This window comes from Sceloporus occidentalis, unplaced genomic scaffold, assembly GCF_023333645.1.
Source record: "Sceloporus occidentalis isolate IW3139 unplaced genomic scaffold, rSceOcc1.0.p SCAF_2, whole genome shotgun sequence".
Taxonomy (NCBI): Eukaryota; Metazoa; Chordata; class Lepidosauria; order Squamata; family Phrynosomatidae; genus Sceloporus; species Sceloporus occidentalis.
In genome coordinates, this window is record NW_028316982.1 from 62731688 (window position 1) to 62856166 (window position 124479).

Consider the following 124479-nt stretch of genomic DNA (forward strand, 5'->3'; position numbering starts at 1 on the left):
TTTCCATGCTGGAAGAAATATTCAGCTGCCCAACCTTTGCTTGTCATGTAGCACAACAGCAGGAGGCTGAACAAGAAAATCTTCAAGAGACTTCTTGTGATTGAATGGTGACTGTGAATTAGAAACCACACCCTGTTTTGTCTGCCAGGGACTTTCTCTTTGGTTTAGTCATAAATGAAGCAAACACGGAAGAAATAAATGCACATGCCGATACATCTGCACTGGGAAATGAAGCCAGGGAGAAGCCAGTGCTGGTACTTGCCTGTTGGATATGAGGCCTGTTTTTTTTTAAAGCAGCAAGAAGTGTACCACTCCTTTACTTGCCCAGCCACATCCTCTGCTATTCCACCTCTACCCTGTGAGGCACAACTGAAGTGCTGCTTGCTGTTTGGAGAGAAGCTTGAGAAATGCGACTTCAGGCACTACAAAGATTGCCTTCTTCCTTGCTAATCTTGAAGAGTACCCCCCCCTCAAAAAGGCTAACTGGTGGACAGCTGGTATCTTGGGTTGGTACTGTCCATGGCTTTTGTTTAAAAGGATTTAAACTATTCTTCTTTTGTAGTGAATTTACTTCAAAATAGATCAAACCAGCTCTAACACCTCTTTCCTCTCTCTGTTTTGTGAAGGACTCCAATCTCTTTCCCTCATCAGCTTTCAGCGTAATACCCCTCAATCTTGCAGTACTTTAAGTTATCACTCAGCTGTCTCCTGTTTCACAGATGGTGGGTGTGACTTTTGGAAATTTACAGTTGGAGCAAAAATAAAGCAGCTGCTGTGGCGCTAGACAGTTTTGACCATGTTTGCCCAGCTGTGTAGATGCTCACTCTGCTGGACATAACTTACATTCTCTCTGTGTTCTGCACCTGTTTGAAGGCAGCAGCAGCAGAGGGCAAGAGTGGCGAGAATGTACTTAAGTCCTGCTCCTCTTCTTGCTTTACACTTCTGCTGCTCAGTGTACAAAACTGAAAAGGAGTTGCAAAAGGCAGGCAGGTGGGAACTGTTACTGTTATTGTAGTGTCTGCCAGTAAGTTCACATTTGAACCAGACCCTGCAGACAAATGTCTCCCACTCTTGATTACAGCTTTGATCCATTAGATTCAATATTTTCTGCCTAAGAAAGAGGCAGTTGTTCTTACACAGGACAAAGATAGCATGGATCTCAATGGAAGTAACTTTTGCTACTAATGGATTTGAAATTTTATTGCATTTTACTGCTCTTTAGTCCCTGGCCCCCACATGACCAAGAAGGGCAATGGCATCTGCTGACATTAATATCCCTTTAGACCATCTTAACTGACATCAGAAGTAACATCTAAGACAAAATGTAGGCCTGCAAAGGGTTCTTGTAGCACCTTTGAGACTAACTGCGAAAGAAGTTGTAGCATGAGCTTTCGTACACTTGGCCTACTTTATCAGAGGCATGAAGGAAGCAGACCAAAGTCTGTGAAAGCTTATGCTTCTATTGTTCAGTTAGTTTGAAAGGTGCTGCAAGATTCCTTTTCATACTGATATCCTGGACTAATATGATTGTGTTTCTGAATTCTATCAAAATGTAGCCCTGTAACTCTAACTTTGGTGGGGTACAGACCGCCAGAAAGAGGCGCCTCCTGGCACCTCTCTTTGCTCCGCAGAAGCGCCACAGCAACCAAATTATGTGGCACTGCTGTGGAGTAAAAAAGGAGTGCCCAGAAGTGGCTCCTTTTTGCGGCGACGCTGTGACGTTGCAAAGCGCCAAAGCCAGCTTGGTGATGTCACAGCTGCGCTGCCCCATCTGGAAGCGGCGCAGCTGTGACGTCACCGTTACATGTCCTGTCTGGTGGGCGTGCCACAGCTGTGGTGCCCTCGTCATGTGCGAGGGTTGCTGGGTTTGTGGGCACTCCACCCACCAGGCAACCCTCACATGTGACGAGGGTGCCGCAAAGGCCCGTCTGTTCCGGGCCATTGTTACTTTTCTTCTCCTGTATGATTTTTAACATCTTTGCCTGATGAAGAAGCCAGTGAAGCTTTGAAAGCTTGCATGATGCATTTTTATGCTTTTTAGTTGTCCCAATAAATGTATCACTGTTTTGTACAATTAAGATGTTCCCCAAAGAGGCCAAAGAAGAGGTGCCAACATTTTTTTCGCCCTAGAAGAGTGTCTATGCTTTTACATTTTACACATTACACAATAAATTAAGCAGATAAAGCATTTCCCCTGAACTCTCTTTTCCCCAGTTCTCCCAGCTTCTTCCACCTCCATACTCCATGTGTGTATTGTCATTATTATGTTTTAACTGCATTGGTATGTTAATGTCTTTATAATAACAGTTTAATTAATTGTATTTTAACTTTGTATGATGCCTTGTTTCAACTGTATTCTGTTTTAACTTATATTGTAACCCACCTTGGGTCCCACACTGGGAGAAAGGCAGACTATAAGTAAAATAGAAATCAAGATTTAGCTGCGCCAGCTTTGCCAGTCATAGAACTATTAAGGGCAAAAGAGTTAAGACAGAATTTTACAAGACTGGAAACCTAGTAACTCTGGAATTAGAAAATCACCTCTTTGGGGAAAACTGGGCTTTGAAAGAGAAGACAATTTTAAACAAGGCAATGTATCTGTTTGGTAGCCATAAGGCTGGTAGGAAAGTGTGTCTAGTTGGCCTTAATAACTCGATGCAGGCTGAGAATCATGTGGCGCTCCAGGTTGAATTGCAAATCCCAGCACCCCTGTCTAGCATAGCCAATAATGAAAAATGCTGGGGGTTGCAATCCAGCTACATTTGGAAGGCACACAATTCCCACTCAGACGTTAGTGATGTTTCTCTTGACTACCAAGGCTCAGCAGGATCATTCCAACCTTCAGTAGCAATTAGGGCAACATTCTTCACTGGGAGGTGAAAGCATTCAGGCCTGGATGAATGCAAAGCATGCATATACAATGAAAAGATGACTTTGCATGTATCCAGTGCAAACTAGCTCTAAAAAGTGGGGCACATATCATGATGTGTGTTTTAGTCCACAAATATATTAACTACATACAAGGATGTGACTTTGTGATATAGGGCCCCATATTTATTTATTTATAAGTTGAAACCCTGGGTGACCGTATTGCTGAAAACTACTCTTACATTTTAAAATTTCTGACAGAAATAATCTCCATTTAGAACACATAAGTACGCTACCATCTATGGGTAATAGGGATGTCAGTTGATAACTTTTGAGAGCATGCAGGTAGTTTTAAGTTCTTTTGTGAAGCAACAGAAACAGCAGCTGTGGTGTTTTTTTCATGTGTTGTCCACTTTTGTTCCTATTGTCTGTCTCTAAGACATGCAGAGTCTTAAGAAATTACTCCAGCAGGAAAAGGAGCAAGAGGAGACAACAAGAGATATGCAAAGACACAGAGGGAGAGATGGAAGCTTTTTAATCTCATTGCATCATGGAATTTACTTGCATATTCTTCATGTCACATCTTGACTACACTAAGTCAAACCATAGCATCATTTATAGGTGGCATATCTACAAATGCCCCACTTCTTAATAACACTGGGAAGGAAATGGTGCTTAGTAGCACTATGAAGCTTCTGTATACAACCCATGTCTCAAATCCAATCAGCGCAAAATTAAATGAACCTATCTCTCTTTACAGTATTTGGTTGACTGGCACAGTAGCCAACCATGCAAAATAGCTGGGATATTGACAGGAATATTCCTGACTGTAGATCAACAACAGGAGTGACTACATAACAACTTCAAAGGTGGGTTTGCAGATTAAAACCAACGGTAACACAGTTTCTGTTGTGCTGGAGGGCTTACTCAAGGATACGAGAATCTTTTAGTCCAAGGAGTAACGATGTATGAGCAACCACAGCAATAAAACATGGCTTTGGTTCTTTTTCAGTCCAGAATTTGATCATATAGGGCCAAACCAAATCCTTGTCATTTTAAGAGTACCCAATTTATCATGTAAATGTAAAAGCTTCTGGGTATAATTTTCTCTGCCTGACATACAAACAAGGTCACATAGCAAACCCATCATAAATTACATGGCATTCTATACTAAAAAGCAACAGGAGAAGAAAATGCAGGAACCTGGAAGCAAACAATAAATAACATGGTGACAAGTTTGACTTCTCCCAGGGCATTTGGTTGCTAAAGGGATGTTTTCCATATCCAATCCATTAGCAAAATTAGACATGAAAGAATATGCTAGTTTGGCTGAAGACTGGGATAAAGCACTTCCCTGCCCCAAATTAGAATCATCTAATAATCTCCTCAGAGATTTGACATCATGCCAAATGTTGTATGTGTCAAAGGATTTTTATATCTTGGTTTAGTATCGATCACTTCCTTCCCTGTATCTTTTCCTCTTTAGTATTGCAAATTCTTGAGCTTGCCTGATAAAAGCCCCAGCTAATAAATTTACGGCAATTTACAAAAACATGGTTCCTTCCCCTCTACAAGCAGTGATCATAAAACACATTTTAATCAAATGAAGCAAATAAGAGTTGAAACTTAATAATGCTTAGCATTTCTATGGTATATTAAAATGTTTCAAATATTTCATCCCAGTAACTATTATAGTATCTGGGAGCTAGTGTGGTGTAATGGCCTGAGTGCAGGACTAGGATTATGGCCAGGGTTTAAATTTCCACTTACTCATGAAAACCCACTGGGTGACTTTGGGCAAGTAACATTTTCCCAGCTTCAAAGAAAAACAATGGCAAACCTTCTCTGAACAAATCTTACCAAGAAAACTGTATTATAGGCTCACCTTCTGTTGGAGTAAACTTGAAAGCACATTACAACCAATCAGGGCTGAAGCCCACGATGAACCGCCCAAGGCAACCAAATTGACAGAACTGAAAGAAGGCTTATCAAACTGACAGCTAATTCATAACTACTGTGACATACTATCTCTGCATTTACTTGTGACAGTATGGACATACAAACAAACATGGTCTAATGTTGCTAATCAGATTCTGTGTATGTTCAGAATACTTTTACATATGTATCACTGGCCAAATTGCGCACCACATGCATAAGTACATCTGAGTCACATGCAACCCCCATACCTAGACATGGATGCCTTCTATTTGCACTGTATGTCTTTCAATGAGATGCACATTCAAACCTGCATTCAAATATGTATTTCAAACCCCATTCTGACACAGCTACTTGTGCATAAATGTCAACTCTAGGTATGACTAGACATGGATCAGGATTCATGTTGTTTCAAGTTACCTGTCGATTTATGGCAACTCCATGAATTGTTCATAGGGTTTTCTTAGGCAAGGAATACTCAAGAGATGGTTTTGTCAGTCCTTCCTCTAAATATAGCCTACAGCACCTGATATTCAGTGGAGGTCTCCATCCAAGTACTAACCAAGATCCCTGTTTAGCTTCCAAGATCAAACGTGATTTGATGCCTTTAGGGTAACTGGACCCACCAGGATTCATATACAGCCACAGAATTTAACACACAACATTCATATTTTACCTGTATGTGTCTGAAATTTAGTTGTGGATTAAAAATGCATCCCTTCTAGTACAGTATGTAGTTCTTATAAAGCTGTGTCACAATGGGATAACAAGTGAAAGGTTATGTTCTCCTCCTAATAGTCTTCTCAAGAATCAAGACTTCTCAACAAGCACACATTAAATATTTCTATATAATGCTATTTTGGGGGATTTGTTTTCTGGTAACCATGTTTAAGATTGTAACATCCTTGGTACTTACAGGACGTCAGTAGTTTTTTTAAAAAAATCTTATTTTCAACAACTAAGAATCTATGCGAAACTAGTAGAGACAGCAAAAAATTAACAAGAGAGCCATCCATAGAAAGCTTAGGATGCAAGGCTGTATGTATACAAAAGCAACATACAGAAGTGCTAAGGTATATTAAGATAACTCAATGGAGATTCAGCATCACATCAGCCTGGAGCAATCTATGCAGAACAGTTTGGTATGCTGCTTTTCAAATACATATCAAGATTTTGTTTTAAAATAATACAGAATTACAACATATTTATCATTTCTACCAAATTTTATTTCCAAACATCTAAACATATACATTGAGGCTTAACACCACCAAATATCATCACACATCCTTTATATTAACTTCAAAAAGAGAGAAGAAAACAAAGAGCTCATAAAAATTGAATGTACCTTAAAGTAATAGAGAATGAAAAAGCAGAGATGGTATACTGGACAGTTTACAGCTATGGCTTTATAAAGCATCTGAGTATGATCTGGCATGTAAGAAAAGTCTGTTCAAAGAGCAGACTGAACTATGTATAATTAAAATAATATGTAATTAAGTTACATGAACCATGCTCTCTTTTCATTCTAATATGTGAACTATTACACAGGTCTCTCAAGCTATACTTCAGCCATTCTGGCCTGCCTTTAAATGTATCAAGACATCTTATAGTGACATTCAGACAGGAAATATTCATTTTATTAAGAAAAAAGAGAAGGATAATTTAGTAGCAAATTAGCCTGCCAAAGACTCAAAGCATGTCTCTATGGTACTTAAGTAATGGAAAAACGTTTTCCCACAGTATGTACTGAGCTCAGCAGGAATATTCAGAAAGCTGATTATAGAACTGGAATAAAAAAGATTAGATAAAATCATGGACCATTGGCTGAAGAACAGCTGTTGACTAAAACAGTCAGACGATATGAATTCTTATAAAACAGGATAGCCTTCTGCCTTTGCTAGGTATAAGAGAGATTGTTCCATAATTGTTCCACTTCTTGCCATGTAGCTTGTGAAGCATCCATCCAGAAGAAGCCATTCTCCAAGACAATAAACTGGCCTTTGAAGTCATCAAGTCTACCCATTTTGTAGCTCTGAGAAAATCCAGTTAGCTCAAAATGATTGCAAGCTAGGTTTTGAGGCTTGTCGAAGGTGATGGACCACAGTGATGCCTTCTGGTTCAATGAGCTGCTCATGCCTTAGTAATATCTTCCCCCCAGCCCAAAAATATCCACTGTAAAAGAATAAGCAGGCACAGAACCAGAATAAAATTGGAAGAAGTTGTCTTCACAATTTTTCAGAACTGAAAAGACTGAGTGAGGTCTGTTGGATTTTAGGGTGAAATCTTGCAACCATCATGCCATGAGTTTCTAAACCTCTCCAAACATCAGGGCTGAGTAGTTGCACAGCTATTTGCCTCCCCCCCCCCGCCCCAAACACTGGACTACAAGTGCAAAAAAAATAATTTTGCTGCTGTTTATGTAATATTGGATCTGTACAAAAGCATTCTTTTTTAAAAGATTACTGTGAGGTGTTACTAGCTTCCCAACAGAAAAGGAACAATATAACATATTTGTTTTGAGTGATCTTGAGTTTGTGGATATACATATTTTTAATTGTCATGTTTGGGGTTTCTTAATGGATTTAGATTGTTACCTGTACTTTATTGTATTCCTCCTGGTTCTTGTAGTATATGTTTGTAGTATTATTTCTTTCATAAACTTTATGAATTAAGAGAGATAAAGATTTAATATATCTAATTTAATATAGAATTTGTACCGAATGCAAAGCACTGAAGAGTTCAAGTCCAGTTAGATGAGAAATTATTAAATTTACTATGTTTCCAGTTACTGCCTCTAAGAAAAGCATAGGCAACAAAGTAGTGAGTGACAACAGATTATATTCACAAATTATGTACCCTGGATCTCATCAAAGCATTCAAGTTTATTCTCTTCCATCAAGAATGAGAGAGTTCTATAGTTGCCATACAATTTTCAGGCTAAATTTCTTGTTATAATCAAAAAGCTGCATACCCAACTCACTGCATGCAAGGCTACCTTCACCAAATTACTTTGAACTTTGACAAACTGAACAGATAAACTAAAGATGAGAAACAGCCTTCTATATCTAGGTGCTGTGATACTATGCTAAGATTTGTCAAGTTTACATATGCCTGTTCTTCAAAGGGCAGGGTGCTATCTTCCTAGTGAATATTTTGTTGGATGTTCTAGACAGACTAGGGCCTTCTCCTTTAGCCTTTAGGATGAATGCAACTACTCTTGTCTTACCAGAGATTAACCTATCCCTGTAAACCCTTAGACTGAGGAAATATTTCTTAAAATGAGGAATCTCTCTCTTCAAAAACATATATGTTGCCACGTTTTGTTCAGCTAGTCAGAAATTATGTTCAAAACTGGATGTGCAGAAGCAATGCAGACTTTCAAAGAAGTGATACGTGACTGTACAGCCACAGCAGCAATTCATATGGATGGAGCCACCACAATGGCCCTACTAATCTCCCAGTCTGGAACTGTTGCCTGAGATAAACACATTTGCTATGGACTTGTTGCCTTCAGGAACACTGAATCAAGAGCTGATTCAAAGCACCTTCAAAAGGACAAAGAAAACTGTTAACAGTTGTTTGCAGTAAGACTTTGCACACTAAATTGACTACCACAATGGTGTTAAAACTCTATCCTCATTCAGTGGAATTGATACAGTTCAACAGACTAGATGCCAAAGAAATCTTGGCTCTACTGTGTCTAAATTATTGAAAATGTTGGTATCAGTTATAAATGCAACATGCCACTGTAGCCTGAACTGTTTTATTTGACTAAATTATAGCATACCTTGTGCCTGCTGCTTCTCATAGAGTTTTAAGAATTGGAATTACAGCATGTGTCTTTGTGGACATATTTTTATGATAAATGCAATTTGTGAGGTCGCATTATAATCCTCACAGCACCCACCAAGGAATTTATCACTGTAAAAATGAAGCACATATGCTAACAAAACATTTCATCTGCTGATCAGAAAAACCTTGAATGAAACCAGGTGAGCATCCTGAGATTTCAGAACGGATGTAGGCTCCTATATGCATTGCTATGATTACTCTAGATTTGTGGAGCCCATTAAAGTCTTTATGCCAGACCACAATCTGCTTCTGTTTTCAAATCTCATTGTTCAGTCAAATGAATGTGGAATCTTTTAATATAATTTATGTGAAAAAAGGGATGGGTGAGGAAGAAATTCATTTAGAGGGAAGGAAAATGATGTTAGAGAGCAGGTAAAGTTCCAATATGAGTGGAGGGCTTAGCTGCTGTTCTCATTCCTAACAGCTGTAGCCTCACACAGATGGAAAAATATTTGGTCAGACACCAGCAGTCAGTGAATGTGTTTGGCTTTGGCAGCCCCTCCAATTCCATTGCAACTCAGCGCAGCTTACTTCTTCTTTGCATTTACATTTCTGCAGACCCAGTTCATGCCATCCTTCAAGAACAAAAGAACAAGAAAATAAAGAGAACATTAGTTGGGAACACTGGATGAGAAAGAAGGAACAATATATAACCCTAGATCCTAACAAGCTATTTTTACACTATACAAAAACACTTTCTCTATTTTTCTTAGGCAAGGAATATTCAGAGGTGGTTTTGCCAGTTTCTTCCTCTGAAATGTATGTAGCCTACAGCATCGCATATTCATTGGCAGTGACCCATCCAAATACTAACCAGGGCTGATACTGCTTAGCTTCAAATATCAGATGGGATCTGATGCCTTTACATACCCTGAAAAAAAAAAACCATGCTGTTGCCAAAAAAAGACCCTGATGAAATCATTAAATAGCTTCCAATAATATAGATCCAATTAGAAACGTTTTAATAGATGAAATTAACAAGATGATGGGAGTGGGACCAATGTACATGCATTCACTTTAAAAAGAAGTAAGAAATTGTCTTTAATAAATAAAAATGGAAAGGATGTACAAAGGCCAGAAAGTGGGATTCTATCTAGTTATGTATATTGTATAAAGCTGCCACTGTAGAAAATATCATAGGAAAAAGATTTAGTGTGAGCTTTGCAAACTGCAAAAATTGTTGGATAAAAATAAGTCCATTTAGATCAGGGGTAGGCAACCTGCGGCCCGTGGGCCGGATGCGGCCCGGCGAGGCCTTGGGACCGGCCCCAGCCCAGTCCTGCCGCCGATTGCCGCCGAGGCCTTTGGGGGGCAATTGTCTATAGAAGCCTCAGAAACATGTATTTATATTAACATTTTTTAAAAAAATCAGCAAATTTTTCACGTGTCCTCCATTTTTTTTTTAAAAAGTGTCTTCCATTTGAAAATTTTGTCCTACATTTGTCCTGGTTTATTTATATATTTAATTTTTTTTTAATTATTTAATTATTTATTTTTTGGCTTCGGCCCCCCAGTTGTCTGAGGGACAGCAACCCGGCCCCCGGCTCAAAAAGGTTGCCTACCCCTGATTTAGATTAACCATGTCCACTTCCTGGGGTCTACTGCAACTTTGAGAAATCTGCTTGCAAAGAACGAGGCGGTTTTCAACAATTCCTTCCATTCTTTCTGAATGTGATTCTAAAGAAATAATCATATTTGCACACATCATGATATACAAGGCAAGCAGCACTCCTCATTCATTTTGAATGTATGTTTATTTGCTCAAGTAGAACAGCTGAGACAGCTTAAAATAATAAATATCTGCTGACATCCCTTTGATTTTCAGCACAACAATTCCACAAACAATGTACCTCTGCAAAACAACAGCTAGGCATCACATTTCTCAGTGGAAAGCAAACCAGAGCCCACCATAGGGTAAGGCAAACACTGCCAATGCCACGAGAGAGCTCAGCCAAAGGGCACTGGGCTACTTGAACACTGCACAATTGGGGATCATAAAGCAGAGTTTATGATGGGATTTACTGTGGCTGTAAGCCTGACTGTATAACAAGGGCAAAATAATGACAAGGCACTATGCAGGAGGAAAGGTGATCTTTAAACAGCTCTTCAATTCCTATCTAGGTCACTTTACTTTGAAGGCAGGAACTGATCCAAAAATTCACTTTCAGAATAAGAGCTGATTCAAAAAGAACTGTGATGGTCTCTAATTAGTTTGTAGGAGAATGAGTGTAAGAAATTAACACACAGTCTCAAGGAAAAAAGGACAAATTTCTATTGATTGAAGTGGTGCATACAGACATTTTAATCTGCAGGTAAGCCAGCTCCTGTAATCACTCCAAATAAAAAATTGTCAGTATCAGTGTTCGTTGATGCAAAACAAAAATTCTCATGCAGTAACTATAATGCAGTGTCTTAATGGGATCTCAGAATTGATGAAGAATAGGTGGGTATTTGCAAACATGGAAAGAAGACACCTACACCAATGGCTATCACCATGTCTTGCAGTAATCCATTCAATAGGTTATGTTGTTTGTGTGTAAACATGTATTCATTTTGTGTCTTCTGAATCACTGCTGATCAGTGTCCCTAAGGTGATGTTAAGTGGTAATGCTATGAGACAGGGTGAAAAAATCTTAATCCATACTCTCCACAACACATATATTTTCATCAACCTCTGTAATGCCAACCTCACTCATTTTTAGAACAAAAAGATAATATTGCCTTTCCTGTTTTAGCATTCCTGGTTTTTTTTATTGCTCTTCCCTCAATTCTCACATTCCCTCTGGGAAATGAAGTGATCAGAATTATTCATAGTGATTTAAATATAGAAATACTTTTGCTTATATGAAGTTATTCTGATATTGGCAGTTTTATTTTTCATGGAGGCCTCTATTATGCTACCTTAAATAAATTCTGGATTTAATCTACAGGTAAACTAGTTGGTTCATGCTTGTTAGTCATTGCATACATTAGTGTTCCTCAAAGTACTGGTCCCTGAACTGATGCTGGTTCCCACACCACTGGCTCCCAGTGCTTGGAGGTAAAAAGAAACTATTTTACTCAATGGGCACAAATATAGTGCCCATCAAGCACTAGAGAAAAAAATAATTGCTGGTTCCTTACATCAGATACGCTGAGAAACACTATTTTAAAACAATAGATAGAGTCACCACACATCTTCTTTTAGATAAAGAACAAAACAAAACCCAATTAGTTTCCCAAAGCCAGAACTGGGCTTCTGGTCACTTTTGGTGATGTACAGCAGTGGCAGTTAAGGAGCGGGGAAGAATTGGTCCCAGATTGCCCAAGTTGCTTACCCCTAATTTATACCATGGAAGAAATTTGCAATTTCAACTGATCCTAATAAACTATCATTAAATGGTATTTATTTATTTGAATGTGCATCCCGCCATTCTCCCAAACTCATATTCAAAGTGGCCAAATGACACATGATGGTTTGTCATAATATGCAGTTGGAAACATGAAATTCCTGTATGCAAGCCAGAGGCTTAGGCATGCTCATGCAAATAAGGGCTGCAATGTGAACAAATCAGTTTAGTAATAATGATAAAAATAATAATGAAACAGTTTGTGGAGCAATTTTTTAAAAGGTCAATCTTTGACAGTATCTCTGAATATTTTTCTCTTATTTATGTTTAAATAAACTTCCAGTTCAGATAAATAACTCATATCTGGATCCTTGCTTATCTGAAGAATGTAAAGATTTAGCTGATCTCTGTCAATTCTAGTTGCCTATGATCATTTTCTTTCAAAGGTAAACCACAGCAGTTTAACCCTAAAATACAGTACTATCTACCATTTTTAAACCTTCTCTCAACCTATACATGAGGTAGACTTGTACACAAGTATGTTGGGTACCTCTTTCAGTTAAACAAAACCTACCTGGAAAATGTTTTAGCAATAATTTAAATTAAAAAAAAAATCTGAACAGGATTTTCCTTGGCAAAAATAATAGCGAAGATGTGTTAAACTGTGATTGTTTTAATTTATTTATACATGACTACCCATGGCAGAATCCACCCTTTAAATAAGATGGAGAAGTATATAAGCTACATCTGAATAGGAAAGGCATCAATTCATTCCTATTTTACAGAGTCATACTACAACACGGGTCAAACCAAGCCTTGACCCACTATCCTTTTTAATGGTCCCTTTAAATGAGGAAGTATCACAAGGTGGATTTTGTTACATCTACCCTTTTACTCTCACAATTCACATCTTGTCTTTATATCAGTTTTGGCACAGGTAAGAGGGCACTGGCATTTCTGCTGTTACTGGTGGTTGTTGGATTTTTGTTTGATTATAAGATTTGTATTCACCATTTTTAGGATTTACTAAATATTATCACTGAAATCCCCAAACCCCCAACTTTCAACAAATTAAAATGCCTGGACAAACAAAAATTGTTTTTGTCTTGCTCTGGAGAGAATGCAATGCTGGTGCTAACTGAACTGTTCTAGGGCAGATCTTCCAAACCTGTGGTGCTACTACTGAAAGAGCCCTCTCACTTGTTGTTGAGTACTATCAATCTGCTAAAGGGAGTTAGGTACCAGAAGGAGAGCCTCACTATCCCAAAAGACTGACAGAATGATATAGAAAGAAATGCTGCTGCTATTTGTTTTTTGGTCCCAAACTATTAATAGGTGATATGACAGCCCTGTTCAAATATTTGAAAGCACGTCATACTGAAAAGGGAGCAAGTTTGTCTTCTGCAGCTCCAAAGAATAGGACCCAGAGCAATGGATTCAGACTATTGGGGGGGGGGGGGGGAGACTCCACTGCAACATCAGAAAGAATTACCTGACAGTAAGAGTTATTTGACAGTGGAATATGCTGCTTGACTGTGATGTAGTTTCCTAAAGTATCCAGCTTTAAACAGAGGCTGGATGGCCATATGTGCTTTGATTGCATATTCCTGCATGGCAGGCAGTTGGACTTCATGACCCTTGGGATCTCTTTCAACTCTATGATTCTATGATTCATTCAAGGCCTTAAAGGCAAATAGCATAACTTTGAATTGGCCACAGAAGCACATATGCAACTTATGCAAATCCTTCTGAACTGGTATTTTCAATATGCACTGAACAGTCGTTTTTCTGGTGGAACATCTAGTGAAACCTTTCACTATTGTGACTTTCTGCTTCCTCTTAGACCCACTAATTAATAAAAGGTGGGAAGACAACTGAAACTAATTAAAACTTTAAAGTAAATGGCTCTTGACATGGTTTCATGGGATAGGGTACAGAAAAACAGAAGGAGATGAAATGCTAAATCTACTAACTAAAAAAAATTGAGCTGGCAACCTAGGTAGTAGTTATTTTTTGAGATGCTCATGTTAATGCTCTAAACCTAGGCGTTTGATGCTAGCCATAAAATTGAACAAGACACAATATTTAAAATGGGTCACACATGTTACTTGGTAGATTTTACTAGACCTAATCACATGAAAACTAGCTACTACAAGTACACCCCTGAAGTCTCTTGAGAAATGATGCCAGAAAACTGTATCTTTTAAGGGAGGGTGACTGTTCTATGTAGGCAATCAAAAACACAAGTAATGTTTTTGCTTATATGGACTATTTCAGTACATGGTTATATAGGATGACACAGTGACTCTCAATTTGAAATAAATGCACACATGGCTTTTTTTTTTTTTTTTTTTTTTTTTTGCGCATTCCTAGTCCTGTACCGGGAAGGAGCTATAAGATGTAGCTATGATAGTCCAACATTCCCCCCACCAACCTGGTCATTTTCTGGTTGACGGAGAGCACGTGAAGCAGCAGATGAGTGCCCACCTATTTTCCTACAGCTATGGGCACAGTGACTAGTATCAACATGAATCTCCAGGGGTTCTCTGAAGAATCCTGAAGATGAAAATAGCTAAATACTTGTTTTCTGCTCCACACTCTCTCCACTGCCCATGAAATGGCTGGGTCTGAGGAGTTTGGGAGGTGGGATTTTGGTCACTGCATGGTTAGTGCTGAATTCTGGTCCCTGCAACCACAACAAAACAATGAGTTGTAATGGTATAAGTCCAACTTACACCATTGTAATTCATAAACAGGATGTCAGTCATGAGATTTTCAAAACCATTCATAAGATGTGTGTGTACATGCATGAGTTTGTATATGTATATGTTAAATGTAGATGGATATCCTCTTAGAAAGTATTAATGACACAAGCCTCTGTCTATTCACATTTTTAGATCTCTCAGTTCATCTTATAAAGTAATCTTATGTCTTGGTTTGTAGAGGCAGCAAACTGACCAAATCCTTTCCCCAAAGTGTGAAGGATATTTCTAGCCCTCATGCTTCTGTCCTTCTCTACTTCAGCTTGTCAAATGTGAAGAACAAAAGACCTGGTGGAAATCTGTCTGTGGCTTTTTTTAAAAAAAAAGAATCCCTTCTCTGAACTGTGCTATAGAGCTTGATTGATGCAAGGAAGGGAAGGGAAAGAAAGCAAAGTGGTTTCTTTAGTTATGACAATGGAGCTGTTTCACAGTGGGACTCATGAGGATAAACCAGGGGCATACTCCACATCCAACACTTCTTCAGTGGAACCTTTCACTGATATCAAAAAGGTACTAGGGCAAGGTCACAGAGGATTCCCTCCTTAATTAACATTTTTATTTAAAGAAACCCATTTCAAATAATAGTTAAATTCTCTAAATGTATATAATTTATTAACCATAATGTAATCTCATTAACCTTGAAATCCCCAATCTTAACTACCTAATTCTACACACTATAGTATCAACTACGAAACTAATTAAAATGACCTTCAAACTATTTCTTCTTCATTTGCTGTCATTATTTATTCTTTTTTGATACTCTGCCCTGAGGCTGTCACAAACCATTTCCCATTAACTCATTCTCTTTATGTTCAATTCCACGGGAAGTCCCCTATTCTTCTCATATCCACAGTTATCATCTTGCACTCTTATTATTGATGCAATGTTCTCCTGGGTACTTTATCCTATTTACTATCTCCTTTTAGCATTCTAAATAAAAGATTCTGTTCCCAGACTCTTGAGTGGTTTCTTGTTACCATTAACCATGACTAAAACAGTGCAACCCTATATATGTTTACACAGAGATAAATCCCACGAACTTCAGTGGGTTTTACTCCATAGGTAAGTATTTAAGGACAAAAACCTAAATCTTTATTTTATTCCCTGATGAGGCAAATGAACAATTCTTGCACATCTATCTTATCTCAAATGAAGAGACAGCTATTCTTATATTTATATTCAGGGCACATCTCCCCTTAGAACACAATCCTGTGAACCAGTGGCTTTCAAACATTGGGTCAGGACCCCCACGGGAGCAAATGTTGCTCAAGGGACGAGATTTGAAAGCTCTGATCCATTCTTGCAAACTTTATCATGTGTAAAATTTACACATATATTGAGTTACATATTGAATTTACTTAAATAAAACTGTTCTAATTTGAACATTATTTCCTTATAAGGTGTTAAAATATGAATATATGTGAATGTGCAAATGAAAATACACATCCTAAATAAACAAAACATTTTTATTCATATACTACTTCGGTGGGAGCATGACTTCCACAGGGGGTTCCCAAGGGTAAAAAGTTTCAGTACCATTGTCGTACACCTTCAACTGGCCCCCCAGTTATGGCCTTTCCTGGACAGGGATAACTTAGCTAAAGTATCTCATGCAAAAGCAGCTTCCCGATTAGACTACTGCAATGCACTCTATGTGGGGCTGTCTTTGAAGACAATTGAAAACTGTAGCTAGTGCAAAATGCAGCAGATACCCTATATAACATTCAGATACCCTATATAACAACAATATTGAAGGAATTGCACTAGCCACCAATATGCTACCAGTGTGAATTCAAGGTGCTGGTGATAACATTTAATGCTCTAAACAGCTTGAGATCATAATCTTTGAGGGTGTGCCTCTTTCTATACATGCCTGTCCGAGAACTGAGATCTATTGGAGGGACCCTTCTCTGTGTCCTACTAGGAAGGGAAAAATAATGTGGGAGGACATGAGAGAGGACCTTCTCTGTGACAGAATCTCAGTTGTGGAATTCCTTCTTCCTGGAGGCCTGAATGGTGCTAACATTCAGATCATTTGTTTTTGTTTTTATTATTATTAAAGTTTTCTGGCATAACTGATTTTATCCAGGATGAACATATCTTATGATTGTATCATTTACAGTTGTTTTAACTGGTTTTAAATTATCTGGTTTTGAGGGATAAACTATTTAGCATATTTAAATCTTATTTATTGTTTTAAATTGATTTTACTTTAAGTCTCCCTGAGCTCCTTGGATATAGGGCAGAAGATAGATAAGATAGACAGTTAGTCAGATTTGAAAGCCTTCTCTTCTCATCAAATAAACATCCCATTTAATTCCCTTCCCTCCCCAACCCAATGTCAAAACCTCTCCTCCAGCAACAGGGATGTCGTGTTAGGCAGTCAGGAGAGGTCCAGAGAAGAAGGTGGGATGGAAGTGGTGTTTTCCCATTTCCAGCCTGTGTTCTAGTCCCCAAAGTTTTACCCTCGACTTATCCATGGGTCAAATCTAATTCCATGATTTTTACCCTGAAACCATCCCTCAACCTATACATGAGGTAGACTTGTACACAAGTATGTAGGGTACCTCTTTCAGTTAAACAAAACCTACCTGGAAAATGTTTTAGCAATGATTTAAATTTTTTAAAAAATCTGAACAGGATTCTCCTTGGCAAAGATAATAATGAAGATGTGCTAAAGTGTGATTGCTTTGTTTATACACGACTACCCATGGCAAAATCCACCCTTTAAATAAGATGGAGAAGTAACTAAAGGAGCCTTACATCTGTGGAGATCATACATTTTATATTGCATTTAAATGAATTGTTTGCTTTTTATTTCATTTAATGAAAAAGAGTAGCTTTTCCATAGTCTAAGAAAAAGATGGAAGAATCTCAGGTAAAATACAGGATGACAATGGCCTGTTACAGACTGCCAAAATAAAGCTGCTTCGGGTCTCTTTGGAGATATGCTATTTAAATGATGCATGGGTCCTAAGAATCCGGAAGCTGCACCAAAGCTGCTCTGCAGTGCTTAGGAATGGAGTGTGGCTTTGGTGTGACCTCCGGACTCTTAGGACCGATGCATCATTTAAATAGCATTATCTCCAAAGAGACCCGAAGCAGCTTTATTTTGGCAGTCTGTAACAGGCCATTGACTGAATGACAGGAAGGAGAGCGAACAAAGCATAGTGAATTCACAGTGATGTGCCTGAATGAATGCATCTCAGGTTTATATGTTGATATACGAAAGGTACAATGAACAACATATTTGGGCCTTAAGAGTCCAATATGTGGACAGCTGGGGGAAGAGAATGAAGTTTGCTAACTTGTTATATAAATAGATTTCTAGTGTTTACAAATGAAACGATATACAAAACATGAAAATGAAAGCAAAGTCAAACCCTCACATAAAATACTTCTAGAAGCTGCAGTGTCACAGCAGCTGCTAACATGGCCTGCTGTTGTTGAAGAGAGAGGTATGGTGATACCTATTTTTAAAGAAATGCTGGCTCCTTTTATCCTTCAGTTCAGCTTTCCTTATCTATTCTTTGAGGATTATTTCACAGATGGAAAATTTATTTTTATTTATTCATTTATATGAATTATACATAACTATGCAACACCCAGTGTTTTGCTTTGATATCACAGAATATAGATGGGCATGGGCTAGGAGGGTTGACTTACATGATGTGACATAGGTCGGCAATCAGGCAGCATGACATTTGCCCTGTGCCTTGGGTCTATGTTTGAGCTAGTCCAATATGTTTGCACTGGGCCTGTTTCCTTGACAAAAAGGATGTGACATTTTGGCTAACTATCTAAAAATGTAAAGGGATCTTGTAGCATCTTTGAAACTAACTAAAAGAGAGAAGTTAGTAGCACAAACTTTCATAGACTTCAGCGTACTTCCTCAGATACATGAGACAGAGTGAAAAGCCAGAGACAGACCTATATAGCAGTCTGTATATGGAAATGTCCATAGGAATACAAAACTTTGTGAGGGAAGAAATGAGGTGACAAATTTGCAGGGAGCAGGTAGCTAGTATTATAATGTATGTAGTGTGCTAGGAAACCATCATCTAATAACCCACTGTTCAATTCACTGTTGATGGACTGCAGTTTGCTGATATATTTCAGTTCTGCTATTTCTCTTTCCAATCTTCCTTTGTAGTGTTTTTGTTCAAGGATCACTATTCTGAGGTCCAAGATGGAAAGCCCAGGAAGACTGAAGTGCTCTGCAACCAGTTTTTATGTATTCCCATTCCTAATGTCTGATGTATGTCCATTTATCCTCTGAAAAGGAACTGGCCTATTTGCTCAATGTAGAGTGCTGAAGAGCACTGCTGACATAGTATGGCACAAATCACATTGGATGATGAACAAGTGAAAGTCACTCTAATACTGTGGGTGATGTCATTAGGTCCCATGATGACATTTCCTGAATAGATGTGTGGGCAGAGTTGGCATCTGGGTTGGGGGCAAGTTTTATTCCTGTGTCCACATCTCTGTTATGTGTCCTCCTGCAGGTAAGTAACTGAGGTTTGGAGACTGCCTGTAGGTCTTGCCACTAAGAGTCCTTGAGAGGGCAGTATTATTGTCGAGAATAAGTTGTATTTCAGTGATGATGCATCTGAGTGGTCTCAGCTGGAAGCTATGAGTAACACTAGAGGGGTTCTGTCATTTTCTATCCTAAGTCTTTGAATTCTGTCTCAAAATGTTTTACCTTTCAAATTCTATGAACAAGGTAATATCTGTCTAGCATAATGTAGAAAGAAGAAAGACATTTTATCGTGCTCCTAATGGGTCTGTTCTGTAACATATTATGAATACAGATCTTTTATGCATTTAATTAGCCCTCCTATTTCCCTCTTTGTTTTTGAAGGTAAAACTTTGATTCACAGGTGTGCCCTGAGTGGATCACATGTTCAGTCTTATAATGAAATTTATTATATATTATGAGTATGTGAAATAGTGACAGTATTTGAGAAACTGGAAGACCAAGTGCCCAGATTGGTTGGTCATATTTCTACCACACATTCATAGTTTGGAGAACTATAGATCCATGAAATTAGACAATTGTGACAGGAAATAATTTATTGTTGGCGTAATTATAGTTGCAAAATGGATTAATAATCCCATGGTTAAATTTAGTTTGTTTTAGGCTGCAATCTTATGGATATCTTCACTTCTAAATTAACATGCATAGGACTGGCCTCATCATCCTACACTTACTTGACTCTTTCACCTAAGTTGAAAGACTGAGTTTTATTTATGTGGGAGTTTTATTCTGCCCTGTGACACATTAAAATACATTGTGGATTCACATGGCTCTATTCTCTTTGATTTAACTAGATTTTCTCTATGACTCACAAGAACAAATGTTCTTTTCTTTTTGTTTTATCAAGTTACATTTGAGCACTGCTGGGCAACCTGCTGCTATTTTTTTAAAGTCTGGAAAGGCTTACTCTGACAGCTGTTCCAAACAGAATGAAACAAATGAAGTCAAACTGGCACCAAGAGAAAGAAACATATTTGTACCAGGGTCGGACCCTTGAGGTAGAAATCCAAGGCCCACACAGCAGAACTAGCAAGGAGGCCTGCAAACAAGCAATGCTGGCTCTTCCACATTTTGAAGTGACATAATACACAACACCATTTACACAGTAAGGTATGCATAAGATCATTTGGTTCAGAGTAACTGCATCCCTTCTTGCAGATGATTATATTACAGCTTTTCAGGATGCAACATAAGAGATGAGGCAATATGCATAGTAATTTATGAAACAATTCATTTTCATAGTGAAATGAACTATTTCCTTTCCCAGCCCTTTGCTTTGTGAGAGTGTGAAATTCAAGCGAATGTGTGTTTGTATTGTTGTATACACAGGCAGAGGTATTCTTGACAGACAGAGAATAATGATGCTTGATGGGGAGTGCTCACTGGACACTAAAATTTGCTTGGAAATTGAAGATGGTAGGCCATCCTGACATTATGGTGCTCTACAGATGGGTGCAATGGGGTTGTTACGTGTGAGGGGCAGCACCTCCAGATGCCCCTTGCCCCTCGCACGTGACGAGGGCGTCAAAATGGTGCTGCCCTGTACAGATGGGCGGTGCCATTTTGACACAACGGACGCTTAGTATCTGCACATCGCAACGCCATTGTGATGTTGCGAGTGTGCCATTGGCACACTGCAGCGTCACAATCACGCCACAAAAAAACCCCACTTTTTGCAGGTTCTTTTTGCTGCGCAAGGAAGCCGTGCGGTTTGTCCGCTGCAGCTTCCTTGTGCAGCAAAACAAGGCATGGGCAGACTGCTTTTTTGGGCAGTCTGTACCCCGCCTATATATCTAAATAGGTTAGGAAGGCAATGGTAATACAGAAATGGAAGCAAGAAAACCAATATAGGAGGGCAGAAAATAGTTGAGAACTTAAGCCAAAGCAAAAGACTGCACCTTATGAAAAAGTGTTGATTTGCAAAAGCAGCTACCTCCCATTCTGCACACCAAGCAAAAGTGTTTGTTTTGTTCAACTTTTACAACAAATACACTGTATATTCTCCTCTACAATACATGCCTTTCTTACAGAGACCCCTGTAAAAGCTATTAATAGTCAATACATTTTGTCTCCTCACCGATACACCTTCTCCCGTGAGGGCCGAACAAGACTGAATCTGCCAGACTCTGTCACGGATTGTATGTAAGTTCAGACCCTCTGCAATCTCTGCAGCAGGGGCTGCCGTCAGCAAATCTTGCTTGTTTGCAAAGATGAGTACAGGAACACCACTCAGTTTCTCCTCATCTACGAGCTCTGCCAGTTCCTGTAATCACAAAGAAATATGCAGATTTTTTCCCTCAAAATCTTTGGCATGAAGTAGCTGATCTTCACCTCTAAGCATAGGGCAGACAATATACTCTAACTTTTAATGAAGCATGAAGACATTGTGAGCGCACGAAACACACTTAGCAATTTCACACTTCTGTGGAGGCATCTAAAGTTTGTATGTCCCTGTATGAAAGGTATAGTGGATGGTATATTTAAGCCTTAAAACTCCAGTCTGTGGTAGCAGACCAAACTACCTTGTTTCATATGGCCTTTGATCTAGAGCTGGCTCTTGGGACTGTTTTAATTTGTTGCTGTTGTGATGTTTAAAAATTGACTGTTGTACATATTTCCAGGGAATCCCTGGGAACTCGAGAAACAATAAACAAACACTTTTTAACAGTAACACCAACAACTATTGAGGCTACAATTTTAACGCAAATTCTTCCATATGTATTTATTATAAAGGACCCATTTTTTTTCATTAAGTTCATCTGACATTACCGGTCAAATCCATTCACTGGCAATCCCAACTCTCTGAAGATCAAGACTGATGACATAGCAAAAAAATAACACATGCTGGCAGACTTATCAGCATAGTGGAGCAGCCCTTGAAAACAGGTGGTTTTATTCTACATATGTTTCAAATTCTGCAGGCTGCTAACTGCACACTTTGAACTAGAGGGGACAGCACTGATCAAATCTCGTCCCCAAAACAAAACCCCTCCTCATAGAAGGCAGCTGTGAATGACTTACCTGGCCTGTTTCTTCAAACCTCTTTCTATCAGCACTATCAATGACATAAATCTACAAAGAAAATAAAAAAGTTAAAGGTGAAACTGAAATGTATGATACTGTGTCCTAAAAATAAGTGAACTGAAACAATGAGACTCCACACTAACACCTTTTTGCAATTACATATACTTATTTGCGCAGGAATTAATTCCTGTTTAAATACGTAGACCTTGCACTAAGGCACAGGATCAGAATGTCAGCCACCTTTCATTAAAAAACAACAATGCCCTAAATACACACATAAAAAGCAGTTACAGATACACAGATGCACAATACAGTTACAGATACACAATATATAAGTTACAGATACACAGTATACAAAGAGGGGGGGAAGCACAAAATTCTAACAATGGAAGACTTTAACAAGATTAAGAATAAGTTGCATGTGTATGTGAAGTCGAAGGCTTTCATGGCCGGCATCCATGTTTTTTTGTGGGGTTTTCGGGCTATGTGGCCATGTTCTAGAAGATTTTCTTCCTGATGTTTCGCCGGCATCTGTGGCTGGCATAACGTCAGGAAGAAAATCTTGTATAACATGGCCACATAGCCCGAAAACCCCACAAAAAACGTTGCATGTGTATGTTTATTTCCTGAATGTGAACTGAGAGACTCGTTTACCAAGTGGTAACTTACTAGTGTAGTGTTTCTATAATTACTTAAGTGGTGAGAAGAATTTCTTCTTCAGCTTGTCAGAAGGGGAAGTGGGTCAGATGGATACAATTATTGTTGTAAATTAGCTTCTGAAGCTCTATAACTTCTCCCCACTCCTCAAGTGTCTTATGTCCCATTTATGGGTTTGATGTGAAAATTTCTGACATGTGCCTACATTCCTTTAGACTAGCTAACAAAAAAACCACAAAGCTATCTATCATAAGGAACAGATTTTAAAATTCTAGAATGTTGCTCATTCTTCAGCTAGCCAGTGAAACATCATTGTTTAGGTGAACTGAAAACATGGAACATAATCAGCCATGTACAGGTTGAGTCTCCCTTATCCAAAACACTTGGGACTAGAAGTTTTGGATTTCATTTTTTTGGAGGATTTTGGAATACCTGTGCTTGCATATATGTACATGATGAGATATCTTAGAGAAGAGACTCAAGTCTAAACAAACAATTCATTTATGTTTCATATACACCTTATACACACAGCCTGGTGGTAATGTTATACAATATTTTAAAATAATTTTGAGAATGCATGAACAAGTTCCTTGCTTGCACACATGTCCCCTTAAACTACTCCTTTGCAAGCATGGCAATTAACACAGGAAGTCTCTAACAGTTTGAGTTGGGAAATTACAGAATAAGCTAGGACCTAAAATTATGGTTGAACACCGGTTTAGGATCCTGGCACAAGTATCCATACTGAATCAGTAGTTATTTATTTGTTTTGAGATTTTCCTTGACCATCAGGGTTATATCCCAGCATGTTTAAGTAGTTACAAACTGTACACAGGAACAATCTGTGTATCTCTCTCCCAAAGACAATAATTGTGGTAGTGAGGTGCCTCTGCTGTTATGGTGAAACATTAGTTTAATCTTTATAAGAGAAGCCTGCTCTTGAATCACCCACCAGATCCCTGTAGCATCTGGCTGTTCCCTAAGGACCTCTCATCTAACCTTTATTTGTGAGAGGCAACTCACTCACAACTTGAGACTGCAAACCTAATGGAAATACCACAATGAAAAGCACTGCACCAACCAAGATACACACACATCAAGTGCCTACTTCCAATAACTAGAAGGCTCCATGCCAAATAGCTGCAGGTGTGTGTCTGAATATGCAATCATTCAAATAAACACACCTTTATTTGACTGTGTGTAGCTTCCAAATAGCACAGGTGTGGGTGGCTGGAGTATCTCCCATTCAAGCACACCTGCATGTTTATGAATGTGCAATCACTTCATGTGTTAAAAATATTCTTGGAGGGGCCTCTCACTTGTGTAATATGCTTCAGCTTGGAGCTAAGTCAGGCATCTTAACAAGCATGTTGTTGGTTTACAAGAAATGCACACCAGGCTAGTATGGGTTCTGTGTTCTTTTCACAGTAAACTGTGAGTCATAATTAAGCAAGCAAAAGGAATCCTAATCACAGATTAAGATTCTTTTAAAACAAAAAACTCTAGGAACAATCAAAATAATGCACCAGATAACAGAATACAAAGGAACTTGGGACAAATGATAGCAAAAAGGAGAGGTATAGCAAAACTGATTTCGGGTTAATCTTCCGGTCTTGTGTAAGGAAAAAAAAAACCAAAGTTACTTGACAAACTGCCTGGACTGGCGATAGCTAAAGTAAAGTAAACATGAGTCATCTGGTCTTAGAAAAAGGTACTTCTATTTTCTTTGTCTTCTACTATCTATACAAGAGGGGCCATGCTAGATTTTTAAAGTTCACTACCCTTGTAAAAATCATCATGGCTTAGCCAAACCTGGCACAGTATAGGTCTTAACAGTCAATCAAAAGTATACACTGATTGTTCCACATAGTATTTTAGCACCCAATATTCTAGTTATAACATATATTCTTCTTACATTTGTAGTACTGCAAAGGAAGATTGTAATACAGGTTTATTAAATAAAACTATGGAGTTCTGAAGCCTGCAACTAACTTGTATACAACATCCCTAGTAATAACTGCAATAAAATCCTCGTTAGCTTAGAATATGTCTTTAAGATTTCCCTTGTAGGTCTTCTAGAGCTGGACTTGTTTTCAATAAAGTATCCATGACTGTAGGCCTCACACACCACACACATTTGTGAGAGACCAATACTGATATAAATTCAAAACCTTTTTATTCTCCAAGACTTTTAACTGAACGATCTATGTCATTTCTGATGTTATGTGATCTCAGAGGGTCTATTTGATTTTAACTGGAGTTTGATTGGCCTTATTGCTCTTCTAACTTTTATCTAGACACTTTTGTCCTTTTAAGTGGACATTGTATTTTATATGTTGTTCTGTTCTGGTTTTAGGGGGAGGGAAAGGGGGCAAATTGCTTGCATAAAGTGTGGGTATAGCCCATAGAACACTTGGCTCTACACAGGAGAAACCTTCCTTTATTTGCTGATCAGCAGGCCTTCTAAAAACTTCCTTCATTGTGATTCAGGTGGCCAAGTGACTGAGCTGGTGCAGTCTAATGGTTCAGAGTAGGAGCTATCAGCCATCAAAACCACAGTTCAAATTTCACACTATGAACTCCCTGGATATCCTTACAGCACAATCCTGTTCACATGTTACACACAGTAAGCAACAATGTAAGAGCTACTTCCCCCTATACTGAGGTGGGAAAATTCAGGGTTAGGGCCTACAGCAGTGGGGAACAAATATAATATCAACACAGTAATAAGTTCAGTTTCAACAGATTGCTAGTAGCAGCAGAATCCTTATATTTGAAAACAATGCTAAAGCAAAGGGCAAAGCAGGGAGCATGTTCCCACTCATCTGCTTGAATAATTGTAATTAGTGAATTACTTTGTGCAAAACGAAGTATGTGTTCCAATCCAGTTGCCATGCCTCCGATCCTGCCCCTGCCTTTATACATCTGGAATGACTGTTACTTCCAGGAAAGCCAAAAGGCAAGTTTTGCTTTGTAGCTGACATTTCACTTGCTCCCTACGGTGGGACAAGAAGATCTACCGTGTTGTCCTATTACAATGTTCTTTTCCACTGAGCTCTCCAGCAGCTCCTCCTATTGCTTATCTTTGTCTTGTGCATATAAGCCTCACTCTTTCGGTATAAAACATATACCCTTCACACAGAGAGTGACACAACTGAAATGTTTGGAGTTATATGATTAGACCTGTGAGACAATTAATAGTGGAAGCTGAACTGCTCATATGCAATTGGATGGGCATTACAACTGGAATGGCACTGTCCTTTCCCTGTAGGAACCCAAATGCTTGCCTGAAAACCTATAGTTTGTCCATAGAAAGTCTTTCTTCAAACCACTCTCTGTGGGGAGCCCTTTTGTGTATTGTGCTATTGTGATTTGCCATGAGAACAGTGCTCTGGTATTTCTATCTGCCTAGCTGATAAGTATGTGTTATTGGACACAGTAACTTTATGGGGTTATTTGGACATTACTGAATGTATACTCGTACATCCCACACATTTGATGCGTAGATGTCCTCAGTAAGTGACCTAAAGAATACTGAGCGATGATCAAAAATGGCCAGGGATGCTATGAGCTATCTGTAGTACTGTTACACTGGATGTCATTTCTCGAGCTATTATTGTGGTATTGTTTTGGCTGCTATGAATGCATAGCTTTGCAGCTACTGGTGTTAGATCTGACATAGCAGGATCATAGGACTATCCTAAGACTCAAAATACTATCTGTTTGCCTCATTTCACTATCTGTAATATGAAGATAACAATGCTGACTTGCCTTACACAATTGTTGTCATTATATTACTAAAGTAATGAATGTGAGGCCTTCTATATATTCAAAAAATAAATGGCACCTGAGAGGTTCTATACGTACTGTGCAAAGATGCCACAGGGAAAACAATTCAGTAAAATTGGATTTCTGTGTACAATGTAGCTGTTAGTAGCACCCTTTTTATGTGGTTTATACAGTAATGTGAAGAGAACAAAGATTTGAGCAGAAAGATTCCACACTGTAACTTGGTTCATGTTTTTCAGCCTGTATTGTCCAGCAGTTTCAAAGGAAAGGCAATATCAAATGGAGCCTATACAGATTAAGCATTTGAAGACCATTTAAAAATAAATATTTCCCCAAATTTCACATGTGCACTCTGGATTTGCCAGTGTTCATACTGGCAGAGTTGGTCATGATGATGAATTTTTAATTTTAAGAGTCACTGTGCCATTTAATAATACCACACTGGCCAATACTTACCAGGATATCAGTATTCTCGAAATAATTCCTCCAGTATGGCCTGATTTTCCTCTGTCCACCAATATCCCACACATTCAGCTTGAAACCTTGTGCTTGCACACTTTTAATGTTAAATCCCTGTGGGAAACAAAGATAAAACATAACTATTGTTAACCTAATTCCTGGCTTCACACTCACAGGCACGTACCATTCACAGCTTATATATCATCACTCCGGAAACTCTAACAAGATAAGGCCTCTGTTGCTATTCAGATGGATTGACTGTGGCCAAGGTGAAGGATACAGCAGCCTTGCATGGATTAGAGTTTGTTTCTGTCAGAGCTATAAAGATGTGTGCTGCAGCTCATAAGACGAAAGAAGGGTACAGTGAGAGGTGACAGAACAAAGCAGATAAGGAGAAAGCACAAGGCCTTGCAAGAAGCAAGCTTCCACTCCTGAATGATGAGCTCAATGTGTGAGCTAATGAGAAGCAGAAGTCTGTATGTGAGTTGATATGAGAAAATGAGAAGCAACAGCTGAACTTCTGAAGGGCCCATTTCATCAATTAAAGCTCCAATTGAAAGGGGTGTGCAACTGGAAAAACAGGATGTGGTGTGGGCTGGCAACGAGCTGCCACCCAATACAGGCGATTGGCTCTAAGGCTGGAATCTGAGGGTGGGCTTTTGCTCTGAGGCGTGGGAGCATCTTACAGGCAATGTGGTCATCGTTTAGGACTGTGGGGAAAAAAGATCCAATCTTGCACATTCTCTAGCACCACCTACTGGCTAATTTTTATGATGTTGTCAACTGGGCATTTATCGTGTGGGTCATTACGTATTTTAACAGTTACACATTCTAGAACTGCATTATGTAATTGCAAAAATCTGATATTTGAAGCATGTAACTGGGTGACCTTGGGCCAGTCATAGTCTCTCAGCCTCAAAGGATGGCAATGGCAACCCCACTCTGAAGAAACTTGCCAAGAAAACCCTGTGATAGGTCACTGTAAGTCAGAAACTACTTGAAGGCAAATATGACCACAACATCTACTTAGAACTTGATCTAATCTCTTGAAATGCAGTTGATCCTGACTTTCTAGTGTGTGTTTGCAGCCTAATAAAGTTTTTAAAAATAGAATTATATACATGTTTCATTACAGTGATTACACAAGTTGGGCATGTAATATATATACATTAATATGTCTATATTTGATTGTGTGATCAGAAAAGAAACACTGTTAAAGACAAAATTATTTACCACATTGGGCTGAAATCAGAATCTGCACATAGTCCTTTAAAGCATAAATGTAATGCTTGCTTCCTAATTACTTCCATTAAATAACAAGAAACTCAAAGCTGTGGGTAAGGGGAGAGAACTTTGGGCCCATGGATTCCATTTATTATGTGTCCCTCACACACAAACCTTAAGAATTAGTGGTGCATTCAGACATGCAATATCAGGCAGATCAGAAGTACCTTTTCTTACCTGTGTTGGAGTGATGTGGGTGATATCTTCAGATGCTAGCTGTTTTAAAAGTGTGGTCTTGCCCGCATTATCCAGTCCCAGAAGGAGGATCCTGACCTCCTGGTCTGGTGAACTCTTCAATTTACGCAGAATTGATAGCAAACCCTGTGCCAGTCAGAAATATGGGAGACTTCCTAAGTGCTATTTTCATTACTACAAGTTCCAATGTTCTGAAGTACCATATGGTCTCATACATCAGATGCTGCACATGAATGAAACAGTATGGGTCTCCATCTGCAAATTCGAATCTAAAATATATGAAAAAAATAACTACAGGGGTGGGGGATGAAAAATTTTACACAGTGGGTGAGATTAAAAGGAAACAGAAACAAAACCTATGAATTAACCTAACAATAGAAATGATTTCAAAAATCAAACAGAAGATAAAACACAAAGGCAAGAGTTTCAATATTTAATATATGGCAAACAGCAATGCCGGGAAATGAGCATCCAAGGCTCAGAGATTTCAGAGACCGAGCCAACTTCTGGTAATGTCATGGGGAATAGGCCTTGAAGATATCACTGAGCATGATACGTTAACATCAACCACAGTAGTTCAATGCATGTAATTCAAATAAAAACATAAAATGTAACAAAAGAAAATTATTTCTTTGGTTGGAAATTAAAATTTCTAAGCTCTGCATTGAAGAAAAAAACATTTTTCCTCAGCTGTTTTAAATACCGTAGCAAGTACTGCCTTTAAAAACACACGGGAGTTGTATTTCAACTAACTAAACTTTTCCAAATCTGCTTTCAAACAAAACAAAACAAAAGCCCAACATTTCCCAGCTCTGTTTTTAACACCCTTGTAGGCAGTGCTTTCAATAACACACAAGTAGTCTATTCAACAAAACTTTCCCCAGCTTGCTTGCCTGCCTTCCCTCCCTCCTGTCAGGTAGTGATATCCTCCCTCATCTCCAAAATAATATCCAACATAATACTGATACTAGGGAGGCAGAGATATTTCTACTGATGAAAGACCAACAAGGCTATACTAACCATGCATGCTTACTTAAAAGTAGCCCTACTGGATTTAGTGGTATCTATAACTAAAATGACTCAAATCTAACATATTACAGTTATCATTTCAAGGTATTCGACTTGGAGAGATGGAGAAGGAGGAGCAAGATGGCACCTTTAACTAGGAGAAATGGAACAAAAAGAGAAAAGGGATGAGAAAGAGAAAGACTGCTTTACAGAAAACAGCAAAACCTATGTACCACTCAGATCAAAAAAGAAAATTGCACCTGTACCTTCAACCATTTAGGGCAAGGTGAAGAAGATGAAAAGAGACTTGGGGAAGTTAACCTTAAACCACAAAGCAATAAGCCAGGAGTACCATATCCCAGCAATTCTGGAGCGAGCAAATACTGAAGCAGTTTGGTATTTCCATGCACTAATAACTCTCTCCTGCTGGGCTCTGGTGCCAACTGCAGTTTGAGAAACGCTGAGAAAGGAGGTGGGAAGGGGAAGAAGTGGCTAGGCAGAACCCTTTTGGAGTCTATAGCAGGGATACAACAGTAGGTGACAACAGCATACGTTTTAAAATATTTTCCTATATTCAAAGTGATGCTCTTATCCTGAGATTCCTCCCCTCTCCATAAGATCTGGAGGAAACTGGCCTGACAATCATAGTCCAGCCCTGAGATCTGGGAACCAAAACATCAAAATCAAGGAGCAAGATCATGAAAAATGTACATCAAATTATACAAAAGGTAGCCAATGAAGAGGAATAAGTAAATGATGCAAGTTCAGAACAATACAATAACAAAACAATAGAACTGAAAAATAAGCAGCAAAATTGAGAACTGGAAAAGGAGAGAGAAATGAGAAATTGGGAGTCCACCTAAAAGAATATCAGCATAATCAAACTGACAAATAATCAAAACTTGAACTAAAGTACAGCTATGGCAAAGCTGCCACTTTCAAAGCTTAGAATAAACTGATTTTAAAACTGTGTTTTTGCAGTAGAGTTCTTTTGGAGATGAAAAGATACATTTGATAATATACTAGCATTGTGCCTTATAGAAGCAGCAGTAAAAGAGACATTATTAATTTTAAATGTGATCAGGAGCCAAAGGAAGATTCTGAAAGAAATATGAGTTCAGGTTTGTTCATTTTCAACTTTTAAGTGTGTGGCTGTTATATTATCCAATATGAGATTATAATTTATAATAGTATTAGGAATGGAATATAATGTAGGGGCAGAAACATGAATTGGAATATTATCAGCATAAATATAGTAAATCTAACCAAAAGAATGAATTAATATGCTAACTGGGAGAATATGCAAAGCAAAAAGTAAAGGGGACTAAGCCTAAGCCTGGTAGATCACCAGCAGATAAAGAGAAAGGAAATATATTGAGCAGTAACATAATTAAAGCATGAAGGAAGAAAACTTCAGAGCAAGAGAAGAGATAATAGGCTTTAACACAGAGACAAGAAGAGTGGTAAGCCAAGCATTACAACATTCAGAAACAAGACGAGACTGAAAAGAATCAAGAAGGATTTCAGAATATTATTTATTTATTATAAAGAAGCAACAGATAAAATATAGCTAAAACATAATGCAACATAAGAAACAGAAGGATCATGCATAATGTCCAAGGTCTTAACTAGATTTTTGATGCACTGATTCTAACCCTCTTTTGGTGCATCCATGAACTCTACTAGAGGGTCATGTAGCAACACACGATGGCAATTGCTCAAAGACAGCCCTAAAATTTATCATCTTCTTTTCATTCTTCCAGCCTTGAAGGTTATCTCTCCTCATATGACTCCCACTAGTGTTAGGAACTGCTGTTAGTATCAACAGATGTGAAAAAAGATTACATTAAAACTAAACAATTCCTACTAGTAGGATAGTAAAAAAAAATAGCCAAACTGTGTTTTGAGTTTTTATTAACTTTGCCATCAACCAAAACCCTTGTGTACAAAATCCTGTAATCCAAATGGTACTTTTAGCTTTATTTAATTGTACCTGATACCATGCCATGAATTCATGCTGACAGTTCATGTTATGCAAAAATGAGCCACTTTCAACCTATCAATGTTTTCAGGCTTTAGAGATCACGAAACTCTCAACTCCCTGCATTGTGCGATGAAGAAAAGTTCAGCAGATTTCAAGTGACAGACCCTCAAGATGAGAGTGGTTTTCAGAGTTTTCAAACAGAATATGCCTGGGAGATTATTTGCAATGCAAAAATTCTAGAAATAACAGTACAGTGGTGGTGTACTTACTCAAACACCTGTGTTGCTCTGAAAGAAGTGTCAGCTGTAAGGGGATGCTGGCTAGTGATATGCAAATATATTTCAGCATTTTTATGGAATCCATATAAGACAGAAATCAACCTGAATGGCTACTGAATGAAAAAAAGTTATAAAAATTAGAAGACCTGTTTTCTACTTTCAGTTTTCTTTTGTTGCAGGAACTATCTGTACCTCAAGTGCCGTTGTTCGCTCTTGCTTCATGAGTATTACTGCTAAACTCTTAAAGCCAAGTATCTCTTACAAAATAACCAGAAAGTTATTAACAAAATATAGGCACTCAGTTAAGTCTTTTCAAGTAAAATAACCAAAAGAAAACATATTTGTACAGAAACTAGACTTAACATTGAATCATTACGTGACACCTTTTCATAAAAGAAGGAAGTACATAATGCTAACAATCAGTAAGAGCACCAGTAAAACTCCAGAGGAACACAAATTAGAACAGTTAAATGAAGCTTTTTCAGAAACCAACTAATAATTCAATGTTAATTTTTGATAGCATGTCACCTGTCCACGGTTATGTGTACACAGAAACACATTATGCTACCCACATACCTGCTGCAAGATTGTTATACGAGTAGAATCTTAGATTCCTATTGGTTCTGTTCACATTTTATTCAGATGAAGAATTTCTACACAAAAACACTAATAGTATCACTTCACTTTAGTATTAAAGGCACAAGCAAGTTACTACATTGTTTCTGATGAAAAGTAGCAGCAGCCTTAACAGCCAGTACTCCAGCCTTTCCATGAGCATCACATGTGATTTATACACAACTGACTGTCAGTGAATAAGATTCAAAGCTTCCATTTTCTACCTCTAGCTCTCTTGGCAGTATAAATTCATAAATGTACTGTGAACTTTTAGAGTTTAATCTGCCTTGCATCCTTGTAACTATTCACCTCATCCAAATATTTTTAGGATGCAGTCCTTTGTTCAATTCCTTGGGCGTAAATTCTACTGAACTCAATGGATCATACTTCCGAGTACACACAGAACTGTACTATCAATCATCATTGTGAAGACTGAATGCCTTTATTCTACCAACAAACCCCTCCACAACCTGTCCTTACTCACTAGACCACCACCCCATCCCCTGTCAGTGGCCTGGCACTTCCATTTGAGATACCTTAATGAAGATTAAAACAAAGAGCTTTTACTTGAAAGCTCAAGGAACCAATAAGAAAAGCATCAGTATTAACATATTGGGGCATCAAGTGACACACATAATCAAGAGCAGTGGTTTTCAAACTGTTCTTGGAATACAAAGGCAAGTAATGTAGCCAAGCTTCCTAGAAAGAAACCATCACCATCAATCTTTCCCTGTAATGCTGCATCACAGAGCTGTATTAGCCATATTTTCTATATATAATCTCAATTCAAAAGCCCAACAGGCCTGGCCAGCACCCAATGTATGCTGCTTGCATACAGAACAGCATACTCTCCAACATTTCACAAGTGAGAACTGGGACATATGTAGCCAATCAACATTAGAGTATGGCCAAGATGGCAAAAGCTATTAATGAGATCAAACAGACAAGCTAGGAGAAGCTGTAGCAGTTTGCTTTTACCTGAGTGCACAGGGAACTACAAGATTCTGTCCCTCACTTGTCCTTTTACTCCTGCTAAATTAATTAAAAAGAAGAGAGAAAAACTAGGACAGGGGTAGGCAACCTGCGGCCCGCGGGCCGGATGCGGCCCGGCGAGGCCTTGGGACCGGCCCCAGCCTGGTCCTGCCGCAGATTGCTGCCGGGGCCTTTGGCCTCTCGCACGCAGGGGCAAGGGGGGCAATTGTCTATAGACACTTCAGAAACATGCATTTATATTAACATTTTTTAAAAAATCAGCAAATTTTTTTGCGTGTCCTCCACTTTTTAAAAAAAAGTGCCCACCATTTGAAAATGTTGTCCTACATTTGTCCCGGTTTATTTATTTATTTAAAAATTTTAAAAATTATTTAATTATTTATTTTTTGGCTTCGGCCCCCCAGTTGTCTGAGGGACAGCAACCCGGCCCCCGGCTCAAAAAGATTGCCTACCCCTGAACTAGGACATTTTAAAAGCAGCTGAAAAGTGGGATGGCAGGGGATTAAATGGGACCAATTCTCCCAAACTGAGATAGTTGAAGAGTATAGAACAGTTCTCTATCAGTGGTACACACACCACTGAAGAGATGTGAGTGTTGTCTAGGATAATGGGCCACAAGTATCATATCAATAAAATTATTCCAAATAATTCTGCAATTTTTTATTTATATTCTTTGTGTTTTATAGTTACTATAGCACTGCACTGCTACTATACATAGCACTGTCCGGTACTACTGGACTAGGACTGAGAGAGACTATGGTTCAAATTTCCTCTTAGTCATGCACACCCACTGGGTGACCTTGGGCAAGTCTCACTCTCTCAGCCGTGGAGGCAGGCCATATCAAATCACCTCTGAATTAATTAGAAAACCCTTTAACAGGATTACCATAAGACAGAGTCAATTTGAAAGCACATAACAACAACATGGCAATAAAAAGTTGTGCTCAGCATTATCATTTTCTAGTACTAATGAAATTATTTATACATATATTTACTCTACAGTGCAGTACTGCCATTTCTGTGTCCTTAAAACTTACTGTAAAAAGTTAAACATAATACCAGAATGCCTGTAAACAGTGGACTTTTTGGCTCTATAATGGTGAGATCCAGGTTTTTTGATAGAATAACTGGTGGAACGTAAGCTACATATGCTTTAGAACTACGATCTGCAAGCCACAGAATCTTCAACATAGTTTAGGTTCTATAGTAGATAGTTGGTAATTCTTCAGTAGATAAGTTGACATGAAAAAGGTTTTCTGCAGCAAAGGTTTTTAAAACACTGTTCTGCACAAAGTTTGTCTTCTGGCTATCTCTACACCCTTAATTGACTCTAACACCAACTGAGCTGGGGGACAGCATGATGAAAGAATCATAGTTATTCTGTTTTCCTGACCAGCGGGAATGAAATCTCTGTTTTCTGCTACCACTGCATTAGATGAACTGTTGTCAGCAGAGCTGTTCCAAGCAGTAAAGGGCCTTTAAATTTTCTCCGCCAGAAAGTAAACCATTAATAGCCTACTGGGGTCTTTTTTAGTTCTCTATGGCCTGTTACAGACTGCCAAAATAAAGCTGTTTCGGGTCTCTTTGGAGGTATGATATTTAAATGATGCATGGGTCCTAAGAGTCCGGAGGTCGCACTAAAGCCACACTCCATTCCTAAGCACTGGAGGGCAGCTTTGGTGCAGCTTCTGGATTCTTAGGGTGTATGCATCATTTAAACAGCATACCTCCAAAGAGACCTGAAGCAGCTTTATTTTGGCAGTCTGTAACAGGCCATATATCTTTCTGATAAAACTGTTCAGAATTACTCCATCATGAATTCCACAATTAAAGCAGAATCTTGAACTCAAGTGATTTGTCCTCTTTTGATTAACTTTAGATCTGTGTTCAAATTCTCTTTCCTCTAAAATGTAATAGTCTATGCAGATCAAACATTTTGAGGCACACATGGCTGACACAGCTGGTCTGACTCATTTCTATATGGCTTCTGCTTTAGTTGTCTTTGTTGATGCTTTCTGTCTCGAGCTTATATGGTATTACAGCTCTATTGATTTAGATGGAGTTTTCAATTACTTTTGGTATGGTGGGCCATGCTATTTTACATCAGTTTCAGTTTTCAGTTGGGGCGTTATGTTTGGCTTTCAAGTACTTCCAATCCTCTTGTCTGATCAGACAGATAGGATGATTATCAGGGATGCTGCTCTGCAGGAATCATTGTGGACACCAATCTTGCTTAACATCCTGTGAAGCCATTGGGAGAGATCATTAACAGTTATGGAGCAAGCCAATGATACTTGATGAGTTCTGTATTTCAGTTACTAAATATTTGGAATGCTGCGACAATATCTGCTCTAATTTATTTTCAGTAAGCTGTGGTCACGTTGATTAGGGTTAACAGATTAGAATTTAATCAAGCTAAATCTGATGTAACGCTAGGTAAGGTCTAATGTATGGTCAGTTTTCTTGTGATCTGTGGAACATCAAAACAGGACCAGAATCTGACAGTTTTATTTGACCCAGATGTGCTTTTTGGTAAGCATGTTGCTGTAGTACTTTTCTACAGTATAAGCTTGATTTGTTGGGCCAAAAGGATCTTGCTGTGTTGCTTCATGCACTTGTAACCTTCAGACTTTATTAGTGTCTGTGAAGAAAAGTCAGCAGCTTTGGCTAGGGCAAAAAGGAGACCATAGACCTCCTCATAAATGTGGAGCAGCATATTCTGCAGATCTCACTTCAGCTACACTTCTAGCAATATGTAACCAGATTCAGTTCAAGGGGCTAGGGCTTACCTTGAACACTCAGTCTCAATCCAACAAATATAAGAGAAACACCTCTTTGTATACTGTGTTTCAAGCTACCTTCAATCTTCCAATTTTTAACTCCACACTAAGTGAAGAGGAATGCTATGACAAAGAAAAGAGTCTTTACATTACTTGTCCAAAGCTGCAGAATGAACTTTCCTCACCCTAGACTGCAATTCTATACTCCTTTAAAGGTCTCCCTGAAAAATGCATCTCTTCTGTTTGGCTTTTGTTTTAGCTGGCTATTTTTCTTTGTTCTTATTGCTGCCGCTTTAAAATAGAGGAGGGAGCAGATCATTTGTTGAGAATGCCTTACTGAGCATTGTGTGATGCTGTGAGTGCCAAAAGGTTGGCTAATAGATTTTTTAAAAAAATAATTATTATTATTAATGCAGAGAAATGCTGATTTCTTAGCTCAATTGTGGCATTTGACAGCAGATATCCAGTTAAAGAAATGTTGATTTTTTTTTTTTACAAACAGATCCAACAGATAATTTAAGATCATTATAAAAATAACATTAATAGCATTTTAAATTGGATGAATGGTTTCACAAAGAGCATGTAAACAGTGTTACTAATAACCATTACCAGCAATGGCATTAATAGTTTATTAATAGCCACTGTGAGGATTTTTAATAAGCTATTTTATCAATAGCTAAAATATTGGGGAGTGAAGGAAGGGTTGTCAGAAAAAGTTTAGAAAGTAACATTCAAAATATATCAAATATAGCTTCATTCTAAGTACTAACATAATACATATCAGAACTGGCCATCATCTGGAATTGTCAAAGTTTTCATTCTCATTCTTCTTGGTGGGTTGACTAGTCTCCTGATTATAGAGCACTACCTTGTATTCTGGTAAATGATTTCATCAGTGGACCAGGTTGTCAAATTCTAATACCAGTTTTCTTATCCAGGTTATTTCTGTGACATCACTAAAATTCCATTCTAGACTGCTCACTTAACAGCACAAAATGCTGAACACTGTCCCACATCACTGCAGCTTCTAAGTGAAGAAATTCTACCCCAGGGGAACATTGTCTCTTCTAGGCAGGAAGTAACAGAACAGTGTTTCCTGTCTCAATAACTATCACTTGAACAATATGGACTGCATCAGAACTGCAGAAATAATCCAGATGGATACTACTTTAACTGCCATGGGTCCATGCTATACAATCCTGGGAACTGTAGTTTTGTGAGACATTAAGCTTTCTCAGTCAGAGAGTTCTGGTGCCATAACAAACTACAATTCCCAGAATTCCATAGCATTGAGCCAGACAGTTAAAATGGTTTCAGCCTGGATTATTTCTGCAGTGTGGATGCAGCCCAGGTTTACAGTGTCTTTGTGCTTTTGGTGTCTCTGTTCTTGATACTAATCTCATTCTCTGCCATTGCCTCCTGTTTTGCCCTTTGATCCTGATACCTCTTCTCAAAAGACTTCTAGCTTCTGTCTCTCTCTGGATCATTATGTATGGCTCACCTCCGTCACCCTAAAAAGCATGGGATAGGATTTTAGAAATGTAGAAGAGGGAACACGGAGAGAAGGAAACCCTATTCTTTACAAAGAGAAATTAAGCAGAGACAAGGAACCTGCAAACTGGGCCACAGGGACCAGTTTATTGAATGACTGACATTCTAAGTAAATTGGAATATAAGGATACAGTTCCAAACTATGAATTTTTATACTCTGGCAAAAAGCCACAGCTTTATAATGTAAATTATCAAAGCATGCATCTCTGAAATCATGACTCATTGGTGCCTTTTTCTGTTTATTTGGGAATGTGGTTCAGTAGACTGTCTAGTCAAGAGAGAAATTGTATGTAGAACATTGTGTGCAAATAATGATCAACTGAGGTTTCTGCACGGTCAGCACTGGCAGGGCATTAACTGAAAAGTTTGTCTCTGAAAACAGACACTTAGATTTTTCCCTGACAGACATATTTGCTCAATCATTCACTGAGGCCCAGTTTGCTAGAGCCTTTAGCCTTTAGTAATAATACCCTTTTTCCATTATAGCAATGCTGGTACGTAACAATAACATTAACCTAGTCCCATAAGGCATGTCTATATTAGCCCTCTTAATATGGAGTACAGTCGAACCTAGGTATCCATGGGAGATCTGTTCCAGACCCCTCACACACACACGGATACCAAAGGCCACAGGACCTCAAGTCCTGTTGTCCCCAATGGCAGCACGTGCACATGACCGTACCACCATTAGGGACAGCCTCCACTGTCCCCAACGATGGCGTGTGCATGCGGCCGTGCCACCATTATGGACAATGAGACATCAAGTGAAGTTCCATTGTTCCTAATGGCAGTACAGTCGCACACCTGTGCCACCTCTGGGGACAATGGCAGTTGCTCCTAATGGGGGCGCAGCCATGTGCACATGCTATCTTTGGGGACAATGTGGGCTTACAGTTGGCAAGTCCACAGATAATGAGGCCCTACTGTATTATACTCCAGAGCTGCCCTGGGTTGAAACAATGCAGGCCAAATGTGTCCAGACAGGCTACCAGCTGGCACCACATCATCCCACTGATCCATCCCCATTGGTGTTCTCCAACAGCCTGGCTGCCACCTCTGCTGAGGTCAGAACAGGGTGCCTCATCATGTGATCAACCAGGAGGGGGTTGCCCCTTTCTGACCTCAACAAAAGTGATGGCTAGGCTGTCACAGAGAGCTGCTCCACTGGCGTGGCTGCAGCAACAATGAACACCAAAGGGAAACACCACCAGGATGATGTCGTGGGTGTAGCAATAGCAAACATGTCCCAATGGGTCTCCCTCTGAAGCCAGCTCCTTCTGTTGAGCTGGCAGACCCTGAGCTAGGGAAGCCTGAGCTAAGGATGACCCTTAGCCAGTGCTCTTGGGGTCCTCTGCCATAGCCACCACAAGGAAGGGGGGAAAGGCAGGAGAGAGGAGAAGAAGGGAAGGCCAAGAAAACTCTCAAACCGCTTTTGGAGAAAGGAAAAACTTTGCTGGCTCGAAGAGACACATCCTGCTAGGAGCTTAGGCAGGAACAAGACTGGGCCCTGGGGGGCTAGCTCCTCCCTATATAGGGGCTGGTCTTTTGTTTATTGTCCCTGCCTACAGGAGCAAATAGGAGGAGCTTAACCCAGAATACAGGAGGTTGGGACCCTGTCTGCTGGGAAATGCATGGACAGCTGGCTTGCTCTGGATCCAACCCATTCATTCCACACTTTCCTGAAAACTCTGGAGTAAACAGCATTTTATATTAAACCAGATTAACATCTTAAAGAAGCAGATGTGTTACATGTATCATGAGGACAGATTGCACTGAGTATGGGGCGAGTATGGGCATTTTGGCCAGTGGAGACAAGCCCATAGACTGCATGGACAATTACAGGTAGTTTGTTGAATGTAAACTGTCCCATTTAAACCTGAACTCAAACTGCTATGCTTGAACTGCAAATCCACAACCCCCTGCCTGTTTATGCATAGTCCAGCTTCAACAGAAAGATTTTGCAACTCTTTGAAAGAGCAGCCATTGTTTTGTAAGCCATATTAATAGTATTATTCTAGTACAGTACTCAAGTTTCATATTTATGCAACACTCTTGTGATAGCACAGACTGTCTACTAAATCTTGGCTTTCTTCTATGGCTCTTACTTTACCTTGTTTGTAATGGAATATAAAGGTAGTAGTTTGATGTCTGCATGATAATGAGGAACAGAAAAACCAACATTCCATTTTACAAGCTCTTCTAATTGGTGAACTATTTTGCCAGAGGTCCATTTCACAACCTGACTTGTCATGAACATACATTAAGTTGTCAGTGAGGGAGAGAAGGAGTGGTTTGTAGTAGACAGTGTTTAAACAGAGTGCAGGTGGACAGAAATTTTCAACTACAATGACATTTTTTTAAAAGTTAAGAAACCATATTCATAAATCAGTAAAATTGACAACCTTGATTTGGCCCTATTTTGTGGTGCCTTATTTAGGGCTATGAGGCAAATTCTTCACAACTTACAAAGTAAGATACTTAGGTTATCTTGTTTATTATATATGGGCCTAATCACATGTCTATTTCACTCTGTGAGAACATCCAGTCACACAAATCTATGGCAAGACGTCAGATGTATGCATCTGCCATATACTAAATTGAGCCCAGACTGCCCTGTCTTGTCATCATAAACCGCTCAAAAAATCTCTGACAGCCTAGCCAAATTGATAAGGGATTGATCAAATACACAGCACCAGTATGAGCATGATGGACTTGCTACAGGCTGATGTTGTTGTAAGTCAAGAGAAAATTGTGCCTGTTGTGGGTTGAAGTAATCATATAAACAGATATTTGGTGAATAAGGCTTCTTCATGCAGGGCTTTCCTCTTTCTTCACTCCTCCATTTTCTTTTGGTTTTATTTCTTTGTCTAGTCTGGTTGAGCCTTTAGAGGCATCTGGCTGATTTAATTTTATAAAACACTTGGTTATTCAAGTATTACAATGCAGGTCTCATCAGAACTGGTCTTGCTTTGATAGTTTAGCATACAAAGAAAAAAACATGATCTGAAAATGTTGCAAACTAACATTGTAATACAGAGCATATTGACTTCTTAAAATGGCAGTTTAGAATGACAATTTGTACGTATCCAATTCTACCATAACTGGAAATTACAATATTATTGTCATAAGTTCTTTTAGTAACTGCATTCTTTTAACAACTGCATTGCTGCTTGCATAAAATGTAGCAGACTAAGCAGTAACAATTTAAAACAAAGGGTTCCTGCTATTTCTTCTTTTATATCAGCTACTAGTAGACTAGGGTCCATTTGTATTTATTCCAAATCACTGAAGTTTACTTCAGCAGTGAACATTTCATCTCAATAGATAAGCCATACCAAAGTGGACTGCTGTGAACTTCTCCCCACTGTGTTGGTAGTGCAGCTACATACTGCAGAAATAAACTGGTTTGACACCACTTTGGTGCCACAACAAACTACATAATTCCATAACATGGAGCCGTGTCAGTTAAAGTGATGTCAAACTGGATTATTTCTGCAGCACGGATTCAGCCTAGGCATTGACAGTGGTAGTATCTTAGGCTTTTTGCTCCATTCCTGACCCATTCCATTTAATGCATTTACCCTAATTTTAGTGTAATTTTTTTTATCATTTGTGTGTATGAAAAGGAAAGCTATGTAGTACCATATTTTGCACTAAAAAATTCTGCTCAGAACACATGATGTGGTACCACTCTTGAAATAACTCAAAAAGGCCAAAAGGAAGATAGAAGAATTTGAAGATAAATTTAAATTCCTAATCAGTTCAGAGAAGTGTTGTAATTAGACTGGTAAGTGGCTCTCAGACCCATTGATCAAAAATTGGAAATGAAAACCATGAAATTATCTGCTGTTGAAAATGCAACAAATGAAACTTTTGAAGCTTCTCATAGTAAGCCAATTAAAATATTCAGAACTTTGCTTTTGATGTTACCAGTATGACTGAAAGACTGGAAAAGAATTATGAAAGGGAAAATATGCTATGATTCAAAAAAATATATAAATGATTGCTATGATTCAAAGAATTTTCTCTGGTCTCCTACCTGTGATTTGTTCGGGGGGGGGGGGGGATCCAGTATTATGGCAGATAAAGGAAGCTTTTTCACAATAAATTCTTGTACTAAGAGGAATTAACTTCCCAACTAGTACATACAGCTTTACAAGAAGTTTGAAAATCACTCTTCTGTTCTACTCAAGGAACTGCTGCTATCATATGGCTGTCTGTAGGAGTGTGGGGGTTAGCCTATAGAAGAGGACAGACACTATGGTATACAAATCATTCAGTTTAGCAGGAAAGAAGAAAAACAAATCAACACTGAGTTTGTCTCTACTTCAGTAGCTTAGGTCCAAAACACACTGCAGAAATAATCCAGTTTGAGACCGCTTTAACTGCTCTAGCTCAATGCTAGGGAATCCTGGGAACTGCAGTTTTATGAAACATTTGACCTTCTCTGTCAGAGTGATTTGATGCCACAATAAACTACAATTCCCAGGATTCCCTAGCATTGACCCAGGACAGTTAACAAAATAATCAAATTAGATTATTTCTGCAGTGTGTTTTGGACCTTAGTTTTCATGTTGATTTTAAAGCTTCTGTGTGCTGCTTAAATATGCGTACATATGCAAATGTTTAAGTTTTTCTAACAAGATTATTTTGACCAGAATATCAACAGTTTCTTCGTCTTGCAAAATTATTTCATATACTGTAAAGCAAATTGGTAGATTTAAAAAACTTTTCTAAGATCCGTCAAATTACCAATCTAGAGAGCTTTAAAAAAGTCATTAAGACGGATCTCTTCCGGCAAGCCTTCCCGGAATAAAATGCTCGGCCACAAATAAGACTTCCCATCCAGCCAACTCTGCCTATGATGATTTTTATTTAGCTCTTAGTTTTTAATCTTACCTTGTTTAATCTTGTTTTAAGGGGAGGGGGGTATTATGTATATATGGATGTATTTTAACCTGTTGTACGCCGCTTTGATTGCCTGGCAAAAAGCGGGATAGAAATAAAAATTTTATCTTATTTATTTTATTTATTTATTATATAGTCTGAAAATAATACCAAAACGTTTTTAAATGTTTGCTATCATAAGCATGTAAGATGGAATGGTACTGAGTAATTAATAGTAGAGCAGATGAACAAATGTATTATAGTAATTGAATAAATTACTTTTACCATGCTTTTATAAGGATGCTTGATTTCAGGCATTATAATAAAGAAGAACAGAAATAAAAGAAGTAAGCAATGGTATTTTCTTAAAGGCCTAGTTCTGAAATATAGGAATACATTAACATTTATGTAAATATAAGGCTACTAGACCTGAATGAAATGTGTGAGAAATTGCTTGTATGCGTTGTTACACAAATGTTGTTAGCTGGATGGGTTGTCTCTTGTTACAATATTTTCTAACTAAGACATTTTCTACACTTGGCCCTCCATATCCACAGATTCCTTATCCATGGATTCAAGCATCCATGGCTAGAATTTTTTAAAAAAAATATATAAATTCCAAAAAACAAAGCTTGATTTTGCCATTTTTATAAGGGATACCATTTTACTATACCATTATATTTAACAGGACTTGAGCATCCACAGATTTTGGAATCCACAGGAGATCCTGGAACAAAACCACAGCGGACACCAAGGTGCCACTGTAAAAACTATTGCAAATATTTTAACATTTTATGTATCAACATAAAAATATATTGTGATATAATTATCTACACCATTAGACATTTGCCAACATTATGGTAATTTTTAAATGTTAGAAAAAAACAAGAGGAATTATTTATGCTGATAAAATGCCAGTGTAATTTATTTGATCATGGCTGCCCATCAAAAAGAGGAGGTATTTTGCAAAGGAACTATGAATATGTACTGATTAATCCCTTAAAATATTAATGTTTCAGCCAAACATTTTATAATGTAGGAGATATAAAACATAGACTTAGGCTTCAGCTGAAATAAAAGGAGTTTTAATAATATTTTATTTTGGCTAAATAAATGCTCAATTTCTATAATGTTTTAATGCGTTCAAAATGCTTTATAGCAAATAGTTCAAAACCATCTTATAACTAATATGGGAACTGAGTTTGAGAGCACATTAGTTACCCAAAATCAGTTTTGATGGAGATTTCTAGGAAATGAAGTATAAAATAGGTGGTGGATTAAAGAGCGATCATCTCTGATCTAGATGAACTGTGACATCTGTCACTTTTCCATCAAGCAAAAGAAACATAAAAATCTGCCTTGTACTAAGTCAGACTACGTAGTACATAATTGTCAAGTCTGACTGGCAGTGTCTTTTCAGTGTTTCAAGCAGAATTTCTTCCTAGCTCTATCTATTTAAGTTCTAAACATGCCTGATCTTGCTTACCTAAGTGACAATGGCTGCATCTGCACTGCAGAATAAATGCAGGTTAACACCAGTTTAACTCCCATGGCTCAATGCTATGGAATTCTGGCAACTGTAGTTTTGTGACATTTAACTTTCTCTGTCAGACTGCTCTGGTGCCCCAACAAACTACAGTTTCCAGGATTCCACAGGATAGAGCCATGGCAATTCTTTTAAAATAATCAGGTACAGTATTTTCAGGGCGATGCTGTGGTAAATCTACAAGGCTGTCACCAGCCAACTTTTCTGTGTTTCTATGATCAAATGACTAGGCACACACAGAGTCAGATTCTTACATAACAGGATCACTCTTCTAAGAATGCTGTTTTCCTGCAGTTGTTGGACTGCAACTCTTAGCAGCCTTTGCTTTTTTGTTATATACAGTACTGGCTTTTTAAAAGCAATTAGATTTGTGCCTGTCAGTGTAGAAAAATATGTACTGATTAAATAAATATTAATGGTTCAGCCAAACATTTCATAAATGGAGAAAATATAAAACATATGCCTAGGCTTTGGCTGAAGTAAAGGAGATTTAAGAATATTTTATTTTGAATAAATAAATGTTCCATTTCTATAATGTTTTAATGTGTACAAAATACTTTACGTATAGCAAATAGTTCAAAACCATCTTATCACTATCTCTGTTTTCACTACCTACGCAAAATAAGCTTTAGTATGAGATTCTTGCTGTGCTTTACTATAGCCACCCAAGAGTGTACCCATACCAGGGACGTAGCCAAGGGGGGGGGGGTTCTTGGGGTCCGGACCCCCCTTCCATTAGAAAAATGAATGGTGCGTGCTGCTGCACTGCCGCACCCTAGCCCCATTATAATGGTGGCACTTAGTCTGGACCCCCCTCCTAAAATCCTGGCTATGTCCCTGCCCATACTGTGGAACTAAAGCAGTTTGACACCACTTTAACTGCCATGATTCTATCCTAGAGAATGTTGGGACTTGTAGTTTGGTGAGGCACTAGAGTTGTCTGACAGACCAGGTTGGATCCATCACCAAATGACAAATCCCAAGATTTTACAGGGGGAACCATGACCGTTAAAGTGATGCCAAACTGCTTTATTACAGCAGAGTGGAAAAGCTATTAATCTTTCTAGCCACTTCAGAGGTAAAACTGTAGGGTTTACTGAAGTAATTGAAGTAAAGTTTCTTCAATTACCTATCCTAGGATCCAGCTCCCAAAATATAAATGTCTACAATATTACCCCCTATGATTTATATCCTGCCTCACGATCCCCTTTGCTGTGTCCTTCTTTCAATTTCAGCCCATGATGGATATTCCCCCCTTCTCTCTAATATATATATATATATATATATATATATATATATATATCTTGTGAGCCACCTTGGGTTCCTTTCTGGGACAGAGAGAGAGAGAAAGAGAGAGAGAGAGAATGTATATTGTCCTTGCCCTGGTATTTATATTGCCCAGGTGCTTAATGTTTTACCTCCTCTTAGTCAATGCAGATTATAATTATGTTTGTACAATTCTGTGTTTTTCTACCCAAGACTGAAAATCTATCTATTTTTAGTAGAGTCTTCATAGAGTTTTCTTGAAAAGTATCAAGAAGGCTCCATACTGAATTCACAGTATAAACAGGAAGAACCAGCACCTCTTTTAATATCTCCATGTTACAATCTCTCACTGAAATATACTACTAAATATCTGTATTCCATTTTATTAGAATTTAGCTATTAGTTATATTTAAGTCCAAGCTGAAATTGGTTTTCCAATTGTAGTCAGTGCCACATACATTAATTGACAAGATTAAGAACTGCATGTACAGAGCAAACACAAAAGATTTTAAGTGTGTTGCCAGGGCCAAGCACAATAGGAAATTGTAATAATCCATGTTCATGTTTTCTACCAGAGTGACCCATATAAGCAATGTTGTAGAGAGCATGCCACACATGCTATTGGCTAGCAGTAGGGTGGGCCTGCCAATCGCTGAAGAGCCGCGTGCAGAATCCCATTAGAAGAGAGAAGTAAATATCTGCTGTTTAGCTGGATTAGCCATGAAGCTTTGATAATGAATTTAGAGTGCAAATCCAAAGATATCTGCCTTTGGTGCGGAGCAAATGTTTACTTAGTTGATGTGACATTTGCCTAAAGATCACGTACAGCTGTCCTCTAGCACAGTCACTTAGGTTACTTCTACAGTAGCACAACTCCATGGTATCAACTCTTTTCTTTGTCCCACAGCTATCAGTCTTAATAGCGGTTCTGGTTGGGCAGCATACAGGTATTGCTTCCTTGCCCTGGGATGTGGTATCAGGACAGGTGGTAATTCAGCAGCCTAACCCACAGTTGATTGGGCGGCAATGAAGACATGTTTTTCAGGGACAAAAGAAAAATAAGCCTAGTCTCCAGTGGAAGGTAGTTCCAGAGAACTATAATTCTAAATGCCTAATCTCAAAAGTAAACTGGGGTATATACAGAAAAAACATTGGAGATGATGGGAAGGATTCAGGATTTTCTGTATAATAAAAAGAGGCTGGGTGCTATGCTACATAAGAAACTTGATAAAAGTTTATAAAATTATCCACATAAGAGGAAAAGAGTAAATAGAGATAAATATCTTCCCTTCCTCCAGTGAAACAGAGTGGTACTAGGTTCATGAGAGAAATAAAAAAACATTTCCCTGGTATTTAAATAACATAGACAACTCACATAGATATGGTGATTATGAACTTAGATGATTTAAAGAAAAATTTATGAATAAGAATAGAGACATAATAGTTTAAAAATACCTTCTCTATTCAGAACTAGTACCTCTGATTATCAAAAACTGGGGGAAAAGAAACAGGGAATGCCTAATTCCACCAAGTCCTGTTTGAGCATTTTCAACACTGGCCACTGTTAAAGACAACATGGCAAGCCAGAAAAACTTATGGTTTGATCCAATAGGATGTTTCTTATAGAAACTGCATAGGATGCAAAGATAACTGTATTTATACAGTATCTGACAGAGGCAATTCTAATAATTAATGGTACATTGAACACTTAATTTCAAAGAACTCCACTACTGAAAATGAACAAATGTGAATACTAATCATTACCACAGAACCACAGGTCCATTTCATCAAAATTATCCTATAATGTGGTTTGATGTTGAATGTACAGTACCATATATACTCGACTATAAGTAAGCCTATGTATAAGTCGAGGGCAAGTTTTGTGGCCAAAATTATGGATTTTGACATGACCCATGGATAGGTCAAGTGTAAAACTTGGAAGCTCCTTCAGTGTGTGTATGTGAGCAGAAAGAGGGAAGCAGCAATTAATATGAGGCTTCAACATTTCAGCCTTCACTCACAAGACAGCAAAACGAAGGCAGGTGGGAGAGGGACTGTTAAAGAAATCAATCAAATATCAAGGACTCTATCTGCTTGGCTCAGGACAGAAAGAAACTGCATGGGGAAATTTGAAAGAGCTATCACATTACCATACTGGCCCATAAATAAGTCAACCTAGGATTCTGGGGTCAATTTTTGAACATAACTTTTTAGACTTATAGATGAGTATACAGTGTGCCCGTGTTATACGCGAGCGTGCCATATGCGGCTTCCAGCATATGCTGGAAGCCGCGCCAGAAAACTCCTCTCGCGCCCCAGAAGAAGTAATGGGGTGTACACCCCGCGGTGCGCTGCAGGCATGAGCCCCATTACTTCTAATGTGGCACGAGCATATGCATTTTCCCCTTATGCGGGGGGGACGGGGGGCGGAACGGCTCCCCACATAAGGGAAGGGTGCGCTGTACATGGTAATGCAAAATATTCACATTACAAAAGGTTAAATCTGGAATGTCTGCAAAATTCTTACATTCTAAATTCTACATTCAGCAAGTAATATTGATAACAAAAGCATCTTGGCATTGATTGGCTAATTAACATTAAAAACTTGCTATAACTAAAAACCTGGGCCAAGATTCTATTCCTCCTCTAGTATGGTTATGTAGGCAGAAAAGGCTATGACAGCAAGGAGAAAAAAAGGAAAGATGATGGAAATAAAGCAGAGGGAAGAAGGGAATTGGTTCTGAATATGAAATGCCAAACTGTTCAGACCACTGTGCAAGGAGTTTACCACTACAAGATCTTGATCTTGTTATCTCTACACAAATGATTTAGGTTTAATTCTATAGCTTCTTGAGCATCTCTGATGGAGAATAGCCTCCAAAATCAGTGGCAGAGCATTCTGGGATGTTCCTTTTCTGCTTCTGAAATATAATTTTTCTAACATCAGATTTATATCAATTTACACTTTTGCTTAAACCTTACACAGTGAAAATGAAAGCTGCAGCTGTAAGTACTTGTCTAATATGAGCAGAGAAGACCCTGGCAGAAAATAGTGACCCTATGGTCCTCACTAAATACAATCCCAGTAACCATGCTCTTTTTTATATTCTTTGACTGGCAATGAAATAGACACTCACATAATTACTTAAAATCATAACTGACAGTCTAGTCCTGTGATGGCGAACCTATAGTACATGCCACTTGGCCTACCACCCGGCAGAGAGAAGGTAGAACAGGTGCACATGCCCCAAAAAGGTTTGTCATCACTGTTCTAGTTGTTAAGAGTCGTCAGATAAGGGATGAGATTCTTCACAAAGAGCTCCTAAGGCTGTAGCTACAGTGCTGAAAAAAAAAAGCAGTTTGACACAACTGTAACTGTCCTGACTCTATCACGTGGAATCCTGGGATTTGTAGTTTGGTGAGGCACCAGTACTCTTGAAAGATCAGGCTGGATTTCTCACCAAACTACAAATCCCAGGATTCCACACTATAGAGTCATGACAGCTAAAGTAGTGTGAAGCTGCTTTATTTCTGCAGTGTGGAAACCAAGTAGGTCAGTTTTCCTCCAATGTTTTGGGACTATGGCTGCTGCCATACTGCAGAAATAAAACAGTTTGATATCACTTTAACCGCCATGACTCAATGCTATTAAACTCTTGGATTTGTAATTCTGTGTGATATTTAACCATTCCTGTCAGAGAGCTCTGTTGCCCCTTCAAAGCCCAGAATTCCATAGCACTGAGCTAAGGTAGTTAAAGTAGTGGCAAACTGCTTTATTTCTGCAGCGTAGCAACAGCCTACAACTCCTCTTAGTGAAAATCAGCATGGGCAACTGAACGTGTAAGAGTAGCTATCATCCAAAACATCTGAAGGGTGCTGGATTGCTCATACCCATAGCAGTTTGAGAATGCTGTTAATCAGCAACACATTTATTGATCATTTGTGCTATCTCTGATTATTCATACACTATACAAGGCAAAATGTGTCAGCAAACTTTTTGCTTCACTTGTACTCTGTCTCTAGTTTCTCCCCCCCCCCCCGCCCTGCCCCTGCCAATCTTGATGCTATTGTGATTATCTGATGAACTAGGCAAAGCCCCTATAGTTACCATCATCTTAGTTCAGCTTTCCCTGATCTGGGAAGGTATACTGGGCTATAGTTCCCAGTCAACATGGCCAACCATGCTGGCTAATGAGGGAAATTGCAGTCCAACACATCTGGAGAGTGTTCTGATGTGAAAGCTGTATGGTTAAATATGTTAGCATTTGAGCTCTATGTAAAATGAAACCTGTATCCCACCATTAATCAGGCACTTGAATTTGCAGAGCAGATGAGCAATTTCTAAATATTTGTCACGAAATGAATGGTTGTTGTTGTGGTTGTGTGTCCTCAAGTCATTTCCAACTTATGGCGATCCTAAGACAAAGTTATCATGGGGTTTTCTTGGCACGTTTCTTCAGGGGGGGATTGCCATTAACATCCCCCGAGGCTGAGAGCATATAAGCCATCCAGTGGGTTTCACAGCTGAGCAAGGGATTGAACCCTGGATTTCAGAGTCCAACATTCAAACCACTACGCCATACTATGGACACACTGTAAAAAGGAGACTGTGACCGTAGTCTCCAGAGTTGTAGTCCAACACTACAGACAAATGTTAAAGATTGTGATGACCAGATTGAGAACATGCTGCAGTGTGTCCTCTTCTTCCACACTTAGAAAGATGGAATTGACTACTATTTCATATCGTTCTTTGGCTCTCTATGGAAAAACCCTGGGACTCTGCATGACCCAATTCCACTTCTTAAATGGGTCATTTCACCACCAGGACGCTCCACACCACACCACATCACCCTCCTTTATCATTAAGCCTCCCCACCCAGACCCTCTCCTATTTTCCTAATTTTCTCCCCCTTTCCTACAGTTCCCACATGCCCCGACAAGACCTTTTGAAAATGCATTACACTTTGAATGGTGGTGACATTTCCAGCCTCAGAAACTTAACTTTCCTTGCCAGTAAAGGGGCGTGTGTGTGTGAAGAGACAGATTGTGTTACGATTATTTATATAAATGAACACGGCTTGGCCATGTCAACCCACTGGGTGACCTTGGGCAGTCACACTTTCTTAGCCTCGGAAGATGACAATGGCAAAATCCTCTCTGAAGAAACTTGCCGAGAAACCGCCATGATAAGTTTGCCTGAGGACTTAAAAACAAACAAGAACAACAAATATAAATAATATAAATTAACAGCAGAACAAAAATGGGTTAAGAGCATATGAGTCAAGTAGATCAGACCAAAGGACTGATTTAGCAAGAGGAGGAAACATGCAGCATGTTGTGAAGCTGGTCATCACAATCTCCTTTTTACATCGTGTCCATAGTGCAGCATAGTGGTTTGGGACTACAACTCTGAGGACCTGTGTTCAATTTCCTCATTAGCCATGAAGCCTACCTTGACAAGTCACATGCTCTCAGCCTCAGGGGAAGGCAATGGCAAACCTCCTGTGAACAAAATCTTGCCAAGAAAACCCCATGATAGATTCATCTTGGGGAATGACTTCAATGCACATAACAACAACAACAATAAAGTGAGTCCAGTTTTCAGACTCTCATACTCCCAAACAGCTGTCAAATAACATGGTGCATTCAAATAAAGAAAGGACTGGGGTCAGGCGTCCTCCTTTTCCAGGACATATCTTCCATTTCAGCCTCCTGTTCAGGAGGAATTCCAAAACATACTCCATTATGAGCCTGGCTTAGAAGCATGGACTGATATTTCTGTGAGTGCTTTTAGCTTTTATTTTATAATGCCCTACATTTTTTCTTGAATGTCCTCCATTTTGCGATGCCTTGTCCTCCATTGCAGGGGGTGTCAGCCAATTTATTCTGATGGGGGACAAAAACAAACAAACTGGGGCTCCCAATGTGGCATGTTATATTGTTTAAAGCGTCTTAAACATTTTTATCTTTTTGACTACATTTTATGGATAGAAACAAATATAATAATAATAATAATAATAATAGTTTGAACTTTTAGACTAGAACTTTTTAATACTGTATTGTAAGCCGCTCTGAGTCCCAGTTTTGGGATATAAATTATATATATATATATATATATATATATATATATAAAATATAAAACAAATGAAAAGGACAGGATAATATAATAATAATAATGTTTGGGATATAAACAAATAAATATATAAATAAAATATGAAATAAATAAAAAGGGCAGGATATAAATAAATATAATAAGCGTTTAGACTGTGACTTTTTAATACTGTCAGCTGCCCTGACTCCTAGCTTGGGAATATAAATAAATATTAATATAAATAAAATGTAAAATAAATAAAGGGTGGGATATAAACAAATAAATATGAATAAAATATCCATATAAATAAAATGTAAACTAAATAAAAAGGGCAGGATATAAATATAATAATAGTAATAGTAATAATAGTGCTTTGGGTGTTGAGAGTGAGGGTTTTTCATACTGTAAGCCGCCCTGAGTGCCCCAGTTTTGGGAAATAAATAAATAAAATATAAACATAAATTAAAAAGTGGGATATAAGTAAATAAACAATAATGATAGTGACTCTGGGGGGCCAGGGTTCGGCTCTTCGCTTGGCCATGGCAACCCACAGGGAGACCAGGGCCAGGTCACACTCTCTCAGCCTCAGAGGGGAGGCAAGGAAGGGCATAACCTGAACAAATCTTGCTAAGATTGATAGGTTGGCCATAAAGTCGGAAAGGACTTGAAGGCAGACAATAACAACAACAACAACAACCCCCCTGGCATGATCCCTTCCCTCCTGGACCCTCCTATTCTTTCTCCTCCTCCTTCTCCTCACTCCCGTGTTCACCATTCAGACGTTACACCAGACCCGTGTATCCCTTCCTCAGCCTCTCCTATCATTATCAGAGTCGTCTCAAATCGTAAACCGAGCACATAAAAGCCTCCAGCTCCTTCACCCACCACTAGGGGGCACCCTTAGGAGGAAGAAAGAAGGGGCTCGGGGAGAGGGACCCCATTTTACCCTCTGGTCCCCCTCCTCAGGCTCCCTTCCCCTCCTCCTCCATCATCCACTACTCACCATCCTCTACGCGGCTCCCGGTTACCATGGGCAACTGCGTCACGCGCATGCGCAGTGCGTCGTCCCCTCCTCCCCTTACGTAGAAGAGGAACGTGTGCCTCCTCAACCCGTTTCGGCGCATGCGCTTTGTCGAAAAGGCGAGGAAAAAAATAGGCTTCTTCTTTTTTCTTTTTTTTAATTCCCCTCGAGGAGGCTAGTCGCGCTGTGATTGGCTGAGGGAGGCTACTCGCTCTGTGATTGGCTGAAAGGGGCCACGCGTCGCCCAATGTGAATGGAGGAAAAGGGGGCGGAGCTTCAGCCATGTGCTCTAGAAAGGGAGGTGGGAGGGGGAGCTCTGTAGTGAGTGAGTGAAGCGCAGGTAGGAGAGAGGAGAGGGAGGGAGACAAAATGGCGGCTGGGAGGGGATGGGTGGCTCCAAGGGAAGTCCTGGAAGACTTCATATTTGCAGCAAATTAGAAGGAGTAGGTCACACCCCCAGAGGAAAGGATCCAAATTCAAGATAATATTAGATTAAGGAAGCTGGGCCAAAGCTAACAAAATGAATTTCAACACAGAGAAGTGTAAGGTACTGCACTTAGGGCAGAGAAAATGAAATGCATAGATATAGAAGAGGGTTGGACTGGATGGCCCATGATGTGTCTTCCAACTCTTTATGATTCTATGTGTGAAAGAGATCTAGGGCCCTAGTAGACCACAAGTTGGAACATGAGCCAAGAGTGTGATGCAGCAGCTAAAAAGGCCAATGCGATTCTAGGCTGCACCAGTAGAAGTATAATCTCCAGGTAAGTGGTGCCCAAACTGTGCCCTTTAAGAGATTTTGGACCACAGCTCCCAGAAGCCTCAGCCATATTGGCCAATATTCTGGGATTCTGGGAGCTGGAGTCCAAAATCCCTTAAAAAAACACATATTGAGGACTGCTGCTCTAGATCGAAGGAAGTAATAGTGCCCCTCTGTTCTGCTTTGGTTGGGCCTCACTTGGACTGCTGTGTCCAGTTCTGGGCAGCACCATTCAGAAAGGATGTTGAGAAACTGGAGCACATCCAAAAGAGAGTGACTAAGGGGCTGGAAACCCTGCCCTATGAGAAATGACTTAGGGAGCTGGGGATGTTTAGCCTGGAGAAGAGAAGGTTAAGAGGAGATATGATAGCCCTGTTTAAATATTTGAAGGGATGTCATATTGAAGAGAGAGCAAGCTTGTTTTCTGCTGCTCCAGAGACTAGGACCCGGAGCGATGGATGCAAGCTGCAGGAAAAGAGATTCCACCTCAACATTAGGAGGAACTTCCTGACAGTAAGGGCTGTTCGACAGTGGAACACACTCCTTCCTCAGAGTGTAGTGGAGTCTCCTTCTTTGGAGGTCTTCAAGCAGAGGCTGGATGGCCATCTGTCAGGGATGCTTTGATTGAGAGTTCCTGCATGGCGGGGTTGGACTGGATGGCCCTTGTGATCTCTTCCAACTCTATGATTCTATGAAGCTCTTGGAAAGCTCTTTGGGCTGCAAGCCTGTTTTAGTATTATATTGTTACAGCATTTTAGCCATGTGTGTTTTGTGGTTTTTTTATTATATATGTTTTTTATTATATATGTTGGGTTCCAAATGCATACTGCAGACCTAATCCAGTTTGAGACTGCTTAAATGCCCTGGCTCAGTGCTAGGGAATTCTGGGAATTGTAATTTTTTGTGGCATCAGAGCTCGCTCTGACAGAGAAGCTTAAATATCTCACAAAACTACAATTCCTAGAGTTCCCTAGCATTGAGCTAGGGCAGTTAAAGCCGTCTCAAACTGGATTGTTTCGACAGTGTGTTTTGGACCTATGATGTTCCACCCTTTGGTGGAAAGGGCATTATAAATCTATTATTATTATTATTAGGGTCAGAAGGTTCCTGTCAATATACCTGACATCCCCCCTTTCCAGGATGTGCCCTCCATTTCAGCTTTCTGTCCAGGAGGAATGTTAAAATGTCCTCCATTTGGACAGAGTGACCAGAGATCCTCCTTTTCCAGGACATGCCCTCCATTTCAGTTCAGTCCAGGGGGATTTCAAAATCTTCTCCCTTTGGAGGATGCCTAAGAAGCATGGATTTACATTTCTACGAGTGTTTTTTTAGCTTTCTTTGGTAATGTGCTACATTTTTTCTTGAATGGCCTGCATTTTGCAATGCCTTCATCCTTTGCAGTGATGATATTTGGTCACCCTGTGTAGGGAATTGCCAAATAAGTGCTAAAAAAACACTAATATAATGGGGTGGCAAGGATGTTTAGGTTGGTCTGCTTTACTCAAGCAGTAGTGCTCTTTTGAAAGATTGAGGGGGTGCCAATGGTGCCTTTATTTCAGGACAGGAATCCAGGGAAGGGCCACAAATTCAGCAAGGCTGTATTTTGAAATAAATGCAGTAATGCACATTGTTGAGGTGGTGATGGTGTGCCTTCATGTCATTTTGGACTTATGGTGACCCTAAGGAGTGGGGTTTTCTTGGCAAGATTTGTTCAGAGGCCATTGTCTTCCTCTGAGGCTGAGACAGTGTGTGGGTTTCCATAGCTGAGTGAGGGATTCAGATGCTGGAATCCAGAGGTGTATTCAACACACTGGCCGTCTTATGCACATTCTAAAAGGGGTGGCTGAGAGGAGTGGAGATTGTCCCTACCATGGGTTGGAGTGTATGTGCCAAGGCAATTTCAGGAGGACCAGCTTTATTCAAGTGATAGCACTCTTTTGAAAGGTTGCAGGGGTGCCAATGGTGTATTTATTTCAGGACAGGAATCCAGGAAGAGTGGGAACAGGTTGAATCAATATAACTGCAAAGGGGAGGACAAGGCACTGCAAAATGTAGGGCATTCATTTAAAATGTAAGACCAAGGTGACCAGTGATTCTTCTTTTCCAGGATGTATCTTACGTTTCAACCTTCTATCTAGGAGGAATTTCAAAATGTCCTCCAGTTGGAGCAGGACTAAGAAGCATGAATTTATATTTATACAAATGTTCTTAGCTTATCTTTGGTAATGTTTTTTCTTGAATGTCCTGCATTTTGCACTGCCTTTGTCCTCCTTTACAGTGATGACATCTGGTCACCTTGTGTAGGACATCACCACATAAAAGCTAAAAACACTACTATAAATGTAAGTTCATGCTTCTTAGTCATGCTCAGAATTGCTCCTGGACAGAAGGCTGAAATGGAGGAAATGACCTGGAAAAGCAAGATTTCTGGTTACTTTGAGTGGGGATATCTAAAAATACAACAGGACTGGGTTCAGCTTTTTGGAATAAATTCAGTAATGCACATTACTGCCCTTTAAACAGAGTGGGTGGGATGGAGATTGTGTAGCCCTCCAGATTGTGTTGGACTGCAACCCCCATGAATTGTAGCTGGCACAGCCGGTGATTAAAGATGCTGAGAGTTGCAGTCTTAAGAACAGCTAGAAGGCAGCATGATTCCCACACTGTCCTAAACTCTACAGGGATGGAGTATTAAGGCCAGAGTCTGTTGGTGAGTACTGTGGGACCCTACAGTTGCTGTTGAACTGCAGATCTCGGTACCATTCCTTGTCATAGGCCATGGTGGGGCATGTTGAGCAATGCAAACAAACAATATTGGAAGGCTACATAATTCCCACCCCTAATCTCAAAAGTATCTAAGTGCATGTGGCAGCAGCTTCAGTTTACAGATATAACAATGATATCTCTTTTGCAGCTCTGACCCATACGTGGCATCTGTAGCTAGGGCTAGGAAAATATCCTACTTAAAATCCTGACAGCGGCATTGTTAACATAACTTGGCTAAATAAATAAATGGTCTGATTCCACATAAGGCAAATTCCTACTTTCCTTCTGGTTGTTATAATGCAACTAGGCATGAAGGGGATTTAAAAGTGAAGCCAGGCAAGGAATGTAAAACTCAGTGATGGGAGAGAACAGTGTGCTTGAAAATATTTTTGACAGCAGTTGAAGATCTTGGGCGCAGAAGTAGTGACCTGGCATATCCTTCAGGGAAGTTCATAAGCAGCATATGGTGGGAATAAGAATCCTTTGGTTTGTCTTCCTGTCTGGTAATTAGACTTTCTGTGCACAGAGGTGCTTTGTAAGTCTTGTAGCCAATAGGTTTGTTCTCTGAGAATACATCTAAATCTCTTTGAAAACCTACATATTGAAAGTAATATGTAGCATTGCTCTTGTGTCACTGATTTCCAACTTTATGCTCTTTATCACACCTTGCCTTTCTTCCATGAAGGCAACACAAGGGGAGTTTCCAAATTCCCCCCCCCCAATATTTGTTGTTTGGTTGTATGACATTAAGGCAACTGACTTATACTGTCTCTATGAATGAGAGTTGTATTGTATGCCTTCCACTTGTTCTTTGAGATTACATATGTTACTATGTGTAGAGTGGGCCCTTGGGATCTACTGGGGCTTGGTTCCAGGACCCACGCCCCCCATGGATACTAAAATCCATGGATACACAAGTCCCATTAAATACAGTGGCATAGTAAAATGGTGTCCCTTATATAAAATGGCAAAATGAAGGTTTGCTTTTTGGAATGTATATTTTTGGGGAATATTTTCAATCCATGGATGCTTGAATCCATGGATGAAGAATCTGTGGATACAGTTAAGGAAGTTTTTGATATTTACTCTGTGTGGCAGATAAAGCCTTTGATGGAGGGTGTAGTGTTGTTGTTTTTAAGTTATGCTGTTTTAAAATTATTTTTAATGCTGTTTTTAACTTGTGTCTTTTAAAGTGGAAATTTGGTTTAACTGTTTCAAGTATTGTATTAAGCGTTTTTTAATTGTGTGTTTAAAATGTTTTATGCCACCTTAGATTCTGTGTGGAGAGAAAGGTGGGATATAAAATAAGATCCTAAGAGAAAGATAGTGACAAACCTCATTTGCTAAGAAAAACTTATGATAGAGTAGTCATAAGTCAGAGTTGACTTGAAGGGACATAACAAATTTCATTGTGTACCACTCACTTAAGCTATGTATTTATTAAAAACAGTACTTCAGGCAATATGTAAGGATATTAAATAGGGCTTATTATAAACTAGAACTTTAGTTTGTAGGAAAAATCAGCATTGTTTCTTTTGTAAGAACTCTTAATTGTCTCTTTATTTTTCTATACAGTTGCTCATCTATAAAAGAACCTGTCATTCCATTATCACCACGCTTTCCTAGATGCCCACTCCAGGTGTATAATCTGTTTACCAAATCAGCCTTCCTATGTGTGTGTTGACTTCCTCGAAGAATTCTAATAAGATAGGTGAGGCAAAACTTTATTATTGCAAGAACTAGGCCATTTTTTTCCTTCAAGGAATGGGAAGGTGGTTAACGTGAAATAACCATGTCACAGATGCCCAGATGGGTGGAACAGTCATGGTTACTAATGAGGGACAGGGAGGTTTTTATAGTGGACACTTCACCACCATACCAGCTTGTTCTGGCCAGGATAAGAGGTGGGAGGGTGGTTGGGTTTTTTTCATTTGGTGGAGGAAGCCCTCTTTTCCCAGGAATACACAGTTGAGGCCATATCAGGAGAATGAGATGAGTTTTGATGCAGGGCCACCCCCACAGAATGCCCTTGTTCAAGTCCTACTGATAGTGGTGCCTCTAAAACTTCAGATCGTTCAATGAGCATACTGCAGGCTTCTGGTACAAATGTGCTCTTACATTGCCATTATTATCTTGTATTCTAGTGTTATGGAAGAAGGGGAGTTCATTATCAGGTGGTAGCATGTTAGCCCAAAGTGTATGTTAAGTGAACAAATTGGAGATGCTGATCTAACACAAACTAGATGCACTGCAGAAATAATCCAGTTTGACACCACTTTAGCTGCCATGGCTCAGTGTTATGGAATTCTGGCATTTGTAGTTTTTGAGATTTTAGCCTTCTCTGTCAGAGAGAGCTGTGGTGCTACAACTACAGTTCCCAGAATTCTGTAGCATTGAGCCCTGGTAGTTATAATGTCAAGCTGGATTATTTCTGCAGTGCAGATGAAGCACTGGTGGCCCATTTAGTCTAGCCAATGTCATCTAGTGCTTTTGATTATGGATCTCCAGAGAGGACTCTGGAAAGTACTGTAGAAATCACAGAGCAATTATCTTTTATATACCAAGGAAACAGCAAACAGGCAGTTGGATAAACCACCAGTCATAGAGAACTGGAGCACAATGAAATGTAGACCGTGTTGAAAATGTATATTTGCAAAAGGCCTTGACATAAAATGTTCTTTATTAAGTGCTCCCCTGTTCTTCCAGCCTAGTGTTCAGGATTATCTGATCAAGTTGTACACACAAGCCTAATTAGTGTAAATTCAAGGTGGTTTATATAAAGAATGAGCAAACAAAATTTAGTGGAACTGTATTTATAACATTGACCTCAAGCAGATTTCAGAGACTAATTTGGGTATTGCATTGTAGTACAGATGCAAGTACAGTTACAAGAGCCATTGTGACAGCTACAGGGTGAGATCTGCACATTCTACTCCTCACTGTCTTTAGTCCTCCATTTACATCAGGAGTGAAGTGAAGTCCTCCAAGGGTGGTTGGGTTACAGCTCTAGCTGCTGTAGCCATTGGTGATGACTGCTTGGAGTCATAGTCCAGCAGTATTTGAAAGGATGCATGTTTCACTCACTCAGATTATATGCATACTTCGCAATGAATCCAGCACTGAGCCAAAGCAATATGGGAGAGGAAAAATTCCTAAGTGCCTGCATACTTATGTAGTTAAATAGTATAGTTTCTATGATTTTTTATTTTAACAGTGTCATTGGATGTTTTTAAATTTTGCTCGCATTTAATCCATTTTAATTATGTACTTTTAAGATGTGGTTTTTACTGTTCTTATTGTCTGTTTTTAACAATTTATGTACACCACTTTGATCGTTGGAAAAGCGGTTAATAAATGAACAATTTATTTATTATTATTATTATTATTATTATTAAATACTTATTTGGGCATTTTTAAAAAAAGCCAACCTGACTTTTTTCTGTGTACAAACAGTAGGTAGTATGTAGTAATGACTTTCTCATATTTGTATTAGTGTTGCTTTTTTTTTAAGTTGCTCATTACTCGCTTTGCTGATACATTAATTTACTTTAATTAAATGTAAACATTTCCCCCAACTCTTCAAAATGACCTTCTGGAATGTTTTTGAAGTACTGAGTTTGACATAAAAAATGAATAAATGAGTCAGTATGTTCATCCCACCTTCCGGTAGTGTAATTGTCCTCTCATTATCTCCAAAACTAATGTATTACAAGTAATGTTGCTCCTGAGCTTCCTTTTTGAGGAAGATTGTATGTCTAGCCAAAAAGGATGCAAAGGGACCTTGTATCACCTTTGAGCGTAGGTGAAAGAAAGAAGCTGGTAGCATGAGCTTTTGTAGACTTGAGCCTACTTCCTCAGATGCATGCTTGGAATTAGTCTCAAAGGTGCTACAAGATTTAGTTGCATATTGATTTTGCAGATTAACATGGCTATGTCTTTGAATTTAGCCAAAAAGGAGTTAGTGCAGCTTCTCAGTGTGCTCAGCATTTGGATTTGTTACCCCATGCCTGTTACCTCTGTAAACTTATGGACTGTTCCTTGCTATTTTCAAATCCAAACTGAAAACTTTTTTGTTTTCTAAAACATTTGAAATTTTGGTATAATGTTTTATATTGTCCGTATACTTGATTATCTGTATTATGTTGTTTTATTCTGCATTGTGTGTTTGTGTTTTAAAATGGATTTTAGTATTGTATTTTATATTACAGAGCACCTGCACCAACTGCAGACTTGCCATCCATGGATCTGAGCTTCTGCAGATGGCAAGCTCTGGCTTTTTCATTGGGAACGCCTGCACGCACACCCATTGAAAATAATGGGATTTAAGGTCCCATGGGGGGGTCCGAAACAGATTCCCCCAAGGATAGTAAGGGACGACTGTATTGGAATAGTTATACATGTTTTATTCTGTACCCATCTGTAAAGCCATGTACATGGATGGTGCTGTATAAATAAATAGTAATAATAACATGCCCACCTTAAAAAGTGGTCTGAAAAGATTATGGTATGATAAGCATAATCAAGAAGAAGTGACTTATTTGCTCTTTATCTGTTTTTTCAGGCGCCTTAAAGGATTTTATTCCTCACATTAATCTCACAGTAATTCCAGAGACCAGAGGAAACATCCTACATTATATAAAATTCCTGTTTGACCCCAGCTCCCTTCTGATGTGAGAATTCACCAGGTACTGTCTAGATACTCGAGTGCTGTATTTTTTCTAGATTTGGTCATTGCAATGTGCTTTCTAAATTGAAAATACAACCCCCTCATTTCAAGGTGCCACATCTTCCCCCAATACTAAATTTTCTGTTTGCTCTGTATGCTTATTAGGTTGAATTGGTGGTCCTGATGAAGACCTCAGGCTAAAAGTTTATATCTTTAACAAGGCCTTAATTTACTAGCTCAATACTAAGCTAAAGTTCTTAAACTCTTTCCTGTTCTTTGCATCTCTGTCTGTTCCACAAATCCATATCAAGATTTATATTTTGTAGCACTTTGTGTTAATATTAGTCTAGTGTTTTCTAATGCTCTGTTGCTGGCAGTTTTTTGGAGTGGAGCGGGGCGGACAAATCCAGTGTATATTGCAACATATAGTAAAACTGATTTTTGCTGTCACTGTTTCACTGATGGGAAAACTTACATCTGGAGAAGAATATGTTTAGCATCACATATGGACAAATATTAGAGCTTGTAATGTGAGTTAAGAATAAGTTTACCTTATACTCTCCTTGAGACCTTAGTTCCTGACTCACCTCTTCAAAATTAAGATCAGCATTTATATACCCATATGTTTGCCTGCAGTAGATTACTGTACCTCCTTTCTTGTTTCAGTGATTTTCTCTTCCAATCTATTATTCCAAATAAGCATTAATTTAAAAATTATTTTAAGATATACATACACACCACTTCTTTAATTGTCTGGTCCCACATTGACCCTGTCTCCACACTGATAGTCTTAGCCAAAGTCCCTTCAGGTATACTTCTGTTTATTTCAAGAGACAGAGGATGCTGTCCATTAACAGAAGAGGGTGAATATTTATTTAGAGGTCAAGGGCAACACATGGTTATATGTGCTTAATTCAGTTTTGCCTCCACCATCTCTTTAGAGATCTAATTATTCTATAACCACAAGGGTAATCCATATGCTTGCTGAGCAAGATGACTTGATTTAAACTGCGAGTACACATCTCGACTATTAATGAGGATTTTTTTAAAAATTGGATGCCTTTCATTTTTTATTCTCTTCTGATTTACCAATCCCTTCTGCGTTGGATGATAGCAAAGAAACTATGACATAACTTGTATATGAGAATGTGAGGAGAGACTGTATGAGAAAGGTTTCTACTTCTTTGTAACAGCGAAATGAATTTTGGTTCACAGATTTCTTCCTGCAGGGGTAGGCAAAATGTGCTTCTCTGTATGTTTTGGACTATAACTCCATAAGCCCCAGCCTAAATGCCTCATAGTTAGAAAATTACAGTGCGCCCGCAATCTCCGCGGGTGTGCTTTATGTGGCTTTCGGCATATGCTGAAAGCTGTGCTGGGAGAAGGGACGGCGTGTTCCATAATAATAATAATAATAATAATAATAATAATTTTTATTTTTATACCACTTTTCCTGAAGATCAAAGCCATGTACACAAAATTTAAAACCAGTTACAAACACATCATAAAATAGATAAAACCAATAACACAATATACAATATACAAATCTAAAACAATCATTCGAAAGGGTGAGGCAGAAAGTTGATGGGATCAAAGTACACTAGTTTCATTTTCCAGAGGGGAAGGCTTGAGAGAAGAGGAAAGTTTTTAGCTTCTTTTTGAATGTTTCTAGGGGGGTGATCAGGTGGAGTTCCTCGGGAAGACTATTCCAAATTTGTGGGGCCGCTACTGAGAAGGCCCTCTGGGATGTAGTAGCATATTTAGATGATGGAATTTCTAGCAAGTTCTTCCTGGTTGTTCTGAGCGTGCGGGGCAGATTATATGGGGAGATGCGGTCCCTCAAGTAACTCAGGCCCAAGCCATGTAGGGCTTTATAAGTAATAACCAACACCTTGTATTGTGCTCGGAAGTGAATAGGCAGCCAGTGCAGATCTTTCAGAATAGGTGTTATATGGTCAAACCTGGAAACACCAGTGACCAATCTGGCTGCCATGTTTTGTACTAGCTGAAGCTTCTGGTATAAGGAATAATGAGGTATAAGGAATAATGGGGGGTGTCCATGGCGCACGCATGCACTGCCGCGCCATCACGTGCACAAGACCCATTCATTTAAAAGGGGCTCGAGCATAGGCAGAATTCCCTTTACGCGCGGGAGTCTGGAACAAATCCCTGCGTAAAGGAAGGACAGACTATTAGAATGATAGTTCAGAACATCTGAATGGCATTAGTTTGCATGCTTCATGTTCAGTACTGTTGAATTTACATCTCCATCACTTTATGAAGGAGACCACCTTGTTTCATAGAATCATAGGTTGCACTGCAGAAATAACCTGGTTTGACCCCACTTTAACTGCCATGGTTCAATGCTATGGAATTCTGGGAGTGGTAGTTGGCTGTGGCACCTCTGGTAGTTGGCACCTCTGGAAATAAACCTCAAACCGGATTATTTATTGCAGTGCAGTTGCAGCCATAGGGTTGGAAGAAAACACAAGGACCATCCAGTGCAACTCCTACCATGCAGATATACACAATCAAAGCACTCCTGACAGATGGTCATTGGCTTCTCTTTAAAAGTCTCCAAAGAAGGAGTCTCCACCACATTCCAAAGCAGTGTAATCCACTGTCAAACAGCTATCACTTTTTCCTGTACTTTGAATCCATTACTCCATGTCTTAGTCTCTAGAGCCGCAGAAAACAAGCTTGCTTATTCTTCAATGCAACATATTTTCATATGCTAAAACATGGCTATCATGTCACCTCTCAACCTTCTGTTCCTCAGGCTAAACATTCTGAGATCCCTAAACTACTTTTCATGAGGCATGGCTTCCAGACCTATTTCATCTGTGCCTTTTCTTTTTGCACATTGTGGGGGCACACCCTGTGTTTTAGATGCTGAACTGGCACTTTGAATTTTGCCTAGAAGCAGACCAGTAGCCAGTGAAGCTATTTCCTTCCGGCCACCATCTTGAGGGGGAGAGAGGCCTGGCCTGAAAGACAAAGAGCCCTCCTTCCGGCCACCATCTTGAGGGGGAGAGAGGCCTGGCCTGGAAAGACAAAGAGCCCTCCTTCCGGCCACCATCTTGAGGGGGAGAGAGGCCTGTTATGTTTTATTTTGACTTTGGATATTTTATTGTACTTCCTGTTGTACACCGCTTTGATCTAATTTGGAAAAGCGGTATATAAATAAACATCATCATCATCATCATCATCATCATCATCATCATTAACATGATCCCTGTACCCAGCCCTAGTCAACAGCCTGGCTGCAGCATTTTAAACCTACTGAAGTTTCCAAGTGTGTTACAGTAGTCTAAACAGGATGTAATGAAGGCATGTGTTACTCTACATTTTGAGAAATGGTGCATAGTTTTAACTGCACTCCAGGAAGAATGACATTATTTTTGACTATACATACAATCCCAAACCCTTGTTTTATCCATTCTCAAAAGAGAGCTGTGAACCTAGGTGGCATCTTACTTAGTTGTTATTTAGCTCCATCCCTGTAAGAAAAAAAAAATAGGCTGTTTCTGGAGCTAAGTAAAGAAAGCCCTTATTACAGCTCCATTTACAGAAGTGTTTTAATTCTGTTTTAAATTCCGTCTCTGCGACCTCAAATATTCTTTGCCTGATACCATATCATAACATCACTCCATGTCATCCTTGCTCACCACTGCCACCTGCAGAAGTGGCAAAACACAATTTCATCAACGTGCCATCTTAAAAATGCTCTATATTCCAAAAATGTAAAAACACTTAACTGTAGAAACACCATATATGACTAGCTCTGAAGCTGTTTACTTTGATGGGAAGTGTGTGAAGGGAGGCTGTGAAGGATTAATGAGTCCCATAACTGCATCCAGAATGTTTAAGCATTACTGGCATTGCTCAACAGTGGGGAATTCCCTGCACATACATGGAAATCCCTACTTTTAGCATTGATTAGATGTACTGGGGATTCTTTTCCACACTGTCGGCTGGTGTTTGCTGCCTATAAAAAAGTTCTCTTGTTGCTATGAGAGGTGTGGTTGGTCCTGAGTTTTCCAGAAACACAGTTATTCATTATCCAATGCCAGTTAGAGAGACTGATGAATGTCAGGCTGTTTGCCTAAGTGTTGGTTATTGATTATGCTTATGCTGACTCTAAGTAGTGCTGCTGTTTATACTTTAACAGTGAGGATGCTTCTTTAATATGTGCAGCAATTGTCTTAGCAGAGAGTCCATTGCAGATTTTATCCATGCCAAGTCCATGCTATTAGGACAACACGGAATAAAAACTCCCCTTCACCCTTTTTCTGAACACAGACTGCATGACTCAGTTCATGGCAAAGTCCATAGTGAGGACAAACAAACTATAAATTGGTGGTAGATCTTTGCAAAGTGGGATTCACATGGAATTCCTGATTTTGTTTTTTTCAGTGATTTCTTAGTAGCTTTGCCAAAGATCACTATGGGTGACTAGTGTCCAGTCTTTGGATTGCTCACCTGGCCAGGACTACATGTGAGATGGCATCCCATGTTATCCAGTTTCAAGTTGCTACTCCCTTGATTTTATAGCCTACCTTGTCAGGACCACTTGGATTAAAGGCCTGCCTGAATAAAAAATGGTGCACTAGTTTTAACTATAAATGTACTCCATGTCACAACCAAAACCTGTATATCCAGGCTCAGATCTGAGTCCAGGACTATGCCCAAGCTGCAAGCCTGAGATTTCAGAGGGAATGTAAGCCCCATCTAGCACTGGATAGGGTCTGTCTTCTGACTGACCAGAAGCCCTCCATCTTGTCTGGATTAAGTTTCAATTTGTTCACCCTCATCCAGTTTATTGACACTGGTTTAGTAGAGAAATAGCTTCCTTGGAATTGGATGGAAAAGAGTTTTGCATTATCAGCTTACTGATAACACTGAATCCCAAAATTCCAGATGAACTCTCATGTAAATATTTAATGTAAATATTAAACAGCATGAGGGATGGAACCAAGCCCTGAGGGACACCATAGGATAGTGGCCAGGGTGTTAAACAGGCATCCCCCAGCCCCACATTCTGAGTTTGCCTTCCTAGAATGATCAGAACCATTGCATAACAGTGCCTCCAAGTCCCATCTCAGAGAGGTGGCCCAGAAGGATACTATGGTCTATAATATCAAAAGCCACTGAGGGATCCAGCAGAACTAACAAGAATATGCTCCCCTATCCAGTTACCTCTGTAGGCTGTTTACCAAGGTGACCAAATCTGTCTCTATCCCATAGCCAGACTTGAAACCAGATTGAAAGGGATCTAGATAACACATTTTGTCCCAGAACCCCTGGATCTGGGAGGTCACCACACACTCCATTACCTCTCCCCTCCCCCAAGAAAAAAGGAATATAGTGTGATGTCTGCTGTTGGAATCCAATCTTACAAGAATCCACACAGAGTCCAGTCTTCAAGTAAGAGCAGTAAGTTTATTCACCCATGAGCTACTGAGCACAGCCAGTCCCAGGAGAGTGAGATGAGGAAGAGAGAACAACGAATCCCTCTCCAACCCTCTTAATAGTATATATAGACTACAGCTGATATCACTAAGGGCTGTGTCTTAAAGGTACCTTACATCACATCTCCTTTTCATGGAAATATAAAAAACCAATGATTATACACTTTAGAAAATAATACACTTTATACAGAATTTTAAAAACATAAGTAGAAAACATACATATAAAGAATACAATATTTCTCATTGACCTAACTTACACAAATGATAAAGAGTCACCTTAGGACCAAGGTGCATTTTCAAGGAGTATATCTCTCTGGCCTAAACACTGGTCTACCATATGATGTTATATATGTCGGTTGCCTATCTGTTGTTGGTAATGTTCGCATCTCATTATTATTCTCAAGAGCCCCACCATATCCATTGATTAATGCATCTTGTGTTACACTTCTGTCACTGATAATTTCTGACATCCGTTTTCTTAATTGGCGTCTATTACGTCGATATATCCTACCATTAAGAGTCATTATTTGGTATGACCGTGGTTGTTTACATCTTTCTATCACTATGGCAGGAAGCCATCTTTCCTTGGGGTCATTAGATTGCATCCAAACTGCATCTCCCTCTTGTAATGGTTGAAGTGGTCTAGCTGTTTGATCATAAAAATGTTTTTGCCTTTGTTGAATTCTTTGTAGATCTTGATGCACATTAATAGGAATCCTAGGGCATAATAAACCAGTTGTTATGGGAAGTTTACTTCTCAACATCCTGCCCATCGACATTTGTGCAGGCGAATATGACAACCCTGTGACTGGTGTATTGCGATATTCCAACAATGCTAGATGTAAATCCCCACCAGCCTTCCCTACTTTGTTCATAAGCTGTTTGATAGACTGAATTGCTCGTTCTGCCATACCATTAGATTGTGCATATCCTGGACTACTAAAGCATTGTTCAAACCCCCACTCTTTAGCAAATGTTTTAAATTCTTGACTAGCAAATGGCATGTTATCACTCACCATTGTTCTTGGTATCCCATGGCGAGCAAACACAGACTTAAGCCTACAAATTACCGTTTTTGCAGTTTTATCAGGTAGACTTATTATTTCTGGATATTTTGAAAAATAATCAACTATCAACGGAAATGGACAACTATCCTGTTCAAAAATGTCTATCCCCACCTTTTCCCATGGCATTTCAGGAATATCATGTGGTTTGAGTGGTTCCTTTTGGTTGTTTGGAGCAAAACATGCACAGGCACTACAGCTCCCCACAGCCAGCTCAATATCTCTTGACATCCCAGGCCAATACATTAATTTCCTTGCTCTTTCTTTGGTCCTTTGAATCCCTTGATGGGACTCATGAAGTTGTGTAAATACATTTGGTCTTTGACTTGTTGGAATAATCATTCTTTCTCCCATAAAAAGAACTCCATCCTGGCACCAAACATGATCTTTAACTGGCCAGAAAGCTTTTGCTAACAGACTTACATCTCTCATATATTGTGGCCATCCTTGATCTAGGTATGTTTGAACCATCTTAAGCTGGGGATCACATTTTGTTGCCTCTTGTATTATACACACTTTGTCTGGATGCATTGCTAAAGCATTCACCTCATGTATTACTTTCTCATCTCCCATGGAATGCTCTTCACTACAAGGAGGATCTACAGTGGCTCTTGACAAGGTATCAGCCAGATACATAAGTTTACCAGGGGTATATACAATGTTAAGTTGATACCTTTGAAGCTGCAAAAGCATTCGTTGCAATCGAGCAGGGGCACTGCCTATTGGTTTTTTACAAATTGACTCTAAAGGCTTGTGATCAGATTGAACTAACACAGTTTTACCAAACACATATTGATGAAACTTTCGTACCGCATATACAACCGCAAGCAATTCTTTTTCTATTTGTGCATAATTTTTTTCTGCTGAGTTAAGTGACCTAGAGGCATAGGACACCGGCTTGTTGTCCTGAAGCAGACATGCTCCTAAACCATCTTTTGATGCATCTGCCTGAATTACAACTGGCTTTGTCACATCAAAATATTGAAGCACAGGTGTGCTACACAACTTTTGTTTGATAGCATCAAAGGCTTTTTGATGTTCTGGCATCCACTGAAAAACGACATTCTTTTTTTAATAGGTTTCTCAATGGGGCCGTCAGCTCTGCCTCTTGTGGAATATACTTTGCCAAATATTGTACTGACCCTAAAAATCTCAGGACCCCCTGTCTATCCTCGGGCGGTTTCATTTCTTGGACAGCCTTAACTTTCTCAGAATCTGGTCTGACTCCTTCAGCAGTCACTATGTGGCCCATGTATTTTACCGAGTTTACCTTAAACTGGATCTTTTCTTTATTAAATTTAATGTTGTTGGCAAGTGCTGTTTTCATGACCTGGTGTAAAATTTCATCATGCTGTTCCACTGTTTCTGCTGCTATAATCATATCATCTGCTATCATATGTACACCTCTTATATGTCCAAATGTTTCTTGGTTCTTTTGTTGAAAAACCTCACTTGCAGATTTAAGCCCGAATGGTAAGTGATTAAAACAATACCTTCCCCATGGCGTATTAAATGTACATAATCTGGATGATGCTTTATCCAGTTTTACCTGCCAATAACCATCTTTTTCATCTATGATTGTAAACAATTTTTTCCAGCTAACTGACTCAGGATTTCTTCAACTGTTGGGATGGTATAATGTTGCCTTCTAACTGCCTTGTTTAAATCTCGTGGGTCAAGACATATACGCAGAGTGCCATTCTTTTTTTCTGTGATAACAAGGCTGCTCACCCAATCTGTAGGTCCTATCACTTTTGTTATAACTCCTGCATTTTCCATCTGACTGAGTGTATCCTTTAATTTATCATATATTGCAAAAGGCACTCCCCTACATCCTTGGACAACAGGAGCAACTGTCGGATCAATATATATGTGATGACATCCTTGAAACTCCCCCAGACCTTGGAAAATCTTGGGATACAAGCTGACTAATTTTTCTTGTGTTAATGACCCAGCTGTGTGTATGAGATCTATCCGACGAACTAACTCTTAACTTCTCACAAGCTGGTCTGCCTAGTAATGGAATTGTAGAGCAATCTGTTACATAAAACAATAAGTTATGCACCCCTTTTGTTGTATTGCATTCAAACTCAGCCATTCCCATTGGTTGTATTTTTGTCCCACCATATGCTACAAGAACTGCATTGCTCTTAATCAGTGGCTTTGTACCAGGTATCCTAGAAAATATTTTGAATGGTAACACATTTGCTTCAGCCCCAGTATCTAACTTAAAATTAACTATATAGCCTCTTATAGAAATATCAGCATACCACCCTGTATTGTTCAGTTCTTTGTCTAATTCTGCTATCAATAGGTTACTTACACACAACTCATGAATATGTTGTCTGGTTTGTCTGTTTTCAGGATTAGCCATTTTTGTCCTGCATAACTTGGCATAATGGTTTTTCTTGCCACACTTATTACAAGTTTTTCCAAATGCTAAGCATCTCCGAGGTTCATGAATTGTGCCACAACAGCCACACCTGTTCTGACTTTTCCATTTGTCTCTAGTTCTTAAGTCTTTTACTCCCAAAGCTTGAGTTGCAATTTCTTCATTATCTCCGTTTGCAGTCCCTCTGATATCTCCATGAGCCTCCTGTAATTCACACACTCCTTCAAAAGTTGTTGTCATAGTTGTCAGCTGTGCTCTCGTTATCTCATCAACACGGCATATTTCCACAGCCTTCTCAAGTGTAAGGTCTGTTTCTTTCAAAAGCTTTTCTTTCAGTCTTTCTTCCTTTATGCTAAAAACAACTTTATCTCTTATCATGTCATTAATTGCAGTTCCAAATTCACAACTGGCTGCTTTCAATTTAAGCTCAGCAATAAATTGTTCATTTCTCACTCCAGGACTCTGTATATGGTTCCAGAAACAAAATCTTTCAAAAACAACATTCTTTCTAGGCAAGAAATAGGTTCTAAACTGTTCCAGAACCTCTGAAATGTCTTTTGGATTCTCTTCAGCAAAAACAAAGGTGTTATACACAGAAATTCCTTCTTCTCCCACACAATGCAGCAGGATAGCTATCTGCCGCTTCTTTGCTACATTGTCAAGTCCTGCAGCAGTAATATATAACTGAAAAGCCTGTTCCCATTTTCTCCAATTCTGAGCCATGTTACCTTCCATATTTAGAGGAGGGGGAGGCCGAAGTGAATCCATATCTTAATGCAGCTTCCTGTGAAATATACAAAGTCCAAGTTGCAGTACAGGAAGGTTTTACTTCTGACACCATGTGATGTCTGCTGTTGGAATCCAATCTTACAAGAATCCACACAGAGTCCAGTCTTCAAGTAAGAGCAGTAAGTTTATTCACCCATGAGCTACTGAGCACAGCCAGTCCCAGGAGAGTGAGATGAGGAAGAGAGAACAATGAATCCCTCTCCAACCCTCTTAATAGTATATATAGACTACAGCTGATATCACTAAGGGCTGTGTCTTAAAGGTACCTTACATCACATATAGGAGACTGGCTGATAGTTCTCCAGTATGGTGGTGCCCAAGGAGGATTTTCTCAATAATGGCTTTACAACAATCTCCTATATACAAGATGGAAAACTGCATTGCTATAATGAGGCATTTACTACTCTCTTTATCTGTCAGTCTCCCTCAGCCTGCTTTCAGCAGACAGAAAGGGCATGGGTCCAATATGTATATGGTGCTCTCACCTCTCCACATCCTCAGGTTGCACAAATTGAAATGTATTCAATAATATAGGACAACCAAGAGCTAAGTGTAGGAATATTTGGTATGTATATCTAGCAGCGTGTAGCAAGGCCAATATTTATTTATTTATTTTCACTTCTATGCCACCTTTCTCCCAACAAAGGACCCAAAGTAGATCACAAGACAAAACATTAATAAAAATTTAAAACAATTAAAATTATCTAGTAAAAATAATATAGACTTAATAAAAACAAAGTTAAAAACATCACTAAAACATAGACCCCATACAAAACCACCTTGTCCTGATTATATGTTTAAAAACCTGCTTAAATAAAGATGTTTTTGCTTGCTGACAAAATGCAAGGAGGGAGAGGGCTAGCCTCCTGCAGAAGGGAGCAGCCATTGAGAAGGCGCTCTCTTGCGTCCTCACCAACCGTGTCTGCAATAGTGGTGGGACTGATAGGAAGCCTTCCTTGCAAGATCTTGGGGCTCTTGTATGGGGAGATGTGGTCTCGCAAATAGTCTGGACCTATGGAGGGCTTTATATTGTAACAGAAATTTCAGGAAACTTAAAAATCTAGGATTGGCAGAGCAAAGAATTCGCAAAAGGACCTAGTAATTGAAAATCCATAAGTTTATTTCCAATTGTCGACAAAGGAAAACAATGAACTCAGTGGAATTCAAGTTCCAAAAAGCTGAGACCCCGAACAAGACAAAATGGCTCTTTTTATATTATTCAAGACAAAGAAGCTTCTTCAATACACCTGATTGGCTAATTACAATTTAAACATACAGAATTCTTACAATCAGAACAGAAATACATGCATACATTAAAACTGCATCATCACTCCTTACCCCCTCCTGTAGCCTTCCTCCTAACCTTGCTTCTGAATGTACATTATGTTACGTCTTTTTACTGGTGCCAGCTTCCATCCAGGTCAAGATGCACTCATTATTCCTTTGCTCTAGTTTTTCTAAACTCCAAGCCTTTATTTCAAAAACCATCTCTCTGGCTGACAAAGGTGACTCCATCTTTCTATAGCTTTTTTATTTCAACAAGGAATTTCCACCACAATATGTCATGACCAACACTTTGAATTGTGCCCAGAAACGAACTGTTAGCCAGAGAAGCTGTTTCAACAGGGAGTTATATGCTCTGTATAAATGGCCCTGATCAATATTCTAGCTGTTGTATTTTGCACCCACTGGAGTTTCTGAACAGTTTCTAAAGGCAGCCCCACATAGAGTGCATTATAGTAGGCCAAACAGGATGTAATCAAGGTATGTGTCACTGTAGTCAGAGCTGTAGTCTCAAGGAACAGGTGTAGCTGGCGCACTAGTTTTACTTATGCAAATGCTGTCCTGGCCACTGCTAAAACCTAGGCGTCCATGCATATAGTAAAGTCCAGGAGCACATGCAAGCTCTGAGTCTGAGATTTCTCGAGGAATTTAACCCCTTACAGCACAGATAGAGTTGCTATTACTTGATCTGCCTTACAGCTAACCAGGAGCACCCCTGTCTTGTCTGGATTAATACAATATGAGTTTGCAGTTAAAAATGTAGTAGAAAATAACAATACAATATAAGTTTGCTGTAGAAATGGGAGAGAAGACTCAGGATGTTCTTGTAGTGTAAAAAAAGAAAAACTTGCATTTATTGTTTCAGGAAATCCATCTTGAGATAGGAGAGGAGATAATGCAGATTACCTAAAGTTCAGTATAAAAGCCCCTAAGACTGGCTCTCATGTTTGTAAGTTGGCTGGCATCAATCATGATGCAGGAGCTTCATGGTTCATTCCTTCCCAGGCAAAGAACTAACTAACCTTTGAGAGAAGGAAAAAGTGGCCTCTGCAGGCAGTCAGAGATCAAAAAAGGCTTGAGTGCATAGGCCAAGAAAGAAAAGAGGTGAAACAAAAATGCAAGGCATGCTCTCTAGAATCCCCTCTCTCATTAATTACTCTACACAAGCATTGGTGCCCCTTTGCTTCCAACACCCCTACTCAATGATGTGTTTAAGTCCATAAGACTCATCTTCTCTCTCAGGAACTAGACATGATCTCTAGAAACTGGCTTCTTGAGAATGTCTACAGTCATCTCTTTTGATGGATAATGCATCATCTCAATAATCTCTTTTTCTTACAGATGATATTCACAGGTGATGTTTCACATCAATGTAGTTAGTGTATGAATTGGCCTTCCCAGTCTGTGAGAGATTTATGCAGCTTTGTTTGTCCTCCAGAAGCTCTATAGGCTTTCGTTCAACTATTCCAGGTTTCTTTAGCAATTGGTATAGCCACACAAGTTCTTTGCATGCCTGAGCAGCTGATATGTATTATGCTTCAGAAGAAGACCTTGCTACAGCATCTTGTTTCTTGCTTGTCCAATTTACTGATCCATCTCCATAGACGAACAGGTTCCCACTGGTAGATTTGTGATCTGTAGGATCTCTTGTTCAATCTGCATCTGTGCAAACTACTAGTCAGTCACTGCTGATGGCTTGTAGCTTTAACTTGAAATGTGGAAATTCCCTTTAAGTGTATGTCCATTCTTTTCACTGCATTCCAGTCCCTTTTTTTCTACAAAGAACTCCAGCTGCTGAGGCAATATCTGGTCTAGTTGTGGTGGCTAGTTAAAGCAACTTTCCTACAGCACTTCTCTATTGATTATTATTTGGTAGAAGCTCACTTTGTTCATCTATCTTGAGGTAGTCTGTTTCCATAGGTGTGGGCACTGGTCTCCTTGAGTCCTTGGTATTCTAAGAGCTCTTGAATCTTTTGTTCTTAACTAAGGAGATAGCTTTCATCTTCTTCCTCTCCTGTTTGTATTCCCATGTAATATGTGATGTCTCCTTACCTTTCCACTTCATTTATACAGATGGCTTATGATTTCTTCACAGTCAGCTTCATTTTGCAGCATATTTGAGACTATCTGTGTGAAAGAAGTTGTAGTATGAGCTTTCATAGACTTGGTCTACTTCCTCAGATACATCTGCTCTTGTGGGACAGAATGTAAAAGGCCCTGACCATTCAAGACAGCTCCAGTGGGTGACACTGTGTGGATGCAATGGTGGCTACCATGGCATAGGCTTTCCAATGAACTCTAGCCAGTGCTTGGTCGTACTTGCTCCCAGACTTCCACCATTATCATTCCAGTGTCCATCACACTCATTTCATCACTGTAGCTCTTGAGTGGACCAGGATGCTACTTTGGTTCCACTCCATAGGAAGGGACTCTTAAGAGTGTCTCTGTCCACCATCCTGATCATTTCCCTAGTCCAGAGATCAGATAAGACTTCAATGGAGTCACCTGCCAAAGCAACAGAAAACTTCCCAAGAGCCATCAGGAATACATCCAGATCCATTAATTTTTTGGAGTGGACCATTTTAATTGGTCCCCTACCCCTGCTGTGAGTTCCAATGAGTTTAAACCATATCAGTTAGTGATCTGCCCGTGGCAATGGAGTTACAGAAAGCTCTTCCACACCCAGATCACCCTCATCCTGCCTCACATAGGAAACAGCTTGGGTGACACCAGATATTATTTGGGACAGACTCATAATTGTCATAAAGGACATGATGCCCTGACAGAGATGTCTCTGTATGGATGTTAAAGTCCCCCAGTACACCAAAAACATCGAGACCAACTCTGCCAGGTCAGGAAAGGAGACTGTTGAGCAGTAGGGTGGGCAGTACATCAATCGAATCTATATTTTGTCCTGGCCACACATCTTTAAGTATATATATTTGAACCCAGCAGACAGACGGGCATCTGGTGAGAGAGATGGGATCTCAATAGTCCACTGCTAACTCCACCTCCCCATGCCCCTGACCTCAGACCTCATGTGCTAGTGCACAGACAACTGAGGTGGACAAAGCTGAAAGAGATTGTTCTGCCCCGCAGCTTCATTCAGCCTGGTCTCTGTAATTCAAGACAAGTCAGTGTGTTCATTCAAGATCATGTCCTGGGACCAGTCATCCAGCCATGGATACAAATTGTGGATCCTGGGATGGTAGAATTTGTTGTAAGGGGATGCTGGAACCCATCAGTTAAAAGGCTATGATGTTTTCCTCTCCTGTAGATTGTGTGTTGTGTCAATGTACTGTCAATAAATTATCTTATCTGTGTTAGTTTTTGGTATCAAATGAAGTATTGGGGAGGTCTTCAGATGCAGCCAGTTCTAGCTCAGCACATTCTCTTCTTACAACATTTGTGAAGATTTATTTGTGTAAGCGCTGTGCAAGCTTTGCAATGCTCTATAAATAAATGTTAATAATAATAATAATACAAAAAGTGTTCAGACTCTTCATATGGCGATAGTGCCTGCTTTTCCCCCCTTTAAGACAGTATGCAATAGCTACATTTTCTATTCCTCTGTTTTGTATAGAAAGCAGAACTCTTGTTTTCTCCGCATGAGGTGAGAAAAGAGGATGAGTATTGGAACTGATAAATCATCCAGGTAAGATTTACAGCAGTTGCCTCTTTAACTGAGTCAGTCTCTTCTAGATGAATATGTGGCAACCTTAACCACAGAGCTGTCCTACTGACCTGTGAATTTTACTTTTGTCTTATCCATTCTGTAGTGAAATGACTGACAATGTTACCACATTTAATATTGATGCCCCCCGCTGGGACCAGAACACCTTTATAGGACGCATAAAACACTTTTTCAACATCACAGATCCGAGAACGCTTCTGGTGTCGGAGCATGAGCTGGATTCAGCAAAGGCGTTGGTGGAGAGTTGCAGGTAGCCAGCAGACAGGCCACTGAATATTCTCTTGAGGACTTTTTCTGTCAATCACATTCTCAGACACTGGTGTGCTGCTGATCCCATGGGTAATGGGGACTTAAGCTTCTCTCATCTTATTGCAATTGAGTAGTATTCCTGGGAAGGATGTGACATTAGATCTCTGCCTGCATTGGAGTGATGCTGCAGAGGTGTGAAGGACGTTCAATATTGCCCTCTTCTCAGACATATTATCATCCTGGACATAGCCCTCTCTCTGGTGCCAGAGGGTGACAGTGTCCTTCTACACCATAGAGACTTGTGAAACCATAGCAGAAATTTCTCTCACAGGTTTCCTGATGAGATTGCCAGCTGCTTTCTTAAAGCAGCAGAGATTCTGCTCAGAGGGAGAAGACAAGCACAAAACAAGAAATACATTTTAAAATATATTGGTGGTTGCATTAGCAACCTTTTCTTGTATCCTTACAGCAGGAGAGTTTAAAGATACATTTTTATATCACCCCAGTCCCTTGGAGGGGCTGTGGGAAAGGTCTGAGGGTGACTACCGTGGGCTGTATGTTACCTATTGTAGCACAAGGAATTTGAGTTCCGTTAAATCTGAAAGCATAATGGCTTCTAGAGAGCTGCTTCTTACTTTCCAGTGTATAACTCGCAAGGTGGGGATACAGTTCATTTGGGAGGCCTAGGCTATTGGAAAGATGGTGAGGGAATAATTGTTTTTTCTCTTGTTAACAGGACAGGCACAGTGCCCCCAGGAACCAGTGTGGAGCAGCTTTTCTATGCCAAGAAGCTTTATGACTCAGCTTTCCACCCTGATTCAGGGGAAAAGATGAACTTAATAGGGAGAATGTCATTTCAAGTTCCTGGAGGAATGGCTATCACTGGATTCATGATGCAGTTTTACAGGTAGGAGTAGGGTTGGTCTTACTGGGGTTCAGTGTGCTCTTTTTCTCTCTCCTGGTTCCCTTAATTTTGCCTCCATAAGGTTAATTTCTCTGTGAAACATGCAATACTGAATGTTTGTCTTCTTCAGGTGTCCGATCTGAGTCTAGTTGTGTAAACTGTTCCTGTGACCCTTTGACTACAGTACCCAAACTGACATACTCTAGATGTGTAGGCTACAGTTTCCATAATCCTCAGCCATCGTGGCTAAGCCAGTAGCGTAGTTATGGCTACTGTCCATTACTTCTGGAGGATGACAGATTGGAAAAGACTGCAACATGGTACTCCTGGTTTCTCCTATTTTATTCCTTGAGCTAGATTTCCCAGTGAAACAGACTGATTGCTCTTGAAGGGTTTCAGGTGCATAGTATGTTAACACTGGAATGTTTTTCGGGTGATAATCTTCAGCAATCTGTACATCTGCTATTTTCGAACAAAAATTAGGAGCTGATGGTAATCAAGGGAGACTTCTAGCAGCATCTGAAAACACGCAAACTTTATGCTTCAATTTGGTAAACAGGCCTGAGTTTTAAAGAATGAGATCAGTGTCCTGCCTGTGCTTTTAAGACAAAAACCAAAACTACAGTATCTGTGACCTGGACCTTGTTGATGTTGTTTGTCTTCAAGTCCTTTCTGACTTATGGCCACCCTAAAATGGACCTAAATGGCAAGTTTTTTTCAGAGGGAGTTTGCCATTGCCATTTTTAGAGGCTGAGAGAATATGACTTGCCCAAGATCACCCAGTGGGTTTTCATGGCCAAGCTGGATTCAAACTGTGGGGATAGGGGCACAGGGCCCACATGAATGTGGAAAAACTGCAAATAACTAAAACACTACGGTTTTACCTGAGAGAACACCACTCTAAGAATCTCTAGGTCCTCCAGTTCAACTCTGGTCAACACCTGCCAGACATTGACCATATAATTGTGCTGGAGGAGCTACAAGTAAGTGCCTAGTGGTGTGTTTTCTCTAAGAATCTCTTGGTCCTTAAGTGCGACTTTTGGTTAAAGTTGACCATAGAGTTGCCCTGGAGTACCTAGATATTACTTGACAGAATATATTAATAAAATCCGTGCATAATCAAATCCGCAAAAGTCAAAGCCACAAATGTGGAGGGGCGAGTGTAAATATATAATGAGCACTTAAGACTTTTCTTACTCTTTTGTAGTATTGGGGCCCCAGGAAGTACCAGGTACTTCCTGGGGCCCCAAAAGTCGCACCGGGTTCCAGTCTGGGCAGAAATGAGTTCTTTCAGGTCCTGAATGACAAACTGAACAGCTTTAAAAGGAGATTAGATAAATACATGGAAGTTAGAGCTGTCACTGGCTACTAGTCCGGATAGCTGTGTATCAGCTCTTGTATCAGAGGTACTTTGCAGGTATATTTCGGTTGCTGGGTAGTGCAGTGCCAGCATGAACAGAATGCTGGATTAGATGGGCCTTTGGCCTGATCCAGCATGGCTTTTCTTGTAATGAAAAGATTATTTGTAGAGAAAGCTACATAAGCTCATAAAAGTGAATATTTTGACCTGTAAAGAAGATAATGCATGAGGTACCATGGCTGACAATTTGAGTGCTGCAAGTACTTATTCTTATATCTGGATCTTTCCCCCCCTCCCCTTTATTTGCCCTCTCCTCCAGGACAGTCCCAGCTGTAGTTTTCTGGCAATGGGTGAATCAGTCTTTCAATGCCATTGTGAACTACACCAACCGGAATGCTGCCAGCCCCATCTCCCTCAAGTGAGTATCTGTGCAAGCTCCCCTGATAGGACTGTCTTTTGCAACCTAGTGTATCAGGTTAGCTGGCACAGTTTGAGCTAGTCAGTGCCAACTCTTGAGGGTAAGTGTGGATGTGTATGTATCAGCTGCAGTAGGCTGTCTATGGAGAGGCAGTATCAAGATGGATATCATTACCAGTAACCACTCCTTACCATTTTGTTGTCCGTATGTGGCATTCAGGACTTTACTTCTGTACTCACGCAAGTGGCATTGATAGGCAGGATTGCAAATCTGGATAAAATGGGAAAGTGACTATTCATGGATGATTGGTGCACCCTACAACAGTTAGCCATTATCACTTCATGGCCATTCTGTACTTTCCATCTCCTTCAGTTGGTGGTGGGCAGAGTTTGATTGTGATTATGATAATGAACTGCAGCTCCCATCAGTCCTAGTCAACATGGCATGTCATAAAAGATGGTGAAAGTTGCAGTCCAACAATATCTGTAGATTCACACATTCTCCATCTTTGCTTTTTGTCACAGACCTACACTTGGAAGAGTTAGAAGTGTTGTTCTCCTTTTACATATTGTCTCAGTACTGAAGATACAGCATCAGGATGCTAGGCAAAGCGCTGATCTGCAAGTTAAGCATGTTGAGAAAGTAGAATCTGATGCCTTGCAGTATCACAGAAAGGGAGCATTGAAGATGTGGTTGAGACCTTTGTTACACAATTGAAATTGGGCTGAAACTAACTATTGATGGGCCTATTTTGTATCCTTTTTGGATGATTCCAGGCAAATTGGAGTGGCTTATTTCACTGCTACCAGCACTGCCCTGGTTACTGCTGTGGGACTCAACCTTTACACCAAGGTACTGTTGTAGATGTCTTGTTCTAACCACAAGGGGGCGCCCAGTACTAAGGACAAGGCAAGGAATTTGGTTTTTCCCATCAGTATTTATCTTACAGTAGCAGAACTGTGATTGTCTGCTTCATGCATTAGGTGCTGTAGAACTGGGTACAGGAAGGTTTCCTTATTTATGTAAACGGCTGATTTTGGCTGCAAAGTATATCCATTCATCCTTGGCTTCAGTTGTCAAGACAGCATTGTAAACAAGCAGTTTAACATTTATTATAAGACTTTGAGAGCAGTGAAATAACTCCAGCATGAGGAGCATACTGCTTCTGGCATTCACAACACTGCTGCCCAGTGTTTGTTTCTAACCTCCATTCAAAATCTGGGGTGGTCAAAATGCCTAGATGTTGCTAAATTGCATCTCCCACCTTTCCTCACCATTGGCTCTGCTGGATTGGATAGCTAAATTTTATAGCAACAACATCTGGAGCACCAGACAGTTCCACCTTTGTTCCAAATGAAATCCTACTTCTAACTATGTTCTTTTTTCTCCCTACAGAGAGCCCCAACCCTTGTGGCACGCTGGGTCCCCTTTGCTGCAGTAGCTGCTGCTAATTGTGTGAATATCCCCTTGATGAGGCAGCAGTAAGTCTTTAAGCAGAATTTAAATGGTCTTTAAATTAAGAGGGGAGAAAGTCTGTGACTGTGGGTGGAGGAGCATTTGCAGCAATACCAAACATCAGCAATGTGATGGCAGCCCCTCCACCACTTCTTAATATACTTTAATAAATCAAGATGCGTGGTGAGCACACCCCTTGTTTTAAGGCTGACCTGGACTTCCAGGAGGTTTCTGAGTATGCAAATCTACTTTAAAATAGCATGCATACTTGCCATACAGTTTGATTAAATGGAAATATGCTGAAATCGACTTAATTGCTGCCAAATTTCAGTAGCACCCAACAGAACATAGTATAGGAGAGGGGCAAAAGACAAGCAGAGGACCTTGATGTGGCTCCTGAGCCACACATTATCCTTCCTTGATGTAATGTGATGATGAGAACACTTGCATAGGGCTTTGGTTAAAAGGATGGTGTTTGTCACATTGAGCGGTGAAGGAAACCTGCTTGGAAACAGGCACATGTAATTTCCTCCATTCCTAATACCTCACTTTGCACAGCTGCCTTCCAAACTCATTAATGATAGCTAAGCAAGTAATAGAATAAGAACTTCTTCCATTTCTTTCCTCAAGGATTCTTCTTGCTTCTGTAGAACTAATCACTGTGAGGCTCAAATTCTGCTGCTAGTTCTAAAATTTGGAACATTGGGTATCAAAGCAAGGGAGTCAAATCATGTGTTCAGTCACACTAGCTGAATGATTGGTGGCTGAGCTACTCACAGTTTTTCCTGGGGTGCATCAAAGAGAGAGACTTTTGTATGAAGTGGTACCAACTCTTATAAGGAGCATGTACATCCTTACTTTCTGTTTGCACTTCCTGGTTTGTTTGGTGCATTTAAAAAATTTTTAAAACCAAACTTCTGTTCATGAGAGCTAAAAACTTTTGTATGATTGCTCTGAAAAAAAGTCTTAAATTGACTTTTCCACTATAGCGGTTGTACATAACTACACTTATTGGTTAAATTTATATCCCACATTTCTTCTAGCAAGTTCAGATTTGAATACAGTGCACCTGCGCCATAAGTGCCTTTCAGCTTATGCTGAAGCCGCGTGACAGGAGAATGAATGGTATGCGCAGTCTCCAGTGCCTCATTCTATTGAATGGGGCTTGAGCATACATGTTTTTCATTTTGCACCGGGGGGGGGGGGGGTCCAGAACAGATCCCCGCTTAAGGCAAGAGACTACTGTACTGACTCTTCTTGCTCTCTTATCCTCAAAACAACCTTCTAAGTTAGATCAGGGTCAGAGAAGCTGAGGAACCCAAGATCACACATTCATGGCTCTGTGGAAACTACAACATATGTTTCTAAAGTCCTAGTCAAACTCCCTAACCACTGCACATCACTGTCATTCATTGCTACTTGTTGTCATGTACCCTCAATTCATTTCTGATTTATGATTACCGTAAAGTGAATGTATCATGGGGTTTTCTTTGAAATCTTTCTTCAAAAGGGATTTGATACTGCCTTCTTCTGAGGATGAGAGTGTGACTTACCCAAGGCCTCTCAGGAGGTTTCCATGGCCAAGCAGGGATTTGAACCCTGTTCTCCAGAGTCATAGTCTAACACTCAAAGCAATGTATCATGCAGGCCTTTTGTAAATTTTGTCTAACTTGTCTTAGGTAGAAACAAAATCTGGAAATTTCATAATCCTACACTTAAGCATTTCATCTCAGGGTTTTCTTTTCCTTCTAATATTCTCCCAACTCAATTAAATTTACCCTATTTATACTAATTTTACAAAACCACAATTTATCTGGTATCAACAAGCTAAAAACCTCATCCAAAATCCCAGGAAGTAGCAGTATTTACATGTTTATGGCAGACACAGAGATTAGTACAGGTACTGAGATATACTATATAAGTGTTAGTGCAGATGTACCTGCATAGAAGAATGACATAAAATGCTGAGAATTTGACTGATTATGTCTAACTAGTTGTGTGAAAAATTAAAACTTACCACCACTCAAGCTTTATTGCTAATGTCTTCCTGGCTGAAATTTTTCTATCTGCCTAGATTGCATTATTTGTTCAGAGCTTCTATCCCACAAGCATTTCTGCCTTTTTGATCAGGTTGGAAATCCAGGTTTTGTTGGATTGTAGCTCTTCTCAGAAAAATTGGTCAAAGTGTCAGATAATGCTTCATCTTATCACCCTACCTATTCAATTTATATGCAGAATATATTGTAAGAAAAACAGGCTTGGACACAGAAGAAGGAGTGAAAATAGGAGAAAGGAATATCAACAATCTAAGATACATGGACAAAACTATAATACTAGCAGAAAACCTCAAAGATCTAGAACAACTACTAAGAAAGATTAAGGCAGCTTACTGTTGAACATGAGAAAAACAAAAATAATGACCAAGAATTTACAGAAATTCAGCCTAGAAAATGAAGAAATAGAAATAGTAAAAGAATTCTCATATCTGGAATCAAACACTGATAGCACCAGGGATTGCAGCAAGGAAATTATAAGAAGAAAAGAATGGGGAGGGTGGCTATGAAAGAACTAGAAAAGACCCTAAAATGCAAAGATATACAACTCAGCCCAAAAGTTAGAATCATACAAGCTACGGTATTCCCTATTAGCATGTATGGATGTGAGAACTGGACAGTTAAGAAAGAAGATAGGAAGAAAATCAGTTCATTAGATGTGGTGCTGGAAAGAGCACTGAAGATACTGTGTACATCCAAAAAAGACAAACAAATGGGTCCTAGAGCAGAACAACCCAGAAATTTCCCTGGAAGCCAAGATGACAAAACTTAGGCTGTCATACTTCAGACACATCATGAGAAAGCATGTCTCATTGGGAAAAAAAACAATGATGCTTGGAAAGGTGGAGGGAAGCAGAAAGAGAGGAAGGCTGCATTGCTAGATTGGTAGACTCTATTAGGGAAGTCACTGGTATGAGTTTGCAGGAACTAAGCAGAACAGTGGAAGACAGGGAGTTTTGGAGATGTCTCATCCCCAAGGTAGCCATGGGTTGAGATTGACTTGAGGGAAGTTAACAACAACAACAAAGCTCTTCTCAGTGATGAAAGTGGGTGGAAAGTGTCATCCAACAACCTCTGGAGTCCCCCTCACTGATTTTGGATGTGTTATTTTCCCCCTCCCACTTCCAAAGAAGCACTTCTCTCTATTTTTTTCCGTTTCCTTTTCCTCTTCCATCCCTACAACTTGTCCTGCTTCTGACATATTGGAACCTTGCTCTGTCACCTTCCTTTTGCCTCATCTTTCTGTGACTCCCCTATTTTTACTTTTTAAAAAAAAGCTTTATAATTTCTCTGCTTTTGCCCCCTCCTTGCCAACATTTTTTTCCCTGTATCTCTCCCTGGTCCATGTTAATGATTTCCTCCCAACCAAATGACCTTTTGTTTTTGTTTTTTTCATTGAACATGCATTGTCAACATTCTGTTGCTGATAACTTTGCTTGTACTGTTGAAAATTTAATTAAAAATTCCATGACATCACAGTAGTACTTTCAATGATAAGCAGAAAAAGACCTGCAGGCAACTGCCTATGGACAGTTTTTCTGCCTCTTACACAGTCTGTAAGATAAGATACAGTCTTGGTCCATAGAGTAATTAGGACTTCATTGATTGAGAGACAAAAGGAAAAATCAATTTCATTACTCTTTTTATTACATGCAATGATATTATTATGATAACCCGGTTATGCAAAATGTCAATCAAATATTATTTTTTGTTGTGATCACCTTCTTGCTTTATGTTCAACCAGTGCCCAGAAATGGAAGAAGGAATGACTTGTGCTGTACTTAATTGCCATATGAATGGTATTTCAGCATTCACCCTAAAGTGACAGGATTAAAAACTATAATTGGATTAGGTGCTACAAAACCACAGTGCTGCCATCAGGATAAACCTGCCTAGAAACAATAGATGAAAAAGCAGTGGGGGGGAAGCAGGAGCACAAATTGTCTCAACATCTACCCCACCAGAAGACCAATCTCATATGGAGTACGTTACAGTGGTTGGGTATCTGAGGTTAGAAGATCATGGATAACACTTCCTAAATCTTCTTTCCAGATAAGTAACAATTGAACCAGGCAGAGTTGATTGACTCTTCAACTCTGGTTATTGTTGCTTATGCACGTTGTGGTGTTTAATGACATTTTGATGAGTGTGTAGTGGGTTGCAGAGGTCTATTTTCTGTTCAGATGTGCCACACTTGCAGGGCTAACTCTGTTAAAATGAGCACACTACTTGCCTATACGTGTACACCATCTCTTAAAAAGCATGTTCATGTCTCAACACACATGTATCAGACACAAACCAACCTCTCACACATGTTTAGATTGATCTCTGCCTAAGTGAGAAATTGCTCTCAAGGAGAGGGACTTTTGACTGACACAGCCTTCCATGCTCCAAAGAAAGTTGCTGACATTGAAGTCTACGAGAGCCTAGTCTGCAAATTTTATTTGGCCATGCTGTACTATGTCGTTCTGTCTTAGCTCTACTTTGGCTTCAACTTCGAAGCACTTGTGGAATGTATTTTTTTGCAGAATCTTACAAGATCTTTTTAAATATCCAAATATAACAGTTTTGATCAGAAATATGTCTCTTTCTAGTTGCTCCTGTTTGAACTTACTTATAATCAACCTAAGCTCTCCTTATTAGAGCAGAAATAAATTTGGTTGAGAAAGGAAACATTGACCATGTGTAATATTTTTTTCTGACATAGCACCTTCAGAATTTTGTCTGTCAACTCTGTTTTAAGAATTGCTGTTCCATTGGGAGCCAGCATGGCATAGTGGTTTGAGTGTTGGACTGTGACTCTGGAGACCAGGGTTCGATTCCTCGCTTGGCCACAAAATCCAGTGGGTGACCTTGGACAAGTCACGTGCGCTCAGCCTCAGGGGAAGGCAATGGTGAACCTCCTCTGAATAAAGCTTGCTAAGAAAACCGCATGATAAGGTTGCCTTAGGGTCACCATAGGTTGGAAAGGACTTGAAGGCACACACTACCACCACATAAGCTAAGGAATTTTAAAAATTGGACCAAGGATATAGTACATTAATCACCTTGTCTCGTCCTTTTTGTTTAGAGAAGGGGGAGTTGCCTATGGTCTCACAAATGCTACCCTGAATTTCCCTTTCATCCCAGATGTTTTCTAGTTTTCCTTTTAGCAGTTGAATATTCAGGATTGTTTGGGTTTGTTGTGTGCAACCATATCATTGTATCTTTACAGAATTCCATGAATTCTTTGGTGATTTGTATGTTGTTCCTAGCAAGAGCCATGAGGAGGCAGCACCATCACATTGATGTTTTGTGCTCTGTCAACTGATGGGAAAGACCTCAGCAAGATAATATTGTTCATGCTGATAGGACGCTGTGGCCTGGAAAAAGATTGAGTTCCTACGTTTAAATCACATATTGCCAAATAAACTTTCTTAATTCAGTTGAGAAAAGGGGCACCTTGAGGCTGTCATAAAAAAGAAAGCAGTATGCTTGGGAGACAGGAGACTGTGTAAGCGGGGTCACAAAAACTACAGATTATGCCACAGAGTAGACTTTTGGGATCAGCTCTGTTGCTCTTTGTGGTGGTGTTGGTTTGGTTTGATTTTAAACCAGAACTTGATATCTTTTTGTACAAAATTGTGGCTGAGTTTATACACAGTTGAAGGTTGCTTAGAATTAACAAGTGAAGGTACTTCTCATCACATGCTTAGCCTAGGAACTGATGATAACAATATTTATTCAGTGTGTTGTGTTGAGCTTAGAAAAAATATTTTACAGTTCCCAGAAAGACCACTGAATACCAAAAAATACACCTCAAAGCTGTTGTAAACCTTCATCAAGTCACATTTCCCTGTATTTTTTGAGAAATGAAACCAATTTATTAACTGCTGTTCAGCCTTCATGTTGTTTTTGTATCTCTTCCTTTTACCATCCCAAAATGACCATCTAATATGTTTTTTAAAACACTGAGAATATGATCTGTATATGAATAATTTTCTCCATGAATTCATATTAATATTTTAGATATTCCTGCTACAATCTTGTACTGGAGGCTCATGTTGAGAACTTGGGAGGGTATTTTCTTGGATTGTAAATCCCAGGATTCTCAGACAGAATGGCCAGAAAAGTAACCTTTCTGAGCTATGATATTATACAGTTGGGAATCTTGGCTCTTTGAATGTTTCAGCACAACTCACTAATGCTTCATAGCTTTATGACACGGCGGACTGGGAGTTGGGAGCCATAGAGATTGGTAGCTGATATGAGCCAGACTGTTGTTTGGATTCATATGGAATATAGTAGTTACTATGCTGTAGCAACAGATGTCTGTTGAGTGGATCCTGTGCCCTCTTTGACTAATTATATAATTTTGGGATTGCCCACTCATGGACTTGTTTGGGAAACATATGAAGTAGAGAGGCAATATGTTTTTGATACCAAGCTTGATGTACCTGAAAAAGTGTGGGCATTCCAGAATCCAGATGGTCAGTCATAATTTCTGATGTGATGTTTCTTTTCTGTCTGCATTAGGGAACTCATTAATGGAGTCACAGTGACAGATGAGAATGACAACGATTTGGGCACATCTAGAGTAAGTACCATTATCTCATGGAGGTTAAGGAACATGAATAGCTGCATTATTGCCTCATTTTGAGACAGAGCACTGGGTGTTCGTCCTGCCTGCCTGCCTGGTATCCAAAATATCTGGAGAGACTGATAGCCTAGTAGGGTTCAGCAGGTGCTGCCCTTCTCACCATCCCCATGCTAGCAGAATAAGAGAGTAGGGTGAAAGGCCAGCATTACAAAAATGACAGTTTCTAAAAGTTTGGAAAAAAATAGAACTGTGAATCACCCCCTAAAAAGGGTGCGGAGAAGGGAGGAAGCTTTCATTGATGATGGATTAACATAAGAGACTCCCCCCCCCCAAAAAAAAAAAAAATATCAAGGCTATCTACCCCACTGTACTGGGTATGAGTACTGGCACTGGCTTGTACTGTTTCCTACTTAGAGTGGATAGTTATTTATTGTCTGCTTTTAATCATACTATTTGGAACAGTACCCAAAGGTTGCTGTAACACGGAACAAGACATGCATTGGCTTGTATTGGCACAAGCATACATTCTTCATGACAAATATTTCTAAAGAATGAACCCAGAATTCAAATGCTGTGGAGAATCTTTATAGTCGGTGTTGGACACTTTGCTATTAGAGTTGTAAAAGTTCAGGAAAAAAATGGAAACATGTTGGGGATAGCTTTTTTGCTTGGCATTTGGCAGGTGAGGAGGCTTTCCCCTTAGACATTTTTGGTAACCCCCTCCAGGTTTTTCCTTTACAATATCCCGAGTAAAATGTTCTTTGTGCCTTTGTTCTGCTGAAATCTGGAAGCTGTTAGCTTTACATTGATAGTATCTAACAGAACTGGCTTTAGAAAATAGCTTTATTATAATATTATTACTTATACAGTGTAAATGGTACTTTACAAATCAGAAGAAGGCAGTTTCTGATCCAAAGTGCTTACATGTAATGCTTAGAGCAGGATAGGAAATAGTGGGTAGGATAAACAGAGTAAAAGTGTTCAATTGATTATTCAAAATAGGCTACCTTTTTTGTAATTACACCCAAGAGACTAATTTATATAATTTGGAAGAGAAGAATGGTTGAGTCTTTTGATGAAACAGAAGACCTTTGGATGACTGAGGGTGGTGAAGCTGAGGGAGTGACAGTCTCTGGCAAGGATGTGGGGAGATATGTTGAGGGAGGAGAAAGTGGTGACAAGGCCATGGAGGCCTTTGAAAGTAATAATCAGCATGAGGATTCAAACTATGATAAGATTAAAAACACAAGAGGTTACTGGTTTTGATATATTGAGAGTCCTCAGTAAAGATGAAGGGACAAAAATTAGATGATGGAACACCATAGACAGAAAGATGGCAGTACTCTAGGCAAAATAAGACCAGGGCAAGGATCACAGTTTTTATCAGTGGGAAAGAGACATATTTATCCACTGTTGTAAAAGAGGAAACGATGTGTTTAGTTCTTAACTTTTGCCACTAGACAGTAAACCATCCAACACCAAATCAAGGATATTTAGAAAGATGGGGCACCAATTTTGTTGACAGATAATAAGAGATATACCAAGAGGGGAAGGTTTGAGATGATAGATGAGAAATTTGATCCTGGACATTTTAAACATAACACAATGATGAAACATCAAAACAAATACGCTAGAAATTCCAAAGGATAGAGGACTGAAATTGCAGTGCTGTAGAGGAAGATCTGGATGTTGCAGTTGTATCAGAGTACATCATGGTAATATAAGCCACAAGATGTTATTAGGTCAGCTAAAGATGGTGTATAAAGAAAAGAAGAGCAAGAGAGAGCTAAGAACAAAGCCTTGATGTGTCCCAACACAGAAGGGACAGAGATACAAACTTCTATGGAAGCACTGAAAGAATAATTGCCTAAACTGATGGCAGTAAGGGTGGGGAACCTTTGGCCCTGCAAATGTTTTGTACTTTAGTTCCCAGAAACCAGCCATGATTAAAGGTGAGAGATTACAGGAGTTGTGGTCCAAAGCATCTGGAAGTCCAAAAGATCCTGACACCTAATCTAAGACCATACAAGCATTTGTAATTACTGGATTGTATAGTTCAGATTTGTTGTGTCTTTTATATAACAGAATTCCTAAGGACTGTGCTCACTATGTAGCCCTGCACCTTCCAGTGCTTAGGTGTATTCTTCCTCAAAATCTGCTGCTTTCAAATGTTCTTTTGAGGTGTTACTTTTTTGTTTATGTAATTTACTCTTGTGTGTTTAAGTGTCACAGTCATCTCCCTAGTTCAGTGTACTGCATCCATGCTGTGCCAACAATGTCCTCATCATAATCACCACCATCATTTATATTACATTTTCCTCAATACTGGGACTTAGCACAGCTTGCAAAAAAAACCAAAAACCAGGAAGCTTTCCACTCGCAGACGAAAGGATGGTAAGGAGGGAGCCATCATACCCTTCCTAGGGAGGGATTTCCAAAGCCTGGGTACAGCCACCATGCAGATCCTCTCCCTTGTTCCACTAAACATGCCTGGGAAGGTGGTGGGACAAGGAAAGGCCTCTCCTGAAGATCTTTCCAGTCAGTTAGTATCATATAGGAAGATACAATCCTTCTGATAACCTGGATGTGAGCCACATAAGACTGAATAGATAATACCCAACACTTTGAATTGTGCCTGGAAAAAGACTGGCCCCAAGTGGAGCTGTACAAAAAAGGAGTTGTTTGTTCCCTATAGTCAGCACCAATTAGCAACTTAGCTACGGGAAATTTTCCACTGATATTTTACATGCTGCCACTTTTCACTTAAAGCAGTGGCAACATCCAGGTGTGGATTACACTGAGTACTATTCTGTCCTATGTTGTTCTTCAGGCCTTTTGACTGAGACCAGGCTTTCAGAGAGGATGAGGCCTCTGTATCATCACTTAAAGCACATGTACGATGATCTTGTTTTTCTTTCTTTCAGAGAGCTGCAATCAAGGGGATAACCCAAGTGGTGGTTTCCCGTATTGCCATGGCTGCTCCTGGCATGAGTAAGCACTAAGTATTTCTCCCTTCTTGGCAGGCAGCTCTAAGGATGGGCTCCAGAGAGGGCATGTGGTATTGTTAAGCAACTTATCTGGAGTTCTGAAGAACTTATTTATTTATTTGCTTGTGTAAATTGTTTATGCATTTTGTGTTTTTATGTAATTTTGTAAACTGCTTTGATCTTTTTGGAAAGGTAGTATATAAACACAATTATTATTATTATTATTATTATTAGAGAATAATGTGCTTACAACCTTATGTCATTTTCTCCATTTGGATTGTTGCTTTTAGTAGAGTTGTGTGGGTGGGCAACACATGACCTTCAGGCTCCATGTGGCTCTTGCACTTCTTTTTAGTTACTCCTGCCTCCACAACAGCTGCCATCCACACTGCAGAAACTGTAGTGATCTCCTGATACTTCACTTCCCGTTGCTGAGGAGGGACAGTGGGCTAGTTGCCAAGGATGAGTACCATATCTGTGTCATATTATTGTCATATTTGCATAGTTTTCTACAACTCACCTTGGAACAACAGCTAATAGATCACAGGGCAAGGCCAGTCCATGCATCACCGCTGCTCTAGTATTCCCTTGGACCAGAGAACCACTACAGTTGCTGTTGAATTGTGGAAGCAACAGCAGCACAAACAAATTTGATGGCTGCCACTAAATTTTAGCAGCAGCAGCCACAACAGCAAAAATTAAATTAAAGGCAGCATGGTAGCTAGTGGAGTGGTGCAGGGGTTGCACTGCAGACCATCAGATCCCACAAAATTGCCCCCCTCTCCCGCTTTGGTGTGTAGTACTAAGGGCTATTGAGACTGTCTTGCTCTGGCTCTGCTCTGAAATTTACACTCATTTACACTGAGACACCCCCACCCACCATATCAAATTAATGAATGTGAGATCCAGTTTTTCCTCATGAGCTGTATATAGTGCCCCTTTGTCCTAATTTTATGCTGTTATACCAATTTATCTTTGACAGTTGCAAGAGATTACTTACATTGTACCTGCCCGCTATTCGTATGTTGCACTGTAAACTGTAGCACATTATTATTAAGAACTGTTAAAAATATGCTTCATAACCAGTTCGACACCAGTATATATTTACATTATTTTGATAGGTGATAGGTAAGTGTGTTTGTGTCACTAAGAAGTGCACGAAGCCACAGAAAGAAATATTTTTCTGGCATGGCTAAATCTCCCAGAATGACAACTTAAAGCACTTTAATTGAACTCCTCTGGTGAGAATGTTTTAAACTTCAAATTGATCCAAGCATAATAAATGTTTGAATACATAATGATTATGAACCATTTAAAGTTCTGTTACAACTGACCCCAAGAATGATCACCATTGTGGCTGAATGAAGACATTCAATTCTGATTCTTTTTTAAAAAATCACTCCAAGTTTTCTGCCCTGGATATTATAAACATATTACATTTAGTTACCCTGAGCTAGACGCAGGAGCAATGAAGAGTTCCCTTGAATGGAGTCTATAACATGAGTGGGAATTTTTGGCTATCTACACGTTTAGTACTCCGGTTGCCAGACGTCCAGCCAGCATAGCTAGTGGTAAAAAACTATAAGAACTGTAGTAAAAAATACCAGAAGAGTTCCAACATAATCTATGTATTCTTTTGGGGAAGGGAGAAAGGAATGTGTATGTTAGGGCCTGTTACTGCAGTTTATGCAACATGAAATTAAGTGGCTGACATAAAACTAACATAATTTATTTCTTCCCAGTTGTGTTGCCTATCATCATGGAGAGACTAGAAAAATACTCTTTCATAAAGGTATGTGGGTCAGGAAGAGGTAGTGTTCCCATTTGTTTTCCTTACCTTTCTTTGAATTTACTGAGAGGTACTGTTCAGGAGATGGCAGAAACTTGTTTTGCATCTTTTATGCTATTAAGACAGCTGTGGTAGTCATCAGACTTCACGCTTTTATTTTTTTTACTAGAACCCCAAGATCCATGAACTGGAACCTGATGCAAAAGAAATACAGCTAGTAGCTGACTAGTTTTGCAGACAAAATTGGGTATAAATAAATAATGATGGTCATTACCTTTATCTGGAGTATATCCAGGAATAGGCAAGCCCAGTGACAACAGAACAGAATTGTTTCATCGCAGAACAACCAAGAAAGTATGAATCTAGTTGTGACAGTAAAGACTTAGACTAACTACTAGGAGAAGACTTACTTACTGTAAGAGTAACTAGACAAAGGAACAAATTTCCACCATAATGTTATGGAATAGCCTTTTCATTTTTCTTGGGGTTTGGATAGCTGTATGAAAGATTAATTCTAGAAAATCCTGAATCAGCAAAGGTTCCATGGCTGTCTCATGCATTCTGAAAGATCCACCATTTCTCACAAATATATGTCCTGCAGTGCTGAAGGTACTGATGGGTGACCATTGAATAAAACCATAGTTTTTATTTTTATTTTCATAGCATCAGTAAATTCCATGGACAAAATGTATTTTATATTTGTGTTTGATCCCAGTGGAGAGGGAATTGATTTGTTTTTTCTTTTAGGATTTCAACACTATCTCTATGACTTAAAAGTCCTTACTTTCTTATATTATGATTTCTTGGCAGAAAATCCAGGTTCTCCATGCTCCACTGCAAACAGTACTTGTTGGAGGGTTGTAAGTATGATACGGCTTGTTTTGAATATTACCCTTGGATATAAACTGTAGATTGGATGTGGGAACATGTTCATAGAACCTTTTTTAAAAGCTGCAAGCAGGACAGTGTGAAAACTCTTATTCCTTGTGCATTGTAGGGTACAAAGATCCTGGGGCAAGAGTGGAGAACCGCTAGCCAGCAAGCCACAGGGAGCCTAAAGGGCCTCCTTTCCATGCCCTGACAATCCCACTCAAGAAGAAGGCTTAGAAAAAGTCTTTAACCAGCTTCAAACTTTTTCAAGCTTGTCATGATTGTCATGAGAAGGGGGATCACAGCTTGGAGGGAAGGGTTAAGCACAGCAAATAGGCTTGGAAGGCGTGTAACTCCACTGGAGATTTTTTCCAAGCCTAATTGCAAAATGTGTGTGTGAGCATGATGGTGTGGGAATGCACATTCAGTTGTGTGCCAGAGAGAGTGTGATGCCCACCACTCCAGAAATCTAGCCATAAGGAAATGATGCCCTTTCCCAGCAGAGAAGGGTGCCGAGCATCCTGATGTTGGGTAGCTCCGCCTGCAAAGGCTCCTGGAGGCAGGACAAATTTTAAACCGAGGCCCGGGGCCCAGCCCCTCCTCCATGGGCGGAGCGACCCCCAGAGACCTCAGTCTTCTTCCTGCCTAGCTCCTGGTAGGACGCATTTCTCAGCTTCTCAGAAGATCTTCCATTGGCTCCCCCAGACTTGGCCTGGCTTACACCTTACCTTTGCCTTTTTCTCTCCTTCTCTCTTAAAAAAAAAAAAAAAAAAATCCTTTCCTTCCTCCTTTTCCTCCTTTCCGCTCTGCTTTTCTCCTTTCCTCATGGCCAGCGAGGAAGAGGCCAGGCCAGGGGGCGAGCGGGCTCCCACTCAGCCCAGGCAAGCCCCGGCTTCGCCGGAAGCGCGCCCAGAGGCTCTTGCCCCGGATGAAGGAGGAGAAGTGGGAGCCGGGCCGCACCGGGCGGAGGGAGACCCCTCACAGACCGCTGCAGGGCCCAGGGCACCACCGCCGACCCGGCCAGGGTTGGAGGCTGGAGAGCCCTTACCGCCACCGCGACGGACGCCAGGGGAGGAGGTAAGCCAACCCCTCCTGCCCAGCTTTGCTCTCTGGGGCCTCCCCAGGGAGCCGGGGACCACAGACTCCTCTGTGCTCCCCCAAAGAACGAGCGACGGCGGCGCTCCGCGGGGCCAGCCTAGCGGAGCGCAGGGCTGGGGCGCCGGCCCCTTTGTTCCTCCGCTCTTCCCCCCCCTCCTCGGATGGCCAGGCCCTTTCCTCCAGGGCCCCTCCGCAGCCGGAGGCCCAGCGTCCGAGACCGCAGGCGGCGCAAACGGCCCCTTTCCCCCCCAATGGGGGTTCCCTTGGGTCCCTCTCGCCCACCAGGGGTGGTTTGGGATGGGAGGGCCCAACATCTGGCACCCGGCGGGCGTCAGCGGTCGCGCGGTCGGCCCTGGGGGCGGAGACCACGTGGGCCGAGATGGGGGCCGCCATCTTGGCCATGCGGTCGGGGATGGCGGCCGCCATCTTGATGACCCGGAAGTGGGGTCAAGAGACCATGCGGCCCTCTATGGGGGCCGCCATGTTAGGGGCGACTATGAAGGGGGGCCGCTAGGCCATGTGGCGGCAAATGGGGGCCGCCATACTGGCGACTCTGGCCGCGAGTCGGCCAAGCAGGCCGAGACCATGCCTCCCCTGGGCCAGCGGGGAGAGCCATCATGCCGCTCCTCATCCAATTCCGCCTATCAGGGGTCCCCTCGGGAGTCCACGTCCCCAGATGACCTTCGGGTACAAAGCCCCCTAGACTCCCAGGTCCAAGCCCAAACCGCCAGATCCAGAGGATCGCACAGACGGGGTTCACAGTCGGATTCAGATTCCGACAGATCTCAGGCCTTTCGCCCCCCAGCCAAGAGGGCCCGATATGCAGCCCAATCCAACAACTGAGCTCGATCTCCCTCACCCCACTCCTCGGAGGACGAGGGTCCCCCGGCCAGCATAGACTCTGCGGCCTCGGAATCCGAAGAGGGAGAGCTCTCCCAGGACGAGGGAGACTCGACCAGTGACGCTCCCATGTCTTCGCGACTCCTCAAGCCAGAGGACTATCCAACACTAATAAAGAAAACAATCAAAACCCTGGGCATCGCCTTACCACCCCCATCTGCCCCTGCTCTGGACTCAGATCTCCCCAGGGTGGGAGAAGATCTTTTCCCTGCTCCAGTCACCACGGTTCAGGAACTTCCATGCCCCTTCAACATCATGCAGGTTGTGAGGGACGAATGGAAGACACCAGCAGCCTCTAGACCCAACCACAGCGCAATTCGGAAGCAGTACATCCTTCAGCGTGGAGTCATGGATAGTCTAAAGGTCCCCCTAGTGGATGCCCCGGTGTCTGCCCTCGTCTCTTCGACAGTTTTCATCAGGGATGGCGAGGACACGCTTAGAAACCCTGAAGACCGAAGGGCCGAGGGGGCACTCAAGAAAGCACACGAAGCCAATTCGGTAGCCATCAGGGCAGCCACTACAGTCTCTCTAGCGATGCGCGCATCGCTACAGTGGGCCAAGGAGTTGCTGGAGCTGCTGCCCCACGCAGACACCAAGGTCCGACAAACCATCAACAAGATCACCAAGGCGTTGGCTCTCGGGGCAGATGGCACCCTGGACTGTGTACAACAGTGCGCCAGGGCCCAGGCGGCGGCACTAGCAGTGCGACGACAGCTATGGCTCAAAAATTGGCAGGTGGACGCTAGATCCAAACAAAACTTGGCTTTTACTCCCTTCTTAGGGACTAAATTGTTCGGCGAATCCCTCGAACCAGTACTGATAGAGGGCAAGGATAAAAAGAAAACCTTGCCCTCGTCAAAAAAGAAAGATGACAAGAGACAGTTCAGGAACCGGTCTTCCTTTCGATCATCACGGTCCTTCTCTCCCTTTCAGTCTCAGACCAGAGAGTCCAGGTCCACCAAGCCCAGATGGGCGACAACAAATTCAACAAGCGAAATCGCCCTCCCTTCTCCCCCAAGAAAGGAGGAGGCTCCAAATCCACCTCCAAAAATCAACAGTCATGACGGTGCCCCTCCAGTAGGAGGCCGACTCCAGGGATTCGCAGGGGTTTGGGAGGGATCCACGACGGACAAGTGGGTCCTCGACACCATCCTCAGGGGATACAAGATAGAGTTTCATCGCACTCCCCCCAACATGTTCATACCCTCTCCCAAGTCCAGCGACCCCAACAAATATCGCCTCCTGCTGGAAGCCATCGGTCGTCTACTCGCCATTCAGGCCATCGAACCTGTGCCAGATGCTCAAAGAGGTCAAGGGTGCTACTCCACTTTCTTCCTGGTACCAAAGAAAAATGGAACTTGGAGGGCTATCCTAAACCTGCGAGCAGTCAACCGCTTTGTCCGCAAGAAAAAATTCAGGATGGAAACCCTCAAAACCATTCTGGACAGCCTTCGCCACAAAGACTTTCTCTCTTCTCTAGACCTACAAGATGCCTATCTTCATATTCTGATTCACCCATCCTCCCGGTGTTTCCTACGCTTCAGATATGGCAAGCGCCACTTCCAATACAGGGCCCTCCCCTTTGGGCTTTCTTCGGCGCCCAGAATTTTCACCAAAGTCATGGTAGCCCTAGTCGCCCACTGGAGGACTCAACGTCTCCATGTTCACCCTTACCTGGACGACCTCCTGATCAGGGCCCCTTCAAGGACTCAAGCCATCCGGGACACCACCACCATACTCAAGTCCCTGGAGGACCACGGCTTCCTGATCAATCTGGAAAAGAGCTCCATTCACCCCAGCCAAACGATCATCCACCTAGGAGCCCTAATAGACACAAAGTCGGGGACGGTCCGCCTTCCCCCCGACCGGATCCTGTCCATCCGGACGTCAACACTACAGGTGCTACGATCGTCTCGTACCAGCCTCCGGTTACTCGCTCACCTACAGGGTCTGATGATCGCAGCGATCGAGTGCCTACCTTGGGCGAGATTCCATGCCAGACCCCTCCAGTGGCTGCTTCTGCCGCACCAAAAGGCCATTGCGCTGAAGAGCCATCGCAAGATAGTAGTGCCCAACAGCGTTCGCCAGTCCCTCAAGTGGTGGATAGCCCAAACAGTCTTCAGAGGTCGACCCATTTGGACGGCCGAAAAAGTCCAGATCACCACGGATGCCAGCCTTCGGGGCTGGGGGGCACACTGCGGACCACAGCTAGCCCAGGGACGGTGGGGCCCGGAGGAACGATCTCACAGCATCAATTGGCTAGAACTACGAGCGGTCCGCCTAGCCCTCAGGTCCTTCAGCCAGTCAATACGTCACAAGTCAGTCCTCGTGCGTACAGACAACATCACCGCCAAGGCACACATAAACCGTCAAGGCGGCACAAGATCACGGTCCCTCATGACGGAAGCCCAGTCCCTGCTATCGTGGGCAGAGGCCAATCTGTTGTCCCTAGAGGCCGAACACTTGCAGGGACAGCTCAACACCACAGCAGATTGGCTGAGTCGAACCGACATAGACCAGGGAGAGTGGAGCCTTCACCCGGAAGTCTTCCAGTCCATAATAGAGGCGATGGGCCACCCGATCCTGGACCTGTTCGCGTCCCCTGCCAACGCCAAGACTCCCAGGTTCTTCTCAAGGTTCAAGACCCAGGGGGCAGAAAACTTCGACGCCCTAAACTGCCGCTGGCCAGAGGGCCTCCTATACGCCTTCCCTCCAGTCCCGCTACTGTCTCGCCTCCTGTCCAAGATTCGAACGTCGGAATCGGAGGTCATCCTCATAGCGCCAGCCTGGCCGAGACGTCCCTGGTTCTCGGAGATTCTCAGCCAGGCGATACAGAGTCTTCCTCTCCCAGCCAGACCAGACCTACTGACCCAGGGTCAGGTACATCACCCAGATCCCACCTGGCTTCAGCTTCACGCGTGGAAATTGAGAGGAACATGCTAACCAGCTATGGCTACTCCTCTGAGGTGATCGAGTCCATTCTGGCATCGAGGCGCCCATCCACCATGAAGATCTATGAGTACACCTTCAGGGCGTTTAAGAGATGGTGTAAGAGGAAAAAGAAGGACTTCATTCAAGTCTCTGTTGCTACGTTACTCCAATTTCTCCAAGACGGCTTTGGCCAGGGCCTCCGACCTAACACAATAAAGAGACAGGTGGCAGCAATCACTTCGATACTGCCCCACAAACAGGCCGCTACGATATCACACCATCCTCACATTAGGAGATTACTCAAGGGAGTTTCCATTAGGGCGCCCCCGACAAGACACCGATTCCCGTCTTGGGACCTACACAAGGTTCTTCTAGCCCTGACGGTACAGCCATTCGAGCCGCTGAGGGAGGCGTCTCTCAAGTTCCTCACCCTAAAGACGCTCATCCTCACAGCGCTCACATCGGCCCGCAGAGTATCAGAGATCGGGGCGCTGTCGGTGAGAAAGGAGCTCTGCATCATTAGACCTGATTCCGTTGTATTGAGGCCTGACCCGACCTTCATCCCCAAGGTTAATTCGATTTTCCACTCATCCCAGGACATCGTCTTGCCTACCTTCTGCCCTCGACCAACCGGTGAGTTAGACAGGGCCTGGCATACCTTGGACGTGCGTAGAGCCATAAAAATATACCTCAAGAGGACTGCGACCTTCAGAAAGTCAGAATCACTTTTTGTCTCCTTCCAACCGCGATCCAAGGGCAAAAAGGTATCATCGTCGACGCTATCAAGATGGATCAAGCTTTGCATCCTCGAATGCTACAAGGTCATGAACCTACCCCCGCCAGACGGCATCTTGGCACATTCCACCAGAAGTGCATCCACCTCGGCTGCTTTCTCCACTAACGCGCCCCTGTCAGAGATCTGCCGAGCTGCCACCTGGAAAACTCCCTCCACGTTTGCCAGACACTACAAGCTCGACATATTCCAGTCAGCCGAGGCGGCCTTTGGCCGCAGGGTTCTTCAACAGATAGTGCCCGACTCCACCAAGGCTTCAGCAGGCCCCTCCCTGGTTGGGTCAGAGCTTTTGTAAATCCCAACATCAGGATGCTCGGCACCCTTCTCTGCTGGGAAATGGTACGTTGGTGCTTACCTGAGAGACGTCCCTTTCCAGCAGAGAAGGTCCGGGCATCCTCCCCACCCTGTCTGCCTGCAGACGCCTAAGGATCAGGGTCGGGACACACAGTTTTCTCTTTCCTTCTCTCTACTCTGAGTTTCAGGCCTTTGCCTTCTAGATGCCAAGTCTGGTCACCAATGACTTTCAAGATTAACCAGTAGCTGTGCTGGTCACTGACTGAGGTCTCTGGGGGTCGCTCCGCCCATGGAGGCGGGGCTGGGCCCCGGGCCTCGGTTTAAAATTTGTCCTGCCTCCAGGAGCCTTTGCAGGCGGAGCTACCCAACATCAGGATGCCCGGACCTTCTCTGCTGGAAAGGGACGTCTCTCAGGTAAGCACCAACGTACCATTTTGCTGAAAAAGTTTCCCCATATCTTGTTGTAGGGCCAATATATCAAAAGTATGCATAAATAAGAATGTGGCAACCTTAGTTTTAGGTCTAGTTACTGTCACCTGGAGATATCATAACTTGCAAAGATATCTGCTAGAGGTCTAGACAGGGTTGAAAGAATAAATATTGGACGAGCTTGATATAAAGCAAATATTTAGATACCCACAGGAGTCTTTATAAGTTGCACCCACTTCTATGCTATAACATTATTTTTTTAGTAAGTATAGATCTTCATTAGTTTGGAAGCAAGATGAATGTCTTGGCGTACAGGATTTTTCCACAGTCACAGTTGGGATAATAATGCTGGACTGGCTGCTTGAATCTTCTGTCTAATGGCCTGCCTTTTTTTTTAACAGCCTTTTGTTCATGGTCCCAATTGCCTGTGCACTTTTCCCTCAAAGGAGGTACAAACTTTATTTCTTCTCTTTATTTCACCCCCCCCCCCTTTTGCGGTTTCCTTGTGGTATATGTAGAATTCTGGTATCATCTGGGTAGAGGACAAGTTATCCATGTCTTTACTGGCCATTTAGCTTGGAGAACCATTGAACTGGGTCTCTTTGGCTCTTTAAAGCAAGATAGTACTCTTGTTTATTAAATACGAATGAAACATCAGATTCCATGGGTTTTTACTAAATGTATTTATTTATTAAAATATTTGTACCTCACCTAATATCAAGAGGTCTCATGGTAGCTTATAATAAAATAAATATGACTGTTTAAAACAGGTTAAAGACGTAGTAAACCATTTAATACTTAAAACAGGGCAGTGTGAAAACAGTTAAATCCATTTAAAAGTACTTGTGCAAATGTGGATAAAATCAGTCCTGCCCCAAAGACTTTAGTAAATAGCCATTTACGTTTTTGCTTGCTGCCACAATGGCAGCAGCTTGGGCACCCATCAGGCTTCTAAGGTGTTGGTGAAACCAGCTGCTATGGCGTTGTTTCCCAGGTATGTCCTAAGAAAATCCACCACCAGTACAGCATGCCTGTGCCATACGTGAGCACGCTATATGCGGCTTTAATCTTACATGGAAGGTTAAGCCACCATAAACAGAATATCGCACGTGCCATGCCGAGCAGAGGAATGCTCCCCCATTGAAACAAATGGGGTTTGAGTATACGCGGGGGTCCGAAACAGCTCCCCCGTGTATGGGGAGTGCCCACTGTACTTGACTGTTGACTAAGACCTTGGCATTGATTCCATTCCATAGTGATACGTCCCCTGCAGGATGGTTTTATGGGTTTTTTTTTAGTTTGTCTTGCAGTGCTTGTTATACCAATCTAATGTCCAACGTTTAGACTTGCTCCGCACTTAACATTGATTAAACATCTGCCTTTATGTGGTCCTTGTCTGCCTTCAGACGAAAAAAGGCAAAGCTGACCTTGTTAGGAATTGACTCCATTCGTAGCTGTATCCATTTGCTGCCACTTTCAGCTTCATGTTGCCAATCCTTTGTTCTTTAAGCAGATGACAAAGGAGCCCCTGTTTACATGCAGCTGTAGTATAGCTCTCCTAAAGAAGCTCCTACTTCCTCAGAGTGATCAGATATAAAATTTATAGCTAGTCAGGAAACTGCAATATAAACAGCTGCTTTACCATGATAGAAAAGTGCCCTGTTCCTCTTGCTTCTCCCTACAACACTCCTATTGCTAGACAATTGTACTCCATGGGTAAGAAATGACACCTCACAAGGTAAAGTGATTTGTCCAATTTTACGGAACGGTAGCCTGTGGCAGGCCACAAATTTTTACTTGCATTTTCTGCACCTAATGAGTCTCTAGTTCCAAGTCAATTTATACCAGGCAGCTTTGCCCTACATGGAGGACTAAGTGGATTCTTTCTTTCTTTTCAGCTCAATTGCCCTTTTGCACCTGGAGCCTGATCTGAGAGAGTCAATTGTGGCCAAATATGGGGACAAAGTGTCTCATGTTTATTTTAACAAGGGATTATAAGGAAGAACCATCTGAACTTGTTGCATTATCCCACCTTGGAATCCTTTCTATGGAGAAGCACCTGAGAGGGTGTGGCTAGGAAAGAAGCTCAAAAACTGCCAAAAAGAGGATCAGGCTACCTTTCTTTCTCTACTCCCAATGTTTAGGGAGGCAGTTGTGTAGATGAGCACACTTGGGTTCTGTAAGGGTTTACTTTGCATGATCTTCTTGTGGCCTGCACCTGTACTAGGAAATGGATCTGGACTTTAGTATAAGGTTGTAGTTAACTTCTGATTGTTGGTAAAAGGAAGTAGAGTCTTCTGTCTGTTTCCACTGATGATCAGAATTGGAATTAAATCTTACAATTGTCCTGGTCCTGTTCAACAGTGTTCCTCTCTCTTCTGGGAGTGACATTCCAGTGTCCCTGCCTGACCTAAAAAAACAAAACTTTACAGTGATTTTTGAAGGAACAGACAAAAGCTCTCTCCATACTTGCCATATTCTGGAAATTCAAAAGAGGAAGACTTAGGCTTCAATCATGTACAGTTTTACATAAGAGAAAGATTGACTGAACTCAGTAGGGCTTACTTCTGAATAAACATGACTAGAATTTCCCTGTTTAGCCCTGACAATGACTCTTCCTATCCTACATCACTCATATCAAAAGTGCCATATACTTGATTCATGTGGTACTCATAACAGTGTGCTAAGGTCCAGTATATTTATGATTTCTAAGTTGTAACAGTGGATTGAGATACTGTTCTCATTTACTTATAGATTCCCATCTAGGTATTTGTAGCTTAGATTTTTAACAAAGTTGCTAACTGAAGATTTCTTTGGAACTTTGTTATATGTTATCAGGGAGTTAGTGCGAATTTGAAGTCTTTCAAGCAGGCATTGCTGTACTTTAGATTCAAACTCTCCAGCTATTTGGCTTAGTAAAGTCATTATTGATAATGTAGTCATTGCATTAACTGGTCTCCTTGGCCCCTCCAACACTGCTAAACCAGCGGTATTGCTTGTTTGAAAACACGTTTAAAGAACAAAAGAAGAGTCTAGATGGATTAGATCATAGGTCCATCTAGTACAGCATCCTGTTTCCTATCTACAGTACTCAGTAAGATCCCTGTTAAGGTGGAGATGAAGGCACTAGCCCTCTCCTGCTGTTACTTGGTGGTACAAAGCTTTCAAAACCTAAAGGTTGCAAAGACCTCTTAAACACTGATAGACTTAACCTTTGTTAGTTTCTCCGATTCTCTTTTAAAGCCATTAAAACTAGTGCCCTTTACCACTTCTAGACTAGCAGAGTCCCATAAGTTTTCACATTGTGTGAATGGAAGGACCTCCTTCTCTTTGTCCTGACTCTTTTACCTATAGGTTTCATTGGACAACCTTACATATTTGTATTTTTCATGAAACAGGAAGAAATCTCTCCTCATGTGCCTCTTAGAAAGGAGATTATACAAATTAAGACACTGAAATGTTGGAAGAGTCAAAATGCAGAATTTTAGATGTTTAGCTTTCTGAGCCTTGGCCTGGATGGACAAAACTATTTGGATTTCTGATGATTTTAAAATCTTAAAAACTTTCCATCCAATTTTGGAAAATTCATACCAAATGCAAACTGCAATTAAATTCTCACCTTTCTACTTAAAAGGGGAGTAGCCAAATGTATGTAAGTTAGGACTGCTACTAGCAATTGCCCATGATGGCTGAATAGAATCCTATCGTAGCAAGCCACTTGTAAAATGGTCCAACAGTATCCATATGTGTGGAGGCAGCAGTGGGGCAACTGGAGAAGGCGGTAGCCAGTTTCAAGCCATCTACTCCTTTAAGATTTAGTTTTGAAAAGGGATGGTTATAGAAGCCCAGGTGCTGTAGAAGAAATGGTTTCAATGTACCCCTGTGCCATGGAGCAGCTGATTATCCAAGCCACCCTCCCAGAGTATTTTGGCTCCAAGGACCATTTTTGTCCCCAAAGCCAGACATTCATAGAACTGGTAGTTTGGAACTTGCCTTCTTCATTTCAGTGCAGATGCCATTTGGTTCTTTTATTCACAGCCAATTTTGGGGGCTTTTTCTTCCTATCAGTACCAACACCAACACCTTCTCCTCCAACTGGGACATAATTGTTCTAGTAGAGAAATACGACAGCCCACTCCATTTTAACCTGTAGATGGAGTGTGCTGTTGCATAACACCCCTCACATGGCAAGTGTGAGGTCATGTTGTTTCTTCCATGCCCTGCTTATGAGTTTCCTAAAGCATGTTACTGATCAGTGTAGAGAACAGGTGCTGAATGAGATCATCTTTTGTTCTGATTTAGCAATGCTGTTTTTCAGTTTTTAGTCCTATACATACTTGAAGAGTTATTCTTTTTTGTATGACAACTCTCACAACTCCCCATACCCATGCTGGATGCGGGATTCTCAGCAAAAAAAATGTTCAAAGTGCTGATTTTACAATATTCCTAGCAAGAATGAGCTCTTCCTCTGGAATCTTCCTTCACCCTCCTATCCATTCATTATCCGCCCCAAATACTGTCTGTCTAGATTCTGTGCAACTGTGGGACTGCCAGCTAAATGCTATGTTTCTCTTGCCTCTCTTAAGACAATCTCTGCCAAACTCCCATCACCCCATGTGTCTTAGTTTGTCCTGGATATGGAATCATCAAATAGATATGAAATTGAGTATTCAGTTTTAATGCTGGATGCCCCTGACAAAAGCTCTGTTACAGTCATGTTGATTTGCTTGTTTGTTTTCAGAAGGACCAACTTCCTCTACTGATCATTCAACAATTGCATAAAGTTGGTGTCATAGACTGAGGTGCTGTTGGTTGCCCTAAGTGTTCTGGTGTAAGTAAAGGGAACAACAGAAAGTGTAAAAGGGTTACCGGTGCAGCAGTGGTAGGAAAGGGCAGAGAACATTTTTGCTGCCCAGAGAGAAGGCTGCCAAAATCTTGAATAGCCTGTTTTCTCAAAGTGAGCCCTCAGTTAAAAGCACTCCAGGATGGCTGCCTAGGAAAATTGCTTGTCTTGCACAATGCTTTGAGCTTTGAGGACCTAACTGGAAGCCAGGCATTTAGGAAACAAGATGTTCAACCCAGCCATTTTCCCTCTAGACAGCAACTGAGAAAACTCTGCCTTCCCGCTGTTGCTATTGTGCAGCCCTGAAAATAAAAGTACTGCACTGGTATAATGAAATGGTAACAACAGCCTACAGTATCAAATTGATATCAGCCTGTCTTTCTCTGCCCCTGTAGCCTAGGGAACCCCATGCCCTCCAGATGATGCTGGATTCCAATTCCCATCAGCCTCAGCCATCCTGACCATTTTGAGGAATAATGGGAGTAGTTGTTTATCAGTACATGGAGAGCCACAGATTCCCCAGTCCTGCTGTAAGCAGTGGCTACAAAATGTCATGGGACAAACATATTTTCCTAACGGAAGACAGATCAGTGAAGGAAATGGGAATGCATTCCAAATTCCATGGCAGGACATGCTTTTCTGTGTGTGGATAGGAGAAAGTAAGAATCTTAATTTCTAGCTTTACGTTGAATTCACTAGGTGCCCTTAGACAATCCACAGTTCTCAGGTTTAGTGGCCTGGGCACAATACTGGCCTACCTCACAAATGTGTTGCAATGTTTGGTGATAAAATGAAATGTGAAATTATTGTACACTAGAAATATGCTGTGTTAATGCTAACTATCGTCAGTGTGTAATCAAGGTCTTACATACAAGAAGCCAAATGCTTAAAGAGTGTAGAGAAGAGAGATACTGTACAGAATCTGATTAAGCTGACCTTTCTCCATTGGTGCTATTGCAAAGGTGCTCTTTGATAAACATAGATTGGGTTTTGGTGAGAGTCTATTTCTTGCTAGTAATTATTCATTTGAAGCCTCTGCTTTGCCTTTGGATGAAGCTGTGGTAATTCGCTACAGAAACCTATTGGGGTTTTTAAACTCCTTTTTTTAATTAAAATATGTTAATTTTGTAGCCAAACTCCAGGCATATGATGATTGCTCCTTTTATTTGTGCTCATGAAAGTAAGCTGTATGGGATAGCAAATACTGGAAGATATTGTACTCAATCAGATTTGGCTATAATCAGCCAGTGACCTGTGTTGTTGATCTGAAAAGTAAAGCTAATGATAATAAGCCTGCCTGTGAGAAGCTTGGTTAAATGTAGGGAAAGAAGACAAAATAAAATACTGATTTTATGAACTGCACTTGTCTTTTCTCTTGCAAATGTTTGGAGGCATGTGTTTTAAGAACCTAAACAGAGTTCCTTCTTTCTCTTTGGTATCTAGTGAGTTATGCAGCTTGCAGCTGTATGCTTATACATTCATGGTAGACCTACAGATATGGCATATATGGCATATTGTGATAACACTAGGTTTCTTCTGTTCTGACATGGTTATGCAAATAAAGTAACCTTAATTTCAAAAATTTATAATATGCCAACACATTCTAGTATACTGTATATACTAATAGTTGCATACCCAGTACCAGGCCTTGTACACATGAGAATAACCTTCCTATCACTGGTTCTCAGCCTTTGGTCTTCCAGTCATTGACTAAAATTCTCCAAATGCATAAGCTTGGCTCATACTTGTTGCGGCTTTGTGGATCTGATATCCAAAATATTTGGAAGACCAAAGTTCGGAAACCATATTCTTATACTGTAAAATACAGTTGCTCCTCCATATCCACAAATTCTTTATGCATGGATTCAAACATCTACAGCTTGAAAATATTTTTTAAAATATATTAATCCCCAAAAGCAGCCCTTGATTTTGTCATTTTATAAAAGAGTCACCATTTTACTATCCATTGTATTTAATCTGTGAAAGGGAGAGGGGTTATGCTGGAACCAAACTCCAGCCAAGGGCCTACTGTTCAGGAAAATTTAAACACTTATTAGGGAGTTGCTAAAATCGGGCACATTTGTATGTGTTCAATGTTACTGAAGCCAGAGATTGTGGGACATGGCTCACTGTGGGGCAGAATTCTTAAGTATTCTTCGCAAAAGGTATAGCCATTGATTTAGTTAAAGCTTGCTACTATAGCAACATAATTGTGGAAGTTATGTGTATGTGTATACTGTATTGAATTTGAAAAACATTTTTATTTATAATTTGTTGAAATAACAAATAAGTCAAGTCACTTTTGTAAGTAAGGATCTTCCTAAGGATAACAGAGCCTCACATCTAGGTTTTATTGTGATATGGTCCTTTCTAACAGTGCTATAGGATTATACAGAGGACACCAGTGGCAAAGGATTTAATGGAGATTCAAGTCCCCCCCCCCTTTTGTTGTTGTGTGCCTTCAGATCATTTAAAATTTATGGTGACCATAAGACAGCCCTTCATGGCAAGATTTATTCAGAGGGGATTTGCTACACACTACAGGGACTTTACAACTAAACATTAGGAGGATTTTTCATATGGTAAGTACTGTTTGTTCATGGAAAAGACTTCCTTAGAAGATGGTGGATTCTCTCTGTAAGTGGTTTTTAAACAGATGGATGCCCACCTTTTCAGATTACTTATTCCTGCATTGCTGATATTGAACTGGATCACTGTTAGGGTTCCTTTCAGCAATCTCATTTTATGATAAACCTAAGTCTGCCACTTATTCCAAGTACAAAAATTTATTAAAAACAAAGAGTGGGTTGTAGTTGGACAGAAATGAGTATCCCTTATTTGAAGTGCTTTGGACCAGAAATGTTTCAGATTTTTAAAAAATTCAGAATATTTGCATATATATAATGGGATAACTTGGTAATGGGACCCAAATTTGAATATTGAATAAATTTGTTTTATATACTCCTTATATGCATAGCCTGAAGGTCATTTTGTATATAATATTTTAGAATACCTAGTGCATGAAACAAAGTGTACAAGCACTGAACCATCAGAAAACCATGGTCACTCTCAGCCACCCACGGGGGAAAAAACTGGATTTGGAGCATTTCAGATAAGAGATAATTCAGCTTGTATCTCTAAAAGGATTGTTGTTGCTAGGTTGATATAACCCCAGAACAGTCTTCAGCAGCATCTTATGAAGTTGTAACATATTCCTACTTCCCCTTGGTTTATGCTCCAGCTCTTCTAGTTTTTGTAATTGGCTGGTCTGGAATTATAACCCACTGGTTTGGCCAAGCTCCTGTCCCTTGGAGAGCAAGGTCCAAGATCATGTGAGGTGATCTTTTAGCATATGAAGACTGTCTGCTTGTTATACAAAGCATTGCCCATTTTTCTGACACTGAATTGAACTTTGTGACTGGATCAAAACACAGTGGTTAAAAGCAACAGCTGCAGAATTGAAGGAAAGAACAAACAGGACCCTTGCAATGTTACAATGTACTGGAGGTTCAAGTCCATAGACACAACTTGAAAGAGTTAATATCCCCACTTTGCAATATATTGTGGTTTACTGACGAGTTTGCTGTATTACTGCGCTAACAACAGTATGTGAACATGTTAAGAGACCAGCAGTTCTCAGAAAAGCAGAACTGTAATTCCAAATCCCAATATTTACTTTGGATTGGCTTAACCGTTGTTGGACTCAAGGTGAGTGTTGCAAGAAAGGTGCTGTTTCCAAACTCTGACAAACAAATTCTGCCTCTCTCCAGCTTGATGGTTGGTTTCCCCTCTCTTCCTGTTCAATCATTTGTAGTGAGATGGGTGGCCCATCCGGCTTTCCTAGGAGGGTGTCCAGTCTGATTTCCTTAAGATCATTTTGCCATGTAGGTTGTAGTATACTCATGCTTGAGTTTTATTGTTGGTTATCATTTCCATCTCTGCTTCCATAAACCATTTTTGACTCAGGTCTAAAGAGAGAAACACCAGTGCCCTCCATTTTGATTTTTAGTACCACTTGGCCAGACCAGATGATATCAAACAGAAATCCTGTTGCTGTTATTCCACACATGTATTTACTTATTGCACTTATATCCTACTTTTCTTCCAAAATGGGATCCAAGACAGGCCCCATTCTAGCCTCCCTTGTCCTTTGTAGATAAAAGGAAGTAGATTATTTTAAATGTGCATGAATTTTCAAATGTGAACTTACCTAACCAGACAGTAGCAAGAAAAAGTTGATCTGTGTTCCTGATAGCTATGATCCAGCTCAGTAGCCTCTGTGGTGGCTAGTTCATTTTTGTTTAATGTGTATGATAATCATTTATATGTAATTAATGTTGCGTTAAGGCAGCGCTTCTCAATTGTTTTCTGTCATGCCCCCCCTAGGAAGTAGAAAACATTTCGCGCCCCCCGCGCGACTGTAAATAGTATCATTTGTCTATAAAATTGTTATAAGTACACCTCTGCATAACAGAGCCTCGCACCCCCCCTTACGGTTCCTCGCGCCCCCCCTGGGGGGCCCGCCCCACTATTTGAGAAAGGCTGCATTAAGGCAAGAAGTCTGAGACAGAGTCACCATGGTGTAGTAGTTCGACTGTTTAACTAGGACTAAGTTCTCAACTCTCTCAAACCCAAAAGCAAGGAAATGGTAAGCCTCCTCTGAGTAAATCATTCTGAGAAAACCCCTTTCACCCTAAGTCAGATGGCACATGACAATAAAAGGAACATTTGAAATCCAAAATCTCAAGAATGGTGAGAGTTGCATCTCCCATGATCTGTTCAGACCGATATGTAACCAAGCTTCTAAATAAGCTGTGAAATTCTGCCAGTTAAATGATGATAGGAATAATTTAGGCTGCAATTTTTTTACCCACATATCTGGGTGTACAGTCAGTCCTCCACAATTATAGCTTAGGTTTTTGTGGATTTGATTATTTGCCAATTTTATTAATATGTATTTGCTAAGAATCTCTAGGTCCTGCAGTACAACTCTACCAGAAGTTAACCATAGAGTTGTGCTGAAGGACCTAGATGTTACTAAAGAAAACATTTTAGGCATTTGTACTGACCATAGAGTGAGATTCCTAGAGAGGTTAAAAAAATAGTGTTTTTTTTTTAATTTGTGGTTTTTCTACTTTTTCAGAGGTCCTGTGCCCTTAACCTCACGAATGTGGAGGACCCACGGTATATTCTTCTGAATTTAGTGGGATTTATATACTTCTGAGTGGGCATGCAACGGCTTGTACTGCCAGACTTCTTTGGCCTTATTTGTATAGTAAAGGAGGATACAGTATCTGGTGACATTGTTCCTACCAACTCTGGAAACTGCAGCCTGAGTAAGGCTGCTTTAGATTATCTCATCCTAAGTTTGTCTTTGCTATCTTTAATTTTCCAGGCTTTAGGTTATTCAGCCTCTGATTATTCCTTCCACCCACTCCCTTGACTTTCCAAATGTCACCATTCCAAGGGCCTCTTGTTCTCTCAACCACTGTTTACTTCATTTCCCCTTCCAATAGACTAGTCACTATCTTCAAACATTATCTGGCCCAATTAGTATTTTCTCGTAATTCTAAATCTGGATAGGGTGTGTGGGTGATGGCTTATTAAAGGCCTGCTGTTGTTGTGTGCCTTCAAGACATTTCCAACTTACAGTGATACTACAGCAACCCTATCATGGGTGTTTTCTTGGCAAGATTTGTTCAGAGGGGGTTTTGCCTTTGCCATCCTGAGGCTGAAAGAATATGACTTACCCAAAGTCGTTTATTGGGCTTTCATGACTGAAGATTTGAACTCTAGTCTTCAGAGTTGCAATCCATTGCTCAAACCACTATGCCACACTGGCTCTTGTGGGAGCGTGGGAGTGAGAAAGAATAAAATATATTACTCATTAAAGGACTATTTGATTACTATCTTTTATCCTTTCTCCCTCCTACGTTTTTGTTATGACTCTTATTTTGTTTGTGATGTCATTGTATAATTGCTTCTGTATTAACTAGCTAATTGGATGAAGATTCCCATGCCTACATAGATCTCTGTGAGTACTTGGTGGTTGGCCATGACCACATTTCTCAAGAGTTTCAGTGTGGATTTTCATAGTTTGCACCAGGGCTTCCTACTGTGGTGCCCAATGGGCACAATGGCTCTCAGACAGACTAGAGACCTGTACTCATGCCTGCTCTCCTGTATATTTCCTTCTGTGCCAAACTGAGTGTGTATCATTTTTTCAAATCTCAAAAGGTCTTCATAGTTTATGATTGTCGTTTAACAACATCTGAAGGGGCACACAGTTCCCACCCATGCCTTAGGTTCTGGGAGGAAAAAAATGGGCACATACCTTAAGCTAATGTTGCACCTACAGTCTTACTGTTTACAACATGTCGAACAGACTTAAGTAATTATTACAGCAGACAAGCTGACAACTGGTGTGAATTTGTTCAAAAAATAACCTTGATCCTTTTACTTATCTTTAGTTTCTAGGATGAAGGGTATAAAGTGCAAGCTTATCTGATACCTATTTACTCAGAAGTAAGCCCCATTGTGTTCAAAAAGTCTTACTTTCAAAGAAGCCAGAATAGTGATTGCAGCCTTCATTTTGTTTTTGTTACATATTTTAGATTTAGGGATCCTACAGGTTCCACTGCAAATTAGGGGTGCGTGGAGAGGAAGGGGGAATGACAGAATCTTTTATATATATATTTTTTAGTTTCCTGTAAACCAAGTGCAAGAGGGTGTTGTGGGTTTGGTTCTTCGTGTGTGTGTGTGTGTGTGTGTGTGTGTTTGGTCTATTTAATGTCATTGATTCCTGTAGGAAAAACAGCCAAGCCAAGCCTGACGTTGTGCGTACAAGCTGTATCTGTACTTCTATCCAAAAAGGGCTGCATGGCCTATCATTAACAAGATAGTACTTGAAACACACTGTGTGTGCCAGTGGTATTTCAAGTTGATGTGCCAATTCCTGGGCTGCATGACGCTGATCAGCCAGCTTGTTTACAGAAACTTGGCAAATACTAGTTTAATTGTTGGTAGTTGTACATGACAGGAACATTTCCTCAAGACCTGGAAGCTAAAGCTGGGCAAATTTGATCACAGATCAATCACAGGTACAAATCCCTGAATACTGAGTCATGTTGAAGTGGTGTCTTCATACTTTGAAATCATAGATCCATTGACCTTTTAAAGGATTTTACTTTAGAGAAGAGGCAGGATGGGCAGTTTTGCATGGACTTTAAACATATTTATATTTAATAGACTTCCTATACTCGGCTACTATGTTTTACTTTACAAACCAAGCATCTTTACAATACTCAAGATATCTTTGAAAAATATGTCATCTGTTAATCCATGGAAATAATTACTGGTGGGTGGGTGGATGGCTGTAGTGCATTCAAGTGCTTTCAAAATGTTATATTATCCATAGAACAATCCTGAAAGGTTGATCAGCATTCTCTCCATATTGTAGATAAGGGACCAGAGGCTGAAAGTGGTTTGTGTGAGGCTACCCAGTGAGTTTGCTGAGGAGGTAAGATTTGAACTGGGGGTTTCCTGCAAGAACCTAAGCAATCAGCAAGAGGTAGGTAGATGTACTACATAGAACAAGGTGGGAATTTTGCCATTCTTCATATGCTTATGTACTACAACTTTTGGCACCCCTCACCATTGGCTATATTGGACTGCAACTCCTGGACTGGAATGATTGTGGGAGTTGCAGTGCAATAACAACTCCTCCTCCTCCAGGTCTTCCTAATCTCTATCTCCCCTCCACTCTCTGTTGCCATAACATGCAGCTATTAATCCTCAGAGATAGGAAAGTCAGTAGAAAATGGTTAATGTGTTTAGTTTATCACTAATAAACTACAAAATCTAATTCAGTGATATTTATATTATAAGGAGGACTTTTTGACCATTATGCTTACCTAAAACTGCCTTTAATTTTAAATTAAATTATTTTACTCCACTCTGGCTTGAAACAATTGCATTAATTTTTGAAATTCTAATTTGTCATTCTTGTCTACACCAAACCCTCTTACAATCTCATGTCCTTACATTCCTGTTTTCCTTATTTTATTGATTCCCAGCAAAACTCTCAAGATTAAGAGCTTCATAATTCATGTTTGGGAGTATCCAACACAGAACACAGGTGGACCTCGTAGGACGTAGGTGTAAAGAAGATGATTCCACTTCCAAGCTGCTTGTAGAATTAAGAATTTTGATCTTGGAATTTACTAACCTATTTCACTCTAATCTTGAATGAAAACAAAACAGGTTCTGATATCCATTTGTGTTTGCAGTGGCTTTAATCTTTTGTTCTAAACCTTGAAATTTCTCAACCCTGAGGAACTAACAAAAAGCAAGAAGTTTTTTTTTTAATAAAAACCCAAGAGAACTAGATTTTTGCTGGATAATGTGAAATGTGTTGGCTCTCAGCATAGTCTCCTGTTTAATTCATTAACTCAACTTAATTCTGGAATTAATAATAATAATAATAATAATAATAATAATAACAACAACAACAACAAAGCAACAGTGGAGCAAGGATGTTCTCATCCTATTCAAGGAGGTGGATCTATGTAAATGAAGTCAGGTGGGTATGCTTGCCGGAAGAGCTCCATCTTAACTGCCCTCCTGAAAGTTTCCAAGGAGGTAGTAAGAGGGATCTCTTCCAGGAGACTATTCCAAAATCTTGGAGCTGCTATAGTAAAGGCTCTTTGGGAAGTTGAAACAAATTCCAGCAGATTATTCCCCGTTGTCCTAAGAGTGCAGGGCAAATTGTATAGGGAGATGTGTTCCTGCTAACTTGGGCCCGAGCCATGTATTACACCCAGAAGCAAATTGGGAGCCAATGAAGGTCTTTTAAAATTGGTGTTATGTGGTCAAACCTCAAAGAACCGGTGACCAGTCTGGCTGCCATATTTTGCAGTAGTTCAAGCTTCCGAACTTGGTACAAGGGTAGCCCCATGTAGAATGCATTCCAGAACTCAAGACGAGAGGTTACCAGAGCATGTACCACCGGCTTTAGGTCCTTTCAGTGTAGGTAGGGACATAGTTGGCGTATCAACCTAAGTTGGTACCAAGCATTTCTGGCCGTTGCATCTACTTGAGATGACAAGTGTAGAGACGGATCCAGAAGTACTCCCAAACTGCAAACTTCGTCCTTCAGGGGAAGTGTGACCCTGTCCAGGACAGGTTGACAAATTTCCTTCCCCAGACCTGAGGTGCCTATTGCAAGTACCTTCGTTTTCTCTGGATTCAGCCTGAGTTTGTTTTCCCTCATCCAGCCCATTACCGACTCAAGGCAGGCATTCAGATAAGAGATAACATCCTTAGTCACTGTAACAGAGACATAGAGAAACATATTTGGGTGTCATCAGCGTACTGATAACACCGCGCCTGATGTCTCCGGATGATCTCTCCCAGCGGTTTCATGTCAATGTTAAACAGTATGGGAGAACAGAATGGTGCCCTGAGGGACGCCAGATGTCAGCTCTCTCTTGGAAGAGCAACTGTCCTCCAGCCTCACCATCTGTAATCTGCTCAAGAAGTAGGAATGGAGCCACTGGAGTGCAGTGCCCCCAATACCTAGCTCCCTCAGGCGTTCCAGAAGGATACCATGGTCTATCGAAAGCCGCTGAGATGTCCAAGAGCACCAACAGGTTCACACTTCCCCTGTCGATGCTCAGATGGAGATCTCCACCCCGTATCCTGTACTAAAGCTGGTTTGAAATGGGTCCAGATAATCGGTTTCATCCAAGACAGCTTGGAGTTGGAAGGCAACTGCCCTCTCAATCACTTTTCTCAAGAATGGTAATAAGGAGACCAGTCTGTAGTTGTTTCTCACCAGGGGATCCAAGGAGAGGGTTTTTTTAGGAGCGGTTTTTTTTTTTCCAAATTTATTACAACATTACAACAAGTAATAAAACGATACATTACAATACGTTACAAACATTACAGACAAAAATCTTCCCAATACAAACAAAAATCTTTGTGAGGTTTCTCATTGATCTGTTAACATAGGCTTCCATGGAGTTTTGTATTTACCTTATCATTTATAACATATGCAATAAACTTTATTATATTTTAATTCTATGTTCTCCTTAATGTAAATTATAAACTTCCTTTTCTTTTCTTTTTCTATCCTCATGCATCTGGTCTCTGATACAATTTCTTATATTTTTCTAAACATTCCCATTCTTTTTTTCTTTCTTCCAACTTCAAATCACACATTCGTGCTGTAAGTATGTCCATTTGCATTGCCTCTATTAAATTTTCTAACCAATCCTCTAGTGTGGGTATCATTTGTGATTTCCAATATTTAGCAAAGGTAATTCTGGCAATCGTAGTCATATATAAAATTAATCGTCTATATTTTATTTCTATCTTTTTTTCTTCTAGAATTCCAGTCATGTTTAATAAAAACAATAAGGGATTTTTTGGTATGTTAATTTCTAATATTTTCGACATAGATTTCTGTATTTTTTCCCAAAACTTCTTTGTTTCTTCACATTCCCACCATAGATGGTAAAAGGTGCCTCTTTGTTTTTTACATTTCCAACATTTACCACTCCCAGCCTTATACATTTTGTTTAACCTATTTGGGGACAGGTACCAACGATAGTACATTTTAATGTAATTTTCTTTGTAGTTTTGACATAAGGTAAAAGTATTTGTGTCACGCCAAGATTTTTCCCATAGATCCATATCGATTGTTATTCCTGTCTCTTGTGACCACTTAACCATACAATCTTTTACTGTTTCTGACTCCAGATCTCTCTGCTTCAGTATTTTATAGTATTTAGATATATGCCCTCTTTTCCCATCAAACATAATATTATCAATCTCGTTTCTTTGATCTGTTAATTCATGTTCTTTTTTATCAACTTTAAATTTTTCCATAAGTTGCATTTGCAAAAGCCAATTCTTGTTAGTCAATTGTGTTATTTCATTTTGGGGCTTCATTATTAATTTCCCTTTTTCCTTTTTTAATAGTTCCTTGTATGTTATCCAACCTTTACCATCCTGTTTAGATCTTTTAAAAAAAGCTTCTTGACTTGAGATCCAAAGTGGCCACTGATTATAAAACATTTTTTTAATTTTAAGCCAAATTTTGAATAGTGAGTTCCTTATAAAGTGGTGGGGAAAATCGATATTTGTTTTTATTTTTTCATACCACAGAAAAGCATGGAAACCAAATCTCATTTTTGTACTCTCCAATTCCAATAGTTCATCATTTTCCAAAAATACCCACTCTTCTATCCATTGAATACATGCCGCATAGTAGTAGAATTTCAGATTAGGTAGATTACATCCCCCTTTTTTTTTATCCTCTGTCAGTAGTTTCCATCTAATTCTTGCCTTCTTTCCTTGCCAAATAAAGTTTGTGAGGATTTTTTGCCATTTTTGAAAACAAGATTCATTACATAGAATGGGTAAATTTTGGAATAAAAAAATGAGCTTTGGTAAAATATTCATCTTCAAGATCTCCATCCTCCCCAATAACGACAAATTGAATCTTGACCAGTTTAGTAGGTCTCTTTTGATTTCATTCCATACTCTTACATAGTTATTATGATAAAGTTCTATATTTCTGTTAGAAAGATATATACCCAGATATTTGACTTTTTTGACCACTTTGAAGCCGGAAATGTTACTTAATTCTTGATCTTCAATATGTGTCATATTTTTAGTTATAATTGCCGTTTTATTTATATTTATCTTAAATCCTGCCATTTCACCATATTCACTAAACTTATCTATTAATTGTAATATTGATTTTTTAGGGTTTTCCAAAAATACAATTAAGTCGTCTGCGAATGCTTTGAGTTTTATATTGAATTTACCTATCCGCGCCCCATCTATATCGCATTCGTTCCTAATGCTATTGTTTAGAACTTCCATAGTTAATATAAATAACAGAGGAGAGAGCGGGCATCCCTGTCTGGTCCCTCTTGAGATTGATATATATTCCGTTATGTCGTTATTGATCAAAATTCGAGCTTTTTGTTTTTTATAAATCGCCTTAATCCAGCTCAAAAACATATCTCCCAGGTTCATATTTTTTAGTACTTCCAACATAAAAGACCACTCTACCCTATCAAATGCTTTTTCAGCATCAATCAATATCATTGCAAATTTTCTTTCGTTGTTATGTTCATAATATTCTATTAAATCCAAAACAGTTCTTATATTGTCTTTTATTTGTCTACCCGGTATGAATCCATTTTGATCTTTTTTAATTAACAAATCTACACACTTCTTTAATCTATTTGATAAGATTGATGTAAAGATTTTATAATCTGTGTTAGTTAGGGAGATAGGCCTAAAGTTGGTCACTGATGGTTTCTCTTGTTGTCCCTTGGGTATCAATGAAATGTAAGCTTCATTCCATGATTCTGGGATGCCATTATAATGTATATCGTTTAGGGTGTCCTTTAAAGGTTCTAACAACACATCTTCCAGTTTTTTATAAAAAATTGCCGGCAGACCATCAGGTCCTGGAGCTTTTTGCATTTTTAACTTTTTTATGGCTTCTGATATCTCCTCTGTTGTAAATGTCTTGTTTAGGTGGTTTTTTAGATCTTCATTCAGTATTACATTAATGTTTTTTTCTAGATATTTTTGAATCTTATCTGAATTATTATCCATTGATTCTGTTCTATATAGTTTCTTAAAAAAATCTGTAAATACCTTCTTTATATTGTTACAATCTGTTATTTTTTCTCCCTTTTCATATATTTCTGTAATTAATTTCTTTTCTTTTCCTTTTTTTATTCTAGATGCCATTAATTTCCCCGCTTTGTTGCCTGACTCAAATTGTCTTTGTTTTAGTATTCTTAACTTTCTTTCTAAATCTTCCGTAGCTAATATTTTAAGCTGTATCTTTATATCCTCTATTTCACATTTCAATCTTTTGTCCCCTTTTTTTCTCCACTCTTCCTCCTTTCTATTTAGTTTTTCCATCAACGTTCTTTCTTTTTCATTCTTTAACTTATTCCTTTCATATTGCATTTTTATAAATATTCCTCGAATTACTGCTTTACCAGCATCCCAGATAGTTTTGGTTGTCACCTCCTCAGTTTTATTTTCTATAAAGTACAGTTTTAGGCTTTTTTTGACTTTCTCCAATAGTTCCTCCTCCTTCAATATATCCTCCTGTAGTCTCCACAAGTACTTTTTGGTTTTTTCAAATGTGTTCAGTATAATCAAATTGTGGTCCGATTCATAGTTAGATGTGATTTCCATAGATTTAATGGACTGTAATAAAGACTTTGATGTTAAGATCATATCTATTCTTGAGAAGGAGTCATGAACGCCAGAATAATATGTAAATTCTCTTGTATCTTGATATTTATATCTCCAAATGTCAGTTAAATTAAAGTCATCCATCATTTTAAAGAAGGATTTAGGTAGTTTTCCCTGATTCTTTCCTATTATTTTGTTATTGTTTGATTTCCTGTCTTTTATTGGTTCCACTACCGCATTGAAGTCCCCTAATAAGATAATATTTTCATAGTCTAACCCCAGCATTTCATGGTTTAGTTTATCAAAAAAAGTTTCACGTCCTTCCAGTGGGGCATATATCCCTATTACCATTAGTATTTGATTTTGCGTTTTAATTTCTATTCCCAAGAATCTTCCTTGTTTATCATTTAGTATTTCTTTGGATTGAAATTTCTTATTAACATAGATAGTGACTCCCTTTTTTTCCCCAATTTTTGATGTTGATGAGAAACAAGTTCCTAATTTATTATGTTGGATGTATTTTGTTTCTCCTTGCCTTATTTTAGTTTCCTGTAAACATATTATGTCAGCTCTTGTTTTTTCTAAACGATGAAAAATCATATTTCTCTTATATTTTGAGTTTAAACCTCTCACATTCCAGGAAATAATTTTAACCATTTTTCCAAAGATAACGAAAATTTATTATACACCAGATTCTTAAAGAGTATTACAAAAACCAGATTAAACTAAGTACTAATTGATTGATTTACTTTAATTTTAGGAGCGGTTTGACCACTATGAATTTTAGCTTTGATGGAAATTTACCCTCCTTGAAGGATGCATTGATTATAGATTGTTATAATCACGGCATCCCCACCCTGGGCGGTCAACCAAGATGGGCAAGGATCGAGGGGGCACATTGTCTTCCTAATGCTTCCAAGGAGCTTGTCCACTTCATCGGTATTTATAAATTCAAAATGATCCAGTTTAATGCTCAAAGTCTAATTTAAGAAATTAGTTAAAATTAAGTTTTCCCTTTTAGTTTGAAAACTTCTAATTTAATTTCTAACTTTATTTTAATTAATTCATCCCTATGATTGTTAACTCTACCCTACATACCACAGACATGTGGGATCTGGTTTATGACGTTGGCCCATCAACCCCAGATATGCAAATTCTGTATCCAATCCTCAATCCCCTTCAAATAACATGGTTTCTCTGTGGTAGAGAATTTTCTGCCAATGTTGTTTCCTGGGAAACACTGAGTGCCATTCTGTTCTCCATCTCTCTGTGTTTGAACAGTAGAATTTAGACACTGATAATTTCATCACCAGACTAGCTGGCAGTGAGCAAGCCTAACTTGGCTCCAGATTCTTCTGCAAAGCAAATTGATTTCAAATCCTTCCCATCTTTATTTGTTTACCATGGGATCCCCACACATCTGCAGCATAATTCCTGTGTGTTGGGCACTTTCTTGAACCCCAGGGGCCATTGGCAATGGCTGAGTTGCCTAAGATGTTGCTACAAGTCTGTATGTAAATGCAGAGGTAAGCTTTAAGTGTTTGTGAGAAAGTGAAATTTCTAGAGCATTGTTCTATATGGTAACTAGTATAGAATGCAAATGTTGTTTTCAAGAACAATAAGGAAACTTGTGGCACTTTAAAGACAAGTTTTATTTGGCACAGGCTTTTGTGAACTGCATCCCATAAAAACTTGTGCTAAATACAGTTTGTAAGTCCTTAAAGTACCACAAGACCTTTGCTGTATGTACAGAAAGATCAGTGTCTTGTGATGGATAAAATGCTGGTGTCTCCTGCACTGGGGAGAGCTTTCAACAAACAGGGTGTCAGTACTGAAAAGTTTTCTCCTTAGTTGTTAACCTCCCCACCTATCTAACCTCACTCAACTGGGGAATCTAGATGAGAACCTCTAATGCAGATCTTAAATTTCAGACAACCAAGTGGGATTGAGCAGGAGTTATGTTTTGAAAGTTCAAAAACAAAATACTATTTATTTTTCCAGATCTCCATTTTTGAATCCTGCTTACCCCTGAAGTACTGTATATGGAAACCGATGTCTTTTATACTGTTAAAAAAAAACTGTTCAGCACAGTAACTGGGTTGTTTTCTTGCAGTAGGAACAACAAATAATCTTGTGCCCCTTAAAGACTGTTGCATTTTAGCTGGCATAAATTTATCTGATATACAGAATCATTCTGTATATTAAGATGTATTAATCCAAACCAGCACATTACATTTTAGAATTTTCTTTAGATCCAGAAAAGTAGGCACATTTCCTTTCATTTAAAAATGAAACATAAAAGCATATAATTCAATTTGGGAGTTCAGCCTTTGTGAATTACTGAGAAATGTCTGGATTTGGGGTGTGGTTGGGTCTGTGCGTAGATGGATTGGGGTTGTATGGTTAACCTCAATTTCTCACAGTGTTCAAGCACTATGTTCCTGTTTCCTACATATGGGTTTAATCCTACTTTCTTCATCATCACCTCTTCCCAGAAACATAACCTTCCAAATCCTTTGAAGAGTTAGCTTCTAAAACAAAACAAAGCACTCAACTATTATTCCTGCAAATGACGTCTCTTGTTTTCAAACAAAACCTGGCTTGCAAGTGCATATTTGTGTCTTTGACTCATTACATTTCTTTGCAACCAGAGAGGAAAAATAAACCCAAAAGAACACACATTGCTATCTTCAGCCTCCGACTCTGCAGTGCCTGTGATATTTGGAGTGTTAAGAAGAACCAAAGCTGCCAAATACCATTGTAAGGAAAACCCAAAAGATAATGCACAACTTAAAATGACATGCAATGCTATATTATAAAGGGACTCGAAGACAGACAAGTATTGTGCAACTTGAACACACAAAATTATTGTACCAGTCTGATACTGATAAATTTCAGAGGATTTTGCCTCATAGGGCAGAATGCACCACTTGGAAGAGATAAAGGGCTAGTAATACTTTTGAAAGGATGCTACCTGTCCAAAGGCATAATGCAGCTGTTTAATTTCCCTTCAAACACGTGTCCCTAGTTTAAAAAAAAAATGGAAAAAGCTTTGATTGTGAGTTCCTTCATAGCAGAGGATTGGACTGGATGGTTCTTGTGGTCTCTTCCAATTCTATGATTCTAAGTATTGGTAAAGCATGGGAGGTTAACAAATGGAAGACAATCCATGTCTGGGACTTTATCACATGAGTCCCATTCTTGCTGCAATTATGCAAATCAATTAAAACATAAAACAATAGTTTAGTGAGCAGCCATTATCTCAAGTCTTCACAGCTGCGCAAATGGGGCTACTGCTATCATCACACTCTCTTCTGCACTCTGTCTCAATCCTACCTCTCTACCCCATGACATGCCCAGCATGTGTTTTGTTTTGCTTTGTTTAAGTTCCCCAGTTATGGTAATGCAATTTATGTTTAAAAAATAATGTTTAAGTTTATAAAATAAAATAAAATAAATAATCTCCAAAGGTAATCAGGCTGCTTGGGAATAGTGGGGGGGGGGGGGGGGACTGGGGGGAGAGAAGAAATCTGTGACATCACATGACTGCCAATCTGGCAGCGACTTTTCGCACTTGAGTGCTGGAACTGCCACATGATTGGCCGCTAATGATGGGTTTTCCCCAGCAATGTAAAAGGACGTCGAAACCACACTTGGCATCCACAGCAGCTACAGGTCAGAGTGACATTGTGTGATAAGTATCACCAAAGACAGTATTTTATTATAATCTTGGCTTAAAAACCGTTTGTAGTAATTTCCATGGATTCCCCTATGATTTATTTATTTATTTATTTATTTTGGATTGAGTGGGAATGTCTATGGGACAGAGGCTTCATCTGCAAATACCCTGGCTCTTGACTGAGCGATAAAGGATCAGATTAAGAGAGAGTGATGCTATATATTGTATTAGCCTCAGAAAAAAAGAGTTACACAGGAGGTTTTGGTAGCAGTAGCCATCTTTGTTTAATAGGCATGAAAACTAAAGCATTGGCAGGTATGAAAACTAAAGGGGTGGGCAACTGTGGAAGGCTAGGGTACCCACATTAACCACTCAAGACACCTTGGTGGGCTACATTCCCACTATACCTGCTCCCATTAAAAAACAGCAATTCTTACCTTGGGTGGGGGTGTTTTCTGGCTCCTTGACAGCATTTGGGGGCATTGTGAGACATGTTTTTTTTAATTTCTTTTATTTGCAAAATTTTGTATTGACTCGGGATAGGATGTATCTAAGACATGTCCAGACATGATGGGAATGCCTTCTGCACCCTTTTAGAGATTATGATGGAGGATTTTTTCTGGGAAGCTACATGCAGCTCACAGGCTGCACTTAACCAATGCCTGTATTAGATGTCAAAAAGCTATTTTATAAATGTATATTAAATACAGTGGCACATTGGTATTCACTGGGATTTGATTCCCTCCCCCCTCCATAGATACTAAAATCCATGGATGTTCATTCCAATCATACAATAGCATAATAAAATGGCATCTATTATATAAAATGGCACAATCCAGCTTTGCTTTTTGAAACTGTTTGTTTATTTTGGAACATTTTCCACCCATGGATGGTTGAATCCATGGATACAGAATCCATGGATGCAGAGGGCTGACCATAGTACATTTCTAAGTTGCCTTCATTCCCTTCTGGTATATATGGGATTCCCAGGGATGTAGACCATGACCTCCTTAGCTTCATAAAGGGAACTACTTCATATGAGCACAGTGAGCCATATTTGGGATTTGTTCATGGAAAGAGGTCCCAGGAGGTGAGGCCACACACAAAATCTACTAAAAATGGCATATGGATTTTATTTCCACAATCTTCCATTGCACCCAAGAGCAAGAGAATAGCTTAAGGGGTACAGAGCAAGTCCATGGGACAGCCCTTCCATGCCCACAGTATCTTCTGCCTAAGGCACTGGCCTAATAGCAGCCTCTTTATCTGGTTACCCCCAAAGACATGCAGCCATCTGGAGAAAAATGGTTTCCTGCTTCAGCTCTAGAAAATGCCTTACACCAGATCTGTGCTACTCAAAGTGGTGGTCTGTAGACTGGTGGCAATCTGCAAGCCATGAGCTACTGGTCAGCAGCACATTTCTAGGAATAAAAGAGTTATTGGCAATGGCTACAAATATGGTGTTTGACCTTTACATGTTGCGGGGAGGGGGGCAACCTATTGGTTCACTACATCAGGTAGGTGGAGAAGCACTTCTCTAAATGCCTTCAGAAACTGGAATCAAAATCTTGCTTCTCCACTCCAAAGAAGCCTCAAACTTATAACTTACTGTAAACGATACCCACATTTCTAATGCCATATGTATCTATCAAACTGCCCTTTTAAGATAAGACAGATGGATATTCATAATGGGTGGTAATATGTGTTTGCTACTCCTGTGATTTTGTGATATTTTCAAAATGTGTATTTGCTTCAAACCATCAGGATATAAATTAGTGAAGTCGGTCATTAATTTATCATTAATGTCAATTCTGGAAAACATCCATTAACAAACCTGACAGTGAAATTCCTTTTAACAAAGCCTTTGCATCTAATCCACACTCTTCTTCATCTTCTGTATAGCTGGAGGTTATTTTTAGCACCATAACCACTGGAAGAATGGTGAAGCAAGTCTGAAGTAACACAGACATTCAGTGCTGTGTTGGAGGATAACAATGCAATAAAGAATGAGCTGGGAAAGAGTGAAATTAATAGCCAATCCTACTGTGTGTATTTGCACCTAACGGCAAGGTAAACAGCAGCTGCCTCCAGAGTCCTTTACTGAGCATGTATGAACAGCAAAACAGAAAGAAAAGGGATGGGCAGATACACATGGCTTACCAGCTACTCCCAATGTGTTTTTTAAAAGCATAGATTTGTAACTTTGGCTACCAAAATGGAAATACTGGAGTCTGGTGAAAGAAAAAGCCATCCTTGGAAGAGACCTTCAAGTAGTGTAGAAAGTTCTAAATGTTTTTGTTCACTGATGCAAAGGTTACTAGGCCTGTGTTTTGTTTTTTTTTTTCATTTTCCATATGTGTAGTTTTAATTTTGAACAAAAGGTTTGTTGAAACATGTTAAACCACTCTTCTTTTTTTGTGGTATAGGAACATGTGTGTATTCTTTCTGTGTTGTTTCTGTTATACTACCAAATATCAATTAAAGAGGTAACATTCAGGAACACATCTAGAGGTCTACCCTGTAATGAAAATAAAGTATAAGAAAAAACAAACCAGCAATTTACCCTGAGCCCTTGTTTTGCTGTATAGAGACACCAGAAAACTCTGGACTGTGTAATGGTCATCAGTGACCAAAGAGCCCATGAAGGCATTCATAGAAAAAACATGTGGAAATTAAACTAGTATTTGCAAATGGTACTAATACCCCATAACTTCTGTTTTTAAGAAAAAGCAGTAACTCACTGAGGGGAGGTAATAATACAGTGTGAATTGTGTCATCTGAACTAAGAACAATAACCACAATATTCTGACCAAATGTAGGGCTGTGGCTAACATTGCCATTTCTTTCTTTCTTTCTCCTGTTTGATTTTTAATACCTTTGCCTGATGAAGGAGCCAATGTGAAATCTTTGTTGCTGTTGTTAATCTCCCTCAAATCAGTTTCAAGCCGAGGTGACCCTGAGGATGAGACATCGCCAAGACTCCCTGTCCTCCACTGCTCTGCTCAGTTCCAACAAAGTCATGCCCGTCACCTCCTTAATAGAGTTCATCCATCTCGCATTCAGCCTTCCTCTCTTTCTTACATCTGCCTACCTTTCCTAGCATTATTTTTTTCCAATGAGTTGTGCCTTCTCATGATGTCTCCGAAGTACGACAGCCTCAGTTTTGTCATCTTGTCTTCCAGGGAGATTCCTGTCTTGATCTGCCTTAGGATCCACTTGTTTGTCCTTTCGGCACTCTTCTCCAGCACCACATCTCAAATGCATTTCTTTTCTTCCTATCCATGCATAGTAATAGGGAATACAATGACTCATATGATTTATCTTTCATTCTATGTTTTATATCTTTGCATTTTAGGATCTTTTCTAGTTCTTTCATAGCAGCTGTCCCTATTCTTAGGAGTTTATGACATGGGACAAATCCTGTGCAGAAACTAAATTTAAACTGAAAACAACCCACATTTGTGGGGTTTTTTTTCAGACTATGTTTGGGCTTAACTTGAACAGAAATTTGGAGGAAAAAAGACCGCATTCGCTGGATGTTTTTCAGATGATGTTTGCGAGAAAGAGAACGCGAAAATAACCCAAATGCAAAGTCGTCAAAACCAGCTCCTTTTCATTTTCACTAAATTCCAAAAGTACAAAGGAGCTTTCCCTTCGGATTATTGTCGCGTTATTTCTCTTTCACGCCAATGCATCTGACAAACAACACCCGGATTTTAAAATCCCGTTTCTGCCCAGGATTTTACCAATTCACCCTCCGTGTGATAAACTCCTTAATCTTCTTCTGATTTCCTGCCTACAGTCCCCGTTGCTATCAATATTTGATCCCAGGTATGAGGACTCTTTTACTATTTCTATTTCCTCATTGTCTAGTTTGAAGGTGTGTAAGTTCTCTGTGGTCATTATTTTTGTTTTCTTTAAGTGCAACAGCAAGCCTGCCTTTGCACTTTCTCCCTTGATCTTCCTTAGTAGTTGTTCCAGGCCTGGGAGGGGTTTTCTGCTAGTATTACG

At 40.0% G+C, this 124479-nt stretch overlaps 3 protein-coding genes across 7 annotated transcripts; 2 read left to right on the forward strand and 1 right to left on the reverse strand.

Annotated features, from left to right (window-relative positions):
* Positions 1 to 6014: 6014 nt before the first annotated feature.
* ARL3 (ARF like GTPase 3) lies at positions 6015 to 52801 on the reverse strand. Of its 2 annotated transcripts, none has more exons than XM_089509764.1 (6): positions 52697 to 52801; positions 28677 to 28820; positions 27213 to 27329; positions 22308 to 22358; positions 21364 to 21549; positions 6015 to 9230 (listed from the first exon to the last, which is right to left on the reverse strand). In XM_089509764.1, the coding sequence occupies exons 1-6, from the start codon at positions 52697 to 52699 to the stop codon at positions 9183 to 9185; spliced, it is 549 nt and encodes a 182-aa protein (XP_089365890.1). In that variant the 5' UTR covers positions 52700 to 52801; the 3' UTR covers positions 6015 to 9182. The 2 variants fall into 2 exon arrangements, with proteins under 2 accessions (XP_089365890.1, XP_089365889.1); XM_089509763.1 differs by lacking the exon at positions 52697 to 52801 and adding an exon at positions 37123 to 37227.
* Positions 52802 to 53109: 308 nt separating this feature from the next.
* On the forward strand, positions 53110 to 113560 carry LOC149318463 (sideroflexin-2-like). 4 transcript variants are annotated; one of them, XR_016280039.1, is made up of 16 exons: positions 53110 to 53478; positions 57816 to 57951; positions 60802 to 60925; positions 75490 to 75561; positions 75686 to 75850; positions 76586 to 76756; positions 78433 to 78531; positions 79308 to 79383; positions 79927 to 80012; positions 86556 to 86616; positions 89544 to 89610; positions 91349 to 91398; positions 92206 to 92255; positions 99112 to 99159; positions 111013 to 111072; positions 111629 to 113560. XR_016280039.1 is itself a non-coding variant. In XM_089509769.1 (15 exons), the coding sequence occupies exons 4-15, from the start codon at positions 75533 to 75535 to the stop codon at positions 111014 to 111016; spliced, it is 906 nt and encodes a 301-aa protein (XP_089365895.1). In that variant the 5' UTR covers positions 53110 to 53478; positions 57816 to 57951; positions 60802 to 60925; positions 75490 to 75532; the 3' UTR covers positions 111017 to 113560. The 4 variants fall into 4 exon arrangements, 3 of the variants coding, with proteins under 3 accessions (XP_089365895.1, XP_089365892.1, XP_089365893.1); XM_089509769.1 differs by having other exon boundaries at positions 111013 to 113560; XM_089509766.1 differs by lacking the exons at positions 111013 to 111072; positions 111629 to 113560 and adding an exon at positions 100609 to 104890.
* LOC149318464 (uncharacterized) lies at positions 92704 to 97303 on the forward strand. The gene has a single exon (XM_089509765.1). It carries the CDS (start codon positions 94333 to 94335, stop codon positions 97204 to 97206), a length of 2874 nt encoding a protein of 957 aa, XP_089365891.1. The 5' UTR covers positions 92704 to 94332; the 3' UTR covers positions 97207 to 97303.
* Positions 113561 to 124479: the final 10919 nt, after the last annotated feature.

Excerpts from the sequence above, each read along its gene's own strand:
- LOC149318464 (XM_089509765.1), top strand. The coding sequence starts at position 94,333 with ATGTCTTCGCGACTCCTCAAGCCAGAGGACTATCCAACACTAATAAAG.
- ARL3 (XM_089509763.1), bottom strand. The coding sequence starts at position 37,149 with ATGATGGCCAGTTCTGATATGTATTAT. Across the intron at positions 21,550-22,307 it reads GGTTTGAAGAAACAGGCCAG|GAACTGGCAGAGCTCGTAGA; the intron begins GTAAGTCATTCA and ends TTGTGATTACAG. Across the intron at positions 9,231-21,363 it reads TCACGGGAGAAGGTGTATCG|GATGGCATGAACTGGGTCTG; the intron begins GTGAGGAGACAA and ends TTGTTCTTGAAG.
- LOC149318463 (XM_089509766.1), top strand. The coding sequence starts at position 75,533 with ATGAGTATTGGAACTGATAAATCATCCAG. Across the intron at positions 86,617-89,543 it reads ACGATTTGGGCACATCTAGA|AGAGCTGCAATCAAGGGGAT; the intron begins GTAAGTACCATT and ends TCTTTCTTTCAG. Across the intron at positions 99,160-100,608 it reads GCACTTTTCCCTCAAAGGAG|CTCAATTGCCCTTTTGCACC; the intron begins GTACAAACTTTA and ends CTTTCTTTTCAG.